Genomic DNA, 144,179 nt, shown 5'->3' with positions numbered 1-144,179 from the left:
GAACTGAACTGAACGTCGGGACTGGCAGGTCGGCGGTGAAGTGGCGTGCAGCAGACTCTGTTTCCTCCTGAAAACAAACACCTAATTGACAGAGTGGAAGCCTTTGTAGAAGTACTGCTTCATGTATTTATCCTGCATCTATCAGCACTGCACACAGTTCTTTCTGGAATATAACATAGTAAAACCAAAGTAGAATATCACTGTTTCTGTGTGAAAACCTTGTTAACTTTAGGGATGGAGAGTCGACTCCAAAAGAGTCGATTCTCGATTCCATCAAGACGATACTGAGAATCGATTCTACTAATAAACGAGTCCTGACTCTGGAATCATTGAAACTTTCATTTAAATTAATTTGTAATGAATTCATTCTGATTTAGGCCTATCTGTACTAATCTGTGTTCGACTACCTCGGTCTGATCCATTTCACAACAAGCGGGGAGGGGAGAGGGAGAAATTCAAAGTTCATTGGTTGAATGCCAACTGGTGTAAAAAATCAAATTTTATGTTGATTTTCATTTGGAATCTGAATTAATTTTGAATCGATTCCATCAATTCCATTACAAGGACTGGAAGTTTTTCGACTTCTTGGGCTTATGTTTGAAACCCTTTCAAAACACACTGGATACACTCAAAAATGAATGTTCGTCAAGCTAAAAACAAGTTTTTCTTGTCTTCTTCTTTCAAAGTTAATATTTTGGACAGAAGGTTTTCACCTGCCGCAACACAAAACTGTACTTCCTCTCTACCGACTAGTTACCAAACCAATCCTCGTAGCTTCTGACGCCTAAAAAGAGAGCAAACCCTGATTTTTTTTCCCAACAATTCCTTATTCCATCCTTTTCCAACTCCTAGATGGAGTCGAAGTGCTGCAGCAGCTCAGCAGGCATGCAGGAAGGAGCGGGACGTCTGAAACACACACAGTCACCCACTAATCAGAACTGCAATTAATAAATAAAATCCCTAAAAAATAAAGTGTAGCACACTCAACTCTCATTTCGTGACATTTTAATTAAGGACACCAACGTCTCAGCAAGAAGCTTTCATCAGGGTGGATCTTTTTTTCATAACTCTGATTAAAAATAAAAGACAAAATTAGATAAGATTATTTTTTTATTTTTTTTTATCCTAAAGGCTTAAAAAGGCTTTGAATGAAGGTTTTGAATGAAAAGTGCATTATAAATGAAATTCATTATTATTATTACTAATATTATTGAAATGTAAGACCAAACTATTATCTTAAATGATGGTTTGGAGTCTTTAATAGGTCCTGGGTCTGTTTCTGGAGGCGTCCACAAGGCAAAAGTGTGATATCAAGACTAAATTTAACCCTGTTTTCAGCTGAACTGAACCCTAATTGAAGTTAAATTTAAATGTCAGATTTAACACACAAACGCTAAAGGTGTCATGGCGGCTCCCGCTGTTATTGGGATCAAGTGTTGGAGCCGGAAGAGAAGGAGGAGGAGGAGGAGGAGGAGGAGGAGGAGAGGAACGCAGCGACAGATCATGTGGATAATCATTCCAGGTCAGCGGCTTGATGAGCGAGAGACATTAACACACCATGCTTAATGCAGGCAGGACTCCAGTGGAAACAAATGGAGGAGAGAGAGAAAAGCAGGGATGGATGGGTGGATGAATGGATCGGTGGGTGGAGGGATAGATGGAGATAAAAATAACAACACATGAGATATTTAGTGATTATTATGAGATCAGACCGATATGGGTTTTTGAAGGCTGATACTGATATTAGTTTTGGATCGAAGCTGCTGATATGTCTTCAAATTTGACTATTTTCGTGTCAAATATTTTCAAAAAATAACAAGTATTCAGTGTTTCCCCCAGAATTTTCTTCTTGTCAGAATGGAAAAGCCTCTGAAACAGCATCTAGAGCATCATGGGACACTAAAACTCTCCACTGAAACCCAGAAACTAACCCTGACCTACCACACCTAATCAATGGTAGAGAAACTCTGGGATACTTTACTGCCTTAAATTGAAGAATTCATTTACAAAACACATATTGAACAAATGAATAATGAATAAAAATGAATAAAGAAAACAAAGAAAACTAAATTTCATGCCAGGTTTTCCAGTTTTTCTGTCGCTGTGTTCAGGGAGGAACCTCCATCTTATCAGAGGTGGACGACACTGATTGGTCGATATTTGATATTTAATCAAAGGCTAAAACCTGATATTAATTTACAAATTTAAATTGGATTTGAATGACTAAATTGAAAATCACAGCAAAATCTTGACTATCAGCAGGTTTGATACAAAAATATCAGTATCGGCCTTCAAAAACTCATTTCAGTCGAGCAAAAGAGAAAAATATTTCAAACCAAATCCAAGATATTGTTTTCAGCCCAACTAGACCAACTCATCGCTGACATATTGATACTGAAACATCCTAAACAGCCTCAAATCACCTAAACAGGGAGAGAGAGAGAGAGAAAAGGTGGGAGAGAGGATGGAGGACGGTTTGAAACGAATCCAAGAGAAAACAAATCAGAAAAAGGGAACATATATTTATTTATATATTTATATATTTTCCTTCCTCACCGCTCGGCCGGAATTGCTTTAGTGGGGAAAACCATAAAGCGCAACGCGAGCCGTGGAGAGACGGATGCGGGCGTTAGTTGCCGTGGACACGTGTAGCGTGTTTTATGTAAATGAGGGTTTCTGAAACAAGAATCCAGGGGAAGGAGAGAGCAGAGGAGAGAGCAGGAGAGGAGAGGAGAGGAGAGAGGAGGAGAGGAGAGAGAGGAGGAGAGGAGAGAGGAGGAGAGGAGAGGAGAGAGGAGGAGAGAGAGGAGAGGAGAGGAGAGAGGAGGAGAGAGGAGAGGAGAGGAGGAGAGAGGAGGAGAGAGGAGAGGAGGAGAGGAGAGAGATCAGAGGAGAGAGGAGGAGAGGAGGAGAGAGCAGAGGAGAGAGAGGAGGAGAGGAGGAGAGAAGAGAGAGCAGAGGAGAGAGGAGGAGAGGAGGAGAGAAGAGAGAGCAGAGGAGAGAGGAGAGGAGAGGAGGAGAGGAGCTGCTGCCTCCTGCTAATCTGATCCATTCATCACATCACAAACACATCAGTCCAGAGAGCAGAGCATGATGGATGAGACAGACAAGAGGTCCTCTCTCTCTCTCTCTCTCTCCCTTCCATCTCTTTTTGTCTCTCCATCTCTCTTCTTCCCTTTGCATCTCTCTCCCTTCCTCCCAACATCTCTCTCTCTTTCTTTGTCCCAACTCTCTCTCTCTCCCTTCCATCTTTTTGTCTCTATCTCTCTTCCTCCCTTCGCATCTCTCTCCATCTCTCTTCCTCCCTTTGCATCTCTCTCTCCCTTTCTCCCAACCTCTCTCTCTCTCTTTCTTTGTCCCAACTCTCTCTCTCTCTCTTTCTGTCCCCAACTCTCTCCCTTCCATCTCTTTTTGTCTCTCCATCTCTCTTCCTCCCTTTGAATCTCTCTCCCTTTCTCCCAACCTCTCTCTCTCTCTTTCTTTGTCCCAACTCTCTCTCTCTTTCTGTCCCATCTCACTCTCTCTCTCCCTTCCATCTTTTTGTCTCTATCTCTCTTCCTCCCTTCGCATCTCTCTCCATCTCTTCCTCCCTTTGCATCTCTCTCCCTTTCTCCCAACCTCTCTTTCTTTCTGTCCCATCTCAATCTCTCTCCCTTCCATCTTTTTCTCTCTCCATCTCTCTTCCTCCCAACCTCTCTTTTTCTTTCTTTCCCATCTTCTCTCCTTTCCATCTCTGTTTGTCTCTCTCCATCTCTCTTCACCCATTTGCATCTCTCTCTCCATCTCTCTTCTTCCCTTTGCATCTCTCTCTCCCTTTCTCCCAACCTCTCTCTTTCTTTCTGTCCCCAGCTCGCTCTTTCTCTCCCTTCTATCTTTTTGTCTCTCTCATCTCTATTCCTCCCTTTCTCCCAACCTCTCTTTTCTTTCTGTCCCATCTCACTCTCTCCCTTCCATATTTTTGTATCTCCATCTCTCTTCCTCCCTTTCTCCCAACCTCTCTCTCTCTTTCTGTTCCATCTCACTCTCTCCCTTCCATCTCTTTTTGTCTCTCCATCTCTTCTTCCCTTTGCATCTCTCTCTCTCCCTTTCCCAACCTCTCTCTTTTTCTTTCTGTCCCCAACTCACTCTTTCCCTACCATCTTTTAGTCTCTCCATTTCTCATCCTCCCTTTGCATCTTTTTTTCTTTCTGTCCCATCTCACTCTCTCTCCCTTCCATCTCTTTTTCTCTCTCATCTCTCTTCCTTCACATCGCTCCCTTTCTCCCAACATCTTTCTTTCTATCTATCTCATCTCTCCCTTCCATCTTTTTGTCTCTTCCTCCCTTTGCATCTCTTTCTCTCCCTTTCTCCCAACCTCTTTTTCTTTCTGTCCCATCTCACTCTCTCTCCCTTCCATCTCTTTTTGTCTCTCCATCTCTCTTCCTCCCTTTACATCTCTCTCCCTTTCTCCCAACCCCTCTCTCTCCATCTTTCGCTTCCTGCCTCTTTCTTTCTCCATCACTCTCTCTCTCCACCTCTGCTGTCGCTCTCTAAATCTTTCTCTCTCTGCATTTCTTTCTTTCTTCTTGTTTCCCCCTCTCTCCTTTTTCTATCTCCCTATTTCTCCTTCTCCCTTCCCATCTTTATCTCTGTCTCTCTCTCCCTTTCTTTCATCCCATTTCTCATCTCTTTCTCTCCTCTTTTCCTCTGTCCCTATCTTTTTCTTTCTCTTTCATCCTCTACCCATCTCTTTTTCTATCTATATTTCTTTCTCTCCCATCTCTCTCTCTATCTCTTTCTCCCCCTTTTTCTTAACTTATTTTTCTCTCTCCATCTAAATTCTCCTTCTCTTTCTGTCGCTCTATCTTTCTATTTCCCAATTTCCTTCTCCCTCTCCTCTCTCTCTTGTCCAATCCCTCTATCTTTCTATTTTTCATTCTCCCTATCTTTCTGTCTCTCCTCTTCTCTCCCTCTCTCTCCGTCACGCCAGACACTTTATTACAGACTTGCAAATGGAGGAAGAGGGTAGGAGGGTAAAAGGGAGGAGAAGGAGAGTGATGGAGGGAGGGAGGGATGAGGGAAGGAGGAGAAAGATAAGTGAGGGAAGGAGGGAGGAAGGAGGAGAGTGATAGAGGGAGGAGGGAGGAGCTGCATCCCGACGCAAGGCCATAAATTGCTTTGGTCCGACTCAAAGGGCAAAGCTTCACTCCTCTGCAACTATTTATCTCCTCCATCCCTCCCTCCATCCATCCTTCCCTCCCTCCATCCAGTGAGTATAAATGCCCGGTCCCTTGCTGCCTTAATGGGGGGAATTTCTAATTAGGCCTGGATGTAAGGAATCATCCGGGCCGTCCAATCAAAACGATGGAGTGCAGGGTCTCTGCAGTCAGCGTCAGACTGTTTTACTGCTGCCTGGAACTGACTTTAAGACCAATTTAGAAGAAAAATAAAGAAACAATTCTAGCAAAACCAGCCAATTTCTGTTTTAATATAGCTAATGAATGTCCTGGGCAGTAGAAAGAAAAAAGAGAACGGGAAATTAATTGTTAAAGGAACACACCAAGTTTTGATGAGGCTGTCCCGTTGGTCAGTTTAGCTGTTAAGTGATGAGAATATAGACCAAAACCATCCAATACTTTAGCATACACTATGTTGACAAAAACATATTCCTGAAGGGACGTGAGGTCAAATTGTGATTAGTGAAGCAGATATGATGCAGATTGTAACACTGACCCTGACAAGACCTCTAACAACTGAATTTAAGACATTTTTTATACTTTTCAAGGCCCTAAATATAAATAATTGAAGACTTTTTTAGAGTATATAAGGACCAGCAGATACTCTGGAGTGAATGACAAAGAAAGAAAGAAAGAAAGAAAGAAAGAAAGCACTCACATTTCCTCTGTCTCCTCCTACCTCCCCTTCCTCATCGTTCCTCCTCCTCCTCCCTCCATCCTCCCTCTTTCTCCTTGCCCCCTCTTCCTCATCGCTCCTCCTCCCTCCCCCCTCCTCATCGCTCCTCCTCCTCATGTCCCTCCTCTTCCTCCTCCTTGTCTTCCTCTCCCTCCTCATCACTCCTCCTCCTCACATCCCTCCTCTTCCTCCTCCCTCTATCCTCCTCCTCCTTGTCTTCCTCCCCCTCCTCATCACTCCTCCTCCTCACGTCCCTCCCTCCCCTCCTCTTCCTCATCGCTCCTCCTCCTCATGTCCCCCCTCCTTCTCCCTCCGCTTCCTCATCGCTCCCTCCTCCTCCTCACGTCCCTCCTACCCCCCCACCCCCCCTTCCTCATCGCTCCTCCTCCTCATGTCCCCCCTCCTTCTCCCTCCGCTTCCTCATCGCTCCCTCCTCCTCCTCACGTCCCTCCTACCCCCCCACCCCCCCTTCCTCATCGCTCCTCCTCCTCACGTCCCTCCTACCCCCCCCCTTCCTCATCGCTCCTCCTCCTCATGTCCCCCCTCCTTCTCCCTCCGCTTCCTCATCGCTCCCTCCTCCTCCTCACGTCCCTCCTACCCCCCCACCCCCCCTTCCTCCTCACGTCCCTCCCTCCTCATCGCTCCTCCTCCTCACGTCCCTCCTACCCCCCCCCCCCCCTTCCTCATCGCTCCTCCTCCTCACGTCCCTCCTCCTCCTCCACATTAATCACATGGCAGGCAGAATAAAGCAGAGCATCTGTAATAGTTTAGCAGCGTCAGTGAAGGACGGCCAGAGGTCGGCTAGCATGGCGGCTAATGTGCAGAGGCTGTGTGTGTGTGTGTGTGTGTGTGTGTGTGTGGTGGGAGGGCGGGGGGGGGGGGGTATGGAGGGATGAAGTGGCACACACACACACACACATACACGCACAGGCCTGCATGGGAAAGAAGGATGGCGATATACACACTGACATGCACACACACACACACACATACCTGACGCGAGAGTCTGTCTCTCTCTCTCTCTCTCACACACACACACACACACACACACACACACACAGGGATGCATACCCGCATGCAGTCATGCCTACGTATGCATATGTGGATGTGTTTCAGAGGTGTGTGTGTGTGTGTGTGTACATGTATTAACAGTAATAGATGGGATGGCGTGGAGACAAGGACAGAACGGGGACATGGGCTCTAAAAATGGATCCCTGCCTGGTGGTCTAACACACACACACACACACACACACACACACACACACAAATGCAGGCACATAAATACAGACATGCAGACACACAAGGCCATGCAGACACACACACACATGCGCACATACGCACTCACACACACACACACACACAGATACAAATGCATACGCACACACAAATGCACACAAATGCAGCATCTACAAACAAACACACACAAACACACACACACACATCAGGGTAAAAAAAACACTTTTTCAGAGGGCATTTTTTGCCCCATTGATCTGATTTTTCGGGGCATTTTGGTCGTTTTCAGGGGGAATTTTATTGAACTGTGAAATTACACATTTGCATTGCATATTGGCAAATAAACACTCAATTTGTATCGCTAAGATTTAACTTCTTTCCCACTGCTGGAAACTGGCAGCAGGCCTTCCAGAAGACTCTCTGTCCCCAAGTCCATCTTCACCCTGCTGTTGAGTTTTTTACCATAGTAGCTGTTTTATTTATTGTTGACTCAGTGGTTTGTGTTGGTCGGTGTTTTCTCCTGCTTCAGGCTGTGAACTCGCTTGTTTTCTGATCAAAAAAACGATTCATTTTTCTCTCCCAGAATGCACTGGAAAGAAGGCGGCCCACGGGGGACAGTAGCCGCATTCACACGTCAATTTTTAACATCGGCCCTAATTACTGGGGGCTTTTTTATCCGTTCATTTTTAATTTCACGGGTATTTTATGAATCCTGAAGGGCGTTTTTGTCCCGAGCCCCTGTTAAATTCTGACCCTGACACACACACACAAACACACACACACACACACACTCATGACCACGGTCTCTCAGTCCATCTCAGTGTTTGTGTTGGAGTCTCCGAACCAGATAAGGAATTCATTGTGTCTCCTATAATGAAAAGGCAGGGCGGTGCAGATAGGATTTCCAATATCTCAACGTGTTCGGGTTGAGGCGCGGCGCACGCCCTAACCTTGACTACGGCGCATGTCAATCAGTCCGATCCACATGCCCCCCTCTCCCCCGACGGGACGGATAATAAATGAGCTCGTTGTAGCCGGCGGTGTTTGGCTCCGGTCCGTATCTGTGACCTTTATAAAGGGGAGAAATCAAGTCGTACTCAGTGGTGATGTAGTGGGATCAGTGTTGGGGCCGAACGCTCGGTAAACTCCAGTTCAGTTCCTGGGGTTGGAATTGAAATTGGAACAGAATTAAATTCCATGAAATTCCACTTCTAAGAGAGTTTGTCTCGACTCGCTAAACATTATAAATCAAAACATTATGAATCAAATAAAAGACATGAAATCAAGTACATTTAATCATAATGTATGGATTACATTTCATGTTCTGCATCAAATACCAGCTGAAAGGAACCTTTAACATTTTATGATATTCAGTATTGATAATATATAACCTCAGATCATATAATCTCAGATATGTGGTAAGAAAAAACAAAAAGCTTGGAATTTCACAGAATTTCACAGAATTAAATTAAACTTCCTGAAATTCCAGTTCAATTCCAATTCTGTTTCCTGTACGTTTTTTGTTTTTTTTCAAATTCAAAATTGACAAGTTCATTCATGAATTGATCCCAAACTCTGCTATGATCAGTGTCGGGCTCACATAATTTATCCTCGTCTACACAGTTTAAGTAATGTTTTACTCATTAACTCATTTCAAAAGTGATATTCTTTCTTTACTTATTTCTGCCTGGGAGCAGTAATTGGTTCCTCTCCTCGTTCTCTCACTTCTCCGTTCCTCCTCCTCCTCCTCTCTTCTTCTTCTTTCTAAAATCAGATCAGTCAGTTTCTCTCCGGTGAACGATCAGGAAACCAAACAGCGTCGGTGTTTGATGTTCCCGTCGTCCTTTTACTGGAGGAAATCAAAGTAGAGGGAAAACTTCCACCAGAGAAAGAAACTTTTCTATCTTTTCTCATCTTAAGTTCTAGTTCCAACTGAAAAGAAGACTAATTATAAAAAAAAAACAAATCAAGGAAGATGGGGGTGGGATGCAGTTTTTGGATAGTTTGTCAATCTGATGTGTTGAGGGAGAAACAAAAGCAAGAGTTTAATTGTTTTGACCAGACTGAAATATTCCTGGAGCTGAAGTAGTAATGCATTACAGGGGAAAGTAATAATGTCAGTGAGGATGCATGTGGACTTCTGGCTCCAGCTCAGTGATCTTTGATTCCAGGTGGATCCAATCAATTCAATCAATGCAATTTATCCAAATGCCAATCAGCCACAACTGACCATTGGAAAACTCTGCTCTCTGTTGAAGCACCAGCACAGTAAATGTCATGGTTTCGATGTTTATAAGGTGCTGGAAATGTGATGCAATATTTTTTCCTATATTAGTGAAGAGAAATGAACAAAAATGTATATATATATATCTATCTACAGTATCTATCTGTCTAAATGTCATGACTGATGTTCATTAGATACTAGTGTGACCCTTTTTTTCCCCCTACATCACAGAAAAGTGATTTATCTTACTATCACTATGTATATATATCTATACAAATATACATGAATGTTCATTTCTCTTCACCGGTTGTCATAAAGTGATTGATATAGATGGAGAAAGAGAAAATACAAGATAGTAGAAAACATGGAACACACTCAACCTGCATAGGAATAAACCTGTTAAAGGGAAAATACTGGTGTAGTTTGGAGTTTTTTAGTCACATATTAGAGTTTTGAAAGGCAGAAATCTCAGCAGCGGGCCAAGTAACGGTTGATTCACTAGTATTGATCAATAATCATATCAAACTCCACAGATATACACTCATTTTGTGCTATGGGACAGTATAAACTTTACTTATTGCCCCTTTAAATTACAGACTGAATTAGGCGACAGTTGTATTAGCTCCATGGCCTTTTTGTTTTAAATTTCATATTATCAGTAAAGTGACGATTCATTTAAAGGAATTCAACCCAAATCATGTGAAGTGATGCAGAAGGAAATGATGCTTAATGTTAAAGTCAGGGTGCAGGGAGGGAAATTACACAGAGAGAGAAACACCAGTATTTTCCTTTAAGGGAATGTGCAAGTAAAACTTTAATTAGTGGTTTCAGTCACATTCACACTCTCTCTCTCTCACACACACACACACACTCACACACACACACTGGAATGTCTCGCACCTTTCATTTTCATTTCAAACTGTCTGGAATATTTGGTTTTCATGTCCAAATCTCTCCGTAATTAACTGAACTGAAATTGAATTGACCTCCAACTCTGACACACACACACACACACATTTACTCACACACACACACCTCCAACACCTGCGCATACTCACAACTCCAACACACACACTCACTCACACACACTTCCAACACTTATGATTACTCACCTCCAACACACACACACACACCTCCAACACCTGCACATGCTCACCTCCAACACACACACTTCCAACACTTATCTCCAACACACACACACACCTCCAACACCCACACCTCATACAAAATTACACACATTCAGCATCCAGCACACACTCACATCCAACAAATACACCCACACACACACTCAGCATCCTCCGACACCCACACACCTCCAACACACACACCCACACACACACTCACATCCAACAAATACACCCACACACACACTCAGCATCCTCCGACACCCACACACCTCCAACACCCACCCACACACACACACCCACACACACACACACTCAGCATCCTCCGACACCCACACACCTCCAACACACACCCACACGCACACACACACACACTCAGCATCCAGCACACGCACACCTCCAACACACACCCACACACACTCACATCCAACAAATACACCCACACACACACTCAGCATCCTCCGACACCCACACACCTCCAACACACACCCACACACCTCCACCACCCCCCCACCCACACACACACACACACACACACACACACACTCAGCATCCAGCACACACACACCTCCTACAGTAACGTCTTTTTCTGGTTCCTAACAGCCTGAGTGTTGGCCTGTGTTGCAGGAGGATGAGACGGGCGAGGGCCGCTTCAGCTTCGCCGGCTACGGCATGGGCCCCGCCTGCCTGCAGGCCAAGGACGGCATGGCCATCAAGGGCAACAACAACAACGCCCCGGCCTCCGCCACCGCGCCCGAGAAGAGCGTGGAGGAGATGAAGAAGCTGTTCGTCAGCCGGGCCAAGCGCATCGACACGGTGTCCCGCGTGGCCTTCCCGCTCGTCTTCCTCATTTTTAACATTTTCTACTGGATCACTTACAAGATCATCCGCAGCGAGGACGTCCACAAGCAGTAGTCGAGAAGGGGAGGAGGGCGAGGCGTACGGAGAGTATGTACACGGGGGAAGGAAAGAGAGAGAGGGGGAAAGGGAGAGAGAGAGAAAGAGAGAGAGAGAGAGAGAGAGACGACGTCCATAGGAGATATTCATTGCCCCCTTTCTTCCACAACCGACCTGCCCCCCTTTTCCTTGTCCTGGTCTTCCTGTCTTCCTCTTCAAGGCTAAGTCGCTTTCTGTGGCAGTCCCCCGCCCCCCCACCCCCTCCACCCCCACCCCAACGCCCTCCAGCAGACGTTATTTAAGATATTTATTGATATCCCTTCTTCTTCTTCTTCTATTCTTTTCCTCTCCTGCCCCATCCCGCCCCCCATTCTGTCTCTTCACACCTCCTGAATAATCCGGACCAGTGCAATAGCAATGCAGTAAAATGCATGATATATGAATGTGGCAATATATTTATGAAAAGATGAAAAATGAAAAAGTAAACACGAAGACTTTTTGCAGGTACGCCCCCGACAAACTGTGTGGGACATCGACGGCCGGGAACTGACGGACTGGAAAGAGAGGAGACGAAGCCGAGGGTCTTGTAAAGGGTCTTGTGTTTGATTTTGGGTTTTTTTTTTTTTTTTGTGTGTTACAACTTGAAGACAGATATATAATTCTATGAAAAGTGATGTGGGGAGGGGGGTGGGGACGGGCGAGAAGCATACAGCACTGTAATATACTCATATATCTATCATAAATGGAAAAAAATATAAACTTTATTTCGAAAGGCGGGGGGCATCCGGAGACGAGGGGATTTTTCACGGGGAAAAAAAAAAAAAAAGGATCGAAGGCGGATCGGTGCTTCCATTAAATAAAGCGATGCAAGGATCACGCGTCCTATATATCTAGATTTGCTTCAAACGTGTATTGCAAGCGCTCGTCGACGCTTCCCCCCCCCCCCCCCCCCCGAAACCTCGGACTGCAGAGACACTTGAGATTTCGCGTGGGTTTGATGCTGCTGCCGCTAGCGCCCGCGTGACGGGACACGAAAAAAATAACAAAAAAAATATATAAAAAACCTGGACGAGCGGCGCTGAAGATAAGAAGACGAAATATCTCATTTATACAAGCTGTGGTCAACGTGTTCCTCTACCTGTCCTTAATTTATTTCATATTGCATTTTGTTGTATTTTTTGTTTTGAATTCATGTGCCAAGTAAACATGTTCGCCGTGGCTGTGCAACGCTCCGCAGCGCCGACCTCTCGACCGGAGGAAGAGGGACGATTCGACGTCAATCGTTGCATCGATTGATCTCCTCACGTGCTTCTTCTGTTGTTGTTGTTGTTGTTTTTTTTTTTTACTAAGATATTGGTTTCTGATCTTGGGTTTCATTGACTTAAAAAAAAAAAGAAGAAGAGTGAATCGATCCTGGATGGAGCATACAGATCCTCGTTGGCTTTCCTTCCTTGTGTTAATTGAGACTGTACCTGAAACATAGATCTGTTTACATCTTATTAGTGCTTCCTTGCTTTGACCCCGCCTTAATGTGATGACCCCACCCCCTACCCCCCCCCCCCTCCCCCAGCCACCCCTCCCCCTCCCCAGCTGAGAGGACATATGTAGTGAATTATACAGATAATAACACCTATTGTACCTTAATTAACTGTAAACCATTCCCATTCGACATCATTCACATGCACTGATGTAGCTCGCGAACTTAGCTTTATCGTTTGTGCAAAAAAAAAGCCACATCGTCACGGAGTGTAATCACATTTTTTTATTTATATTTGGTCATAACCATGTTGGACAGGATTTGATCATTCAGCAGGTTGGCGGGCTTGATTGGAGAAACTGTTTTGGGTTGGGTTTTTTTTGCTTTGCGCCAGGCTTCTCTATGCAATGATCAATATATGCAATTATTTTTCCCCTTCCTTTTAGCTCCTCCATTTCAAAAGCATCACCTTGCTGTGGGTCATTTATTTTATTTTTTTTTCCTGTCTCATACATCCCAATGCTAACTGCTAAACGGAGTCCCTGATGCTTAATGGTAAATATGGAAAGTATGGAGAAGATATCGCCACACACAGCAGCCAATACACAGATATTGTCCAGTTAAAATCGACAAAAAAAAAAAGTCAGTTCTTCACCTCTGAGCCAGTCATCAGAACTAATCGAGGGCAGAGATTCAAGTAGATAGTAGCTTGTAGTAATATCTTTATCCTCTCTTTCTGCACGTGGTCGTTTCCTCGTCACGCCTGCGTCGTTTACTCAGCCGAAAGTGCTGCTTTACTTCACCAGAAATTTACATATCGAGGGTTTAAAGCGCACGGGGCCTAAGTGACATTTTCCTAATTTTACAGCAGAGCAAAAACAAAACTTTAACTGATTACATCTTTTCCATTCAAAAACATGACACAGGAACAGTTTATACTTTTACAGAGTTTAAAATTTAGATTATTCCTATTCTATAAAAAGCTATTTGACCTTTAAGTGCAGTTGCGCCCTTTTTGCACCAAATTTGATCTCTGGTTTTCAGTTGAGTCTTTTGGATTTTCTCCTTTATTTTAATTTGTTTCTGATTAAAAATGTGCTGTTTTGACCTTCAGATTGAGCTCAAAAAGAGCTTTCCAATGATTATAATGCTCATTTTCAGCCAAAATGTCACTTGACACCCTTTTCCCACCAAACCCTCAACATATTAAGAGTTCAGTACCAGTGTGAATAAACTGTTGGTCGTCATGAGGACGCCATTTAGCTGAAAATTTCTTCTTCTTCTTCTTCTTCTTGTTAAAATGTTTCAGCCCCGGTCCAACTTGGTTTTGGAGCAAAACCAAAGAAGCGTTTTCTTTGTCGTGTTTGACGTCGCTGCCGTTGCCTTTTCTGGTCCACGACCTTCGGAAGACGCCACACTTTTGTAGGACAGATGCAAAGGATGAACAGACACGTTTTCTCTTCACCGACTCGTTGCCGAACACGGAGCGTCCATTTTGGTTTTGTCAGAATAACTTGAGATACATGGAGAGATATTTTGATAGGGGACATTTTTCTGCATTCTCATTTGGATTTTTAGCAGAATTACAGGCCATTTTCATTTGATCGATGTTATAACTTGACATTTTTTGACTTGTATAAGATGGTAGGAGAAAATTTAAGAGTAATTTTACAACTTTTCTCCTTGACGAGTACAACGAGCAGGACACAGACTGTGTTGAGACTGAAACAAAAGGCAGGTTGTTTTTCACATAATAAATGCGATAACATTCATTCATTTTTACCTGTACGAGCCAGTGGGAGAGAATACTCCTTTCGATGAATAAGAGAGAATAATTATAGTGAACGTTTAGGTTTATGAAATATTTTCCATTCATTTAATTCCATCAAAGACAAGATTTGTCTCAATACTTTGATATTTTTCAATAATCCGTAGTTAATTCATAGTGTGTAAGACTGATCCGAAGGGCTATGCCGCACACATACATTCTTCTGCAGCCAATTCACATTCCAACATGAGTTAACTATGGAAGTGCAATAGATTACACTTCGCCCCAAAACTATGCGTTTCATAGATCGCTCCCAGCGAAGGGGTTTAAAACCTTGCATGCTGCTTAAGGCCATGATCACATAGGACGCTTTCGTACACGCCTTTTTTATTTTTTTTAGTTTGAATGGTTTGCTATGCGCCAGGTGTTTTGGATGCGATGCGTTTTGTGGCTCCAAGTTCAGCATGACTCGACTTTAGCTGCGTCGCACATGACGTCAGTTTTAGACAGAAGGGAAGGAAGGAAGGAAGGAAGGAAGGAGGGAGGGAGGGAGGGAGGGAGGGAAGGGAAGTAAGCAGCCTCTTATGGTGCGTTCAGAGTGCGGGCTAAAAAGCAACATTCAGTCATTCATTTTCAGTGGAAGCCGGCGACACGAAGCTACAAACGCCCGCGCGTAAAATGCAGCTACAAACTGAAGTTCAGCTGCTTCAACTTTTTCCCACGCTCTGATGATGCGGTGAAGCGCGAACCAATCAGGTTGTAGGAGTAGAGGGTAGATATGTTTACTTTGTGAATTATTTCAATTAACAAGAACGATTATTTGCCAAATAAAATAAAAACGAGACAAAAACAAAGCTATGACAGTACATTATCAGTTGCCGCAACCAACGTGACGACATGAACGTCAACGACCTCCTCGGCAACGCTCGTCTTCTCCGTTGACGACAGTGTAGCTTGGTACGCCGGTCGCTTCTGTAGCGCGTAACGTAAACATGCCGTTACAGTTTCCTGGTGAGTAATGCTAACTTTAGCTACATCCTCTGTTTCAGAACGGGCTCCTCATCCTCTTCTTCAACAGCGAGCAGAGCAATCGCTAACTTTCTCGTCTCCATTTTTATTTTCAACAACATTACCCGCTTTGCTACTTCAGGTTAGCTAGCTAACGCTTGCATAACGGCGAGAATGATGTAACGCTCTTGCCCTCTCTGTTGCTAGCGACGCTCACAGCTGCGCTTCACGTTCAAACGATTAAAGGATTTAAAAAAAAAAAACAAAAGGATTAAAACGCCTCCCGTCTGATCACGGCCTTAAGCCGACGAGGCAAATCGATCGGCTCGGTCTAATTAAGACGACTCGCGTTTACCCCTCTGTGCCATAGACGCCGCATCGGGAGGAGTCCGAAGCGCTTCCGTCCCGCCAGCCTCTCGCCAACAGCGTCCCGTCACCCAGTCGGAGCAAACATATCTTCTCGTGCCATATGGGGGTTGAATATGCAAACAAACGAGGACCTACAAGCATATCATGCATTCATTCAACCGCCATTTTTACATGACTCATACCCTTCTTCAGGCGTGGGTGTTGTGTGTTTCATAGACATTTTAGAGCTTTTCTCGTAAGCCTCACCATTGTATTAATCATTATCAATTGTATTGGGGGTGGGGGGGTTGTGGGAGGAGGGGGGGGGGGGTTCATACCATGAGATAGATACTGGGTTTATATAGCGTTAGGGTGCAATGTGATGCGTACGAACTGAACAACGGAGGACGTGTTTTGGAAGTTTCTACGACTTTACGTTCAGATGTCGATTTTGAAGTAGCATGGTATGATTTGTCGATGATTAATGGTTCCATTGGTTTTTGGGGTTCCATTTGGTTTTCTTGAAAATTCTATTCTATTCTATTGTATTTTATCGTATGTATGGTACAACATGGCCGCCCTGACGTTGGCAAACTTCTACCGCCGAGGGAGAAGGACACGGAAAAATACAATGACTCTTGAACTGCTGTGAATTTAAGGGAACATTGTTATTATTATTTATATAATTCATTTTCTTTGCACAAGTTGGAATGGCCTTAATTTTGCTTTACTTGCTTCTATTGTGTATTGGCACAAAGTGCACCCGTTTAATTTGCAAATTACGATGCTCATAATCCGAGAGTGCACTTCAAAGCAGGATGAAAAAAAAAAAGTTCAGCAAATCCTTTTTATTTTTCATTAATCTGAAAAACACTCAATATTTTGCATGAATATAAATACAATGGCAGATATTTTTGGCTTGTACAAAAAAAATGTGAAGCAATTTGAAGAGAAAAAAAAAGAATGTACCGTTTCTGCTGTATCTGTATATATCTAAATATTTATTGAAATATGTCATACTACTAATTCTATTAACGATTAAAGGTTTTCTGAACAAAAATCTCTTTACCTGTTTTTGAACATTGTCAAGATTGTTGGAGTTGGATCTACTGCTTTCTGTTACTCGACTCAAGGATCTGTGTAATCATTAAAGAAAAAGTATTAAAAATTGCAAATAAATCCTTGCCATAGGTTGTATTTATTCTGTGGCTGATGGGCAGCGTCGCCTGAGATGATTTCACCGGTCGGGCTGAAGATCTGACTTGCAGCAGGGCATTATGGGATGTTATGGAAATGGCACATAACGCTTGTACAAATCACTGGCAGGTTTTTCAGGGTGAACAAACACATTTTGACGGTTTACACGTTGTTTTGACTCCATAAGTGATACGTCTGTCCCCCACTGACACACACACACACACACTCACACACAAATACATATACTAACACTGTAGGCCAGGGGTTCCCAAACTTTTTAATATCAAATAGATCTGCATTAGACCACGGACCCCATTTATTTTTTATTATTTTGTTAGATATGACTTGGTACAGAACTATATAACTATGTACTGTAGATTAGGGCAGTGGTTCCCAAAATGGGGTCTAGGGACCCCCTGGGGTCCTTGAGGGAATGCCAGGGGGGTCCCCAGAAAAATGTGCAACTTTAATTTCACTATTACTTCACTCTGTGGAAGTTAGCACAGTGGCAGTATGTGTAAGGATGAAGATTTTGCTCATAGCTTTCACCTCTTCACCCTGTTCGTATCCCCTAATCCAGTGATTCTCAACCTTTTTCATATCAAGGACCCTTAATTTGGTCCACATTAGAGCCACGGACCCCCATTTGATGAGATTTTGTCTCTCGGACCCAAATATGAGAATATTTTTATTGTCAGATATGATTTTGTCCAGAATTATTATTATTACTATCTGTATTGTAGGTAGAGAGATAACAGAGAAACTATGATCAAAACAGTCATTCTTCTACATTCTCTAATTGTGCTAACTTCATGTAAATGAAATAATGCTGAAGTTTAACAATTTATCAATTTGCTGGGGACCCCCTGGAACCCTCTCAAGTACCCCTGGTGGTCCCCAGACCCCACATTGAGAACCACTGCCCTAATCTACAGTCTATTCTATTCTGTTCTGTTCTATTCTGCCGGTTCGCTAAATCTGGTGTAAATTGGCCCCATAATCCTCTAGTTTGTCCCCAGACTCAGAAGAAAATAAAATGATGCCTTCTGAGAAACAAGACGCGTCAGTGGAGTCGTGTGATCGGAGGCAGTGGAGGGTGGAGGAGGCAGTGGAGGGTGGAGGAGGCAGTGGAGGGTGGAGGAGGCAGTGGAGGGTGGAGGAGGGTTTTACCTGGCGGGCCGGGGGGCGTTTCCTGGCTGGACAGGAAGCGGAGCCGGCTCTGATGGAGACGGCGGGAGCGGGAAGACGGCAGCCGGATAACGCCGCTGAAAGCTTTAAAGTCCATCCCCGGGTGCAGCCATGTAAAAAGAGACAGAAAATTATTTACTGCAGCTCGACCCCAAACCCTCCCCACACACACACACACACACTTCTAAAGCCGTGTATGATGTGCGGTGGTATTTTTGGATGTGTGTTGTGATGCATGAGGAGCCACAAATTGGAATGAGGCTCAATCATCCTGTGCCCTAGAAGTGATGTCTGCACACACACACACACATACACTCACAGGCAGGCACACGCACACACACACATATGTAGTTATGAGACACACATACACATGGACAAATTCTCACACACATCAACACACACACCACACACATAACATGATATTAAATACAAACACACGTAAGTCTCACACAAATGCTTGTACACAAATACATACACACAGATGCCAGACCTAGACGCATACACAAACATGCACACACACACACTAGTTATAGGCCTACATGGACACATGGCATGCTCACACACACATTGATAGTAGATACACACAACACACACTTACACACACACACATGATACTTGAACTTCCTTCAACAACTTCTACCCAGCAAGACATGAAGCTCCTGAGCTAGCTAACTGCTAACCATCACTGTCTTGTTAACATATCTGATTAGCACACTAGCTAACGTATCTACTAGAAGCTAGCGTTAGCGTGTTCACATTAACATCAGTGTGTTTGCTGGCTAGTTAGCTAGCTAACAGTTTGTTCAGGTTAACTGAGTTGACTCTTCTCAAGCTACAACTCAGAGTGTTTTGGAGTAGAGACTAGGGCTAAAGACAAGACAGTTTACTGTGTCACAGTAACCAAATCCACCTTATCACACTATTCACTTTTACTGAGAACGTTACTGAATGGATCTACAGCCACACCACAACATCAGCTAGCTCTTTCTAGCCTGGTTTTCATATATTTAGACTTTATTTGCACACAAATAAATCTCCACTGGACCTCCAAGATGGCGACAGCTCTGATTACCGGCAGATTTGTGATGCAGCTGTAAATAATCTTTAGATTGAACTGCTCACTTATCCCATGTGCTGTAAACCTGTAACAGACTTTCCATCCTCCTGGTCCTTCAATCTATTCCCATTATTCCTTTTAATGTGTTTTTTAAATAAATGATGTGTAACTCTTCAACTGTCTTAATGTCACCTGTCTAGTCAGGAAAAACCCATTTTGTTTGAATGGTTGGAGCAATATAGGTGAATATTAATTTCAATGTCTGGAATGTCTTGTTTTCATGTCCAGATTTACTAACCCTAACCCTAATTGACTGAGCTCAGCTTGAATTGACCTCCAACCACATGCACACACACACACACACACACACAATGTCACCCTTTATGTAAATTAGATTTCCTTTCTATTATGAGGGGGGAAAAGGACCCGAAGTTCATCGTTCAGTTTCTCCAAAATGTGGAAGATCCAGTCTGTGAAAGTGCTGTTGTTTTATCAGCCAAGAACAGAAGCATAACTTCTTTTAGAAAGTAGCAGAAGTCGCAGAATTTCTTTACATTTTGTGCGATCAATCATTTCATAAGAGTGGGTGTCACTTTTTCCAATGATGGATATTTCAATTTGGAGTCGAACCCTTGAGATGTGTGCACATTTGACGCGGTTGATGTGGTTTCTGTATCGCTCCTGTGGTGTGTGTGTGGATCACAGTGTGTGTGTGTGTGTGTGTGTGTGTGTGTGTGTGTGTGTTTTCAGGTATTTCTGTATTTATGAAGACCAAATGTCCTCACAGGTTTAGAAAGATAACAAAAATCCTTAAAGTGAGGACACTGGCTGGTTTAGGGTTAAGATTAGGTTTAGGATTAGCTACCTCAGGCTTCTTTTAAATTGCTTCTCAAAGCACACTTGTACAGGAAAAGATTTTTATAATGTTCTTTTTTGTCTGATTTTATCCCAGTTTGTAATCCTGTCTATCTCCTTATATTTTTATTTGCTTTTACCTTTATTCTTGTCTGCTTTCCAGAGGTGTCAACTTTGCTCGAGTCCCAAGTCAGTCTCAAGTCTTGAGGCACAAGTCTCAAGTCTAAATGTAGATTATTAGGTCAAGTCCAAGTCAAGTCCATGTCATTAATGTGAAGTCTCAAGTCTAAATGTAGAACACCAAGTCAAGTCAGAACAAATCAAGAGTCCAGCATCAATTTAATATCTTAAAGAAAACTAAACATCTAGGACTTTTCAATGCAATATGGTTTTAATAGGATAAAAACTTGGTAAGAGCATCATGAGTTTGATTTCTATAATCAGTTTCAACTTCAATAAATTCAATCATTCCATACAAATTAAAAAAACAATTTAAATTCAGTCGTCAAATTAAATAATTTACACAAACACAAGATCACAAGTCAAGTCCCAAGTCACCAGAACCCCAATCTGGGAACCCGTCGTCTATCGGTCTGACGACGATTAGACTCTGGGGGTGACAGACAATATTTCGGGGTTTCCGGTGTAGCCGGCGGACATCCGGGCCGAGACTTCCTCTTCTGTGCGCCGGTCGTTGTTTACAGTCCGATTAGCAACTTGAGACCCGAGAATGGAGTCGGAGTTGAGAGACGACATCTATGACACGATACTTTTTGTAGGTGTTTTAGGTCCAGACGACATTTCGGCTAATCTCTATAAACAGATATCTGCATATGAGACGGAAAGCACTTTTTAACAGTTGTTTTGAAAAGTGCTATATAAATAAAGTGTATTATTATTATTATTGTATAGGATTAGGTTTAGGCAAAGGTAAGGGTAACTAGTGGTGAGGGAATGAATATAAACAATGGAAAGTCCTCAAAAAGATACGTGTGTGTGTGTGTGTGTGTGTTAGCGTATGCTTGGAGTCTTGCTGCCAGCTGGACCACAACATGCTGGGAGTCATGTTGGTCAGCAGGTCCGGTCCACGAATACTAATACTGTGTGTCCGCTCACACCGGGAGGCTGCACCGCCTGAATACTGATCCTGTCCCACACACACACACACACACACACACACACATGTTCTTTTAAGACAGAAGTGAAAACAAGGCGGCCTCGTGGTTTGACAGGCTATCCTGTAACTTCTCAGTCACAGGTTCAAATGCTGCTGGCAGATAGGAGTTTTGCTTATTGAAACATATTCTCAGTTCCTGTGAGATTTCAGTAAGTTTGCAGCTTGGGTGGGGAGACAGCTAGAGCAGAGAAAATGTACATTTCGATTTAATTTATGCTTCTCACAATACTACAGTCTGTATGAAATGATTATTATTCAATTCAATTCAATTCAATACATCTTTATTGTCTCCGAAGGGCAATTCTGGTGCAGCATAAAAAACATGGGAGAAACATACTGTACATACGACAACAACAAAAACACTATAAACAGCAAGTAATAGCAAACATCAAGTTAGCAAAGTGCAATGAGTATAAAAAAGTGCAAGTACTAGAATATGCAAAGTGCAACAATAAAAGGTGGACTATAATTGATGGTTGATGGCATCACAAGTTGTTAAATATATTACCTTTTGTTGAATAAAAGCTTTGAAATGGGCATTTTTTAATGTCGATTCCGGGCGATGACCGCTTGGCAAGTCTGTCAACACAGACGCTGTTTGCACGTCATCCTGTGCGCAGTGATGATGTCACAGCACAGCAGTGTTAATTATAAAGGGTCAATTAAGTTACATCAATTGAATATTTTAACATTTTACATTTTCATTCTTTAACAGATGAAACATTAATTAACTTATAAATAACTGTGAATTGATTGTGATGTTATTTCATAGCCAACTTTTCATAAAAAGTAACGTTATTTAATGTTAAACACAATGTTAGGATATTCACACAGATTTAATAATATTTCATACATCAACTTGAGTCAGATCTTGAGTGTTTACCACGACCTTTAACCTGCTGCCCAACCTGATCGACACTCCGGTTTCCTCCCATGGAATGACCTCAGAGCCTCCATCTTATATCAGTTCCATTTATCCTGTTAAAATCCTTTCTTAAATATACTATCCTTTCTTAAATATCCCGCTCTGCCCAGTAGAACCCTGCAGTAGATTCATCATCTCAACGTGATCAATGTTGATTGATAATATCAACATTTCTTTCTCTCCAGGCACTTTATTGGAAGAACATTTACAAGTTTATCACTCATAAATGTAAGTTTAAAGGTTAAAAAAAAAAAATAATTGTATGAAGATATTGAACAATATACTATCCTACGCTCCAGTAAAGATTTCTTAATGTTTTTTCTTGAAAACCTCCTAGACCATTAAGGCAATCATCACCAAATTCGGTACGCATCATCTCTGGACTCCCCTGATTAAAAGTTATCAAAAGAGTTTTGGTACACCGTATCATTTGGCTGCTACAGGCCAATCAATTTTAGAGGGTGGCACATATTCAACATGATCTCACACAAATACGTGAAATGAACACGATCTCTAAAATTTACGTGCTGTGGACACGTGTTATGGGAAAATAACGTTTCTCCACCATGAACTGAATTACGTTCCTCCGCCACAAATTTAAATATGTTCCTCCGCCACAAATTTAAATATGTTCCTCCGCCACAGATTTAAATATGTTTCTCCGCCACTAATTTAAATACGTTCCCCCACGACAAATTTAAATACGTTTCTCTGCCACAAATTTAAATACGTTTCTCCACCACAAATTTAAATACGTTTCTCCGCCACAAATTTAAATACGTTTCTCCACCAGATTTAAATACGTTTCTCCGCCACGAATTTAAATACGTTTCTCCGCCAGAAATTTAAATACGTTTCTCCACCACGAATTTAAATACGTTTCTCCACCACGAATTTAAATACGTTTCTCCGCCACAAATTTAAATACGTTTCTCCACCATGAATTTAATTATGTCCCAAAGGTTAGTTAACGGTTAAATTTAGGCAAGTAAAACAGTTTGGTTAAAGTCGAGATGAAACGGCATTTCGAGAGTATCTAACTTCTGTATCGTGACGTATTTCCAAGTGAAATACGTCACTAATAATGACAGGAAAGACAGGCGGGACATAACGTTGGGAGGAATTTGATTTGAACGTTGAAAAGTGGGCGTGTCATAACACCCGAAGACACACCGAAGTACCATGCTGTTGCTAGCTAGCTAACTAATGAATCTTAGCCTCTTAGCTCTGTGCGCTAAAAGTTGAAGATTGATTGATGGGTGGATGTCATGATATTATTGGTTGAAATTAGTTACGGGCATGCTTACGTAAGCACACGGCATATTTTGTTTTACAGGAAGAAAACATGATTGAATTTTGATATAAGAATACAAAGAAATTGATTTTTGGTATATTTTTTTGGCATATATTGTTAAATAGGTGCACAGTATGACCAGGGATGTGATCTAAAAGGGTTAAAAAGGCATTTTTCATTTCATCTCGTCTTTAAGGTTATGGTTGAGGTAATGGTAAAGTTTAGGCAAGTACAACAACTTGGTTTAGGTTAGGGTTAACGTTATGGTTAGGGAACTAAAACAGCTTGGTTAAGGTTAGAGAAATGGTTTGGTCATGGTTAAATAAGAAAAACGTTCGTTAAAAATTAAAATGTGACTTAAGGTTGAAATGTCCTTTGAAAACGCTGGGAAGTCGCCGACATCGTAGGCAAACGTATCATCGCCCGTCCACCACCCCGACCACAACACCCTGACTGACCACCGTGCTGCTGCAGTGTGACACTACTTCCTGTTTATAGTCGTGTCTCCTAGGGAAAACGTAAATTTAACACTTTACGTTCCACCGACACGTAATTTGCTGTTAACATGCCGTGTTCAGTTCACGTTTCTCGGTGAGATCAGCCTGCACATATTTGACAAAATGAGCCATAACTCATGAATGCGTTGTGCTATCTTAACCAAATTTGGTGCAGCTGTGCAGGTTTCCACTCTGAGGTAATGTGCAGTGCTTGGTGTCATCAGGTGCTCGGCCCCCATCACTGCTGCTCGCAGCTATATTCTGTTTTTTATTCGTTCCTTTTCTTTTTATCTCTCTTGGTCCCTTGTTTTATTTTTATTCCGCGCTGTGCTGTTTCTTCTGTTTTTATATGAAGCACTTTGTAAACTCTACCTATAGAGTGCTACACTTTTACAGTTTTATATAAACACAATTAATAGTCAGCTTTCAAGTGTCTTGTTTTCTCTCATTATGCTGCAGTAGTATTGTGAATTTGTTTGCTCTGCATGTCAGTATGGTGAGCATGGGCGTCGATAGAGTAGGACAAGATGTGGCACTAAATCAGCCCAAAGCTTGTAGTTTTTATCATTATAATGGAGAAAAGGATGAAGCAAAAAATTGTCAGAAATATATTTGGTGGACATACAGCTCAGAAAAAAGAAATGAAGATGAACACTGAATACCCGATATTTTTGTTTTAACGATTCATAAATGTATAATGAGATTGTGTATTTTGGTATTTTGACCATTTTTTGACCATTTTTTGCAAATGTTCTGAATGAGAATATTTTGTTGTTTGAAATGTCTAATACAATCAAATGTGGTCAACACTTTATAAAACAATATCAAAAGTTAAAACTGTGTGAGTGAAACTGAACATTTTCACGTGGAATCTTGTTTTTTCCAGAGCTTTTAGATCTGAAAGAATGACATCAGCTGAGCATCAGGACCAATGTTGACTCTAATTAATCACATTTACTATCAGTTGATTTGGAAGTTTTGGTGGCATATAAAATTAGGTGTAAGGAATTTGCCATAAAACCTTAAAGTTGAGTGAATCGACGCCTCTGATGGTGAGTTTTGCCGCTCAGCCTCAGTTTGCTTTGTTCCTTTTACAGCAGTCGGTTCTGTATCTGCACTTTGTTTCTTTGTTAAAGTGCTATACAAATATTGTTTAACAGGATTATTATCAGATACAGTATGTAAACACAGAAAAGCGTACACACTGTGCTCCAGCAACCCACTGAAACACACACACACACACACACACACACACACACACCTGAACACCTGCAGCCCGCTCCAGGCTCTGTCCTCCATGAGCACCTTTCCTGCTCAGTTCATCCGTAGTTCAAGTGAAGTCAGCGGAGGAGAGAAAACCGAAATCCTCAGAGAATACATTTGAGAAGCCCGGCCTCGTCTCACCTAAACACACACACACACACACACACACACACACACACACACACACACACACAACTGGTTCCATCTGGTTCACTCACCTTGTGTAACCCATGTTACTTAACCCACTTAACCCACGACTCCTGACTCTGAATCCTTTTTGGATATAAAAATGAATGAATGAATTGAATATTGGCACAAAATGTTGGCTATCAACAGCCTCATTACAACAAATATTGATCTTGGTTTTCAAAAACCCATATTGGGTTGATCATCTACGTACGTACGTTTTATTTTTCTTATTTAATTATTCACTATTTTTTTTGTTAATTATTTCTTCATTTAAAGCCAGTAATCTATCGACTTTCAAAAACCCATATTGGTCGAACCCTGTTCTGACAGACTGCTACTGGCAGTGTGAATAATGATTATTATTGTTTAAAAAGCTAAAAAAAAAAAAAAAAAAAAAAAAAAGCACAGATCTGTTATCCAATTTTGCACATACTGTATTTTTCACAAGCTGTCAAACGTCAGCTACAAAACCTGCAGGCTGTCAGGCTGTCTGTTCAGAGCAACACTGCAGGTCTGTAGTTGAGACTCTGATCCAGAACGACTCACAGAGAGATGGATGGATGTTAGTGAGTTGCTCATGGACACTTCAGCAGGACAGCTGGCTGCTGAAGTGTCCACCAGCTGATGTGGGATTTGAACCTGCGAGTTTTCCATTACAGGACTGTCTCTGACCGGGGTCTGGGGTCAAATCATGAATGAACTCATCAATTCCAATTCAACTGAGGAACTGGAATTGGAAAAAAAACCAACAGGAGGCAGAATTGAATTCGAATTTCTGGAAGTTTCATTTAATTCAGTAAAATTCCATGTTTTTTTGTTTTTTCTCACCGCATATCTGAGATTCCACATAGTGTTATATATTATCATAATACTGAATATCATAAAATAGAGGTAATAAATGTTCCTTTCAGCTGGTATTTGATGCAGAACATGTAATGGTAATCCATACATTATGACTGAATGTGTTTGATTTGTTGAACTGTCTTTATTTGATTCATAATGTTTTGATTTATAATGTTTAGCGAGTTGAGACAAACTCTCTTAGAAGTGGAATTTCATGGAATTTAATGGAATTCAGTTCTGTTCAATTCACATTCTGTTTCCTTACAGCTGGGAGACTTGTTTTTTTTTTTTTTTTCCTTTATTTAAACTCGAAGAACCATTGAGGTTGCCCTCATTTACAGTGATGTCGAGTTACAGACAAGATAAAAGTTAAAAAATAAATAGGACAAGACATAGATGAGAATAAAGAAAATCAATTAAAACAGTTACACATTGCGGCAGGGAGGTTTGTGATCATGGTTTTAAATTGTCCATAGGTTAGTAGAGTATTGATTTTTAGCATGTGTTGAAGATCATTCCAAGAATTAGGGGCACTAAAATAAAAGACTGACTTTCCAAATTTAGACCGTGCTCGGGGGACCTTAAGCATAAGCAAGTCATTTGAGCGAGTTTGATAGGGTCCAAAGTTCCAATCCAGCATCATTGAAATGTCACACTCACACTGCAGGAGCTCAACTGGAGTTTATCCTGCATTCTCAGTTCAAATCATCAGTGGCCCCGACCCGGTCTGACCTCCGGGCCACTGATCAGCGAGACAGATGAACAGCTGAAACCCGGGGGGGGGGGGGATCAATGCTAATCATTTAGATGGAAAGCACTTATCGTCCATCTCCAGGCTCTCTACATGACAACTGAAGTCCAACACGGAGCGAGTGGAGAAATTAAACTCTCTTAGCTGAAAAGGTAAAAAAAAAGATGAATCATTTTTTTCCGTTAAAGCAATCTCTTCCCGGTCTGATTGATGGAGCGTTCAGGTGCTGTCGGGATTATTAGATATACAACTTTCCCTTAAACTTAAAGTCTCCTCAAGTCGGGGAATCTGGATTCTAGATGGTTCACCAATTGGACGAGTTATGACCGGCGGTCTTAGCCTGGAGGGCTGGGCTCACATTACTCTGTTGACGGTAAGAAACTATTCAAATTACACTGTATGTGAAAAAAATTAAAATAAAAAAATAATTCAGAATATGTTTTTGTATGAGGTCTATTTACGGCTGAAAGCAAAAACAAAAAGCAAACCATAAATGTGAAACCAAACCCATAAAAGAGAAAACTAAACCATAAACATGAAACCAAAACTGTAAAGGAGAAAGCAAAAAAAAAAATATGTAAACGAGGAATTTAAAATTTACATGATTCTTGTTCTCAGTTCCGATATTTTCTCTCAATGGGCCCTAAATTGACCTCAGATTTTTGCCTTTATTAGAGAGTTTTAAGTGGAGACGGGACAGACTGGGGGAGGAGCAGAGGGGAACGTGACTAATGTCCCGGGCCGGATTCAAACCAAGATGTCACAGTTACATGGCATGAACCTTAACCAGCTGAACCACCAAGCTGCCCCACCTACTAACATTTAAATCTATAAACTCTTTCTTTGATATCTGCAGATTTTAGGTGTACTGCAGTGTTTCTCAACCTGGAGGTCGGGACCCCCCAGGGAGTCGTGAGATAATTTTGAGGAGTTACGACACAATTTATGAGATAGGAAAAAAAACTATTATGTCTATTTCTTCTAAATCTTCTGTCTAAATTATGTATTTTGTGTTTTATGTGAAGCACATTGAATTTGCCTTCTGTATGAAATGTCATAAATATGCAACATAAATAAAGTTTGCCTTGCCTGTTTGTCTCATGTCTAAAGTTTTCTGTGAGCTTTTTCTCTGTGAAATACTGATTAGCGTGTGTGTGAGGGGTGGGGGATCGCTTCAGGGTCAGGAGCCCAAATAAGTTGTGAATAGAGCTGAACAATTAATCGAGAAAAAAAATCCAAATTGGTCCATGAATCAAAACCTTCCATCAGACTCAAACTCAGTAAATCTGCAACACTGACTGACTTTTCTTTAAACAATTTTAAAGTTCTAAAAAATGTATGACAAGAAGACTTATTCAAGACAAGAAGAACATATTCTATTAAATAATCGCAATTAGATTTTTTTGTCAATATCGTTCAGCCCTGCGGATGTAATATAAAACACGTCAGGTGACAGTCGGTCCCATTAGTTGCATTTATTCAGTTTGGCAGCCTCGTCTTCACGCTGAACACTTCCCCACTTTATTTTTTACTGTCGACCACATGAAGGTGCGTAAGTTTCGTTTCCAATACATTGTGATTTATTGAAGCCGTTTATCTCATTCGTGTTCCTCTATTGATCCTCTAAGGAGAAATCGGTCTTTTCTCTTGTCCGCCTCCAACAGAGGGGTCAGAGGTCAGGGTCAGTTACAGGACAGCCCCCCTGCAGCTGGTCTTGTGGAGGCCTGAATACAGGTCTTCAGATCAGAGAACTACTACTGTCTGAGCTTTTGATCCAAGGACCGACAGTTTGGCAGCTGAACATGAATTTTGAGGACGGAAAAGTTTAAATTTGTTAAGTCTGTAAACCCTGAAGTGAAACAGTGAGTGAGTTATGTTAACCCTAACCCTTTACTTATTCAACAGCTAAAATATAAAGGGTCCAGTCTGTAGAAGTTATTTTGTTGAGCCCTTCGCTCAAGTTATTCTATCCTTTAAAATGTACCATAACTTTGCACCAATCAGGTTCATCAGCTACAATACAAATAGATACCTTGTTTTGGAATTAAACTTTGAGAAAATGTATTCACTACCAGCCAACAGTTTGGACACCTGACTGAATGTTCTGTTTTTCATTCTCTTAAAGCCATTTTGATCTAAAGGCTTCTGCTTAACTGCTTTAAATTAGTTTCTTAGACAAATATAAACAGTGAAGTTGATCCTGATTTCTTTCCAAAGCCTTTGCATCAAGGCAAAGGGCGGCTACTTTAAAGAATCTAAAGATGTTTTCTATTTAACACTTTTTTGGTCGCTGCATGATTCCATTTGTGTTATTTCATAGTTTTGAAATCTTTACTATTATTCTACAATGTGTAAAATAGTAAAAATAAAGAAAAATGTGGTGTGTCCAAACTTTTGACTGGAAGTGCATTTGTCGGTCAATAGATTGCCAATTGCATCTCTTAACGAGCATCAGTACAACCAAGTCGATGCTGAATAAGAAGTGAACAGAGACGAGGTTTAAAACAGTAAATCACTTTTTATTTAGTTCTCTCATCGGCAGGTGAGCTCATTTTACACATGATGACAAATGAAGTGCATCGGTAGTAGAAGGCTAACGGGATTTGATACATGCTCCATTCAGACGCGTCCATGATTCCACATATTACAAGCCAACATTACTCAAATAAAAACCACTACAGTTCGCTTCTTGACCTGATAGAATAAAAAGATAAGACAGATCCATCGCTAGATACAACGGTGGCAGCAATACACAGGATTGCCCAAGCAGTAAAGTACACGTTCCTTTAAGAAACAGGGAGAGAGAACGCGAAAACCTAACCTCTGGGTTTTTTAATCCCCAATTCAAGTAGTATTTACCCTTTTTTTTCTCGTGTTTGCGTGTGTTTAGATTTTTGTTTCTTCTTAACAAATTCAAGTTCAGCATGAAAAAACAAAAAAAAAGAGACAAAGAAAAAAAGTCCAGATTATACATGTGTGTTGGTGGAGGAGGAGGAGGAGACAAAAGGAGGATAGAAAGAAGAGGAAGAGGAGGAGGAGGAGGAGTGACATTCTGGATTCCTGGGAGAGGAAACGAAAAGCAGCAGGTGAGGAAGAGGAGGAAGGAGAGGGAGAGGGGGAGGGAGGGAGGGCGGGGGGGGGCAGCCATCTTTGTGGGAGACAGATGTCGAGACTGGCTGTCGACCTCAGCAGGAGCTGGCGTGACGTTGGCGAAAGCTCTCGACCAAACCTGCGTCAGTTACTGAGAGAAACCCTTCGAGACACTTCTGTTCGGTCGAGTTTAGCCTGTTAGCTTCGAGCGTAACTAGGAGGAAGAACGAGGAGGAGACAATGACATCATCAAGCCAGAAATCAGGGCATGTATGGGAGCCCCGAATTTTGACTCCGTGATTCAATATTTCCTCCTCGTCTTTGCTCCCTCTAGATGTTTTGTGTTCCACTTTGTCAAATAGTTTCCCGCTGAACAGACCGGATCGATAAACCCTTCAGAAGCGAATCGAATCCGTTTCCAACAGTAATGTGACTCAGGTTTGGGGCCCCGGCGCCGCTCACTGGCGCTGGCCGGAGTAGCGGCCCTCGCTGGGCCCGGCGCCCCGTCCGGAGCCGAAGCTGGGCTTCTGTGCCATGCCTCCGCGGGCGGGGGGGCCGCGGGGGCCGCCGCCGCCGCCTCCTATCCGCTCCCTGGGACCCCCGGGGCCTCCGGGACCCCTGGGCCGGACGTCCCGCCTGTCGCCCTCCCTGGCCGACCGGGTCTTCTTCTCCTCCACGTTCAGACGCACGTCGCCTCTGAACTTGATGGGCTGGGGAGAGGAGAGGGGAGAATTATTTTATCACCAAATTTTAGAAATAAGAAGAAATTTGAATAAAGCTCAAAATCCCAACCAGATGAAACCTTGTAATACTGATTCTCACCCTGTTGCTGAGGATCTTCTGTACGGGTTCAGAGTCGTCAAACACCACGAAGCCAAAGTTTGGCAGCTTCCCTCCGCTGTTGATCCTCAGCTCCAGGACTGTACCATACTCTGTGGAGGGGGGGGGGGGGGGGGGGGGATCATGTTACACACCAGCCAGGTGACTAAGATTTGTCTGCAGTTTCCTGCCCTGGTTACATATACAAGATATTCAGGTTTTGAACATTTAACATAACCTGCAATGTAAAAGAACTGAGCACAAATTTCCTCCCACACCCGACATGTCAGAGAAAACAAGGCAACACTTTCTATGAAGCAGGTATTTATAGCACAGTATAAGTTTAGCTAGAACACAAATATTTATAATGTCTTCTATAAGTGGTTATTCAGCTGTCAAAAAATGACAAATGCCCATGACAAGTTCCCAGAGCCTACAGTGATTCTTCAAATTGCTTACTTAGTCTGACCAGCATCCAGAAAACTCTTAAGTATTCATTTTATGATATGAAACAGAGAAAAATCAGCCTAGATCATTCACTACTTACGTTCGAAGAACTCCTTGAGCTCGGCCTTGTCCACGTCGTGCGGGACGTTTCCCACGAACAGCTGGTGGGCGTCGGGGTACCGGATGACCCTGCGCACCTCCGACTCGCCCTGCTCGCCCTCCCGCACTGGAACACAACACACACACGTGATGTGAGAAGGTACTGGTGCTGCTCGGCCGTGTGTGGCGAATGGTTTAACCTGCATCTGTCGTTGCATGTGTGTATTCCTGCATCTGGTATGAGAATGCACCAAGGCGTGCGTGTGTGTGTGTGTGTGTGTGTGTGTGTGTGTGTGTGTGTGTGTGTGTGTGTGTGTGTGTGTGTGTGTGTGTGTGTGTGTGTGTGTAGGGCAGGAAACTTATTTTTCCAAAGGCCACAGTGTTTTGTAAATCCCAAGAATTAAGAAGTATGCACTTTAGAGTACAAAAAGGACCTCAGAATAATGGCTGGTTACCTGCCAAAGTGGCTGCTGGAGTTGCATTTGGTTGGTGACAATTTCCCACCCCGTGTGTGTGTGTGTGTGTGTGTGTGTGTACCTGGTCTGGGCCCTCTGTGTACAGGCGGAGGGCCTCCAGGCCTCTGTTCCCTCGGCCTCTGGTCTCTCTGTGGTCTCTGTGCTGCTGACTGCGACTCTGACTTCACCTCCACTCTGGCCTGAAACAACAAAACACACAAATATATTAGAGAGAGAGAGAGAGAGAGAGAGAGAGAGAGAGAGAGAGAGAGAGAGAGAGAGAGAGAGAGAGAGAGAGAGAGAGAGAGAGAGAGAGAGAGAGAGAGAGAGAGAGAGAGAGAGAAAAAGAACGAGAAAAAGTGGAAAGTGTGTTTGCCGCTGTTGGCTGGGACTCATGACTTGACTCTGGGCAAGAGAAAAAACAGAACAACTCTCATTATCATCAAGAAGGTGTAGAGTGTGTGTGTGTGTGTGTGTGTGTGTGTGTCCTCTGCTGGGGACAGTCACTCTGCCTTCATCTCTACTCTGGGCTACAAAAATCACATTTTCTTTCTGGGAGTAAAATGCAACACTCTTGTCAGAACAGCTGAGGATGAACTGCTGTGACGGCTGAAGACAGCAGTTCACCATCGCTTCATCTTGGGCTTTAACTCCTACATTAATACAACGTTGGACAGGAGAGTTGCGTTCCAAAATGAGATTTCAAACATTTTGAAAAAAAGTCACACCTACTCGTCACAAAATGACTGACGGAACAAAATTAAAAACAAATCGTGACAAGTTTTAAAAGGAAGATAGGAAACAAGTCTCTGGCTGAGATTAGATTCTCAACATTTTTGAGATGATGAACAGTGAAATTCAGGTAATAATCGTTTCCCCCCCAAATTGATATACTGTATAATGTTTTAGAATAGAAATCTTGACTTGTTCACATTTTGTCTTTGTTTTGAGATGAGGTTGCAGTTAAACAGATTTCTCATTGAGCTGCATGATTATAGTTAAAATAGACAATTATTTTGGAAGATGCTGTAACCCAGATCAATCGCACCAGCTTGGAAACAAAGCTTTTATATTTTACTGCACTTTTGGCATCTTATATCAACATCTTGACTATTTTCCAGTACAGCAGGCCTTCTAAATTTCTTCTTCTTCTTCTTCTCCACTGTGCCAAACAGAACCAAGCAGGCGTTAGACTTACCGGTGCTGTGGGAGGGACTTTGACGACGTGGGGGAACCCTGAGACTGGGACGGCCCCGCTGGGTGGGAGGTTCTTACTGGTGACCGACGCCCAGGAGAACGGCTGGGGGAACACAGGAAACGGTAAAGACCGATAAGACGCCCAATAAGAAATCACATTCGTTAATTTATACATCGTCATCTTCCTTGAGGAGGGAGTTCCACCTGGATCGCATTTTAAATTGTTACTCATTTTAAAATTGTATATTTTAAGAACACGCATCTGCACATTTATGTACATATACTACCTCCACCTATAAATTTAATGATGTGAATAATAACATCCACACATATTTGCACGTCTGGACACACTGTATATTTGTTCTCCTATCTGTACACCTGATAAGGGAACAGTGAGCCATTTCACCCTGTAAATATGCATCTCTATCTTTATGAGTTTATTATCTTCAGTTTATCTTTTTCTTATCTGTATCTTGTGCCCAGTGTACTCACCCTGTTTTCCTCTGGAGCGGCGGCGGTGGGTTCGGCGGGCGCGGCGGCGGGTTCTGCGGTGGGCGGGGCGGCGGCGGAGCTTTTCTCTGTCTGCTCGTCGGCCGTGTGCGTCTCTGCTTGCGTCTCCAGCATCGTCTCCGTCTTCAGCTCCACCGCGGCGGCCTCGGCCTCCTTCTCGGCCTCCGGCTCCGGCTCGGGGCTCGCCGCCGCTCCTTCCTCGTCCTCGCCGGGAACCGCCGGCTCCGGACTGGAACGGACAAGGACGGGTTTATAGTTTTAAATCAAAAACACAGGACCTGATGCAACCGTCGCTTATGAAGATTTCATAGTACGATTATCTTGGCCAAAATCATCTCAGTATACAATATTATCCTGATCATTTTTAATAAGATGAAAACCTTAAAATAATATGCTTCAATTACTTAAAACAAATGTATCAAGAGCAAGACATTTCTCTTTTTTAAACACATTTTAACGTGAGACTGTTATCGCGGTCGTCACGGTAATAAAGATGAAGGGCTGTGTAATAACTTATAGTTTTTTTACGGTGATATATAGTAATACCGGTAATTGTCGGATCCCTGCTTCTACTATTTGACGACGCACACAAGCCTCATTTTGTTGTTAAAGCACATTCAAATGCACCTCAGTACAGCATGACAGTTACCTGGGTGACTTGAGGCTAAAACTGCATACAAAATTGAAAATGTTCATTTTCATACCACTTAAAAAGGAGTGAAAATTTGCTTTTGCTTTACAGACATGTGGGGATATTCTCTAACATTTACCAAGCTACAGAATGAGATGCAACTATCCCTTATGATTTAGCTTCATATATATACACAGTATATATAGCACCTTTCATACATGATATGAAGCTTAAAGTGCTGTACAAAATAAAGAATACTCATTAAAGAGATATGAATATGTAAGATATCTGTTTATAAAAAGGAAATAAAACAGCAGAAATAAGCTGCAGGCTAAAAACAATGGAGGGTAAAAATTCTATTAAAATGCCAAAGTGAAAAAGTGCTTTCAACTGCTTTTTAAAACCATTTACAGAGGAAGCCTGACGAATCTGAAGTGGAAGAATGCGCCAAGTCTTTGAAGGATAAAAGCAGCGTCTTTTCTTTTGCTTTACAGTGGGAATCTTCAGTAAACCGGCGTTTGATGATTTCAAGAAGCGACTTTGAGCATTTTCCTTCAGGCATTCTGATGTGTGGAGGTGCAAAATCATTTAGTACCTTAAAAACCAGTAGAAGAATCTTAAAAATGAATTGTAGAAGAGAAACGAAGCCAGTGGCCAATACAGGTGTGATATGTTCACTCTTTAGTCCTAATAAGCCTTCTAGCAGCAGCATTTTGCAGGAGGTGAAGTCTGTCTATCATCTATTTAGGCAAACCAGCGAGGCGTGAATTACAATCAGCAAGGCAAGAGGAAACAAAAGCACAGGTATGTAATTGGAGGAGTTTTGTTTTGAGTAAACTGCACGCTTGAAGGAACGGCAGAAATGCTCGTCTTGAGTCATCTGGAGCAGGATTTTTATGGTCAAAAGTACGGCAAACAATCTGTGAGTAAAACTCGATCTTACAAGGATTTATGTACATCAGTGTACATCGTAAATAGGGCTGAAAGATACTGACAAAAAAATCTTGTGATTATTTGACAGAATATTGCAATTTAAACTGTGGTTCATATCACAAGTTTTGCTCGTCATAAAGTTTTTAGAACTTTAAATTGGTTAAAGAAAAGTGTTACAAGAAAAATAGATGTCAGTGTGCAGGATTTACTTGATTTAGTTTGAGTCTGATGAAAGGTTTTGATTTATGGACCAAAGATTACCTGCAGCTCTAAAACTCCTTGTCCACAAATCCAGTTTGGACGTCTCTCTCTCTCTTAATTAATTTCAGCCTCTGCGATTCGGAAATTGCACAAGTTCAGACTGCGATTTCGTTTTTTTTTTTTGGGATTAATTGTTGCTCTAAGCAGAGTTCCAGCTCTTGAAAAACTCTAGTATTATTGTGCCATTTCTCAAGCAAGGCACCGCAGTCTTTATTCCAGTTCAGGTTCTCATGCGGCGACGCCGGTCCTTACCAGGGCGTCTGTTCGTAGAAGGCAGCAGACTCTTCCTGAGCCACGTCAGGAGAGGGAACCCTCTCCTCCATCTCCTCCACCTCGTCCTCAGACTCTGAAACACAAAACCACACGGGGTTGAGAACAGCGAACGTCCCGCCTGCCTGCTGCCGCCGCTACCGGAAACATCTACCCAAGGACTGTGACCTGGGATGAAAACCTGCAGAGTTTAATGATTCTATGGCCGATGAAACCCTATTAAAAAATAAAAAATAAAAAAAATAAAAAAGCACACTACAGCTTTTTTTAAAATGACAGTCAACCAGTTTCTGAAAATAAATAAAATGACTGGAGATGTCCAATTATTTCTGCAGCAGCAATACTGGGCCTGCACATTTATTTATTGAAATCACAATAAAAAAATGTTCTGCTACATATTGTGATCACGATTATAAATCTCACCATTGTGGCGGAAAAAGGTATTTTACTGCTTTTGATTTTTTACATCTTATATGAACATCTTGGCTATTTACATAGCTGTCTTTCTTTGAAATGATGCCAAATGTTTCTGTATGGCCAAAGTCTGATTATCAATTGTGGAAACTAAAATTGTGATCTACAATCATGCACAATTTATTGTGCAGCTCTGTGCAATACATCGACGTCAACAGAGCAAAAATCACCGGGGGGCATTTTCATTTTTCTACATTAGACAATATGATATATTCGATGTGATGGACCTTGTGATCCAATCTTGGCTTCCTATTCCCCCCCATGTTCCATTTGTCGTTTTAGAAATCTTCAATCAAATATTCCCAGACATCAAACATCTGAGGTCCCTTGACTCATCTCTCCATTACGTCAAGCAATCAGCTTCAACTGCCATCAAACAAAGAGAGTAACAGTTCAAAGGGAGAGGATCAAAAACGTTTTGAGTCATGATCCATCTCATCTACGGGGCCAATAACGGCGGAACAACCATCCGAGCATAAATCAGTCTCTCTCCATAGATTAATTCATCTTTGGCCATGTCAGGAAGAGATGTGATGGGAGTAGAAATGTGATTTCTATATACACAGAGAGAAGATAAAAAGGTAAAGGAGGAACATGAAAGGCAGGTCAGGGACGAAAGAGTTTTTAAAAATCACGGATGTCGCCTCACCTTCGGGAGGCTCGGAGTCGGAGTCGCCGAACACTTCGTCTTGGTAACGAAACACGTCGTTGTGGACGTAGAATTTGTTCGCGACGGTTCCCTGGAGGAAAAAAAAACACATTCATTACACCAGTGAATCTCAACCTTTTTCATATCAAGGACCCTAATTTAGTCCACATTAGGGCAACGGACCCCCATTTGATGAGATTTTGTCTCTCGGACCCAAATCTGAGAATATTTTTATTGTTAGTCATGGGATTCTGGACAAAATCATATCTATCTGTATTGTAGGTAGAGAGATAACAGAGAAACTATGATCAAAACAGTCATTCTTCTACATTCTCTAATGTGTTAACTTCTTGTAAATGAAATAATGCTGAAGTTTAACAATTCATCAATTTGCTGGGGACCCCCTGGAAACCCCTCAAGGACCCCTGGTGGTCCCCGGACCCCACGTTGAGAACCACTGCATTACACCAGCCAGACAGAGTTCAATATTTTATATACCCATTTCTGCCAGAAAAACACGAAAAATATTACACGCGAATACAATCACAGGTCCACGCAACAATGAGAAATCACTGATCATTAAAAGGAAAAATACATCTTCAGATCTTCTCACACTGTTAGATAACAGCAATTTGCGAAGTTCAATGCATTCCAGGAGTTATTTTGTGATTAATTTACTTAGTTGGTGAACCCACTTTCCCTCAAGCATATCCACCATTACTTCAGTTTCCTATATTCTCTCCCTGTATGATTGTTGAACGTCTCTTGGTGCAAAAATGGCGGCTCTAGAAAGAAGCCCTCGCTCTTTGATTCTGAGGGACTGACACCAAAACCTGACGTTTACCGCTGATGTTTTACATCCTGAAACATTTTCTCATATCAAACTCATTCTTAGCTGCATTGGAAATACGTTTGGCCAAGAAAAATAACACGAAACAAACAAAATGGGTCCAGGAATGCAAGGTATGTAACAGCATTGGGTGTTTAAGGGTGAATTTTTCTTTTAAATCCTCAAAGACAAGGATCATGTCAGCACCAAGCAGAGGACTCAGAGGGGACTTTACATTTTGATTATGGTTCATAACCAAATACTCTGGCAACGCTCAAACCTTTTTACATGAAGAGCTTAACACACACACCTCCCTGACGTTATTATGGTCATAAAACATGTTTGAAACAGAACCGTGGAAGAAGGAAATAAAAAAAAGACAGAACAAAATTTATCACACCGGGCGCAGACTGGCTCTACTCATCATACTCCTCTAAATGTTGTTAAACTCATGAATGTTTCACATGGTTCCCACTTCAACTCCAGTTTCTTTTTTCATCACTGAGTTTTAGCGCTTTTGTATTTTCCATGACTTGCCAGACCGATCATTTTGACCGTTAATGTCGTCAGCTGTTGAACGAGTCGACTGTCTGCCGTTTCACAGAAAGTGCACTCTTGCTTTGCATCAGCCTTGTAAAACATGAAAATGTTTATCACCGTCGGCCGGGAGGTTTTGCAGAACAAGGACCAGAGGCTGGAGGATCCTCAAATATACTAAATGATTACTGGAAGTGCCTCGTTTTATCACGTCTTTACAGACAAGTCAAGTTTATCATTAACCATACTGAAAACACTCTGAATAAGACTGAATCGGCTTGATGCCTAACTTTTTCACATTTTCAAATTCTTATATAATGCAAATATCTTGATATCTTTATAGCTTCCAGTTATTTTCATACTGCATTTCGAATGTTTTCCTCTTTCATATTTTGTTCATACTTTTTATGTTCTAGTGCTGTAAATTTGGACAATCTGCATACATATATATATTTTTTCTACTTAATATGTTGTAGCATTTGAATTTTCAGTTGCCTCCCAATTTACACCATTCATAATATATATTCCATTGGCTGTTGCAACAACTCAATTTCATCTAATGATTAAAATGTTGTCCAATTTTTAATCTTAAAATGTAAATGAACTGGTTGCTTGTAATGTTGATCTAGGAATTTACACTTTGTCTCCTGCTGCATTCATGAGTTGCACTAAAATGTAGGAATGTAGACGACCCACCTCGGGCGCCAGCACAAAGGTCTGCATGAACTTCCTCATGGGCTGCATGTTGTTGGACAGCTCGCCCATCACCTGCACGACCACGCCCTCGTTCAGCGTGGCGTGGGCGTCCACGTGCCGGATCTTGGTGTGACAGTCCCGGAAACTCAGCGCCATCACCTTCTTATGGATCTCCTGGAAGAGGGAGGTGAGAGGGAATCAAGATCAATCCAGACTGGTCTACGTTAAAGTCAGTGTAGTGTTGGGTCTGAATGAAAACCTGCTTCTCTTGGGCCTCAATGGCACTGATCCACAATATTACACAAACTAAACTATTACAAAACTTGGGTCTTCTCTAGTGGAGCCAACAGAGAAAAAACAATGTTCTACATTTCCTTGGACCATTTTAGAATAAGATGGTCTCAGTACCATCACCTTATGGAGCTTCAGCAGAAGAGGAGAGTTCTAGGTTATTTTTTTTACTCGTGCCTTTTTAAGCGCTTATAGAGAAATTTTTGATTTGTTTGAGTTTGTTTGGAGCAGTTTATTCAAACTCTGAAGCATTTACTCCTTTAGCTCATTTCTAGTTTTAGAATAGAAAGTACTAGTTTCATAATCTAGTGCAAAACAAATGCACCTTCATGTAACTCTAGCTAAGCACGATGGACTTGTCTGCTCTCTCCGCTGTAATTGATCTTCTCTGGTGTTCATACCAGTTAGGAACACATGAAGAAATAGCCAAATATGAGCATCAGTCCAGACTTCATTTTGTCTTGCTAGGCTTTCCAAGCATGAGCAACTGCTGGTTATCAGATGTCAACATCCGTCTCCCATCCATAAATCCTTGTATTTTGGGGTGGTTTCCTGTAGTTGGTTCAGATTACGTTCTCACTCCTAACGAACCGCACCACAGTTCATTTTTTAGCGTCTCTGTACCGTTATTTGGTACAACTCAAGTTCGAATGGTATTGTTCTCCCCTGAACAAAAAAAACACAAACTATAAAAGCAGTAAACGCACCAGATTTTGGAGGGAAGAAAAATGCTCCAGACAAGCTTGGTGTGAACGCACCTTTAGAAATTCACCAGGAAATCAACAGAAAAAGCAGTAAATCAATAGAACTTAATGGGAATGTTGTGTTAAAAAAAAAAAGAGACTACACTTTATCCAAGTCACATAATTTCAAATGTTCTCCAAGAAATTCACCATCATGTTCTTACAAAATTCCCTGCAGGCAGAGAGAACAAGAGAGACAACCTTCAATGTCCTTGTTGGACAAAACGCAGCACTAGAAAACAGCTTTCATTTCAGCACAATTGGCAGAGTGGTGCAGTGTTTTTTTTTTTCTTCTTCTCTTTCTGTGTTGGGTATGTGGGAGTGAAGTGCCGTGCCCCTCTATGGCAAAAACAGATATCTAAAGCTGTCATTTGCTTGATGCAGTATCAACACGACTTACAGATTGTCCATAAACAGCCTCCACCGGTTTGCCGTTGCTGTCCAGGCCGCCGTGCACGTAGGAGGAGTTCTTGCCATAAAACCTAAACAAAGAAACACAAAAGGTTAATATGTTTAAAGAAAGATCCTTTAAACAAAAAGACTGCACACCCAAGCACATTAATATTAAATACATATGAAGGAGCTCATTCCAAAACACTATCTCCATTTTGGGAAAATGTTGCTGCCTGAAATTAAAGGGTCCATGTTTCAGAACAGATGACTCCAACCTCAAAAGTCAAAACTATTACTTCAAAATAGGGTTGAGTGATAATTCAATATTATGGTTTATCGTGTTCAGTGGAATTATATCGTGATGTTATGGTGATTTTGGGATATCACGACAGACAATTCTGCTGTCTAAACTGATGATAACAAGCTAATTTTATTAAAAAACGGACAAAATTAAATAAATGAAACATTTTATGGACTATCATTTGAAAAATTCTGTTTTATTTGACATCACACCTAACATTCAGTTCAATGGGATGAACATTTGTTTGATTATTTAAGCCTAACGTGCGATTTTGCATACGCGTCACGTATTGTGATATTGGTTTCGACCACATCGCCCAGCCCTAATTTCAAATAGCGGATACCTCATTTTGGAAGGAAACTTTACATATATACTGGTGTAAGATGAACATTCAGGTATCATCCTATTGGATCAGGTTTCAGTAGCCTGCTATTCCATTACCTGTAGTACTACAGCCAAAAATCTTCTACTTTCCCCCCCCCATGCATTGAAATGTTGTACTCTGAAGTGAAATATCCTAATGAATATCGTAGCTTAAGCAAAATTTGACTATTAATCATATCATACAGATGGACAGGTGATGGTCCTACCTGTGCAGGTAGTCGGGGGCCTGGTTCAGGAGTGTGTAGTACTGTCGGACAAACTCTCGCCCGACCAGCTGGGCACTTGGCTTCTCCATCACCATTTCTTTGGTCAGCTGGAAAGATCTGTGAGGAGGAGGAGGAGGAGAGGAAGAGGAGGAAGTGGGTCAGGCAGGATGGATGTCTCAGGCTGGGGACACACTAGAGGATTATCGGGCCAATTAACACCACAGTCAGACATCCTGATGATCGGTGGGGGGGGGGACCTGATCGGAGGCTCGGTCGAGACGGACAGTCAGCTCAGATTATCTGGTAGTGCGACCAGTTTATAGATTCAATCTGAACCATCGACTCGCAGGCTGATCCGAGCGCAGATCACGTCAAACATGTTTGACATCCTGAAGTGTTTGGGGATCACATATTTTGTTGGGGCGGAGACACCAACAGCCAATGAGAGCCCAGTTTACAGTGAAGTGTTACAGTTAAAATGAATGATTATGCGAGGATAATTATCTGGGAACTCCAGTCCTACAAGAATTCAAATTACTACAATTACCGTTTTTCTGATAAAGCCTGATCACTTCAGCCCACACTGACCGGGTCTCTCCCAATCACAGCTTTACTAAAATTCTCAGTTTTTCCTCTTTGAATTTGCATGTTGCATTAATGTGCATATCAATACATATTGACTGACGATGGATCGCTCAAGTGAGAGCATATGTATGATAGACAAAACAAAAAAATCTGACTTTATGTCTGATGCATTTCATTTTTGAAATCTGTTAGGATTTTAAATTCCCCAGCTACTTTTGGCACTGACTGACCCCTGACCTTTTCCTTTTTAAAAAATGTAACAGGCAGTTTACAGTTAAATTGGCTGTTAAATCTTGTCATGAATCAAACATTACTGCTACTGAGAAATTTGATTTTTCTGTTTCAAGTAAATCAAGGAGTATGTGTTGTGACAGGTATGAGTTTTTAGTGCAATCCAGATTTCCCTTGAGGGTCAATTTTTGGATTGAGTTTTAGTGTAAAAATGAGGTGTGTGGACAGGAAACCTAAAATACTAAAATACTAGTCCCATCCCAAAGGAGACAGTGAGAAAGGTTATATACCTGCCTAGGTAACATCTCTCATTTATGGAATGATACTTGCCAAGAAGACCGCTTTAAAATTATGGAAACAGTCGTCACACCAGTTTGAAGCTTGGTTAAACCAACTCAGTGAGACTTTAACACCGTCCACACCAACAGGATGAACTTCTACATGTTGAGGAAAAAGTATCAGGTAACCCGAAGCATTTTGGATCCCTTTTTCAGAAACACCCAGCAGGTTATAAAGACAAGTTTAACCAGTAAAATGTCTGAGCTGCTGCTGTTCTGCAAGTTTTTAACTCGCCTTATCGGTCTTGTGTTTTTGCCCTGTGGTTTCTATTACTGACTGTCTTCTGATTTGTTTCTCTTGTTTTCTGTAAAGCACTTTGTAAACTCTGATTTTAGAAAGGTGCTATACAAATAAAGTTATAATTATTATTGTGTATATATGTACATGCATAATTTTTACTAAACGAAAGTGAAATGTGGATCTCCTAGACCTTCTTGTACTGCTCTGCTGCCTTGTGTTTTCTTGTTCTGCATTTCCTGTCACCTCTCTGGTTTTGCTGCTGCTTTTGGGACCCAAACTGTGTTGCATCCTGTTAATTCTCAAATTCTTTGGGAGGAAAAGGTGTGATAGTAAGGTACAGTTATTTATACAACAGGCGATTTCAGCCAAACCATCTGACTGGCTATAGACGTGTTTCAACTGAGCTGATAATTCCCATAAGGCACAGCTAGTCGTGGTTTATTGGCTGCTATGCCAACTGTTGTGGTATCCAGGGAGCTGGATAGCAAACCATCTTGTTTTCTCTTGGTTGTTATGTACGCTGCTTTGAAGAAACTTTTCAAAACGGCACACATGCATCGGTACGCGTTGGATAGAAGAAGTCATAAATCCCCCGAGACTGTTCTTTACCGCGGCAAAAATCACTCTCTTGGGTATTACAGCTAAAACACCTGTCTAGCTGTCGAAGAGGAGATGGAGTAAGTTCATATCCGGGCTGCGACTTGATCATCCACTTATTCTAACTGAAGAGTAGTCAGACCATTACGTCGAAATCTGTTTGTGTTAGGAAATCAAAAGGACAGTTTGAAGTGTAAATCAGGTTAGGTAAGCATGACCCCTGATTTCACAACAGCATATGATACACAGGGTGAGAGTTTGCCGCTCTCATCACTGTATGGACTCATTTTCAGTCGTTTTTTTTTTTTGGAACGCGTTGAGACGCCAGCGGCATGAAATGTGTTTGATCTACAAAACGGAATGATTCTGATAAACTTTTACTGCCCCATCTGGGTGCACCGACATGAAAACAGCCCGCCCAGGGCATGGAAAACAAACAGACATTTGCCATTTGTTTTCATACCAAGTGGGTAAAATTTTGAAACCGCACAGTCATCGCACTCAAATATCTCACTCCAAAGGCATCAATGATTTCTCTACTCCTTTCTTCTAGTTCATAACTGAACCTAAAGCACACACCTCCTCGATTACTAAAAGAAGACAGATAATATAAAACGTTGGTTTCTGGCTTTTTGTAGAGCTACGGTACCATTTGGCCTTTCCCAGCATCTAATGAAAGATTATATGAGTTTACTTTGGCGCTCTTACCCACAACCTGGGCTTACCTAGGCTAACCATTTAATATGACTGGGGTGAGACTAACCACAAGTGAAAGGCTGGTATTTTAGCTGTGGCTGGTAAGTTTATCCACTCTGCCAGCCACTTCAGCAGGTAACCAGCCATCATTTGGGAGGTCCTATTCTATTCAAGATGAACATCATTAGTAAAAAATATATTTGACTGGTAGAATAGTTGGATGGTGAATTTTGGGATGTACCAGCCACCGTAGCCACTGGACAAAGTTTCCTGGTCCCTTTCCATCAGAATACATCAGAAACTCAGGCAGACAAGAGACAAAAATGTGACAAAAGACAAAGAAGCAGGAAAGCGAGTTTTTCGAACAGAGTTTGTCGGAGTAAAGCAGTCAGACTCTGTAGAAGCTCCTCATGTGCCTCAGAAGTCACATCCCTACATGGTGCTGAACAGCCAGGGAACAAGCCCTTCCCCATATCAGTTAATGCACTGTTGGCCACACCTGTCTTAACAACCTATAGAGACATCTGTTATACTGCCACACACTTAGCAACCAACACAACCAGCTAGCAGCACCAATCCACCAGGCTAAGCCAATCACTCCGGCCAGAGGTAGCTGAGGTGAAGCTGCCTAACAAGCTGAACCAAGGTTGGGACAGATCATTATGTCGAGCTAACATCTGTACTAATTTCTTGGATTAGTCTTGATTATTTGAATACAGACTACTTTGAATAAAAGCAACTGAAGGCTACTTGTACTGTAGCAGCCATATCAGAGTGCAGCCTGCAGGAAATGCAAGCATGGCATGCAGACAAAGGCCACGCCGTGCCCACAGTGATGCTGCCATTCGCCGGATCAACCGGCCTCAACACACCAGTCATGGCCGCTGCGTACGGCGGGGCTTAATAGCTCTCCACGTCGTTTGCCAGATATAACCCGTGCTTAAATAGCACGCTAGCTGGCCTGCTAGCTAGCCGCGACAGCTGGATAAAAAGATGGCCCCAAATTGGGACAGACACACGTTAGATCCGATTCAAGAGAAGCCCAACACGTGTCCCGGTCCCCAGTCACACACAGCCCGGCTAGCTAGCTACCTGGCTAACATCACCTAGCCACCCTGTATCTCAGCTGGAGGGAAAACTACCGAGCAAACACGACAAATCTGTTGACTGGATGAAATTACAGACAGCCAGCTAAAAAGACGATGAAGAAAGACGGGAAAGGAGGGAGTCACGATTGAATTGGAGGGCAGGAACGGTGCTATGTGGGCGGTGGGTATCATCTGGAAAGTGAAACATTTTGTGATATTAGTGGTGGTTTAAGCACGACAGCGTGACTCAGCAGCACCTAACTCACCTACTGATAATTTAAAATCTAATAACTTCATAAGTACTGTCTAATTTAACGCAGCAGAACACATTCTCCGAGCTAACGCCATAGGTGGCTAACAGTCACAGTCCACATTCCAGGATATAGACGGAGCCGCGAAGAGCGACCCAGATAATCTAGCTAGCACGATAGGGAAACAAATCAAGACATTTCATCACAAATTCGTGGCAAATGATCCAAAATAACAACTTACCAGTGGGTCAATTATCAAAAAAACGTTGAATTAGAAACGAGTGATTTCTTTGAATCACCTCCGCAGTTGCCAGAAAGACTAGCGGCTTTACAACGTGCTAGACTGCTCGCTTACCGGTTTCAGCTTCGCAACCGAACTTGAACTCCCGCCCCTTAAAAACGACTAGCCAATCAAATGAAAGCTTAACACAATTTTCACCAATCGACTGGCTCTACCGCAAGGGCCCAGACGTAACAGCCAATCGCGGCGGGCTGTGCCTCTACCTGGCTTCCCCACCCAGACCAATCACATCGCAGTAATGGTTGAAGGTGCGTTGGGTTGACTGACCGGCACCTACCGGTTTAGCAGAGAGAGGTGCACCGGAGCCAATTGTCCGCTTGAGGGCGACAAAACTGTATTCAGTGTCTAAATTGGTTTAATTAAATCAGAGCAGATGACTCATCAAATTCTGTATATTTCATTCTGTAAAATTTACCTGTAATGTAGCTGCTGCTGCCGCTGCAGAGGGACTAGACTGTCATTGAGTATTTTCAATAGAATAGAATAGAATAGAAAACGTTGTATCTCCAAGATGTCAGCTTCAGCATCTAAGAAAAACAGTCTTGTGTTTAGCTTGATGACCGTGCATTTCAGAGGTTATCCAATGGGGTTTTGAAATGGTTTCATAAGGACTGGGGTCATAGAAGTTTCTAAACCCATACAGGAACATGTAATCCTTCAGCTGAAGTGAAAACATGAAAATAACCCAAGGACTTTTGAAAGGGGGGAGGGGGCACTTCTTTCAGCTTACAGCTACCATCTGGAAAACGCTACAGGTCACTGAAAACAAGAACTACTCGTCACCTCAACAGCTTCTTTCCTGAAGCAGACAAACGTTCTGAGCACATCCATCACTTTTAAAGTCTTTTAGTCCGGGACTTCTCAAACTCATGTCAGGAACCTCAACAGACACACATAAGGCCACAGACCACTATTTAATAAGATTCAGTCACAGAGACTCATATGGAGATGAGATTTTTGTTACTGTTGATTTGAATTAGAAGAACTGACAACACTATATGGACAGAAAAATAGTGTGTGAAATGAGTACAGCAGTCGTTCTTATACATTCTCTGCCAGTCAGAGGCTTTGCAGTTGTGTCACAAATCTCCTGGCAGCCATACTGATGCCATCATGGAGGTGCAGTGGAGAAATGCAAATAATATCTAAATCTCTACCAAGCAGCTAGAAACAGAGCAGCTGAGTCAGCTTGTTGTGGTGTGGCTGTAGATCCATTCAGTAACGTTCTCAGTAAAAGTGAATAGTGTGATAAGGTGGATTTGGTTACTGTGACACAGTAAACTGTCTTGTCTTTAGCCCTAGTCTCTACTCCAAAACACTCTGAGTTGTAGCTTGAGAAGAGTCAGCTCAGTTAACCTGAACAAACTGTTAGCTAGCTAACTAGCCAGCAAACACACTGATGTTAATGTGAACATGCTAACGCTAGCTTCTAGTAGATATGTTAGTGTGCTAATCAGATGTGCTAACAAGACAATTAGCTGACCAGATGCTATGGTTAGCTAGCTAACAAGCTGACATCTAAACACACAATTGATCATATATCAGTGGGGAAATGATCAGTTTCCCGTCAAAAACAGCACAGAAATTAACCATGTTTATTGAATTCTGTTAGTTGTACATTTAGAAACACAATCATTTGTTCACAGAGCTACGGACCTCCAATATGGCCGACAGAGGGTACTACTTCACCTGAAAGCTCTCTCACTTTGAGAACCACTGATTAAGTCTCCTATTCAGTGAGAAAATCTTATTTTTCTTAAAACGAGTGAAAAATTCTGCCAGCAGGATGAGATAATTCCACTTGTTCCCAATGCAGGTTCACTAATTTCTGGAATTAAATAAGAAATAAGGCAGATCTTGTATCGCAAAAATGCCGTTTGGTTCAAGAAAAGTTGATTTGCATTGGGTGCAAGTGGAATCATCTCAGCCCACTGGCAGATTTTCTCATTTGTTATGAGAAAAATCATATTTTTAAGACTCAGCAGTAGATTAAATGTCTTGTTAGGATGGATATTGTTTGCAGTTTAACATGCAGAAGCTGTGTCATTTCTGTATGGAGTATAGCTACTATGTCTGTTGGCCTAATTAAAATTAATTTTAGTGTTAACTGACTAATAGACGGGAATAGATGGGTTAGTATGACAGATAGATAGATAATTGATTGGTTAAAAGATTCACAGTGCTGTCTGCCTGTAATAATAATAAGATAAAAACCTAAACTACTTTTACTTTCAGTAGCAAGGACAAAATAACCTGCGTTAATTTACACACACACACACACACACACCAGCCTTTTTCCCCTCACAGCCACAGTGGGAGTGTGAGACAGACACCAAAGAAGGAAGCTGAGAACATTTTTCCCCGGTGCGGGAGAGAGAGAGGCGGGACTTCCCAGGCTTTGTGGATGAGGCTCCGCCGTTGTTCCACATTCTTCCTCCTTCGGTGTCTGGATGAACGGGTCGGGATGGAGACTGGGTGCTCTCTCTCCCTCTGCAGTCTCCCTTGGGACCGTGAGCAGCTCCGTGCGAGGCGAGCAGGGAGGCGGTGTGTGTAGCAACAGTGAAATGATCCGCGTTGAATATCAACACTTAGCCAGTGTTTGTACAAGTCCACACCCATCAGAGTTGATTTAACACTTTTAGATGGTTTTGAGCAGCTGGAACAACAAGTCTCCAATCAACACTTATCAACTCCAAATGATTGGAACACTTATGAATACAACAAATCTTCCAGTTTAACTTGTTTTAGTCTTGTTTTTAGCTTGGCATCTGTGGTTTCAGCTTGTTTTAGCCTTGTTAGCACTGTGCATTTTTGAGTTCATGCAATGTGTGTTTAAAAGGTTTCATAAACCCAAAGGTCAGATAGAATTTTCTCAATCAAAAGGGCAGCATGTGGCCTTCAGTTGAAGATAAAAGACAAAAAATCACCAAAATTGGAGTTGTTATGACATTGTGCCATGACAATAGTGTATGTTAAGTATTATCATGTATGCAAATTCAAAAACATGATGCTCGGTCTGAATAGAAGGAAAATTAAAAGAAAAAGAAATGCAATATCTGCACACTCAGCTTCGGTTGAAATGTTGCTGAGTAAAGCACAAAAAGCAGCATCATAAACCTGCGTTAGGTCTCTGCTGATGGAGTGGAACTGATACAGTGGAGCAGGCGGTGTTGTGCAGAATTTCCCTGGAAAAGCCCAGCAAGCCGCATCCTGTAAATACTCGCCTGCAACAATGACATTTGCATTTCAGGCTTTTGGCAGACGCTCTTATCCACAGCAGTTTACAATGAGCACAACAGGAGAACGAGCTTCAGCTCCAAGATCAGCAGCATCACATGCAACCAACAGTAACACCGACACAAAATTCCTGCGACTCTACAATGATCATGTCTGATAGAGAAGGGCCAGAGAAGAAAATACTGTATGTGCTGAGGAGAAAAGGCAGAGGGGATTTTTTTTTTAGAAGCTCATAAAAAAGGCTATTTTGAGGTTTCAAACTAGACTCACGAGGGAAAGCTTCAAAAGCATTGCTGCTGCACAAAGACACAGTTCAAAGACATTAGTATGGGACACATGATACATGAAAGCTTCATTTATGTGCTGCTCTGCCCTGTTGTTTGTTTGTGGGTTTCACTTTAAAGCTGCACTGTAAAAACTGTAAAAATTCACCCGTCCCATCAGCCTAAATCACAAAAAAAAAAACTAATTCAGACTCTGTAGATTCAAATAAAATTCTGGTGTCAGTATGGTGTCACTGGTGGGAAATCTTCTCCATACATAAAGTGACGAATGGAAACTGAAGAGCGAAATCCAATCCAAAGCGGTAGATCTTCTCCTCTCTCGTCTCTATGGTTTCCTTTGGTATAAAACATCACAGATCTTCCGGTTGGTAAACATGAGCGAGCTGTGTGACGTTTACTGACAGGATTTCTGGGTAATGAGGTTCAAATTTTTACCTCTCCCTGTGATTTGGGGCTGGTAACCTGCTGCAAAGTTGCCTAGTGCAGCTTTAAATAGTTGTTGATGATATAGTCCATCTGCACATTTTGTGATTGCGAGGATAAGTATCTTATAAAGAGAGAAACAACAATGGAAAATGTAATGTGGTTGTTTCTTACTGTACAACATGGTCAAATCTTGTTAGTTTCTAAATTGAAATCCTTGTGAGTCAGACAGTGTGTAGGTGTGTGTTGGTGCTCGTGTTGACAAGCCCAGCCTTTGTCACATCTTGTCTGTGAGTAACGCCAATAGAAATTCCTTTTGCAGAGGGGAAAGAAATGCAGATATGAATGCATGCAGAGATGTTGGGATCTTTCATAGTCTTTTATTCATGGAAAGAGTTTTGTTGTGCGCTCGGTGGCACACAGAGAGTGTCAGTAGAAACATGTTAAGAGCGAGAAAAACTCTCAGCCTGCGAGATTTTCTCCCCGTAAAAACGTCCAAACAATATATCCTCTTTATTGTTTCAAATATCAATACACGCGCGTCCCTCGTTCGGGACACGGAATCTGTATGGAAAATAATAATTAAAAAAAGCAGTAGTCAAAAAGATCAACGTACTAAAACAAAATACAAAAAAAGACAAATGAGTCCGCCACCAAAAGAGTGCAAAAACTAAACAGTTTTTCTTTGTAGAAAGCAAGCGAAGGGATCATTTATTTAGAAACTTTATTTTTGATTTTACAACTTTGTCTCCTCAATAATGTTTCAAATCGATCTAAAATTCAAGCCCTGACCAAGTCATTAAAACATATATAATATTGTCAACAACAAACATCATTTTAACCCGTTCCAAAAACAGAATACATTTACATCTGCCATCAGAGGTCTTTAGTTTATTCTCATCTATCAACTTTAATAGATTTACTGGGTTTTTTGCTCCACAAACAAGAAGAATTGGAAGTTGCATGATCACGTTTTGTGATGGTTAGTACAGACTGTGCACATCTTTCTTTTTTAATCTTTTTAGTGGTATAGGTAGGAAAGGTCGTTATAAAAAACAAATAATAAAAATAATTTGCAATTAGCACCGTTACTGTGATTTTTAATTTAGGGATCAGCACCTTGTCCCGTTAGTAGCGACTAGGAGTTGTCATACTGCTGCTGGTGGGAGGAGCTTAGATGATGAGGTCTTTGTCCACATCCTCTGCAAAAAGAGACAGAAGAGCCGTGAGCAGCAGTTCAGAACATACAGATCAACATGAAAATAAGACTTGACTTGATGCATGAAGAGAAGACTTGAGACTTGACTTGACTTGGGTTCTGGTGACTTGGGACTTGACTCTGACTTGTACTTTGATGACTTGAAAAGGTTTCTAAAGTCTTGACTTGAGATCTTGTGTTTGTGTAAATGACTTAGATTGAAAGTGATGAGATTTGTTCCAGCGGACGACTGAATTTAAATTCTGTTTTCTGAATTTGTATGGAATGATTGAATTTATTGAAGTTGAAACTGATTATAGAAATCAAACTCATGATGCTCTTACCAAGTTTTTATCCTATTGAAACCATATTGCATTGAAAAGTCCTAGATATTTAGTTTTCTTTAAGATATTAAATTGATACTGGACTCTTGATTTGTTCTGACTTGACTTGCTGTTCTACATTTAGACTTGAGACTGACTTGAGACTTGAGCAGAGTTGACTTGGTCACACTTCTGCATTATAATAACCATCATATGAATGAATTAATAAATGCAAGAAAGAAGGAGTAAATGAATAAATGGAAGTTTTAAAAAAAAAGGGGGATTGAAATGTATTTACATAAAGTGCTTAAGTGACAAAAAAGTGCAAAAACTAAACTATTTTCTGTTGTGTACTTTTTTAGTTTTTGCACTTTTTTAGTTGTGCATTTTTTTTAGTTTTTTCAGATCTCCATCATCCTGGCTGTGGGTGGGACGGATACTCACGCTCCTTGATGCCGAAGCAGGAAGCCCACTCCTCCAGAGCGATGTACTTGTCGCTGTCGGCATCACACTGCTCGAAGAAGCGGGTGGTGCAATGCTCCATGGGGATGAGGGGGGCGCGCAGGGGGGACAGCTCTGTGTGGGTCAGGTAGCTGGTGTACAGACAAACAAACACACCCATAAACAAACAGGCATCATGCATGAGATTAGGGGTTCGATTCCTACCCATGCTTACCATCAGATTGCTAAACAAAAGCGCAGTGTGGCTGACTGGTGAGACTTAAGTGTGGTAAACTGGACACAAACACTTCACGTATTTCTGCTATATATACAGCGCTATTTTACATGAGACTCAGCACTATCAGTGCCAATGTAACAGCACCAGACTAATGAATATCACCAAACATTTTGACGTTGAAGAGATGTTGATAAACCATCTTTCTGATATCAGTTCAAAACAGTTTCCAAGGATATTTTACCGTGCCGAAATATCATTGTGTGACAATGTTGCACTTGTTTGGGTTTAGATTGAACTTGTCACCATACGTCAAATGCCTACTGGAAAATTAGGAAGTTACCACCAGCCACCAGGCCAGTGCTGGTAAATTTGGGCTGTGGCTGGTATCCGATATGTACCCATCAATTTCTAGAATAAGTATTGAGGAAATGAAAAGCAGCTGGTAAAGTCTTGGATCCACCAGCCTCTGTGACCAGTGGATCAAAACGTTTCCTGCTGTGGTGTATCAACCCAGATCTGAGTCTGGATCTGCCAAAACAGCACAACCACTGCCTGAGCAAAGGAGATAGTTTGGTTTTCAAGATCTCAGATATGCCGACTTTGTCACGTCAGCATATAACCTGGATTTCGTCTGAAATAGCGTGACATCTCTTCATCTATACAAGATAGCTGTGGGAACAGAAAACCAGTGAACGAAGGCTCCCTTTTCTAAAATGATTACTAAGGAAGTCAAACTTTGCCTTGCTGTAATTTGGTTTATCAGTATGATTTGTTAGATATCTGCTTGGTGAACAAACTTCACCATTTACAACTAGTTTTGATATTTTTTGATCCAATGAAAAACTTCAGATGCAGATAAACCTTTGATATTTGTAGTTTTATTGTGTCTGCATAAAAGTCCTCCTCCATGTACTTTGGTGCATCAATTTGATTCTTAGATATCTATAGAAGCTCGTTTTGGAGGGACAAAAACAATAAACACAAATGTAATTGATATTTTTGGGGGTTTGAATCACTTTCGATGCCCGCTTCCCTCCTGTAACTTGTTATATCAACGTGCACTTTTTAATTTTATTTCTCTGAGTCAGGTGAAGAACTCTGGATATGCATAAAACTCTTCTTTTCTGCTCTTTGGTATATCAGTGTGATTGTTTTTGCTTGGCTCCCTGAACAGCGTCTCCCCTGACGTTCTCTACGTACCCGTCGATGGGGTGCTGGTCGAGCTGACCGAACTGCCAGTGGACGGGGAAGATGTACATGTTGTAGTTCTTCTCGAAGTCGTGGGCCAGCAGGTCCAGGGAGTGTTCGCCAGCCTGCAGCCTCTTCTCATTCTCATAGATCTTCTTCACCTAAAGGATTGGACGTACGCATTATATCACCAAAAAAAACCAACTTGGTAATAGTTTCCAGCAGTTGTAGTCAGAGCAAGCTCAAAATTGCTGTTCATAAAAGTGGATTATTGCACAGTTTGGATGTGCAACATGATGATGGTTGTTATCCCTACACAATCTAACCTCTACAACCAAAAAACAGCTTAGCTTAAACGGCTTATTGCACTAGTATAGCAAAACCGTCAGTGTTAGTCAACACTATTCCAGAGTTTCTATCAGTCCACACCCATCGGAGTTCATTTAACAGCCGTCCCAGAGCCATCAGCTCTATGAGGGGACAAACAACACTTTAATCAACACTGTCAACTCCAAATAATTGGCACTGAAAAATCAAGACTTATTAACACTGGAGATGCTACTGTGTAATATGGATTTGATCTAAAAAGCCATACACAAAGCATATTTTCCTGCGTTAATAACTTGATTTTTCAGTGATGTTTATTTGAGTTGACAAGTGTTTATTTATCACTACAGCTGATGTGGCTCTGGGGACAGCTGTTCAAAATTATCGGGTGTGGACTTGCATAAACACTGACATAGTGTTTATTTTTAACACTGACAATTTTACTTCAGTTCACAGAAAAGCACAGAGAGAAGAGCTAAGACTGGCTACATGAAGACAGATATGCACATTTGGGAGAGTTCAAGTTCCTTTCACAAGTCCAGGAATGCTAACTGAATTCAATAAGCATTCCTGCATATTTTCTTAGTTGATGCACGTCCTGCATCGAGTTAACAAGGGTGAAATGCATTCATGATGTGTAGAGAGGTGAGGTTGTGCTTAGAGAGTTGCTGGTTCAAATCCTGGCTGGTGGAAGTGAATGGTTTCTCACTCTCTCCTCCCTCAGCAGCTACTGCCCAGGTGCCTTCAAGCAAGGCACTCAACCCCCAACCGCTCTAATGGAGCAACAGTAGAAGACTGTGGTTGTACTGGGCAGCTGCCAGTGTGAATATCTGTAACTGAGTGTGAAGCAGGAAAATGCTGGAAAAGACCATGCATGCTCTGCCTACTTTCCTTGGGTCACTAAAAGTTTAAAAACTAGAAATGTCACTTTTTGTGTTGTTGCTCCTGGAGTTAAAAATGTGTTAGTTATTATTTGTGAATTTCACCAGCATTAAGCAGCTTCAGCTAGTATTAGTCATTCTGGAGCCTCCCGTGGGGCATGTCTGCGTATCTGCAGATCTTTTTGCCCCTTTGGTATTGCCATACTTTCCCACAGCAAAGATGGAGATCTGAGGCATATTTGCAGTCACCACATGTTTTGTGTATTTTATGTCTTCTCCAGAATAAACGGTGAAAAGCAGGTCCTGTATTCATCACCTTTGTTCCGACCTAGGAGGTTTTGTCCTGACCAATTTTCACCCGTTACGCTCCGCCTCTTTACTCACTCTGAGCTTCTGCTTCTCGGTCAGCAGGTTGTTGTCCTCGTCACGCTCGTACAGAGTGACCAGCACGTTCTTCAGCCAGTCCCTCATACGCAGGGGGAACTCGTTCAGCTCGGTGTCCATGCAGGGCTCGATCACTGCGGACAGACATGAACGTTAGCAATATGAAACGAAAAGTATGTGGGATTAGATGAAGGAAAAACACCTTTTGTACCAGAAGCAATACAATTTTTAAATAGGAATCATGAGGTTTTTGACACTGGACAGCTGCAAACTGTTCTAATTTTAGCTGTATGCATTTGGCTGCTGACTCAGCCGGCACTCTGCACTTTAAAAACACAAATATGCAAATGGACAACTGTTAAATTAAACCAATGAAACCATATAAAAAAAACCATCGAATTCTGTGTAAAATTCAGCTTTTCAGCCTATTCAACAGACTGATGGGAAAACAATTGCACAAAATCCTCTAATATCCAGAAGTCACAAACTGGATCCTTTTGTTTTTTTTGTTGTATAGAACAACACCCTGATCTCCATGTGAACCCTTCAGCCCCGGTTCATCTCGGCACCACAGAGTTTTTCCTCGGAGTGAAGGGCTTTAGTTTGAACAGAGGGAGAAACGCAGCCTGCGTGCCTGGACAGATCCTCCTGCCAGGCAGACGTTACAGCTGAGGCCGCGCCCCCGCCTGACCCACCTGACCCGCCCATCAATCACAGCGCCGGGAAATGTCTTGGGAGTGAACGCTATGCTATCAGCTAGGTTTAGCTTTGATTTATATGCACATATAAATGATAAAAACTGAAAAAAGAGGGACATGGAACCTTAACCCATTAAAAAACATGATATAAAAGATGACAGAGAGATAAATTGGGCAACAGAAACTAAATGACATCAAAGCTCAAACACAAAGCAGAATGGAAATAACAAAATGCATAAATAACAACTAAAGGTAATAAAATTAAATTCCAGCTTTTGTTTAATGTGTATGTAAAGATAGCTTGAATAGCATCTCTACACAGTGGGTGATTTAAAATTCAACAAAATCAGTTGGAATAGCGAGGAGGTATTTAGCTTTCCATCAAATTTGCTCTAAAATCTATACTTAGCAATGGCAGGCAAAAAATGTGTGCATTCCTAATTAGTCAGTCTACCAAATCTTTGATGAAATCCTTTTATTGTCCATTTGTCCATGTTGGTTTGAGTTGTCTGCATCTGTACCAACTGGGTTCCACATCTAAAGAAAATTTGTATGATCTGATTGCTGATGTATTGCATCAGTGTTGTTTCAAATAGTTGGTCCTGTGTAGCTCAGTGGGTGGAGCGAGGCGCTAACACTGGCAGGGTGAGGGGTTCCTTTCCCACTGGGGCCACTTACTCTAAAAATATAAGCACTCATGGTACTGTAAAGAGCTTAGGATGGAAGCAGAAGCTAGTTGAGGGGTTATGACGCAAATTCTGGACCAGTTTCATGGCAGACACTCTGGGCCTTGAAACATCTGGGCTATACCTGCTCATAATTTTCTGATACCATCGAAGGTATTTTAGGGTTTTGAGTCAGGGCCAGTAGAAACAGAAGTGGAGAGCTGCGAGCAAACCACAGATTTAGCCATTGTAGGAGTGACCCTTTCCGTGGATTGCCAGACTGTTGCTTCTCCCCGCCAATCGTAATTCTTTGGGAAATCCTGCAGTACTATGACTTAGGGGACAGAGTTGGATGACTGGCAGTGTGAGAAGCAGGGGGTTAGGGTTAGGGTTAGGGTTAGCAGGAGCAGAAGCAGTGGGGGGAGAGCTCACGTTTGCAAGGTCCGATGTAGTCGAGGTGCAGCTTGTGTCCCTTCTTGGTTCCCTCCAGGGTGCACTTGGTGGCGAAGAAGTGGCAGGAGGAGTCGTAGGTCTTGTTGTCGGTACCGCAAACCTAGGGAGGGGGGAACAGACAGAGATGAATTATCGGCTCTGAGGTACTTGGTAATGCTATTTCAACTAAATATGGCATCTAATGGATGGTTTAATCCAAAACATCTCGCAGTACTATGATTGCGTGCATTTTAGCATGGGTACACCCTGTGGGAATCTAACTCTGGCAGAGATATTGTTGTCTCTACTTTGATTAAACTTAAACTGATTCTAGCCCAGTTTTAAACAAAGCAGAAAATACATTATTACATATTTAAACAATTCATAAACAGCCCATATGTGCAAGATAATGCTTTACTTCTGTCATACACCCTAGAAGACCCAGTCTAAGATGTAGACATTGACTAAACTTTCACTTTTAAACTCTATAGCCTCATTTTAGCCTTCACATCTGTAACCATTCAGGCCTAGTGTTACCAAGCTGCGATGCTTGCTACTTGTTGATCAACAATAAATTGTAATTGCTTTGCTTTGATTTGATTTATTAGACAATTAAAAGAAACCACAGCATGAGAAAACTATGCACAGTGCTACAGTGTATACAATGCCCAGACATAATGGTTTCCTTTCCCTCTCATTTGAAATTCATTTTGTGGTTTCATGCAAATAGTTTAAGAAATGCTGGATGCTAAAAAGGTTGAAGAGGAAGATTTGTGACCAGAAGGTTGCTGGTTCAAATCCTAGACCAACTGGACAGATAGTGAATAAGAAATATTCTCCCTTCTCTAAACAACTATTGTCTTTAAGCAAGGCACTAAACCTCCAGTTGCTGCAGTGGAGCAGCTCAGTGTCCTGCAGTAGAAGAAGTAGTTGTACTGGGTGTGATTGTGTGAAAGTGAAACAGGACGGTGCTGAGCTTGGTGTTCAGTTAACCTTCCCAGGATAAATACAAATTAAAAGTTTCTTACGGCCCTTACACAAGGTTAAAGAAGCGCAGGACTAAATGTTATTGAACTCACGTGCTCGAACTCTCCGACAGCGGTGGGGCAGGTGGAGGGGTCCTGGCAGACACACATGGGGGTGTTGTCCTCATCAACCTCGCACACTTTGCCCTTCTTGCAGTGGTGGTTCAGGCAGGCGTCTGGAAAAACACCAACAAATAAGAAGAATTAGGGGTCTATTGGTCAGTACTACTTCTACTGCTCTTGGATAAAGCATTAACACAACAGCGGCCAAACCCAGACACACTTAGCCCAGTCCAGACACACACTCTTTGATGCAGTTTCCAGTCTTTTAGTACAATTTTTTTGAAGAGTTTCCTGCCCAAAGGCAAGCGGAATGAAGTCATTCATATTTGAGGCGAAATAACCCAAATGACTGGAAACTGCATCAAAGAGTTTGTGTCTGGATTTGGCCACTGATGCATCAAACGATGACGAAAAGAAAAAGTACAATTCTGAAAAGGCTACTTTTGTGTAAAACAGTAGAAATAATGGAAAATGCAGGGTTAGCACATTTTTCAACAGAAATAGAGGTCAGAAATAGAGTTATAGTACAGGTCCATTTCTGTACCCACTTCTAATACTTGTGTAGGGGACCCACAAATGTACCCTTAAAGGTTCTCTAATGGTCCTTAAGGTACTAAATGTTTACCTTTTATTGCACTAAAAGGTAAAGAGTCATTTCTGACAGCAAAAGGTACATAGTTGTATTAGTTTTCTTTGAATTTGAAGGTAAGTTTTACCACCTGAAGCTACAAAAAGGCTTGATGCTTGGGTGGGACCCCTAAAGGGACATTTTGAAACGGTACTTTTGTACCAAGGCATCAAAGTACATTTCTGTCACTTGGAGCACATAATTATTCCTTTAGAAGTTCAGGCATCAATCATACAAATATGAACAGGGCCTAAGGTTATAATATTTGTACTCTAATAGGGTACAGCCTCAGCAACAAGCCTTTGTACGCTTTTGTACCTTGTTTTCTGAGAGTTTCCGTCTATCCTGTACTTTCTACAATTTAGGTTCTACTTTGTTCTGTCCTGCTCTGTTCTGTTCTATTTCATCCTACTCTGTGTTACTTTTTGTACAACTTAGGTTCTACTTTGTCCTGCTCTGTTCCTTTCCTCTCCACTCAGTCAGAACAAAATGTCCCAAGTCGTGTACTTAGCTAATCAGTTTAGCAGACCCTGCCTTTGTCTCTATGTATTTTCGTGGTTCTGGTGTTGCAGCGGGCCTGCGGCTGTGCCCCTGCTCCTTAAATACCGGGCTGCGCTGGTTCTTACAGCAGGGTGGAACACATAATTACAGCCCTCTCCTCGCAGTCTGTCATTATGGCTGTTTGCCTTGCCAGTGTGAGGCGTCGCTGAACCCGCCGCTATCTCACAACCCAGATCCTCTCAGGACGGAGGAGCGAGACGCAGCTAAATCAAACGCTGTCAGAATGTATATCGGGGGTTGGCCAGTGTAAGCTTTGCGTGAGCCAACAAACATGACACATTTTATTTCTGGTGTCTCCGTAACGGCCGGAAACGAAAGAATTTATGGAAGTTTGATTTATTATTTCAGCTTTTGACTTGAGGTCATGTATTTCTACACTGCAAAGATCTTCATCTTAACAAGTCATTTAGTCTATTATTGAGTCCTAAGCTTTTCTTAAAGTAAGTGAAAAAAATCTGCCAATGGGGTTTGATAATTTCACTTGTTTCCAATACAAATCAACTTGTTTCAAGAATTTTGAAAGTGAAACTGCATTAGAAACAGAATAGTCTCAATATGAGACTACGTGACTAATGGACTTTTTTGTATATGTATCTGCCTGCATGTGTGTGCATGCGTGTGTGTGTGTGTGTGTGTGTAGGTGTGTGTGTGTGTGTGAACTTACTCTCAGCAACAACATCCTCAACAACCTCGATGGCCTCATCAAACTCTCCGATCTCAATCTGCACTGGGTTGGCCCCCACCTCGACCTCCTGGGTGAAATGAGGTCAGAGGTCAGAGAGATCAGAGGGGCGACCGCTAAACCTTTCGCATGCAGAGGATGTTGAAGTTATTTGGGTTACAAGGAGATAAAAATAATTAGAGGGAAGTCTTTTTAAAACATGACATGTGGTATTGGACAGATTTGTCCCAATGCTTCATACAGCGGAATGGGAACCTGGAAGTTAGAGGAATCTACTTGTGATCAGAAGGTTTCTAGTTCAAGTCCCAGACTGGCTGGGGAAATCTGGGTGAGGAAAGTGAATAAGAAATGTTCTCTCCTCCCTTTAAAACTAGAGTCGGGTCACCCAGCACCCAGTCAACCTTCCCTACATCGATAAAGGTTTAAAAAACAGAATGCGCTCTCTGAATTTGCTTGAGCAGATGACTGCCGCGTAAAAGTATTCAGGTCTATTTCTGCCCCGTTTGTCAAACGAAGTCCACTTAAACCAAACCGCTTAAATATCCCTGGTTTCCTGAAAAAAAATGCGAACGTCACCACTAAAGAGCGCTAAAGAGAGGTTCCTCCCTGAAGACCAAACAGAGTCTGGGAGAGCGAGGGGAGCGGAGAGACCATAATGTCCAACAATAACAAGCAGCTGGGTCCACATGTGGTGAAGCCATGAAAAACGTAATGGCTTCCTGACCGGCTGGCGGGCGAACGGCCGGCTAAAATTAAGGGCTGTGGGATCTCTGGTCCCGCTGGACCTCTGGAACAGGAAACGGTAAAACGTTCACATGAAGGCTCGCTCTGACGCCTCGTGCACGGGAATATTTAGTTTAGTATTGTTTACAGCAGACGGTCACGGGCTGCTTGGAGGACGGATCTTTACCTCCGCCAAGTTGGAAGGAGTTTACGTTTTCACCCGTCTGTTGTCTGTCTGCTGGCAAGATTTCTCATGAAGTTATGAATGGATTTGGCTGAAATTTGGAGGACAGATCGCCCAACGATCAGGTGACTAGATTTCTGTGGTGATCCAGATCTGATATTTACACGATTATCACTTTTTATCCACAACTATTATGCTGTGTTCATTTGCTGGTGGGAAAGTCCGACATCTGGGACTTCCAAGCCAGCTGCTAAACAGTGATTGTGCTATTTTGTCGGGAAAAGTAAACAAACACAACCTGTTACGCAGTCTGCAGCTTCGGAAGTCTGAGAATGTTTAGCGTTGGCGGAGGTTCGTGCTCTACTGAGTTTACTTTGCTTTTTTTCTCCTCCAACATGGCGGCGTGTCACCTGTGATGACTGGTAACTCTCCAGTTACTCAGAATCCAAATCAATTAACTCACCAAGTGCAATAAACATGCAGGAATTAGTCTCTGGTACCGAAACATTTCCACAGCTGAACCTGTTTACTTTCAGCACAAAGTCTCCATCATGATGGTGCTGCTTCTCTTCTGGCTGCAGCCTCTGAGCCCCCGGGCTCCATTAAAGACTGGATCATCTCTCTGAGCAGCTGTGTGGCTTCAGAAACATCATGAAGGCCAAAGAAATCCCAGATGTGTGCAAAGGAATTTGGGTTGTGTTTCCCAAATAATCAGCGTAGCACTGATATAAACTTTGCAGTGTTTTCCCATAGATTTTCTAGATCAGTGGTTTAATGCTGTTAATATACTGTATATGTATACTTTATATGTAAAGTTAATTAGCCTAAAAAGAGAAAACTAAAATCATTGTTTGTTGTCAATATTCACCAATCTGCATCTTTATGCCTCCAATATGGCATCTCTTCATTTTGGGAGGTCACAAGCCAAAAAGGCTGAGCGCCACCAATATTGAGAGGATTTTTACACTTTTCCATATGTTTTTTTTTTTTTATTATTTAAGTAGGAGGTAAGCGTACAACGTGCCATTCAGGTAACAGTGTGTCTCCGTCCCTTTGTAGTTTATGAAAGCTCCTGTTGTTCCTGTATCATGTCTGTACTGTGAAATGCTTCAAATTGCGGAAATGTTTCTGCAACAAATTCCTGCAAATGTATTATAACTGGACATTAAAGTTATTGGGATTCTGTCACAAAATGTTTTCAGTGAGTAGTGAGCAGTGGATATAAAGGACAAGCCACCATGTTGGAAGAGTGACAAAAACGAAAGAAACAGTTGGGAGATCTCTGCTCTAATTAGCTAGTTTACATATTGTGAACATGTGACTTTTATATTTCTGTCCATTACAGGCCACCGTAAGCTGTGTCAGAGAGCTGTTGATGTTTTTGCAATTCCTTGGTCATCAATAGAGGTCGATAAATTACTTAATACCTATTTAAGGCCTTTAATTTAAATGATTTCAGAGTTTTTCAGACTTTTTAAAAACCCGTCGAGACCCAAACAGGCAGGAGGAAAATCATCTGGGGGGACAAACCTCAACAATTGGCTCCTCAGCTACTGGCTCTTCCACGATGGGCTCCTCCTCAGTCTGGGGACGCAACACACACACACACACACACACACACACACACACGTTAATTTCACACACGTTAATTTCACACACTTGCACGTGAACGCACCCACTCACGGATGCACACAGGAAAAGCACTTGAATGAAGGAACTCATGCAGAAGCAGACATGATGATCTCACTCTCTCTTTCTCTCTCTCTCTCTCTCTCACACACACACACACACACACACATACAAAGACAAAGTTGGAGAAACACACATACACACACTTAGAGAAACACCTGCTTGTCAAGACACCCACACCTACACTCAGGAGAACACTTGATTAAAGGAACACATACACTCACACACACACACACACACACACACGCTACAGTAATTCTTCACACGTGAACACACACACTTGTGGATACACACAGGAAGCACACTTGAATGAAGGAACACATAGAGAAGCAAACACAGTGATCAGGCACACTCACACACACATATACACACACCTGGAGAATAAAACACACACACACACACACACACTTACACACACACACTTGCGAATGAATTCACAGCCACACCCATGTACAGGAAAACACACAATATGCCTACAGACAAAGGAGACACAAGGAGGACACACACACACACACACACACGCAGGAAAATGCACAAACAAAGGAACATGCTCATAAAGAAAAGGACAAAAGGAGACCATACACACAACACACACACACACACACACACACACACACACACACACACACACACACAGTGTAACTCACAGGAGCAGCCATGGCGTGGCCAGCCAGGCAGAGGAGGAAGACGATCCACACCCTCATCTTCAGAGTCTGTCAGGACAAACAGAGAAACAGTCAAACATATTTCCTTCGGTCTGTTTTCCATTCGCAGTTGCTGTTGTATTACTTATTAAACAATATTAAAGTATTGTTTAATGACTGGCTTTCATCTTCTAAACATAAGACCAAATAACAGTGGTAATAAGCGTAATTATACCCTGCAAAAAAAGGCAGCAAAACATTTGATAGAAACCATATCACTGTAAAAAGTAAAGGAGCTTCAAATTGTAACTATAGGGGAACCCAAGAAGGCTCCTTGAGGAACTCCTTCAGAAAGGGATTCAAGTTTGGGATGTTTTTCTTGTGAGGAAGCCTGAGGTGCTTATTGGCTCCTTCAGATCTCAGAAGAGCCTCTAATGAACCCTCAGTTTTCAGAGTGCAGGCAACAAAGGCATTTAGACAACAGGCTCAATACGCAGCACATTTCCAGAGCCGCACAATGGACTGATGGACGCTCTCCAGCTTCCCGAACAAAACAGTCAGTGTCCGCCTTGTTTACTTGCAGGCCATGTTAAAATGTTTGTGGTTTTGTTGAAATGGCTCTTTCACCCGCTGCATGTGATTTTGTCGTTCTGGAGCCTAAATCAGAGCGCTGCTGTCCAGCACAGAAGCCGATTGCACTAAATTAGATTTACTTCAGAAACACAGCAAACAGGCTTGTAAACAGCAGCTGTTTGCATGTACACTATGCACTCAACAGTCTAACAAAACAGTGTTTTTCCACCGCCTGAGGCACCGTACTTTACCTCCTCATATTTCCGTCAGGCCTGTATTGTATGTAATTTTTTCCATTAGGCCAGTTCTGCTGCTATGCACTCCATTACATCTCTAAACTCATGACCAATTCAAGAAAATGTGACATTCATGTGTGTTGCTGTGCAGCTCAATGGATAGAGCAAGGCACTAACACAGCCAGGTTAGAGGTTAGAGGTTCAATTCCCACCTATATATACTAAAAATGTATGTACTTATGGTAATGTGAGGCACTTTGGATAAAAGCCCCCATGAAAAAGCATCTGTTATGTGTTTTCTCCAATGCTGCTGACTTTGAAAATAAGTTTGGGACATGAAAAAAAAAGTAAAGCCCAAATTCCATGTCTATCTCCAAGACCAGCATTCATGACTCGACTATGAGAGGAGAGCCGGTTATCTTTCTTCCTCTCCTGCCGTCCGGCTCCGCTCTTCGCTCTGAGCGGCCATTGTTGGAGGCTTGATATGATATCCTCCCTTTTCTCCTTCCATCTCTCTCTCCCTCTCTCTCTCTCTCTCTCTCTCTTCCCTCATCATGTCTCATCTGAAGGACTAAATAAGGGCTCTTTTGTCTGGCAGTGGAACATGCCATCTCTCATATGGTATACAATCTCTCTCTCTCTCCCTCTCTCTCTCTCTCTCTCTCTCTCTCTCTTTCCCTCTCTCTCTCTCTCTCTCTCTCTCTCTCTCTACCTCCATCACGGCCCATTTCATCCAGACATCCAGAAACACTGTTTATCCTTCACAGATCAAAGTTACCTGTGGCCTATAGGGGTTTTGTTAAAGTGATCCTGTCTGGGGAAGCTGACTGCAAAGATCAAAGTGATTATTTTTATTCCATTTACCCCATTTCCTTGATATTGTTTTTTTTTTATTATTATTATTAAAAGAATAGGACCTACACTACCAGTCAAAAGTTTGGACCCACGCATTTTTCTTTATTTTCTCTCTTTTTACTCTTTTTCACATTTTAGAATAATAGTAAAGACATCAAAACTATGAAATAACACAAATGAAATTATGCAGCGACCAAAAAAGTGTTAAACAAATCAAAACTATCTTATATTTTAGATTCTTTAAAGTAGCCGCCCTTTGCCTTGATGGAAAGGCAAAGGCCTTGATGGAAAGGCAAAGGCTTTGGAAAGATCAACTTCACTATTTATATTTGTCTAAGAAACACATTTCAAGCACTTAAGCAGAAGCCTTTAGATAAAAACTGATTTAAGATCATGAAAAACAGATTACATTCAATCAGGTGGGTCCAAACTTTTGACTGGTAGTGTAATTTGCCTAAACAATACCTAAACAATAAATTACATTATAGAATTAGAATTTCACAAGTTCAGAGTTTCACAAGTTTTGTTTTTGTTGCTGTGCTCTCTGTTACTCCAGCTGCAAGGGAAATTCCTCATGCAGGGCAATAAGGCTGAGCTGAGCAGAACTGACACAGTTTGTCCCATGCTAAATGTTAGAGGAGATCAGCGGGGGATAAGAAGATTTACAAAACAGAGCTGTGAATAGTCTGAATTCCTGCTCCTCAGATAAGACGTTAGCCGCTTTAAACCGACATCAAATTAATTAACGTGAACATTTCCAAACATGTTTCAGGACAATTTGGAACTTTTTCTCTGCATTCTTTCAACACGTGAAAGAATGATCGACTCAGACGGGGAGGAAGAGGAGACGAGTGGCGTGGTTCTGAAAAACACCGCCGTGAGGGAAACTCAACTTGACATTTTGGGGGTGGAGGAACACTTCGCCTGGCTGGTTGCCGGGTGTCCTGAAACCCTGAAAAATGCACCAGGCCCCCGTGACACAAAGCATCTGAACAGGACAACATGTTTAGACAGATGCAGTGAAAAAAGGGTAAAGTTTGCATACAGTGAACCGGAGGCAGAGGGTGTTGACGTGAGCTCGTGTGTGCTTTGACAAACCCCTCCAGTGTCTCGAGAGCGCTTTGTCATTTGGAATTGCAAAGATTTATTGACGCTTCCCTTGTAGGTTTGTTTGTTGTTGGCCTTAATCTAGTGCTATGGGATTTAGCACCGACTTGACAGGGCAAAATTGTCAAAACATTTCAGTTCTTAAGATAACAAATACCCTCATAACATGATTCTAGATCTATATCTATAGAATCAAGGGCCATTCACTCGCATTGAAGCGCTGATCTAAGTGTTAGCCATCATTTTGCATCTATCCTGCATGTATCTACCATTTCTGCTGCAGCCTATTCATTCTCAAACGCTCTAAGTGTAATTATAACACTAAACCCATGTCTGGTCTGGTCTTGTGCCTTCTGAAGGCTGAAACAAGAGCAATTTTCCACACAGTTCCATAGTAGTTGTAATGTAAAATGCAAAAACCGTGTGACAACTATATCTGTAGGACTGCAGATCAGGTCTCTCTGTCCATTAGTAATCATCACAATCTAAAAGGCAAATCATATCCTGGGTCTGCACTTCTGTTTTGATATGTAGATACAGCGATCGTTGCATGACAGTAGTCTACATGTCAGAAAACTGGGATTGTGACCAGAAGGAAGCCAGTTTGAATCCCGCATTGGCTGCAAAATTTAGGGGGGAAAGTGAACAAGAGATGCTCTCACTTCCCTCAACAGCTTCTCTTGAGGTGACCGAGCAAAGAAAACAGTATGGGACTGTGGTTGTACTGGTTAGCTCCCAGTGGCCAACAGTAGAAGACTGTGGTTGTACTGGGCGGCTCTCAGGAGTGAATGGGTGTACCTGCATGAACTCGTTCATGCAGGTACACCCATTCACTCCTGAATGGGTGTAAGGCATTGCTGAAAAGGAGCATAGTGCCCAGTCAACCTTCTCTGGATGAATCGAGGTTTAAAGTAAAAACATGATTGCTGCTGCCTTGTTGCTCCAGCCGTCAACAGGAATTGTTGGGCTAATCTGTTAGCACCGACACAGAATGGAGGCAGGGTGCAAACGGGACTTCTACAATGGTGACCACTGTGTGTGAAGGTCCAGAGCGTTTAGGCCATGAAGTCTCGACTGGGTTTGGACGTGGAAAAATACAGAGACGCTGGCAGAGGACGCAGACAGTGACGTCTCCAAATAACCTCCACACAAGGAAACTTCTCTGTGCCTTTGAAAACGGGGAGCTAAAAAAAAACCCCGAGGTGTTCTGCTGACGGGAAATTTCGCAAAAAAGAACCTCTAACAAACTAGCGTGTCTGACTGAGAGCGAGAGACCGGGTGAGGGAGAGAGCAAGCAACGCTAAATCTGATTGCAGAGAAAGAAAATATAAACTGGTCTCATCTCCAAAAATGTCGGGTCAGTATTTGATTTGGAGGAACACGGCGTTCCCATCTTATGTCCGTTTTAACATATTCCTATTTAGTCAGACCGGGCGAAAGTCATTCCGCTCGGCTCGGCAGGAAAGAGAAGGCCGGACGGACTGACGTAACAGCAAAACAAATTATTTTATTTGGAAAGCTGCTCTCATAATCAAACAGGGCAGAGGCTAAAAGGGAAACTTCAGTCTCATAAAGAGGCCCTTTTTCCCCTCAAACGTATTTAATTTGGGAGGTTTGTTAGGTAAGCAAGCGGCCGCGAGGTGTAAACTCGCAACGGAGGAAAACATGCTGCTAATACAGATAACTCTCTCTCTAATTTCTCTCTCTTTCTCTCTCCGCTTCTGTCTCTTTTTCCAACAGGCTTTAAAGGGAACGGATTTAGAGGAATTCTTTCTGCCTCTCCTCGGTGACATAACAGGTGGGTTGAATGCCTGGAAAAACAACCTGGGAAACACAGTGGGGGCAGTCTGTCTGCCTGTCACTGAGTCCCAGCAAATACTGCAGGCAAACACCGCTCGCATGCAAAGGCCCATGAAGAGGCGAATGCACTGTAAAGGCACTGGGAATAAACACTCCTTCTCTCTGTCTGTCTTCAGCCCAATTCACACGGGACTGGTATTATGTGGGGATCTCACGCAGTTAATGAATTAGCCCCCAACCTCTCGTACAGGATCGCGAAATTCACAGAAAAATACAGCTGTATGAGGTCAAGATTTTACAATTTATCACTTCACAATTTAGCAAAGCAAAAGCTGAAGTTTGCATCTAAAATTCAATCAAAAACCTTCCTCTATAGATTCCACTTTCATGACAGGAGCAGGATAGAAATTGCGCATCTGGAAGAAGAAGAAGACGAAGAAAAAGAAATTGCACTCCAAAAACAAATTATGGCTGAAATTACCAAGAGTTTGATTTGCACAATATTAGAATTATTCTGTGCACTTGTCAACTCCAATTACACTCGCTTCTTCTTCCAAACGTGATGCCGGTTGAGTGTTAGTGTCGGTTTGGAGGCTTATAGCCATCGAAGAACTTTTTAAAATGACTCCCTGCACTGCTAATGCGCTGCGTCTCCATCCCCCCCCCCCCAAAGAGGAACTGTTTGGAAACTCTTGCAGTACTTTTGCAAGATAGAAGCATAAAAGAGGGAGGAGACTTCTGCAATGGCTTCCACCATTTGCTCTTTATGATCCGCTGATGTGTTTGGCTAAGGATCGGCCCAAACAGGCAGTGGAATGTAAATGGCCAAACAGGTGGGAGAAACCCTGTTGAGAAACCTCCGTCTAGTAGTGATGCCTTGCTAAACTAATGTGGTTAGTTAGCAAAAACACTGTCAGGAAATGTAACCTGTTGTATGTTATAAGATGCAGCTCCAGTGACAAAACATACAACGGTTGAATCATTTTTCTGACGGAAAAGGAAGAGTCGGAAAAGTTTCCTTCCAATATGAAATCCATATACTGATAGAATGTTTTTTTTATATATGAGGATTTAATTCCAAATTGAGATATCCACCATTAGAAATAACTGATGCTTCTCTAACAAGCAACATGATCAAGAAATCAGCAGAAGTCTACATTAATTACAGTTATATTACATTCATTTCCTATAGAGTTGAGCAGCCAGGGAAACTCAGCTGATGTTTGGACGCTCGACAAGCTTGTCGGCTGAGAAAAGTTATCGGCCGCCGACAGCCAATCAGATTTCCACGCTTCACAACTTTTATTTGACAGACAACAGGAATGAAAAATGATGCTTGGAGAACGATTGCATCCATCGTTGGGTCGATTGGAAGCTCTGAATTCATTTTGAAGATATTTGTTGTTTATTTTCAATTAATGCTACTTAATTAGCGCTTTCTAGCTAGCTATATTGATTCATTAAAATTATGAAATGTTATGAAAGGCAATACCAAAGCAGCGAGAATATATTGAATACATTTTTCTTTGCCATCATACATCAGAGAGTAGAGTCAGAATAGATTATATTCTGACTCTACTTGTACAAGCTGTTCCAAAATGATTCTTGATATTAAAGTAAATAATAATAATAAATTCAAAGCCCAATATGGGTCACTGTTAAAGACATGAGTCATCTTAAGACCTTTGCTTCCATGTTTCTGAGAATATAGTCATCTATGTTTTTGAAATAGTAATTTAAAAACACTCAAGTAGAGTTTTTGTCCCCCAAAAAATACTATATTCTGATGAAACCCTTCAGTTGCAGCTGCTTATTCTAATTTAGTAAGTGAAGAGCGTTTTAAAGGTGCATTCCACAAGCTTGGTGGATCACGAGGCGCAGCCAGCCCCATCCTGGGAGTTTTCCCTTTGAATCCAAGCAAATTCCTCCTGGACTTTGCAATAAGATACCAGGCGACAAATCCAATTTCTCTCTGGAGAGGAGAGGAGAGGAGGTGGAGAGGAGGTGGAGGAGGGGGGGAATCCCTTCAAGTGGGCTGGACAAAGGCTAGTTTTCAGAGAGAGGGATTCAGAGCCGTCACTTAGGCTACCAGTCATCCCTATCACTCAGGAAACTCCAGGCACAAAGGAGGGAAGGTGGAGGAAAAGAGGAGAGTTAAGAAGAGCTGAGGAGAAAAGGGGAGCAGTGTAGGATCGGTGTAACCTGAGTTCCTCGTCACCTGACCCCTTTGACTCGTTTCCCCCCCTCCATCCCCCCCGTCCCCCCGGCAGGACAGACCCTCTGTTCTGTCTCTGGCGTTCTGCAGGCTTTGCCGAGTTGTTCCTGAGCCTCTGGCCTCGGGCGATAAACAGTTCGCCTGAAGCCAGTTCCCTCAGTAATTTGATAATCTGCGTTCGTCTTTTCCTGTCTTCCCTCCAAGCTGGCGTTCCTCCTTTATCCTTGCTGTGGTTAGAGGCCAGAAAATGCTGGCAGACAAAACGTGTTCATCATTTCTACAGAGCAAAAGCCAAGTACAGCTTAACAGTTCACTTTGTGATGTTGGACTATTGTCTTTTATTGTCTAGAAAGTTTTACTTTGCTGTCTCTTGTGATTTTGAGTGTGTTTTGCTCTTTGAATGTATTCTGACTTTATAGATTGCTCTATGTTGTTTGTCTTGAACTTCTGTTTGCATCTTGCACTTGTTTGTCTTGATGCTACTTTCCTGAGGTCTCCTTTCCAAAAGAGATGGTTTTGTTACCTCCGCCAAGGAGGTTATGTTTTCAGTGCCGTTTGTTTGTCTGTTTGTTTGTCTGTTAGCAGGATTACGAAAAAACTACTGGCCTGATTTTCATGACACTTGGTGGAAGGGTGTAGCATGGGCCAAGGAAGAACCCATTCAATTTTGGAGCGGATCTGGATCCGACTCACGAACAAGCAATAATAGCACGAACCGTGGCGGAGGACTGCGCTCTCCGAGTGCCCTTCTAGTTTTGTTTTGTTTTGTTTTATTATTATCACATATTAAAATCAACATTGTAAACATAATTGTGCAGGAGAGCTTAAAGAAACCCAGCTGGGATTGTGAGAGTAACCTCCCCTAGATTCTTAATCATAATGGGACTAACGTGGTTAAATAAATGAAAATAAAAATGCGTAGACATTATGATGAAGTCTGTTGAGTGCAAGTTTACCCTGCATAAAAGTTCTTTTGTCATCTCCACTGACCTATCCCAGTCTTTTTGTTATATGTACACTGCAAGAGGCCGGGAGGTCAGTCTGGCAGCCAGCCAGCAAACCAGTCAGTCAGCAGCCAGCCACTGTCTGGTTAACTTTGACTTGTTTCTGAATATTGTTTAATTAGTTACTTTAATTATAAATGTGTCATTTGGTGGATGCTCTCATCTGAAGCAACTTACAGAACCTTATTTACATATATTTATATCCTGGGTGGTTCCAGTAGGAATGGAGCCGCTGAACCTGCAGCGTTCGCCTCGCTCTACACATCCAGCTGCTATTAAACTAATAATCCACAACATTTTTATATAAATAAATGTCTGTTTTGCAACTCACTCTCACTGACTGCTCTAACCCAACAGTGATTCAACCTATATCCAGTTGATGAAAGCTTTTCCATCTAAACAGCCGGTGTCTGGTCGCTCTTTCCTGCCGCACAGGAAGTGATGCGTTTTACGTTTCCGGTTTGTTCGGAATCAACAGAAGAAGAAGAACTGGGTAGTTAGCATGAGCAGCGATAGCCACCATGGCTGAACAGACAAAGAAAAGAGAAACTCAAACTGCATCAACAGAAAATCCAAGCTCCGCCCACACTGTTTGATTGACAGGTGATCTGTGGGAAGTGCAGAAACACCACAGTGAGGCTGAGGGACAAAGATGGAGACTGAAGCTGAGAGCCAACACAGCACTTCCATCACAGTGAATCCTCCTCCTCCTCCTGGACTTCCATCCCTCTGTGATTTCACACTTCCACCTCAGCAGGAATGACTCACATTTACTCACTCCCTCTCTTTCACCCCCTTTCTCTCTCTTTTCTTTCTCTCTCTCTCTCTCTCTGTTTTCTTCCCTCTCACCTTTGTCTCTACCTCCCTCTCTCTTTCTCTTTCCCCTTCTCTCTCCCCTTTATTTCCCTCCCTCCTTCTCTCTCCCCTCTCACTTTTTTCTCCCCTCCTCTCTCTCTCTTCCCCCTCACTCTTCTCTCTCTCTCTCTCTCTCTCTCTCTCTCTCTCTCTCTCTCTCTCTCACTCTACCTCTGTCATGGTTTCTTTTATTCTCTCTGTATATCTCTGTCCCTTTCCATCTCTCTCTCTCTCTCTCTCTTGCTCTCTCACAATCTGTCTGCCTTTCTCTCCATTCTCTTTAACTTTCTTTGTATGTCAGTTTCTTCTCTTTCTTTCTCCATTGCAATTTATCTTTTTCTCTCTCTATTCCTTACTCTTTCTCTCTCTCTTTTTCTGTCATTCTCTGTCTCTGTCTCTCTCTCTCTCCCTCTCCATGTCTCTCTCTCTTTTTCTGTCATTCTCTGTCTCTGTCTCTCTCTCTCTCTCTCTCTCTCTCTCTCTCTCCCTCTCCATGTCTCTCTCTCTTTGCTGACTGGAAAGTTTTAGTTTTCCTCGTCCACGTCAAAGCCGAGACAGCAGGACAATCCTTCCTTCCTGTTGGTGGATTAGAGCTTTTCTGGAGGTTGCCAGGCTGGCCCAGGATTTCCCAGCATCCTCAGCTCCAACCCCCCCCCCCCTCCCCCCCACCCTCCTCCTCCTCCTCCTCCTCCAGACCTGCCACCTCAACAATTAAGCACCTCTCAGCAGCCAGAAACAGTCTGTCTCCACCTCACTCATACTAATGCAGATGTATTGTCCTTCAGTCTCACCAGGACAGCTCCGCCGCCGAGGAGAAAGAGCCGTGAAAAACAAAACTCTTCTAATCAAAAGAAAGTGATAGCACTTGTCTTTCTTTAACTGTTTATTCTCCATATAATTCAGTTTGAGAGGTGGGGAAGGGAGCGGAGCGCAGTTTCACGCCTGGATTTCGGAGCGGGAGGAATCTGCATCGCTTCAGATCGGATCGCAACAACTCGCAAGAAAAAGTCTGAGGAAATGTAGCACATTACAGAAAGCCTGACTAATATATAATAATATAAAGTATCTAAATATATAATAATTTAACAGTATCGCTCAGTCTCTCTCTCTTTCAGTCAATTCTCAATTCAGTTCAGCTACTTTATTGTCATGACTGTTTCATACTGCCAAATCAGTTTTGAACAATGTCAGTTTTCAACAACCAACAAACAGGACTTTATACATTCAAATCATACTGAGATAATAAATTATAAATTATTAATATGTACTAAATGATAGTACATAATCACCAATATCTAAAATAACATAAAACGGTTCAGAAAAGTTCAGAAACTGAGAACATGCAGTTATATGAATCATTCAAAGGCGAATAAGAGCTTATCAGTCTCTCTCTCACTCGGTCTCTCTCTCTCTCTTTTCCTCTCTCTCTCTCTTTCCCTCTCTCTCTCTCTCTCTCGCTCTCTCTCAGTGTGATTGTGAGTGAGACGTGACAGTCCAGACATCTGCACAGACTCACAAAGCCTCCAAACAGCTGGTAACGAATCCCTATGGCAACCTGCATTCCTTTACATGGGAGTAATTGGGGAGGGGGAGTTATGGAGGGGGTGGGGGTGGGGGGGGGTGGGGGGGGGGGTGATATTTGTCCGAGAAACACTCCCACTGCTCCGTCAGGCTTTGTGAACTCCCATCCCCCCTTTCCTTCTCTCTCACTTCAGTTTAGAAAGTTTATTTTCATGAAACAATGCTGCTGAAACTGAAGCTGAAGTTTCCAAAACTGCAAGTTTCCAAAAAGCGACACACAGCAGCAGTTTATGCATTCAAACCCTATTATTAAAAGAATGAATTATTTGGTTTGAGAACATAAACTATACAATATAGATAGATATATTAATATTCATAATAACAGAACAGTTCCAAAGTTGAGAACATGTTGTTAGGCAGACTTTTCAAAGGGCATATCGGACTCTGTGTGTGTGTGTGCGTGTGTGTGTGTGTGTGTCTGAACCCCCCCACCCCTCACAAGCTGTAACCCATACTCCCCCCCCCCTCCTCCTCCTGTTGCCTATGTGGCACACAATACCTCCCCATTATCCCACTGAATGGATCCTCATCACCGCAGCTTGTTTACCTGCAGGCTGAGATTTCCTTTCAGCTGCTCTAACAGTAATAATGACAGAGGGTAATAAGGGGAGATTTTGTGTCCGCAGCAGAAAGCTTTTAACCAGTCAGTTTTAATGGTTGAAAACAGGGTGGGGGAAACTGGGAAATCACCACCAGTCACCACGCAGGACAATGCTGGTGAATCTTTGCCTGTCTACTCCAGCAGCCAGTCAGTTTGGCAGGACACCAGGCATGACTCAGACACTTTCTAACAAGAAAAAGCAAAAGTTTCTGGTAGATTTTGGGGGGGGGGAAAGTTTTGCTGCCTTTGTTTACCTCGATCAGACTGAAAACAGCTGAACGAACGGGTGGCTTTTCATTGGTTATAGCATCTGTCAAGCAAATGTGAAGTAATTTCTGGAAAGCAAACTAATTTTGAAAGTTAAAAGTCAACTTTTGCAAACTCTTTGTCGGCAGTAAACATATAATTTAATGTCCCACAAAAACTACAACCGGTTTGCCAGTAAGTTCTAGTCAACTTTGGTAGCTCTCTCTCTCATATCACTGGGAAAAAAAGCAGCAACACTCAAATCTTGCTGTCAAAAAGAGTAAAAAAGTTTATATTAAGTCTTATAAAACACTTTCACATGTTGTTAAAGTGGAGCCCAGCCTCGTGTGCCTGCAGGCGGGATGCTGTGGAGTGAAGTCTTACCTTCAGCTATGCAGAGCAGGGAAACCAAAAGAGCAGTCAGCTGTCTCCGGGCCGGGGACGATCTAACAGCCAGGCCGGTTCACACAGGAGACATTTGCAGTGGGACGGCCCAGTCAGGAACCCCCCTTCCCCTCCCCTTCACCCTCTCATTACCCCCCCCCTCCCCCCCCCTCTTCCTGCCCCTGTGGGCGGGGCCTAACATTAACTCTCTCCCACCAGCTTGAGCGGGACTAAAAAACTTTTCGTTTCTTTCCAGGTTGTTTGATCTTTAGAGCTGAACAGAAGCCTGTCATGGAATAATATGAGTAAGAATAAGTATAGTCTAAACTTTATTTATGTAGCTTCTCACTGCTGTTTAGGAGACAGTTTTGGATTTCACTCTTAAGTTTTGATTTGTCACTTTCTGTGGGCAGAGAAGATTTCCTGCCAGTTTCACACCTGACACCAGAAATTCATTTGGGCAAACAGGTGAATCTACAGCGTCTCCATCAGTGGGGATGGGAGGCTTTTGTCTAGTGCAGCAAAACAATTAAGGCCATATAAGGCAAAATTGGGAGGTAACAGAAATGGACAGTTTTACCTTTAGTGGGGATGAAAAATGGGCTATCAGGTTATCAGGACCTACAGCATCATTTTGTTTACCTTCTCTGACCCAGGTAAACCCCTCTCTGTCAGGAGAAACTGACTCTGACAGCTTCAGTAGTTTTAAATCATCCCAACTGCTCCGACCCACTCACTGTGGGAGTTGAGGAACAAGATGTACTGCAGAGTAACAGCAGGTTCAGGATAGTTACACAGCCGGTTATTGTCCGGGTCTCACTGCAGCGCCTAGGCTACCCAGAATGCCTTTCTGCCTGTGTAGGTTGGACTCCACTGCAGGCATTAAAGCTTATTCTATTGCTCTGGAAAAGAGTCAGATAAATGTCCAAAATGTAAAATGGAATGTAAACACTGCTGTAGTTAATATTATAACAGCTACAGACTTCATTTTGACAGACAGTACATGGTCCAAAGATCCCACATGCATGACAAGAGGGTCCCTATAATACCTGAATATTAGTGTGTTTATTTATATCAGCTTTGATCCCAGCAAACATGGGAACTACATGTAATTAAACTAGTAGTTTAACAACATTTTGAAGTAGTTTGGTGGAAGTCAAACTAAATTCAGCTTTACAAAGTGTTTTAATAGTTGATTACCTACAACTACCAATTATAAATAACTAACTTATTACTCAGAATTTGCTGACTCTATTTTCTGGCAAGCATCTCTGCTCTTAACATAAATTCATTCTATATGTAATGGTAAGTAGCATCAAAGTGACATAAGATATGCAGGCATAAGGCCTCTCATAGGCCTCTTAAGGCATAAAATAATGCTTTTGTAAAAAATAGAATTGGTTTTAGTATATATTGATGGTTGCTATTGCGTTAAGATGATCACTGACTGGATGCCATGGTTTACCCTCCTTTTAATTTACTACTACATCACTGCTTATGCCACCCTGCTGTTAGACTATTTGTATATTATGTATTCCCTACAGCTGATCAATGAAGTATTGGAATATTATATTGCTGATGTACAAATTACCGCTCTGATTTTAAGCTTCAGTCTGGGTTCCTTTGGAGAGTTTTAACTCTGTGAAAACATTTTGTTCTCCAGAGATCCCAGAGAAAAAGGTCGGGCCTCTGGAAGGTTTCCCTCATCAGCCATGATTCATGATTCATGATTCATGATTCATGATTCATGATTCATGATTCAGGCTGCAGCACCTGCCGTCTGCCGTCTGCCACCAGACAGAAGCAATCCAGCCCAAATCCATTCCTCACGCTCCGTTATGGAAATGTTCAGGCTGGGGTTTTGGATTGCTCCTGTCTGTTCCCACACAGCAGAACAGAGCTGATGTGAGGAACAGCTGGATGGGAGGAGGGAGGGAGGGAGAGAGGGAGGGAGGGAGGGAGGGAGAGAAGGAGGGAAGGATGGAGGGAGGGAGGGAGGGAGGGAAGGAGGGAGGGAGGGAGGGAGGGAGGGAGGAGAAAAGAGCTGCGATGCAACGTGGCATTTTCCATTCTGCCTGGAAGTCGGAGTCCAGCTGATGATGGAGAGAAAAAGAGGAGGAGGTGAAAGAAGAGGAGGAGGTGTAGTTTCACCAGGGGACTCTCTCACTCTCTCTCTCTCTCTCTCTCTCTCTCTCTCTCTCTCTCTCTCTCTCACTCAGTCTCTACCCATGTCTCCTGTCTCTTTCCTTCTATCCTTTTCTCTCCTCCTTCCACATCAGCTCTCTTTCTCCCTTCCTCCCTCTCTCCTCCATTTGTCTCCTTTATCTCTCTCCCCTCCCCTCTCTCTTACTCTCTCCCTTTTCTTTCTTTCTTTCTTTCCCCTTTTTCTCTCTCCTCTTCTCTTCTTCCCTCCCTTTTTTCACACTCTCTCTCCATTCTCTCTCTTTCTCTAGCCCTTTTCTTTCTCCCTTTCTCTCTCTCTCTTCTTCCCTCTCACTGTTGTCTCTACCTCCCTCTCTCTTTCCCCTTCTCTCTCCCCTTTATTTCCCTCCCTCCCTCTCTCTCTCTCTCTCTCTCTCTCTCTCTCTCTCTCTCTCTCTCTCTCTCTCTCTGTCTCTCTCACTCAGTCTCTACCCATGTCTCCTGTCTCTTTCCTTCTATCCTTTTCTCTCCTCCTTCCACATCATCTGTCCTCTCTTTCTCCCTTCCTCCCTCTCTCCTCCATTTGTCTCCTTTATCTCTCTCCCCTCCCCTCTCTCTTTCTCTCTCCCTTTTCTTTCTTTCTTTCTTTCTCTTTTTTCTCTCTCCTCTTCTCTTCTTCCCTCCCTTTTTTTACACTCTCTCGCCATTCTCTCTCTTTCTCTAGCCCTTTTCTTTCTCCTCTCTTCCTCTTCTTCCCTCTCACCGTTGTCTCTACCTCCCTCTCTTTCTCTTTCCCCTACTCTCTCCCCTTTATTTCCCTCCCTCCCTCTCTCTCTCTCTCTGTCTCTCTCTCTCTCTCTCTCTCTCTCTCCCTCTCTCTCTCTCTCTCTCTCTCTGTATACGTGGCAGTTGTCTCTCTGCAGCTGAGGATGAAGTCTAGAATTACAATTATGGATAAATTGTCTGTCTGCAGCTCTGCAGATGAACCACATCAAGTGCCATAATCACCATAATATCACCATAATATCACTATAATACCACCATATTATCACCATCATATCAACATATGCACACAAACCCTTCAGTCTTCATGAGCAATATTATGAAATATGAAATATGAAAGACATTGCAGCCACGTCACACACTCAAAACATTTTAAAACTGACCCTCTTGGTTATTAAAAAAAACTATTAAGATAAAATCCAGCTGACACAAATTTGTTTGGTTTCATATCAGCTGGACTGAAACAGATCAAATGAACAAAAATGTGATTAAAAAGTGTCTGACTGCAGTGTATAGTTCAATTATTTCAGTTCAATGGATATTTGTCATTTAGCATCAATGTGTCGCATCTGCATCATACACTGAAACACATCTATTCAATTGATTTTAGTTCTATGTCAGTCAGTTTCATAAATGATAACACTTCATTTTAGAATTACTTCTAATCCAATTTAGCGGAGACAAAGATTGAAATACAGAGAGTTATACGACTCAAGCTATATTTTAAACTTCTTGATCGCTGTTTACTTTTAAGAGTTTCATTTTTCCCTCCTCGATTTTTCTTCTCTCGCTGCCTTGCAGGCTCACCTGCATGTGAAAAGTACACTTCATCCCTCACAGTGTGTTTTAAAGTCCAGAAGGGAGAGAGAGAGAGAGAGGGAGAGAGGGAGAGAGAGGGAGAGAGAGAGAGAGAGGGAGAGAGGGAGAGAGAGAGAGAGAGAGAGAGAGAGAGAGAGAGAGAGAGAGAGAGAGAGAGAGAGAGAGAGAGGGAGAGAGGGAGGGGGCAGAGGAAGGTAGCAAACGACTGAAAATAGTTAAACCCAACAGCAAACATCAAAGGTATTTTTTTTTTTTTTACCACTATTTCCTCCATAAAGTCACACCGGCTCTTAAAATGATTACTACTGTGCAGGAGGGACAGGAGGCCTTTTCAGTTTGATAGATGTTTTGCTTTGAGTCAAACTAGCCTTCCTCCTCCTCCTCTTCCTCTCCTCCTCCTCTTCCTCCTCTTCCTCCTCGACACACAACAACAGCAGAGGCAAACATTATAAAACGCCCACCCCCGAAATAAATTACGGCTCTTTTTTTCGGGGAATTTTTGCTGATTTGAAAATACCTCCAGGTGTAAATGACATGTTTGCTGTTCAGGCTCGCCAAAATAGAAATCAAATAGAAATAGAAATCTGCACTGCGTCCTCAAGAATGAAACTGAATAAGAACCGCATAAACATCACAAGGTCCGCATAAAAGTTATTATTGGCTGTGTAACTGCTGTGAAGTGTTGCCGAAGCGATGTGTAAAGACGTCAGTTGCAGAAGTTATTTGTTTTTGGGTCTGGAAAGAAAATCCTCACTGTCTCTTTCCTATTTCTTATTTCCTTTCCCAGCACTTCTCTATCATCCATGATCATTCCAGGGTCACAAGAGTATCTGTTCCATCTACCGTCTGGTTGCTGTGACCTCTGACCCCTGACCTCCTTATTAACACTGCGTTCACATGCTATCAGATATATAGGAAACTACTTTCACATGAACGGCATTCATGTGAAAGTCGGATGATGAAGTCAAAGTTTTGTGACCCAAGTTTCCGAGTTATAATGCAATTGTGACCTTTAGTTTTGTGTCAGTCAACAGTAAGAAAACACTTCTATACACATGCAGCTGTATTGTATGTTTGTAGCTCGCCAGACTAACCATCATAACTACAATTGTTTAAATGAAGTTTGTTAAATTAGCTTGTTAAGCTGCAGCACCGTCTGCATTCGTTCATCGTTTGATTTTCTGATAAAATAGCATGTGAATACAACACAAGTCCTGGATGCCGGACTTTCCCAGCAGCACCTGAATGCACACTAAAATAAGATAAAACTTTACTGACTCTCTCTGGGAAATTGGCTCGTTGCAGCAGCAAAAGTAGTAGGATTCAGCATTCAGTAGAAAAAGAAAACTACAATATAAGCATGGAATAGAATATTAACTAGGCAATAAAAAACAATGGAAATAATAACAGTAAAAAGAATGAATCAATAAAAATGTAACAAAAAAAGCAGTACAATAGAATATAACCAATTGCGGGGTTATGCAAAAGTATGCTGCTGATAATTTCAACACAGAGAATGTGCAGGAAACTGTCCAGAGGAAAAACACTGCAGCAGATAGACATTAAATCTGTGTTGTATATAGATATGTATAAGCACATCTGCTATATGTGTATATATATAGGCATGTGTATAAACACAGTGTTGTAAAATGTCTTGGTTGCTTGTAATGCTGCTGATCTAGGAGTTGAATCTCACTCTGCTGTTGTGGATCAGAGCTTCAGCTGAACGCCTCCAACGCAACAGGCCGAAACATAAATGTCTGTTTGTTCGAGGGAAGTCTGTGATTTAGCCGTTCCTCAAAACAGTCTGGGTTGGTGGCCGCACACACACACACACACACACACATACACACACACACACACACACAGCAACAAAGCCCTGATTGATAGTTGGAGCCTGTAATTACACCGACACACAGCAGAGAGATGAGCTCACCGCCTGACCGCCGGGATCTCATGCAAAGCTTCGGCCAACGTTTGTAAGGATTTGTAAGGGAGACGCTGTCGCCCGCAACACCCGACCAAAAACCATCAGAGAGAGGAAACATCGTGATCAGGAGGTGAGGCGACTCAGGAAGACACTAATAAATCCTGCGGTCGGGCTAAATCTGTCCAGGTGATGACAGAACCTGTTATTACCGCAGGTCGCTCCATGTTATTGTCCACTGATAGTACATGACAGTAAATGACAGTACATATTATATTGTTAAGGAGATGGGAAGTGGACCGCGGTGCGGCACAAAGGCATGATGGTCATCCATGAACAATATATTTCCAAATCATCTCAGAGGTAGAGCCAGCTGCAAAAGAGCTGCCTTCCTCTTAAATAGAAAAAAAAGAGTTAAAAATAGATTCAAATATTTAAACTGTCTGGGATATGCTTTGATTTAGCCTGGAAAACACTTGAACTGTTTAAAACTGGAAAAAAAAACACATCTTTCTAAAATAAGTCTCGTGCTACAGATGTTTCATGGGACATGATGACAACAAAGCATAAACATGTATTTCTTCAACCTTTGGTGACACTTTATAGTGAACTTTTCCCATTGTATGAACCTGTGTATTTACCTATTAAAAGCATTGCAAGAACATATCAATACTGTGAAAGTACTTAAGGAAAAATCCACCCCAGCTTTATCAATGTTAAAAAAAACTGTTATTGGTGATGCATCTTGCATTTCTGGGCCCATTTTCTTGTTTGGTGTATTTTTCTTATTCTTATGGATAACTGGCCACACATAAACAACATGACGTCACCTCCAGATGTTTCCAGCAGCTACAGTGGAGTTTGATATGAGAAAATGTTTCAGGATGTAAAACATCAGCGGTAAACATCAGGTTTTGGTGTCAGTCCCTCAGAATCAAAGAGCGAGGGCTTCTTTCTAGAGCCGCCATTTTGCACCGAGAGACGTTCAACAATCATACAGGGAGAAATCCATCGTAGAAGAGGAGAGAGACCAGTTTCTCCACCCACAGGAGCAGGAGAGAGACCAGAATGCAATGCAGCAGAGAGACAGGTTGGGTTTTGAGTAAGGGGCGTGGCCGAGATCACAGACACGTCCCAGTTTTCATGAACTAGTTGGCTAGCTGGCTGTAGTATTTATCTGCCCAGACCCCACCTGTGATTGAAAGCAACAAGTTCACACCCCTTCTCTTAGGGTTGTTGAAAGGCATTCTGGGAAACGTAGTAAATCACTAACTGCGGTAGAAGTCGACAAGGCAGGTTGAGGGAAAGTGCGTTCACCACAAAAGTAAATTCCAACACTCCTGGAATGCACTGAACATCACAGACTGATGATATATAACAGTGGAAGAGGATCTGAAGGGGGAATTTTCCTTTAAGAAACCCCTTAAGCATTATTTTTTACATTTGGAAAGACATATACAGTGTTTATTGACTATTTTGGTCTTGAATAGGACTCAATTGATCAGGTCTTGACACTCTTTGGACCTGGTCTGGACTCAAACATGACAGGACTCGGTCTTAGAATTGACTTGGACTCATCTAAGGTGGTCTTGACTGCAGCCCTGCATTAGGTATTAAGGAGATTTTCATTAAACACTCCCTTAATTGAGGCAGTTTGTTTGAGACAGAGGTTAAAACAGTGGAGTGAGGCAGCAGACAGCAGCAGTCTGGTGACGTGTAACACTGAGCTGAGGAAGGACAGACTGTACCGACACGCAGCACAGACAGTCTGTACTGCCTCTGGCTCCCGTCCTGGGACTGCACACACACACACACACACACACACACACACACACACACACATCCCGATTGGATACATCAGAGGCTGGAGCTCCGTGCAGCGCAGTAAAAAGTTAAAGTGCTTTCAGCTTTAAAACATCAGTTTGTTCGTATAAAAGTGAGGCTGGAGGACGGACCTGTGCCTCTGCTGCGTCTCATCAGACTGAGAACACGTCTGACTCCCGGCCAGAGGAGCTGAGGCGCCGGCAGAAACACGCCCAGTTTATGTTTAAGGATTTCAATCTGTCTAAAAGATTTAAGAGTCGGAGGAAATATAAGTGAAAAAGATTTAAAAAAAAATACAGAAATTGCCCAAAATGTGATCCCATGATTCTGTATTTTAGAATTTATATTTTTAAAGGGATAAAAACAGTTAAATATAATAGTTAAAGTAGACGATTGATATTTGTGTAATCAGGAGTGGAACTTAAGGATTTTGTTAACTAGCGACAGATTACTTCTGGCCCGGTATAGATAATGTAATATTCAAGTTTAACGAGGCAGATCATGCTCAAAAATGAAATACATGCATAAAAATCGATATCGAATCATAGAAACGTAGATAATATTGCAATTATATCGGCTAGGGTGAACACTACATAGTGAGTTTATCAACCGGTCTTCCAGCTCCCCACAAACATCCTTATCCACCCTTATTCTTAAGTATTTCTGATTCTGATTCTTCCTCATTTTTGGAGGACGGTTTCTTCTCCGGAGTTGGCAGTGCCACATTTGGTGTTTGGATGAGCTGTCGTCTTTTCCCTGGGATTTTCTTTTTGCTGCAGTTTGAGTTTCTCTTTTCTCTGTCTGTTCAGCCATGGTGGCTATCACTGCTCATGCTAACTACCCAGTTCTTCTCCTTCTGTTTATTCCAAACAAACCGGAAACGTAAAACGCATCACTTCCTGTGCGGCAGAGGATTTTTCCCAGGAAAGAGCGACCAGACACCGGCTGTTTAGAACAGACAGTGGAGAAGCTTTATGAACTGGATATAGGTCGGATCACTGTTGAATAGAGCAATCGGTGATAGAGAGTCGCAAAATGGACATTTATTTATATGAAAATGTCATGGATTATTACTTTAATTCCTTGGTTGACAAAACAATAACACTTTAGCAGACTCGATCCTCTACTTTTTAGAGATATTGATTGATGAACTGAAGGTAGATTGAACTCATATGTACACAGAGACACAAAGAGTGATTTCTGGTGCAGTACAACAGTCTGAAGGATTGTGTCTTTGAACCGCAGGTCAATGCCGCTCTGCAGATGGAGATGAAAGCGAAGGCGCGGTAACGAGAGGAACATCCTTGAGACTGAAATTGGTTCTGCGGAGCGTCTGCTGCTGCACTGACAGACGCTCATCAATTCAGACACCAGGATGCTGCTGGGGAGAGGAGAGGAGGAGAGGTGGAGAAGAGGAGAGGAGGAGAGGAGAGGAGAGGAGAGGAGGAGAGGAGAGGGGAGGAGAGGAGAGGAGGAGAGGAGAGGGGAGGGGAGGAGAGGAGAGGAGGAGAGGAGAGGGGAGGGGAGGAGAGGAGAGGAGAGGAGAGGAGAGGGGAGGAGACGAGAGGAGAGGAGAGGAGGAGAAGAGAGGAGAGGAGGAGAGGAGAGGAGAGGGGAGGAGACGAGAGGAGAGGAGAGGAGAGGGGAGGAGGAGAGGGGAGGGGAGGAGAGGAGAGTAGGAGAGGAGAGGGGAGGAGGAGAGGGGAGGGGAGGAGAGGAGAGGAGAGGAGAGGAGAGGGGAGGAGACGAGAGGAGAGGAGAGGAGGAGAAGAGAGGAGAGGAGGAGAGGAGAGGAGAGGGGAGGAGACGAGAGGAGAGGAGAGGAGAGGGGAGGAGGAGAGGGGTGGCTTCTCTCGACTCTGGCTCTTTCTGCTGTTCGTCTTTGTGTTTCTGCTCGGCTCTTTCTCTACGTCGCTTCTCATCGCTCTCTTTGCTTTCGGCTCGCTGGGCTGCTCTGACACAGACGGATGGTGCTACTGATGAATTATATGTAATCTAATATTACACAGAGTTCTAGGACTCTTTTTACAGTTTTTATACTGTTTACTGTAGTTTCCACCTGATTTAATTCCTTAACCACATGGTTCCTCTACAACACTAGAACTGACTTTATTCTATTCTATTCTATTCTATTCTATTCTATTCTATTCTATTCTACAGTGCTCTTAGACCAATTAATCTCTGATGCCACACTTCCTCTCTCATTATTTTTTAAAATGCTGGCCTATACATTTTCAGAAAATCAGATGAAAGGTGAACTGAATTCACCATGCATTCTTCCATATCAAGGCTATTAGTGTGAAGCAACCTTTTTTCATTATAGTCAGACTTTTCATGTCAGTGGATAGTTTAGGATTATAACCATCTAATACAATTAAAAGAAAAAACAACAATAAATGATAGATAGATCATAGATAGATGTAATAGATGTATTTCAGGATTCTTATCATACTAAATCAAGGCAGAAAAAAGTATTGGTTTTATAAATCATACTTCAAAATTACAACTAAGTGCAACATTTTGAGGACGGCCTCAGACGGCCTGGGTCAGGTCTCATCATGCACTCTGGAAAGAACAAAGGGGCTTCAAGGAACCTCTAGGGGTTCTGCAGATTGAAAGCAGAGGGGAACCCCAGAGGGTTCCTTGAGGAACTCCTTCATAAAGGGTTCATGAACCCTGACCTCTAACTGGAGGAACCCTTATATTTTCTTTTCAAGTGAGGAACCCTAAGGTGTTTATTGGATCTCAGAAGAACCTTTGCTTTTTAGAGTGAGTGGAATGCATCTTCAGGACATCAGGAGATATAAAACTCCTGCCTTTACTTGTGTTGCATGCAGGTACATACATGCTTCAGTGTGTTTAGGAACTTTAAATAGCTATCTGTACTTTAATCTCCGTCAGCTGCAGCAGCAGAGGCTCGCTGGGCGATGCTGCCACTCTGAAGAGACTGCTAAATGTCAAAAGGCTGTTAAATGTCACAATGTTTCAGTCCGGAACAGAAAAGAAAAGAGAAACCACATTTCACACAGTTTAGCAGGTTCAAAGCTGCTGATGTAGTCTTAATGAGTCCTGACTGTGACACCGGCCCCGGAGCCCGGGGCCAAACCTGACATTACAGCTCTACTTAGGCCTTATTAATGTAATTAATCATTCCCTATGGCTGTCTTTGGCCCACATGCCTTGGTACAATGTGATCTGAGACACTAAATCCTCCACTCTCCCAGCAGAGTCCAACACATAAGACCAGATACATACAAATAATAACAAACTATTTATATAGAATCTAAAAGCAAAGTTTACAGCATAAATGTGTCATGAGGAGGCATTAAAACAATAATAGGAAAATATATAAAAAGTAGAAAAAATGGGGAAACACATTAAAGAAAGTGGTTAAAAATTGAATAAATGCATGACATAAAAAATAAAATAAAAATGAAAATAAAACAAAATAATAACATTAGAAACTATTTTTAAGTGGGTAAAACAAAAAGAAAGTCTATAAAATTGCAACAAGAATGTCTTGTGCACCAGGAGGGTGCATGTATGCGTGTGTGTGTGTGTGTGTGTGTGTGTGGCATGCTATGGGTTGTTTGTCCACATGCACCAGCTGTGTGTGTGTGTGTGTGTGTGTGTGTGTGTGTGTGAGAGTGTGTACACACTTTTTTGATGTCTTTGTCTCTCTCTCTGCTTTGTCTCTCTCTTTTCATGTGTGTGTGTGTGTGTGTGTATGTGTGTGTGTTTGTGTGCCCAAGTGTGAGCAGTGTGCATGCATGCATGTTTGTGAATGTATGTGTGTATAGGAGTATAGTAGCCTTGTGTGTGTGTGTTACATCTGTGTGTGGATGTGTGTTTTTGAAAGTCTATATGTGCCCACTTCATCTCTCTTTCTATCTGCTCAATCTCTCTCTCTCTCCTCCTGTGTTTGTGTGTGTATGCATGCATGTGTGTGTGTGTGTGTGTGTGCGATGTGCATCTCGTTGCAGGTGAACACTGTAAACAAGATGCTGCTGATACCGAGGCAGATCCACATCCAGGTCCGGTCTGTACAGGTTCCAGTCTGATCTGAACCATCTGAAGTATCCGATCCAGACCGGAGGAACTCTTCCAGCGCTGGAATGAAAAGAAAAACCCCCGAGCCATCTTCTCACACGCCAAAACAAGACAGATGAAACCAGAGCAACACACTCCTGCTGGCTGTGTGTTGTTCTGATGTTTGACTCGCTGCCCGTCTTTCCCGTCACTCTTTTCCTGTACTTTGTCTTTGCTGATGCCATTATGACTTTTCACGTTTTTTATTGCAGCCGTTTATCTGATGCTTCACTCCAGAACCGAACCACTATGAGGCTGTGATCACATAGGACACTTTTTTTTGAACACACTGTGCCTTTTTTTCCCCAGTTATTTTCACCGGCTTGGTGGAGGCAGGCAGGCACGTGTCTCCTCTGAAACTATGTGCCTGGTGTTTTGGACGTGGTGCATTCTGGGCCTGCAAGTTGAATATGACTCAACTTTAGCCACGCATTACTGCAAAGACAGACAGAGACAAAATTAGCAGCGCCTGCAAGAAAGCAAGCAGCTTCTTCTAGTTTCCACGGTTGAGTAATGTTGACTTTAGCATGAGCTGCTCATCCTCTTCTTCAAGAGCAAACAGAGCAACTCGCTTTCTCTTGTCCATTTTTTATTTTCAACAACATTATCCCCTTTGTTACTTTAGGTTATCTAGCTAAAGATAATTATATAGTTGCATGCAACCAGTATGATGTAACACTCTAGTCAGCTGGTTTCTGTTTTTTCTCCTCTTTTCTATTGGTGTTAGATGTTTTAATCCCCTTGTGTTTTCTTCTCATCACCCACAAGGTTTGTAATGTTTTTCTCTCCTTTCTTCAATTTTATCATTTGTATCTGCAAAGAAACTCAATAAATAAACGAAATATAAACTAAACTGAAACTAAAAGAATAAATAAACTAAATAATAACTAAACAAACTAAACCTAAACCTCTATTTGAGTCTATTCCCCCCATGATTTGACAGAGGAACGGGATTTAATTCCATTAACCGTATGTATTTACATTGCATTTTATATTGTGTGCATTTTGGTCTGAGTTATGGACAAATGCCTGAATGAATTTCCACCCAAACAGGATAATAAAGTTGAACTGAGAGGAACTAAAAGGCAGAGAGTTCCAGAAAGACGAAGCCGCAGGTCGACGGACTGTTTGCTCTCGTCAGTCAATCTGCACATTTCCCCGCCGGCTGGGAACCTCCTGCTGATGGGTGTGTTGGTTTTGGCACGTTGGACAGGATCTGACAGCCTTAACTCCACCTCACACACACCCCCACACACCCCCAACCCAGGAGACACACATACACACACACACACACTACCTGCTGCTGGTCAGCTCAGGACAGTGTGTGTGTGTGTGTATGTGTGTGAGTGGGTAGGTATGTGAGTGAGAAAGAGGGAGAGAGAGATACAGAAACAGGAGACAGAAAAAAAGGAGACGGAAAAAGAAAGAGATAGAAAGAAAATATAGTCACTGACAGAAAAGGGAATCTGATAGAAAAAGAGACAGAAGCTGCATTTCCATCCAAGTATTTTTAGGGTGAAATATGATTTATTGAATCAGAAAAGCTGAATTGAAAGGGCAACTTTTACTACATTTCCTCAATAAAGTTTGGTCAAAAAAGAAAGTATGAAAAAAGCAGTTCCAAGGCACTCTGCAGGCAAAAAAAAATAAAAAGCCTTTATTTCATGGTTAGTTGAAAAGACCATATTAGAAACAATTCCAGTGCATTTGCATGAAAGTAGGCATGAAGTAACGGCTTTTTAAACTTTTGCCTGAAGAGAGCTTTGGAAATCTTTCTTTTTTCATTAAGCAGCAACCTCAAACCAAAGAGCAACGTCAACAAACAGAAGCATCTGTATCCTCTCTTCTCTGATTAATGAAAGTGACGAACAGAGATTGAAACGCAGCTGTTGGATAAATAATGGCTTTGGACTGTTGTTTCTGCAAAATACCTGTTCTTAAAATATCTGGCCTCCATGTATAAAGTGTTATATATACAGTATAAAGTTGCTGCATTAGAATATTACCAAGTGTATTCAGACAGCATGAAATATGGCCAATACTAGCTGACACCAAAAACAATATCAACTTGCCCAATAATCGATTTGCAATTTTTCTCGTTGGTGTTTTTTTTTTACATTATTCCAGATTTAGAAAGCATGTTTATTCATTTCAACCCAGCTGATGGAAACCACTGCACATAATTCACATTTCATCTTTTTATGCCATTTCAAAAATGTACTTAAAATTTGCTTGACTGAAACAGAGGTAGAGAGAGACAGACAGAAACAGAGACTGATAAAGAACGACAGATAGACGAATGGAGATGGAAAAAAGGATTGACAGAGCGAGAGAGAGAGATGGAGACAGAGAGACAGGAAGGGAGACAGAAAGAGAGAGAGAGGGGTAGATACAGAGAGACAGAAAGAAACAAACACAATCTCATTTATAAACAGAGTCGCACAGTTCAAAACGAGGGATAGCAGAAACTTTCCCCTCCCAGATCCCAGGTGTGAACGTGTGTAAATGAACGTGAGTGTGAAGCAGTGTGATGCTGTGTGCGCTCAGTCAACTTTCCCTGAATAAACTAATAAATCTGCATGAACTGGATATTGGCTCAGGTACATTGTGTCCCACTGTGTTTTCATTTAACGGAAAATTAAAGCACAAAGGATATTAAGTAAAGTTCATCGCTGAGCGTGGATTCAACACGGCAACCCGCCGGTCAGCACCAGCTCCAATGATAAAAGCAAACAAGGCTGTGTTTGAGTTGGTCTGCTTCAGTATATTACACAAATTATACCAATTGTGATACGGCACACAGCAATATTTGCCAGCGGAAATATAGTATATATTAGCCTCCGTCACTTATACTGGTAGTCAAGGAGACGACGGTTTCATTAAATATACAGTAAGTTTGTATTGATGCAGGGAAGGTTTGGTCTTTTCCAGCTCCGCCTTGCTTCACATTTATATACTTACACATATTCACACTGGGAGCTGCCCAGTTTGACCACAGCCTTCTGCAGCAGCTGTGGGTGAAGTGAAGTGCCTTGCTCAAAGGCTCTTGGACGGTAGAAGCAGAAGGACGGGGAGCGAGCGTTCCTCGGCCTTTCCAGGGATTCAAACCAGCGACCATCTGGAGCAAACCAAACAAGACTGCAGCTCCACAGAAGAATTAAGCAGCATTATCCATCATCATTCAAACTACCGAGGAGCAAAACCACTGAGGAGTGTGTGTGTGTGTGTGTGTGTGTGTGGGGGAGGGTAACATGAGGAACCCAGTGACTGTGTTGTCTACCCTGTTATCTGTGGAGTTTGTGCTGTACACAGTGTGTCTGTGTTCGCCTCAGTGGCTGGTCCAGAGGGAGGGGGAGGGGGAGGGGGAGGGGGACGGGGAGGGGGCCAGCGAGGGACTCTTCACCCTCTGTGACTCCTACCAAGGCTTCTCCAGCTGCACCACCTTCCCGGCCTGGGTGGGTAAGCATCCAGGAGCATTATGGGACCTTTTTGGTTACAGAGATTATGATTTATGGCGTTTCTGTTCTACTGGACAGCAGAGAGCGACAGGGAAGATAAAGCTGTAGCCACTGTGGAAGACGTCCTTCATGCATTTATTCTACATCTGTCCCCCTTTTGTACAGTGATAGCTAATGTAGAAGTTCTCCTTCATGTATTTGTCCTGCATCTATTAGCACTGCTGTACATCAGAACCAAATCAGTATGTTTTAAAGGGCAATTTGTACGATTTTTCGGCCAGTTGCTGAGATTTCTGGCTTTCAAAACTCACTTTCCGGCCTGTATTCTGTTTTGGAACAAAATCTCCCCGCCGATTGGTCAGCAATACTACAGGACTAGCCTGACATTTCTTTCCCACTCCATCATTCAGCCTGAGATTTCCTCCTTGTTAGCTGTTTTCTGTGTGTGTGTGTGTGTGGGGGGGTGGGGGTGGATTTTCCCTGAACCAATCACTAGTGACTGACGTATCCGGCTGCTCTGACGTTACTTCAGCCACACTGATGCTGCAGCCAGTCAGCCTCTACATCCATGATTAGCCAGACATTTACCAACTGACCCAAGAATGTCAGTTTATTTTGACAAAAATATTGTTTTTGCAAAGACATTATGTTGGTTAAGGGGATGATTTCAACAACTTTATTTTGCCGAAACGCCAATGAAAAACCGTTGCACGAACGGTTCAATCTTAAGTCCGGCCAGGAAAGGCTCTGATTGGCTCGATTGTTTCTCAGAGCGAGAACAAGCCGTTGACGAGGGAAACAGCAGACTCTCTGAATCGCTCCACAAAATCTGAAAAGTGGGCGGGACGCGATTCAGGAGTCTGGAACCAGGGTTACTTAATGCCCCTTTCAGTGTCTCTGAACTCACTAGTCAGTACACCATGCCTTGCAACTTCCAATGGCTAAAAAAAGAGGGCAAATATACAGCAGTAATTCAGTGAGCATCCAGCAAAAAGTGGGACATTTACATTTGAAACTGTTGGATTCAAACTCATGTCACAGTTAGACAGCGCAAACCTCAGCACACTGAGCCATGAAAACATCCTTTAAAAGTGATGATTTTTTAGTGCCCCTTTAAAGTGTCTCTGAACTCACAAGTCAGCACACCATTCTTTGTAACTTCCAACGGCTGAAAACAGAAAGCAAAACTTTTTTAAACAATGTCTCTTAGGGATGCAGCAAAAGTGCAGCAGTGGTTCAGCCAGCAAAAACATTCACATTTACATTTGAAACTGTTGGATCACAGTTAGACAGTGTGTGCACCTCAGCACACAGAGCCACGAAAACGTCCTTTAAAAGTGACTTTTCCTGAGGATGGATGGAGCGCTGCAGGGCAGAGCAGAGTGTTGTGGTTCAGTCAGGGTGGAATGACCTTTCAGGAGCTTAAATGGCATCGCTGACAAGACTGAGTGACTGGCTGGGAGCAGTGGAGCCGCTGTGTGCTGCCAGCAGCGGGGAGGGGCTGTGAAATGGGTGAAAATGAGTGAAAATAAAGACTGATATTCCCCAGTGACACATCAGCTCTCATCCACTACCCTTCCTAGCCAGGTTTCTACTTAGGAGTAACACAAGGGGAGAGCTGCATCTCATCCTGTGTGTTGGAAAAATGCCCACCGTTTGAAAAATCTATGCAGTAAAAGTGAATGACTTTGCCCTTTCTCAGTAACTAACATTGAGGAGCCACTGAGCAAGGCACTTAACCCCCAGTGGAGCAGTTCAAATGCTGCAAACTGACCTGATTGGACGGATTTCAGTAATTCTTTAGTGAAGAGCCAATCAGGACCAAGTCCAGTCGTAATGCGTTTCCTGGAGTTAATCTGAAACTGACTGGAAAAAGGATAAAGTTTTGAAAATGTTATAACCTTAGATTTACTCACCTGAACATAATTCCTGTAATAGGGTCTCTTTAAGTTCAAGCTGCCAGAGATTGTTTTTGTGTGTATGTAATTTGGAAAAAAAACTTGCACACCAGCATTAAAGAGTAAAAAGTCCCATGAAAAATAATGAAAATCTACTAATTTTATGATAAAGTGAATGACAAAAACGTATTCAGTTCCAGGCCTGCAGGGGTAAGTCTGGATCCAGAGACCTGGGTATCTGAACCACCATCACTGGGTATGAAATCAGATTTTTTTTTTTTTACATGCAGGTACCTACAGCTTGTCCTGGATGTTTCTGTCTGGCTCCAGTCTGCTGTCGCTGGCTGCTGCGCTCAGCGTCAGACCGGCTCTGACCCGGGGGGGGAGGGCCGTCGCCGCGCTGCTGCTCAACATCAGCTCCGGTACAACACTGAACTCACTACAGTGGAACAATTTAAACCTTCATTATCCAGGGGAGGCTGACTGAGCACCACGTTCTAGTCCAGCAACACCCTGATTCACATGCATACAGTTTCACACGTTCACACCTGGGAGTTCAACCGCAGTCTTCTACTGTTGGCCTCTGGGGTTTTTATCTCATCGATGCAAATGAGCAATTTGCATCCCTATTTTCTGTGTTTTATCATCATATTTTAGTAGTTTTCTATCACTTTGCTTCTGTATTTTCAAGTAAAAAGCTACAACATAACAAAAAAAAATCCAAACAGTAGTATTTTATGGAGTCTAGGTCATTTTTGAGATTTTGCTGTACATTGAATTTGGCCTTTGTTTACCAGCTAAAAAACAGTTTTTAACCCTAATGCATGGTATCATTAGTTTCAGCACAAACTGTGAAAATATGCAACATATCAAAAAGATATCAAATAATGTATCAGAAATATGAGAATAGGCTGTTTGTTATCACCGGCGATATGCAACTTCAAAAGGTTAATATGTCCTATTTTGTGCATTTTCAGCATTGCGTTTTTGTTTGTCACAATACAAATCATTTGACATTTGACTGATTATGCTTCTGTTTTTCCCTGATTATGATATTATGATTCCCTCTCCCTCTCTAGCTGCTCTCTGTGCCGGTGCATTGATTTCCTTCCTGGTGTCGATTGAAGAGCATGTTCCCCAGCTGCTGCAGTTCCTCGGCTGGACCTTCTACATCTGCTGCGCCAGCCTCTTCTACGCCTCGGTGGTGTCCGTGCTGCTGGGCGTGGTGCAGGGGGACAGCGCACGGGTCGGGCCGGCCGGGACGGGGGCGGGGGGGCCGGGGGGTACGGGTCTGTCTGTCATAGCAGCTTGAGGGATGGCAAGCAAAGACTTTAATTTAAATGTTGGAGGATTGTGGCATTACAGTGAAACCCTTTAAATAAAAAACACATTTCTTTTAAGGAAGTTATTGGCTTGTTTATCTTGTTATAGGTTATTGGTTATACGACGAGATCGTATGATTACAGTTGGGATTTTATATTGGTTTTTGTTTTTTTCTCAAAAGTTCTGTAAATAAAGAAACAGTTAATCACAAGAAACAAATGCCGATGTTAACAGTGTGTTTGAACGGGTCTGCCACACATTTAGCTTGACTTCTCTTTCTTTTCTTTCTGCTTTCCACTATTGGTGTTGTTGCTGTGACTTCCTGCCCTGCGGCTGCTAGCTTCGCCTTGGTAGCCACAACCGGCTCACCGCCGGCCATGCCCATAAGACACGCCCACAGGAAATGGTACACGCCCCAAAACGAGCCAAACATTGTTGAAAAGCCAATTTCAGGCAAACGAGAGACACAGGCTTGAACTCACAGACTGATACTGTATGAAATATTACGTTTCATGTTATTTTGATGACAAAAAGTTCCATGTTGCAGCTTTAAATTCATGCTGGGTTTGAAAACAAAAACGTCTTCAGCAAACTTAAGTCAAAGGCTATCACAACACCCACCTTTGGGCTACTATAACATATGAGACTATCGTGAAAATAACCTGGTGGGGTGGCAGCGATAGCATGGCTTAACAATACATGGCTCACAAGTTTAAAGAAATATCTGGGCCATATGCTGCACATCATAACCTGGCCCAGAATTAAAATGCCACATCAAATGTGGCCAAACCTCGGCCATTTCCAGCCCATGTGACATTTGCTTCAGCCTGGTTTGGCCTGGTTTGGCCTGGTTTGGCCTGGGATCGTCTGCGTCATGATTTTGTGATTCATACTGGGAGCTAAGAGCTGGTGACGTGTCTGACTGATCCGGGAGTTTAAAGCATCAAACTCAAGCAGAAAGCCTCTCTTCTCTGCCTCCTACACATCTGGACATGCACAACTTTTTTTTTCCTAATAGAAATCACACAGGAGGAGGCAACTGAGGCCATTTCTGTCTGAGTCACACCACAACTTGATTTTATGAGGCGTGTTAATATACGGAAACATAAGGATTGGGGGGTGTTATAACATAATAGTACATATTTCATCCCTAATAATTGTATGAGAAAGTACACTGAGTATACCGGTTGTGTTCCAACACCTCTAAATCCCTCCTTACTTTAAAATCTGTTCTGGAGCTCTGCAGGAAAAAAAAAAAAGTTGTAAGAGGAGACAAATGCTGCATTTTTTTTAAACAATTCAGAAGCAATACATGGAAAGGATTTTGGGGTTCTCGCAAGAAAGCATGTGCATCTTTATCACACAGCGCCTCCCAGTGGCAGAAGCACCAAGCCATTACACAACCTGAACACATTTACACCTACAGTACGTCAGAGCAGCTTACAGTTTTTATGGACAGAAGTTTAAGGAATGTATTTTATAGGAGTGTAAGATTATATGAAGAAGTTAATTTGTTCTGCTGCATCGTCTATAATGTATAAGACATATAGTATTTGTATATTACTGGTCTGTTGTTGTTTTTATATTGACTATATTGACTTTCTTGGACTAGAGGACCACAATGGAAATAAGTCTTGGATTACATTATATTGTATATATGTAACTTGTTTTAAAATGATCAAATAAATCAAATCAAATCAAAAAGCAATGAAATGGGTCTCAGCACCAGGCTGGTTTCTATGCTGTTAGTTGTGTTCAAACTATGATGTAAAAGGGGAAAAAAATAGATAATTTCATAGTATATCAAGCAGAGAACCGCACAGAAATTAGGCATTTTCTTTGTTTTGTCAGGGAGGAAGAGGAGGAGTGTCGAGAGAGAGCAGAGACTCGGCAGGTATCAACACTGGGGTTCATAGATTCGTTGGGGAGAGGGGATTTCCCATCGGCGATAAATAAAGTATCACATTATTTGGCTTCACTTGTCCAACAGTCAGCAGAGTAGAGTTCATGTTAGAGAGGAACAGTGAGGGTCGAGGCAGGGGCGTTATCAGAATAACACAAAACTACAAAACAGGAACTAATGGGAGATAAATAACATTCCTGAACATGGCATTTGCTTCCAAAATTTGGTATGAAACATAATAATCACATAAATGTTTCATTACAAAATAAGATCGTGGATCGTGTTAACAAGGACAAAACCACTAAATTATCCCCTTTACTTAACTTACACTGGCTAATTCAGTCTCATCTTTAAAATTATGTTTTACAATTTTTTTTTTATAGATTTGCTTTAGTGTTAACTTACTATTTGCATGTTTGAAAATCTTGTGTTGTTCAATGTGGAATGTTTCTCTTTTTTTCTAATGCACTTTGTAAATTGTATTTTTAGATACAGTAAGTGCTACATAAATAGTTTATTATTGTGGTATAAGAGCATCCATATAAAGCAGTCAAACAGTAAATTGTGACACACTGACACAGCATTGATTATCTATTTTATTTCCCATGTGCATAAACAACATATCAAGACAGACAATTGGAAAAGCCTCTGACAGGTCGGTTTCCTTTTTCCCAGACTAACAAAAAACAGAGAGAATTACAACAAGGGCTTCAAGTTATTAAGACAAAACAAACATATCTAGTTAGTAAACCTCAATCAATGTGATTCCTGTGACCTGTGGTGTTAGTGATAGTGGATTTTCGTAGTGTAAATTGTAATACAGCGAAGAGGTGGCAGCTTGACAAAGTAATTTCCAGTGGTCCCTGAAGGGAAGAGACGGACGGAGCCAAGTTTCCCCTCGGTGCAGATCTTCACACCTTCAGTTAGGATGATGAGGAGGATTCATAGGGTAGGATCTAATGATATTACATCCAATAACTGTGATAATATTTAGTCAACATTTAGACAAAGACTCCCAGAAATTTGCCCCGTGCATCATGGTTTAAGTCGTGCACATCAATAGTCTTTAACCAGCTAGTCTAGGTCGCTAGCTAGTTTCCGGTTTTTGCAGAAACTAACAGTGACATTTTTATTTTATTTTTTTAAAGCCAATGACTTTTATTAGTATCTGACATAAGACACAATGAGGTGTCACTTGCCAAAAAATGTCAATATACTCTTGCATTTAAGTCTGCAAAGTATTCGTCAAATCAATGCAAGGACACAAAAGTGAGCTTTTTGCCATCTAGATGTGCAAAATATGGGGAAACCTGGGTGCACTGTTACATAAATGAAGGTCTTGGTCAAAACATTTTCCATTAAAACTTGAGCTCAGATAAGATTCGTCAAGCTTGTGCTTCTTCAGAACAAATATTTAAAACAAATATCCACACATGCATGCAGCCGACCTACATGAGGCTTCTCCACCAAATAAATCAAAGCCTACAAATTGACCATGGGAGAGTATTGGGTGCTCGAAACTAGGAGTGAGGTTGTTGGTGGGGTTTGCCTCCGGTTTTTGATTCAAGGATGTAGATTCGCCCCACACAAAAGGAGCAGCAGCATCATCGGCTTCTGGATCCCAGTCTTCACTGGTGTTGGGGTTTGTCCGGGTACTGATGGGAACCTGCCATTTATATTGCCCCTCTACGTTTCCCCAGTCTTCAGTGCTCACAGATCTTCTGTCCACACAGCTGGAAGTATGGTGTATCAGCTCATGCTTGGGTATCAGGTGGCGAGTATTTAATGGACAGGTTTTCAGTTCACCGGCCAGTTGGGGATCATTCTTCTTGCACTTGATCAGACGGTAAGGGAAGCGGCAGGCCCGGATCTGGTGGTTCTTGTCAGAGGGACACTGCAGGAGTTTGTTGGGGTCACACTTCTCCTTCAACAGTCTCCTCCACTGTACAGGGTTGTATCCTCTCTGCAGCAGTCTTGCAAGGACTGCTACTGGATCCAAACCTGAAGGTGGTCGACATCTCTGATGAACCCCAAAACTGGTGAGCTTTGTTTGCTGACCGCCTGTTGATGTCTGCTGCCCCGCGGCCTCCGGACTTTCAACCTCTACAGTGACATTTTAATCTAGGAGAACATGTGTAACTGGAAAATGTAAGAGCATGGCACAGACTTTACAAGCATGATCTTCAAAAGTACAAGAATCTCATAGTTCCTCCTTTCAACTTTCTAGGCAGCATGATTTTATATTTAAAAACATTTAAAAAAAAATGCAAATGGTAGCACTGTGGAACTCTGCTTTGTCCCCAATATCTGTTATTTGACAAAAATGTAAAAAAAACAAAAAACAAATCCATACAACATTACTGCCAACTGTCACCTCAAGAAATATAAAGAGAAGATGCAGGGAGCCAGTGACTTCAGAATGAAAAGACTTTTGTGTGTGTGTGTGATAATCTTAATGCTTTCTGAATCAAGCTGAATGGAGGCATGTTGCAGAATGTTTGGAGGATGGTTATTAGGGCCAGGCCACCATGTTGGAAGACTAACAACAAAACTAACGATCATCGCCTCTTCCTTCTTGACAAATCTAAGAAACGGACTCATTTTTGTGTGGTGGTAAATTGTTCACATTATGCTGTAAAATCAGACAAGAAATTAGAGAATTTCTGCACTGAAATTAGACATTTTGTTTGTTTTATCTGGGAGGAAAAGATAATAATGTTACAATCTTTCCAACATGCTGGAGTCTTCCTCGTTGGTATCCAGCCTCCTAACACCTTGCAACAAGTCTCTATTTGATTGATGAGATTCATCCATAAACGAGTTCGCTCTTCCTAAACCCAGATGCGTCAAGATCGGCATCCAAAGGGGGTGTGTGTGTGTGGTGTGGTGTGGTGTATGTGTGTGTGTGTGTGTGGGGGGGGGCTTTGCTTAGCTCCATCCGACTCTTCATGACAGGTAAAGAAGGGCTTTAAACTCCAATAAAACTTCACTTTGCATCAGCAGCAATTACTGTCTGCAAAACACAAACACAGAGAGAAAAAAGTAAGCAACCCCATGCCGTTACATTTGGTATAGCTGGAGGAATAACAATAACTAATCTACTAGTAACTGGTACTATTACAATCTCCTTAATGTGTACTGCCCATGTGCCATCCAGTCTGTATCAGAGCAGAGCCATGTGTTTGGTTTCAAGTCATTAAAAGAAATTTACTCCATGTGTTGAAAAGTACCAGGACATTGAATCATTCCTGAGTCCTTCTTGTTTACATGACTGTGTGATCAAATTCAGATGATTGTTGGGATCTAATTTGGTATAATTCACTGCACCATAGTCTCTATTCACAGAGCTGAATACTGTTTTAACACCAAAGTCACTGTGTAGCTACTGAAATATTTTCATATTCACTATGTAAAATAAGATGAAATCTACTGCTGCAGAAAGGGTTTTTCTTATTTCTTTCTTTTTCATATTAGGCATATTATCATTTATCATTCATCATGTTATTTACTCTCATTGTGTTGTAATGCATTTTCGTTTTACTTTCCCGACTCAAGCATGCTGCAACTTTGCTTTTGAAAAGTAATAAAGTTACTAATAATCATAATAAACATTTGTGATATTATCTTTGGTGTTTGGTGGTCAGAAACCTGCACACACACACACACACACACACACACACACACACACACACACACACACACACACACACATCTATGCCGTCCATCTGAGGAGTAAACCGGCAGGAGAAGCCCAGTCACCTGTTCTACAGGAGCAGAAGCAGACTTCTTCACTTGGTGCCGTTGTACTTGACCTCCTTCCCACACTTCTTCAGCGTCTCCGTGAGAATCTCCACATCTTTGTCGGACTCGATCAACACCAGCTTGTTGGGCAGATCGATCTCAAACTTCACATCTGACAGCACAGAAAACAATGTGGCAGGTGGTTTATTTCCAGGAAGTGGCAGCACTAAAGGCACTGAACCCCAAATTGTTGACTACTTTTGGCTACTGAGCAGCTCAAGTGGAGCCATTATGGGTTCAGTGCCAACTACAGCAGCAGCTACAATGGAGTTTGATATGAGAAAATGTTTCAGGATGTAAAACATCAGCGGTAAACGTCAGGTTTTGGTGTCAGTCCCTCAGAATCAAAGAGCGAGGGCTTCTTTCTAGAGCCGCCATTTTGCACCGAGAGACGTTCAACAATCATACAGGGAGAAATCCATCGTAGAAGAGGAGAGAGACCAGTTTCTCCACCACAGGAGCAGGAGAGAGACCAGAATGCAATGCAGGAAATGATTAACTCAAGTTGAAGTAAACGAGGCAGGTTGAGGGAAAGTGGAGTCACTGAAAAAACGTACATTACAACACTTCATCACAAAATAACTCCTGGAATGCACTAAACGTCACAGATTAGTGATATATAACAGAGTGAGAGTATCAGAGGGGGGATTTTTCCTTTAAGAGAGGAGAAGCCGAAATACTGAGGCAAATAAAAGTAGAAAAGTGCCATTGAATCAGGTGACTTGGCTGCTTCACTCAATATACCGAGCCAGCAAGTCATGAGTCGTCGGTGACACAAACTGCCTTAAATCACTTTCAAATTACACCTTTACAGCATTTTGTGTGACAGGAGGCAAGCAACTGCTGAGAGGTCTTTCTAGATTATTCTTCAACTCTCTTTCCATGACAAGAGTATTTGTCTAAAGCAATGGCTACATTTTCCATGGGCTAATCCTAAAAGGTAGCCAACACACATTGGTGTTGGCTATATAAGTCTGACAAGACAGTTTGAGGGTTATATAGTATTTATTTACTTCATATATATGTAGGAGAGCAAGATAAAGGGATAGCAGGCAAGCCAACTTAAAACTTGAAATTAGGGTCTGACTCATGGTTTTTTGAAGGCTGACTTTTTCTTGTTGTCAGGGTGGAAAAGCCCCTGAAACAGCAGTTAGACCTTCATGGGACGCCAAAACTCTCCACTGAAACCCAGACTAATTAAATTCTTTTAGGCTTAGCAGCTACTTAAGAGCTCCTTAAATTTCATTGCAGGTTTTACAGTGTTTTTCTGTAGCTGTGGTCAGGGAGGAACCTCCGTCACTTCGGAGGTGGATGACATTACTAGCTAATATCCGATAATTAATAAAAGGCCAATAGCTGCAAACAAATATATCATTCTAGCCCTAGTAAGTAAGTCTTGCTTGGTGTAGTGGATCTATGCTGGACTGAGGAGTGGACCCAAAAGATTCAGTTTGATGGAATATCCTCCCTGTCCCGTCTGTCCTGGGGCAGGACCTGTCCCACTCACCTCCTCCCAGCTTGTTGAGGACTCGGGTCACGGCTCCTGAACAGCCCTCACACGTCATGGCCACCTCAAATTCGTGCTTCTGTTGGACAAATTGAATCACATGCTATTATCTTACTGCAAAACTGAGACCGCATCATGTGACAGTTGTGATTACCTTATTTATCGTTAAATATATAAAATCAATAGCCAACATGTCGAACACACGGATAATAATTGCTTATTTTACTATAGAAGTAAGCTAGCCAACATCCTGTGACAATTCAGTCACGATTAGCTGTTACTTAATTTGTAAGTACTAGCGTGTGATGCAAGGTTGTCAAATATCAGGAACGGAGTAAGTTATCTTACTGTAAGCTAACGTTAACACTGTGAGTTAAATAAGTGATGATTAACTAACTGCTAACTAGCTAACATAGCTGTTGTTCGATTTATCAATCAAGTCCAGAGGCGAAATAACTGATTGATTTTTCTGTTGAATCGTCAATTGAAGAGATTGATGACTTAAAAGTAAGCCAGCTAACGTTAACGCAAGTTAAATAGCGTTAGCCATCTAGCTCGGCCAGTTACTTTACAATGCAGAAAGCTAACGCTAGCTTAACAGCCTGCTAACGTCAACCACATAATTTAACTTAAGTATGAAATAAAATATCAGTCGTAAGAACTTACGGTCATGTTTAAAGTGATGTGGCGCAACTGGGCTGTCAGACCACTGTGGACTTTTGCCTCTGACTGACTTGCAGGTCTTGCAGATATTGTAAGAAGCTTGCGACAGTCACTCTGGTCTAGTTAGTGTCACGTCAGCCATAATGACAAATAAAACTTCCGGTAAGTAAAAGCAAAATAAAACCCTTATCGACGAACAAATTGTGTACTGCAACGCTTGAGTGATACAGACTACCAAAGTGAAACTAAAGAATATATTTAGGGGAAAATCTGTATTAGGCCTAAATACAAACTACCCAAGTGAAAATGAAGAATGTATTCGCTTTGTCAAAGAGATAGAGCTTTTCGCTTTTGTTTTGAAAGGAAAATCGTTTAACTTCCGGTCGTATACTGTCTATATTCTGGCTAGCTTGATGCAGCTATCGCTGACAGGGCCTGCTAAGGAGATGAAAAGGTGTGCTCGATTATAATCACCGTTGTGGCTTGATAAGGGCGGTCTCTCTTTTCTACTGACGAATTTGACAACATTGCGTTTAGTTTTATTTCGTTTATCTGGACAAATAACAAATAACACTAGAAAATGAGAGATTAAATGGACTACAAACTGCGTAGGCGAGACAGAAATCCTAAATCTGTGGGGTTTATGAAAACCTTCGTGCACTCTGGCTATCCCCATTCACAAACCACGCGCTTTCTTTTCAAAATAAAAGGCCGAAGGCACTTATCTCAACGGTTTTTAGCACTCATAGAGCTAAACTGTATGAACTTTTGACGAAACAACTTTACATTTAAACGAAGTGTCAGCAGCATCTAAACTTGCAAGGTTGAAAACCAACTGTCGCGTTTCCATGGCAACAGTGCGGCGAATCACCTGACAGGCTCCGTACCCGGGTCACGTGATCAAACCGCCTCCGTGTCGGAAACGGTCCGCTGCCGCTGCTAGACAGCTGAGTCCAGTTTGCATTCAATCAGAGCTGTACTGTCGCACTGTATTCACCCAGATATGGCTGCGATATGAAAATAATAAGTCTGCGGTGAGTTTAGCCTCTGGTGAAGCCAGTCCACGACCCAGAGAGGACACAGGAAGAGGTTTCTTCAAGGTAGGTTGCTGTCCGTGATGTGCCATTCTGCTGCTTGTTTACAGACACAAAGATAGCAACAACCCAGCTAAGCTAGTTTTATGGCACATTAGATAGCCACGCTATAGCCTAGAAAATGCAATATATTCGGCGAACTGGAGCAAAATTAACTCTTACAATGTTGTTATGTTGCCATTCGAATGTCAGGTTGCTACATTATATAGCTAATTTGTTTACTGATAGCTAGCAATCCAATTTCAGCTCATATCTTTCTTTCCTTCATCTCCTCTCTGTGTCTTTCTTTGAGGCAAACTGAAAGTGGAAACAGTTTCTACACAGCCCTATTTAACTGCCTTTTTAACAACACAAATTAATCATAAGCTTCTTTGGTGCTATAGTTTCCTGGTCAGATCCCATCAGAGGTGTTTGCTCTTGTTGTTTGCTGTATCACAGTGATCAGTGAGGAGACATAGAGCCACACACATCTTCTGGCCAAATATTTGTTTAAAATGATGTGATTATCTAGTTTATCAGGTTGGTCTGCACTGTCTGATCTGTGATGAAACGACAATCATTAACCCGGATCTCTGCCCTTAAGCTGACATCCTGGTTTTGATGAGCACTGCACTGTGTGAACACAGCTTACTGATAAAAAGTGTGTAGCTGTGTTACAGCCAGGGAAACACAACTATGCACTATTCATCACTTTATGTTGGTTATGTAAGTGGGTATTATGTAAGCATGTATATGACATATTTTGCCCCCTTGATCTAATTGTTTGGGGCATTTTGTTCTTTTCTGGGGGCAATTTTGTTGAACTATGAAATAATACAGTAATACGGGCAAATAAACACTCAATTTGTGAGTTAACTTTGTGTTAACTTCTTTCCCACTGCTGGAAACTGGCAGCAGGCCTTACAGAAGACCAACAAGTCCATCTTCCACCCTCCTCTGTTAGTTTTTTACCGTATGGGTTGTTGTAGTTTTTGTTGACTCAGTGGCTTGTGTGAGGTCGGCATTTTCTCCTCCTGCGGCTGTGTGGTGCTAACAGTTTCTACTGCTTCAGGCTACGTACTTGCTTGTTCTCTAATTTAAAAACTGCTGTTTTTCTCACCCAGAAAGCACTGTTAAGAATCCCCCGGTCATAGGCGACCACGAATCCCCTACAGTGGCCCACAGGGGGACAACAGTTGCATTTGTGCGTGTATAGTTGACACCTCACTGAAAAAAATGTGGACAGAGTGAAATGCAAAAAGGGTACTAGTAATTACCAGAGGCACTTTTTGCCTCCTTAATTTCACAGCCATTTTATGAACTTTCAAGGGCATTTTTGCCCTGAGGCCATGTTAATTCCTGACCCTTTTAGGTATTGTATCTAGGTTGGGAGGTATTGGTGTAGTGGAAAAGCCACCGAACCAGTATTTAGATCATGTGGCACTTAAACACATCATTTTGCCTATATCACTAAATTAGTAAACAAATTAATTAACCAAGAAATTAAAATCTTTTGGGTAGTGTGGCAGCTCATATAGCAAGGATGATCCACCTCATCTATTCAGCAGTTGAGAAATAGCCTAACTGTTGTATAGCATGGAAATGCCTGGCCTAATATTCTGCTCACTTGATTTGGATAACAGCCTGACTTGGTTAACAATGACCAGGGCTAATATTTATCTGAGACCAATTGCTGACTGCAAATTCTTTAGTTTTTTGTTTTTTTTTGCAGTTTTCAAGCAGTTGGCTCTGTCATCCCTGACCTCTTTTTTGATGGACCTCAGCTGAGAAGCATCTTGCTGATTCATTAGATAACCGAGTCTTGACAGTGGCGATCTGGACAACTAGCCGGCTGTCTTGTAATTAAACTCTACAAGAGCAAAGGTTAGATGTCCACTGACGCTTCCTCATGCACGTAGATTATAGTGTGGACTTGTATCGCACTGGTACAGAGATCTAAGTCCTTTTTCCACTCCACAGTTAACACAAACTATGCTGTTAGATGGACGCTGTTATACAAAACGCCTCACAGCATCATGAGTACTTACATTTAAAGTATGGGTGGTGCCAGTGGGAGTAGATCCCTTAACCCTGTTTTCAACAGCGTGAGTTTTGCTTATCATCAGTAAACATTCAGAGGAAGCCTCAGAGTTATTTTGTGATGCAGCAAAGTCTTAAGTCAATATCTTAATATTGACATTCAGCCTATGCACCTGAAGGTTACTATTTCATCCTTATGTAGTTCTGTTCAGTCTGGTGTTTCCTAAAAGTGTAAAACATGTACTCTGTTCAGTGAGCAAAATATAGAAATGGTTTTATTTCATTAGAGAATAAAAGAAACTCTTGGTAAATCTGACCAAACCTGGTTACCACCAATATATTTGCTCCAAGATAGCAGTGAGTGCACTTGGAAGAACTATTTAAAGCAAAGTTATTTAGTAAGCGTGTTTCAATTCAACCCTGGAAAGTAGGGATGCATGCTTAATTAAATATAGAATATTCCAATAGTGACCTTTGCTGTTTCTGAAGAGGCTGCATTTTTTTGTTTGAGGGAAAAGTGTTTTTTTAATTTGCTTCCTTAATATGTTCATCTTGGGCTGTGCATAAAGCCTGAAGTACGCATCAAGCTGCTTGTCAGAGAAAATCATATTCATATTCAGAATGAGAAAATCTTTAACCTCAACTTTTTTGGAACTTCTTTTTTAAGCACTGAAAAACAATTTATACAAAAAAAGCTCTGTCCACATATATCGCAATTCATATCACAATCAGTAAAAAAAAATTGCGACATGTTTTTTTTTTTTTTGGCAGTATTATGCAGCTCTACTGTAAAGTTAGAGTGTACACCACGCTGTTTGTGTTTTCATGGTGCTTAACTAAGTCATCCTGTGTCATGGAAAATTGTGAAAGTTGCCACACTTGATCAAAAAACTACATTTTGAGTATTTCATAATTTAGATGACTTGAAACCCTGTGGCCCACACACTGTCCCGATGTACTCAGTTTTACTCGATTTTTTAAATTCTACACTACAATTATATATAGAGAAGTCCCGTTGTTTTACTGCATGCTCTCTGAACTACTGCTTCACCTTTGGCTCCATCCCCTAGAACTGATGGGAGAAATCAAGTTTTGCTTTCTTTTCAGCCATATAGTTTTTCGTTACAATATAATCACTTAGTTTTACTGTGCAACATTGAAGAAACAATTATCTGCAGTACTAATGTAGGATAAATGCATCAAGGAGGACTTTCACAGCGGCTTTGAAAGCTTAGGCCTATGTTTTGAGGTCGAAAGTTTGGTTATGAATGTGCTTCCTGTTCTCTCCTGTGATACAAACAATACAGTTTCGCAGGTGTATTTGAACATATCCAACATTAAACAACAGCACTATAACAAGTAGATCGAGAAAGCATGCACGCCACATCGCAAAGGCATGAACATTGTGAAATACTAACATTTTTGGTACCTGATAAATCGCGACATAATCCCACTTTTCCCTGATACTGGGTTCAGCTGAGTATCACTGCAGGAACCAGGCACATGACAAATCTAAGGCAAATATCCTGGAAGAATAAATCTTTGGCACTTAAGTAATTATCTAGTATTGTGTAGCAAGAAGAAGAAGAAGAAGAAGCATGCAGCAGGTCATAAAGAGGCTCTCACACAGCATTTTCTAACTAACAACTAGTAACTTCAATCATTGCAACATTTCTTACAGTTTAGGCATTTAGCTGATGCTCTTATGTGAAACAGCTTAAGCAGGCTGGGGTTCAGTGCCTTGCTCAAAGACCCTCCAACAGGCCAGGCTGTCGCCCCAAAGTTGAGAGAGAGAGAGACAAGGAAGTGGAGACACAGGAGAGAAGGTTCTGGAGGGGCAACATGTCATTCTAGAGGCTTGGGGCACCTCATTTTTAAGTCTGTCAAGGAGGTTATGTTTTCACCCCTGTTTGTTTGTCAACAGGATATCTTAAAAACATATTTTTATAATTACTATTTTTTGGCATTTTGCCTGTGTTAGATAGACAGGAAAGGTCGGGAAAGAGAGAAGGGGATGACAGATTCTAACCTTGGACATCACAGTTACATGGTATGAGCCAGAAACCACTGAAGCCACCAGGATGCCCTATTTCAAAAACATATTAGATTTCCATACATTTTGTGGACCGATAGGCCTTAAGCCAAGGAATAATTGATTAGATTTTGGTGGCGATCTGTATCTGGTATTTCCGCTATTGGACTTTCTAGCCATAACTTTGAAGCTAACTGAGATATGGAACTGATTCCAAATCCTAAGGGTATGCTTTCAGGGTCAAGAAATCAATTTAACTTAAAATTTAAGTGATAGGAATGATGTCTTCGGGGCATTTCTGGGGGCGATTCTGATTACTGATTTTCTTAACAGTGATCAGCTGATCACACTGGGTTGCTTGGGTTGTTGATTAATACCAATAATAACTATTACTTGGCCAAGTGCTGAGATTTCTGGCTTTCAAGACTCACCTTTTCTCTCGCTTTCAAAACTCACCGTGCTCTCTATCGGGGGAAAAAACTCCCCACCACTCACATAACCAACTGCTCTGCAATGGAAGACAGTCTCACCCCTTCACTAGACACACTAGACATTCCTGATCTCTGCTCTAATTAGTTAGCTTCCTCGTCTCTGGTGTGAAAATATTATGTTATTGTTTGTGTCAGGTACAGACCCACCGTTATCCAAGGGGGAGGTCGATAGAAGTGAAAGATTACTAAATGCACCTTTTAAATATGTTAACATTGTCTTTACAAAGGTGATGGATATATAAAGTTTCACGCCTAAATGAAATGTTGCAATGTACAGATGACTTATTATTTCAAAATGCAAGTGAAGATACAGTAGTATGCCACAACGCAAACTAGGCTAGACAGCTCCTCAGGGCTGCTGCATTACACATAAGTTGACAGAACATGTTTGAAAGATAAAAAATTTGCCTATTAGGGATTGTTTGATTCCTGTTTTTTTATGCAATGTTAAGAGGGTTTTCTGCAGCTTGAGAGTAGCACAAGAGCCAAGGGGAAACTACAATCATGCAACAATCATGATTTGCCTCTCTGGCAAGTGCAAAATGGATCCATTGCTAATGCTAAATGAAAGGGACACGAATCAAAAGGGCAACATCAAAACAGTATGATGCTGTAACTGTAGCTAAACACCGTGAAGTTCAGATGTCACTGTGACGCTGCTGCTAAACCTCTGCCCCGACAGTGAATTGGTTTCTCTCTCCTACAGTGGGAAACTGTCAATGTTGGATTCATCGATCTGCCAGCATTAGGACCTGAGAGGCTGGGAGAGAAGACGCCCGACCGCCCACCAAACCACCACAGCCGCCATGGCCTCCACCAACGCAGACATCCACGGCGAAGGTATCGAAACCAAGCGCTTTTATCGATGCGGCACAAAGTTCAGTTGTTGAAGTGAAGCTGAATTTTAAAGAAAATTAAGCGGAGTCGAGTTAGAACAAAGTATTGAAGATCACAGCGTTCTCACTGAGTTTCTCTGCTAAATGATTGGTCCGGGAAAAGAAACAAAAAAAAAGAAACCTTGGGGAAGTGGCACATTGATTTGGTAATTTTGTAAACAACCATCTTCACCCACATGAAAATTCCTGTTACACAATAAGAATATATTTGGGTGCTCCTATACATGAAATCTATATTTAAAGTCTTGACATTTCTGTTGATGTCACACGTCTAAATGCTTTTGAATAACCACAGTCAACCGTAACTGATTACAATGATAACAAAGTAACTGTTGAAATCCAGTCCAGTTCCACATTATTCTGTGTAGTAATTAACATTTTCCGGCATTTAATACAGCCAGTTATGGGTCTTCAACAATGCACACTCTGTCGGTTGCTTTGGAAATATTTCATGGAAAGTAGATTCATGGAATTATAAATCCATTGTGATTGATTTGTTTCACTTGTGAAGGGCTCTGTTGGAGGTTTCATCCTGGACGTTGTTAGGTTATTTTTGAGGGGTTGCAAGGTGATTTCATGGGAAAAATGTATTACGAACATACCACATTTATGATGTTTTTAATATTTGTAATGAATGCCTCTTTCTTGCTAGGGTTCTTCCAAGTGAAATGGTCTGAAAAGGGAAAATAAAAATCACTATTTGGTGCCAAAGTGAATAGGCATTGCTTTGTTTTCGAGAGTCACAAGCTGAAAAGACAAAGCCGGTGCTCTGGGGTGTAATTTGAACCCGTCTAGTATCTATTACATAGCTGCAGTGGATGAGCACACACTGTATGTGTAATCAAATGGGCAAGGAGCTACTGAATCATCAAAGCAACTTTCATCAAGAACAAATAAATTGGAATTACAGCTTCCCGAATGCACAGTGGGATCCTTTGTATATTGTATTGCATTGTAGGCTCGTACTTTGAAAGGAGTCTGGTGAAAGTCTCTCTCATTACTGACTTTGGGTCAGATCTACAATTTCTGGAGGCTTTAGGTTCAAAGACAAACTGGATCATTATCATATTGATGTATTATAGAGCACAATGGACATAAAACTCTAAACAATACACAGAAAATAGCCTTCCCCTTTTCTGCTTATACAAGGTTTCTCAACCCTTGTGGCAGGTGAACCTCAGTGAGGTAGAAATATTGCCATAGGCAAAATTTTTAAAGACCATGAAACACATTGGGCGTCTTACATTATTGAAGTTTGCTGTGTGGCAGACTGCAAAAAGAAAAATACAATTTCTACTCATTGGGGGAACAGACTTCTGCCTTGTAAACTTAAGCAGCCTGTCGCACCAGTTCACCTTGATTTCAAAAGCATGCAGATCTGCCATGTAAATAAAACTTCCACCGCAAATTACTTCCTGTATTTTGGTGAAGACAGAAAGTCCCCTGATAATACTGATGCTGTGTGAATCGAACTCAGTAATTAATTTCAATCATTTGTTTTTGCTTTATTTTGAAGTTTGCCGCAAACTTTAAGTTTGGCTTTGTTAAATCAGAAAGTGACGAGTTGTAAAATCTTGACCTTATACAATTTGTATTTCGGCGAATTTCATTATCCTGTGTGAGGTTGGGAGGGTAATTCATTAATTTCATGAGGTCCCCACAATGCGACTCGGGCTTTTGTCCTCACTTCTTTAAATCCTCTCCTCTCCAGGTCCCATGTTCTCGGACCTGGCCCACAGTCCATCAGAAGCGGATGTGCTGTGTCCCTCTCCCATCCCCCCCGGGCCGTCCAGGACCCAGCGGCACTACGAGAGGATCGGAGGACGGACAGGAACCTCGTAAGCATGCTGCGTCTCAAACACGTTAACACACCCTCCAATATACAGTCAACAGCCAGTAGTCAATAATAAAAATATCCCTCTAAATGGATTGAAAATGGAGAAAAACTCCTTAATCTGATAAATGACATCACATTATTACATTATCCGGTGGTTATTACGGCATAAGGGGTGTAACATTTTTAACTGATAATGTAACAATGTAACATAACTGCACTGGGGTACGCATGATTGGAGTGGGTGAAACTAAGAATCGCTGTACAAAATATTTAATTTATACGTCGACTTTTGCCACTACAGTGAGAAAATCACAGAGTTATGTGAACGTCCGCAGGCAGCAGCACAGACCCGTCCATGCTTGTGACTTCTGCCGTACCGCCTGGTGTACGAGCACACACTGTATTTCCCTTATGCAGGGCTCTTGGGTCTGCACCGCCTCAACAGTGCAGACCGTAATTCACCTAAACAGTGTGCATGGCAAAAACTGTTAGACACAAAGGAGGGAAGGAACGAACACACACACAGAGTCCGGCTGTTACAGAAGCGCTAACCCTAACCCTCATGAGCAGCTAATAAACGGCAGTTCCTGTAATAATGTGATGTTGTTATATTATCCAGCAATTTATTACATTAACAGATTTAATAAACATACACACACACATACCTAAAAAGCGCAGATATGTTACATGTTACTTCATAGCAGTGATGTAATAATATATGTGATATTGACTGTAATAACTCGAGTTGTTACACAAACAGATTAACAGATTTTGTTAATGTAAGAGATAAACAAATAAATAAATACATGTGAGACAGGCACAACTAAACCTCAGACAGTGGAGGCATCACACATGGGATAGTTCCATCGGTTACGGTCTATTGGCAAATATTGCACAGCTTTGTTTTCACACTAAAAGCAAGAAGAAAATAACCTCTTTTTTTTCCTTTTCCAGTTTTTTCCAGACTCTCATCCACCTGTTGAAGGGGAATATTGGTACTGGGCTGCTCGGTCTGCCTCTGGCTGTCAAGAATGCAGGGCTTGTGGTAAGGACAGACGCTACTTAGGTTACTTGATGTTCCAGTGCTTTTATCGTCCGATCTCACCAGGACGCATCAACTGACAGGCCTGGACACACGGAAATTAGATCTCACATTGCTATCAGATCTTCAAAACTGGATGTAGAAGTGGTCAGGCTGGCATTGTGATCTGAACTCTACATAGTCTGGACCATAGACTGTAAGAAACGTAGTGAATGTTACGTCACCCACTGGCTACTGAAGGGCCGTTTTGAAGCCTAGAGATTGGGTTTACGGTCGCCGCCTTGTTTTTTTGGAGCCGGAGCAGGCAAAGGGTGGAGTTCGATTTGTCCGCAGACCCGTAATAGGCGACTTGTCGATCACTGGAAAATCACCATAAGGACACAAATTAGAAGAAGTGAAATTAGCTACTGAGACCATAACCTCTTCTCAAAAAAATTTATTGACTTTATATTTTTAGCAGAAGTTGGGTTGTGGTCTCATTGACTTCCTGGAATTGGGCGGTTTGGAGTCTTTTTGGAGGCGGTCTCTAACGGACGTTAGAGGAACTGCTGCTGCACACACTTCCTTATTAGCTTCAAAATTCACCCGTGGTTTTGGCCACTTGGTCCGAACCCAATCTTACCACAGTTTAAAGAGACTTTACGGTTATTGGCATTTACTGTCCTCCTTCTGTAACAAATATGGCCTTGGAGGAAATAGGCAAACTGATGTCATCATATGCCTCTTCTGAGTTAATTGTTTTGGGTAATCTAAACTGGGATTGGTTATCCGGGAACTCTTCTAGGCTAAAAGAACTGTGCCTAGAATTAAATTTATCTCAGTTGATTTCTTTTCCCACGAGACCAAATGCAAAAAATCAGTCTAAATCCACTTTAATTGACCTTATACTAACAAATAGACCACTCAAATACCCATACAGTGGCGTTTTTGCACAAGACATTAGTGATCACTGCCCAATCGCATGTGTTAGAATGGTCAAAGGACATAAATCTAAAGCGCGTGTTATCAGGAAACGTAATTTTAAAAATTTTGTTGAACAGGGTTTTTTACATGACTTATTTTATGCAGATTTAGAAAAAATCTGCTCAATTCCTGATTCCGAGCTAGCTTTTGATCAGTTTTCTTATATTTTTAATTCTCTTACCGAGAAACATGCCCCCTACAAGAATTTTAGAATAAAAAATCGTTCCAATCCCTGGTTTTCTACAGAGCTTACCGAAGCCCTTCATATCAGAGATTTGGCCTGGTTGAAAGCCAGATATACTGACAATCCAACAGACTGGTTGCACTTCAGGCATGAAATGATGGTTAAAAGCCTCACACAGATCTAATTTTAAACAAAATAGATATGTGTGAGGCTTTTAACCATCATTTCGTAACCTCTGGCCATCTATTTGATAGACTGTCTGCCAATATGGTTCCAATAAACCCATCTCCTAGTCTGGTAACTGAGAACTCATCCAATTCTTGCCTCTCTGATATTTTCGCTTAGACCTGTAAGTCAAATTGAAGTTTTTAATGCACTTACACACTTAAGCACAAAGAAGTCAAAGGGTGAGGATGATCTTGATCCTTATCTCCTGCGCCTCAGTGCTCATATAATTGCCTCCCCGCTCGCTCATATATTCAATCTAACATTTATCTCTGGTAAAATCCCCACTGTATGGAAAGCTGCACAGGTTGTTCCGTTGCTTAAAGGTGGTAATACGAGTGACTTAAATAGCTATCGTCCAATATCAAAACTATGCTGCTTAGTCAAAATCCTTGAATCCTTAGTTAATTATCAGTTACGGGCTTTCCTGGAGGCATACAACATTCTTCAACCACAACAATGTGGGTTCAGACCAGGGCATAGTACGGTTACAGCAGCAACACTCGTAGTAAATAATATTGTTAACTGTCTTGATAACCGTCAGCACTGTGTCGCACTTTTCATCGACCTTTCTAAGGCATTTGATACGGTGGATCACAATATTTTAATAAACAAGCTATCCTCCATAGGATTGGACGAGCTCACAGTCAACTGGTTTTTTAATTGTCTCTCAGGGAGAACACAGGCTGTTGTTGCTGACGGTTTTAGATCCAGCTCACTTGTAATTGGTAAAGGTGTCCCACAGGGGTCTATTTTGGGTCCACGTTTATTTACTCTATATGTTAACAACATGGTACCCTCCTCTCCACATTGTGACCACCATTATTATGCGGATGACACAATCCTGTATGCTACTGGCCCCACCCTTAGAATGGCCGCTGCAAATCTGCAGTCTGCTTTTGACGCGTTTTAGATGTCTCTTATTGGCCACAAGGTCTCATGGGACTGATGCGAGTATAGGTATTCATACTCTGCAGGGTGTGCAAATTGAAATTGTTGATTCTTATAAATGTTTGGGCATTTGGCTAGACAATAGGCTTTCATTTCAGACCCATGTGGAACACCTAACCAAAAAGCTGAGGGGAAAGATTGGATTCTTGTACAGAAACAAGTCCTGTTTCATATCAGCTCAATCAATCACCCAAAATTCAAAAAAATAAATCACTTGATTCTCTCTCTCTCCCAACCTTTTCCTCCCTCTCTCTCCCTCTCCTCTATCCCTCTCTCCCTCCATCCAGCTTGGTCCGATCAGCCTGCTGTGTATGGGGATCATAGCAGTCCACTGTATGATGCTCCTGGTAAAATGTTCCCACCACCTCAGCGCAAAGTAAGTACAGTATGGCAAGGCAAACTTTATTTATATAGTGTACTGGGCCTGGCAGTACTCTAGACAAAGGTTAAAGGAAAAATCCACCTTACAGCTATTGGCAGTGTATGAAAGAAAGAAAGAAGGAAAGAAATGTGTTGGGTCTAGATTCTACTGCAACGTTCCCCGGCTCAGTCAAGACTTGGTTTCACAGACACACCCATTCCCCTGGGGCTCGGCTCTGGTTTCCATCTCTGAAAAACCAGACCAGTGTTCCTGGTTCTTAGGTTCGGTTCATTTGCACATCCATACAGAAGTTTAAAACAGACAAGACTAGGAAACCCCAAGGGGTTTCAAAAAATCTCTCTCAGTAGTAGACTACTCGTGTCACATGCTCATTGGAGAAATGCTTAGCTTTCTCTCTAGGCTTCCTGTTCTGAGGTTTCGTTTTTACTTCAGAGAGTCAGTTTCTCATCTGTTCCTCTCTTAGTCATGCATGAGTCACAGGCCGTATTACTACACTAACAAATATGTTCATAGCCATTCTAGAGCAAATTTTATTTTAGTCATCATGGAAAAACATTTTATCAGCATCGTAAAGACGTTCTGTCTTTTATTTTGAGTTATACTCTTTATTACCTATTTTACTCTTTGTTCTCCAACCTACATCTCTATTCTTAGTTGCTATAATGACTTAATTTCACGTCACATGACATCATATATCTTGTCATATCCTATTATATCATATATCAAATGGTATTTGAATTAATTTTAAACAATTTAAACAGGAAAATTAAATGGAAAAACATTTCAGATGAAAATTTGACAGTACAGTCTTGATTTCATTTAGCTTCACTAAATTTGTCTTCATATTTCAGCACCTTTTGATGTCTTTTGATGCACACACAAGGAAATATTGATAAAGGAGGGAAGCGCCATTAATAGAAACTATTTCTGCTCTGAATTAAACAGCACAGAGTCTTTCAAAACATTATACAGCCATGTGTCATTCATTTAATGAGTGAAGTAAGCCCACCATGTTTGAAAATGCTCTGCCCTCCCTCGATTACTGATGTGTAATCTGAAACGGTAACGCAGGGAGAGATCTCTGGATTTACTATCCATGACCTGGTTCTTTATAGATTCAATTTTTTTGGATAACCTGTGACAAAACAAACCACTGAGACAATAACCTGAAACTAAACAAACCACAGCCTCTCTGTGTTCATGCCTTGTCTCAGTTCCAGTGTCTGCTCTCTCTACTGTGAGAAGCCTTTCCATCTGAATTAAACCAAAACGAATAACGAGGTCTGAATGTTTCTCCCCTCGCAGGGTGAACAAGCCGTCTCTGACCTACGGTGAGGCGGTGCAGTGCGGGATGGAAAACGTTCCGTGGCTCAGGAGACACTCGCGATGGGGAAAGTAAGAAGAACGTTTACCTCCTGCAATTAAATACTGAGTACAGAGGATAACATACAGACTGTGTTAGACTGATATGTAGGTTTATCAGTGTTGCTCTTTTATTAAATATTGGATATCGGCCAGTCGTGTCGTCCCCTGCGGATATGATGGAGATTCATTTAATTGCTCAGTGGTTTTTTGTAAATTAATTCTTCATTTATAGGTCTATTGTATCCTCAAGTTAACCCCTACCATTGAATAATTTATGGAGTCACTCTGTCTTAAAGAGCTGCTAACCCGAAAGAATTTAATTAGTCAGTGGAGAGTTTTAGTGTCCCCTGATGGTCTAAATGCTGTTTCAGAGGCTTTTCAACGCTGACAAGAAGAAAATTCTGTGGGAAACACTGAATGCTCGTGTTTTTTTGCCATGAAAATGGTCAGATTTAAAGATATTGAATAAAGGCACAAAATATCGGGGATTTCAGTCTAAAATTATTGGCATCGGCCTTCAAAAACCCAATACTGAGACAGACTGTATCACATCTGCTGGAGATAATGCATGACGACGAGTTAGTTTGGTCTCAGAGTGACTTCAGTCATTCAGCCTTGTGTTGTATTTGTAAGGATGACATTATTCCTCTCTGTCTGCCCTCTTCCCCTCTATTTCTGCCTTCCCTCCCTCTCTCTCTCTCTCTCTCTCTCTCTCTCTCTCTCTCAATGTCTCTCTCTCAATGTCTCAGACGGACGGTGAATTTGTTTCTTATCATCACCCAGCTGGGCTTCTGCTGTGCCTACTTTGTCTTCCTCAGTGACAATGTCAAGCAGGTCAGGATAACAATCACACACAGACACACACACACACACACACACACACACACACACACACACACACACACACACACATAGAGCAACAGCAGAATACCTAAAATGTAAATGTTTTATCCTCTTATCTGTGATTGCAAGATCTGTACCTGCACTGAATAGCATTATTCAAGTAGAATATATTATGGATTGTGTACGTTCGCATGGTTCTTCTGTCATATACACCCCATGCAGATCACACATATCCCTCAAAACCATCAACATTGTATTTGGGTAGATGGCTTATTTCTGGCTATTAGAGTAAATGGGATCCCAGAGAGTCTTCATTTATGTAGTACTGTTTCTTACCACTAGATGGTGGTATCTGTCCACTATTTGTCTCCTCTTATTCACCACCACAAGCTGCCACATCTACCACACCAGCCAGAGTGCCATATTAAATACATTTCATGGAATCATCAAACATTTCAGGGAGTTTGTGATTCACTTATTCTCTCTCTTATTCTTACTATCGGATTTTATTTTTTGTGTTCTTTTGTTTTCTGTAAAGCACTTTGTGACAAACCTGCTTATAATGTTGTAAGCCTAAGTGTAGGTAAACAGCAGTTTAGATGAGTATAGTCTGAGTCCCAAGTTTTGAGGCACAAGTCAAGTCCCAAGTCTAAATGTAGATTACCAAGTCAAGTTCAAGTCAAGTCCATGTCATTAGTGTCAAGTCTCAAGTCTAAATGTAGAACAGCAAGTCAAGTCAGAACAAATCAAGAGTCCAGTATCAATTTAATATCTTCCAGAAAACGAAATATCTAGGACTTTTCAATGCAATATGGTTTTAATAGGATAAAAACTTGGTAAGAGCATCATGAGTTTGATTTCTATAATCAGCTTCAACTTCAATAAATTCAATCATTCCATACAAATTCAGAAAACAGAAAAACTGTGACTTGAGTCCCCACCTCTTCTTACAGAAAGTTACATTAGATTCTGTGGCTTTGGTAAAAGTCAAAAAAGGCTTCATGCTGACAAAAAAATATGTGACAAAATCCTTTCTCCTCTTCCTCTCATAAATAAATGGACTCCACTTGAAAGAGCGAGCTGTTTATTTCTTTACGTTTCTTCTTCTCTGCCAGGTGGTGGAAGCGGCCAACGCCACCACCTTCAACTGCCACGTCAACCTGACCAACCAGACGCAGATCCTGGTGCCCAGCTTCGACTCGCGCCTCTACATGCTCTGCTTCCTGCCCGCCTTCATCCTGCTGGTCTTCACCCCCAACCTGAAGTACCTGGCCCCCTTCTCCCTGGTGGCCAACCTGGTCATGACCGCCAGCCTGGTCCTCATCTACTTCTACTCGTTCGCGGTAAGGACCGATCTGTCACTGTGAACCTTTATTTAGTCAGGGAAGGGTTTACTGAGTTCCATTCTGTTTTTCGTCTCCACCCTCCTTCACATTCATACAATTAAACTCGTTCACACAGTACAACCACAGCTTCTTTCCGCAGCTGCAACAGAGAAGTTGGTGGGGTTGTGTGCCTTGCTGAAGACCGCAGTGACAGTCTTTGTCGAGGGAGAGGGATCAACTCATTCACTCTACCCACCTGCATTCTCCTAGCCGCTCCAGGGATTTGAACCAGCAACCTTTCGGTCACAAACAGTCACAACGCTTCTCGAAGCCTCTACTCTAGACCAGTGGTTCTCAACCTTTTTGGCTCGTGACCCCAAATCAAATCAACCATAGAATGTTTTTTTTTTTCCTTTTCTATGATGATGTCATTTGATTAATCTCAAAGCTGTTCAATATTTCACAAGACAAAAAGCAAAAATGAGACAAAAATCTGAAAAAATAGACATGCTTATAAACTTGTATAGCAGCCTATGTTTTTTTCCTACTCCACAAATCATCTCATGACCCCCCAAAAATTATCTTGTGACCCCCTGGAGGGTCTCGACCTCCAGGTTGAGAACCACAGCTCTAGACTACCACCGCCCCTTGATGTACCGTCATGACTCATATAGTTTTTTTTAGTACCTTCATAAATAAGGGCCATTGTATTGAATTCTTCCCTGACTTACACAAATGTTTTTTACATATGGAAACACTGATGAATCAGGCCCAGTTGTCCGCTGCCAACTGAACACAGAGAAGCAGACTGAACAGACTAAATTTGGTGTGAATGAATACCTCAATCCCCACTTCAGCAACTGCTGTCAAAGGGCCCTTGAGCAAGGCATTGAACCTCCAGCTGCTCAGGTGGAGCTGCTCAGTGGCCAACAGTAGAAGAAGAACAGTAGAAGACTGGTTGTACTGGGAAACTCCCAGGTGTGAATTATTTTGCAATAATGACCATCGCCCTGAACATTATCCCGCTTATTACACAGCTACTTACCTAAGACCCTTGTGATTTAACATGGAATATTGATTTCAAATGATTCAGATGTACATACCACCCAGTAACTTCTGTTTTTTGGGTAGAGATTCCCTGTGTGCAAAACTATAATCCTTCACAGTGGGGCTTTTTTTTTTTTCAATTGCAAAAACAGCAATGAATGAATCTGTTGTGATTAGTCTTTATCTGTACAACCAGCCACCTCCGACTCTCTCTCTGTTTCTCCCTCTGTTTTACTCAGTCGCTCTCTCTCTCTACTCTGCTGATTGGATTCTGGGGTTGTTATGGATAAGAGGACAACTGTTAGCGACAGACTCTCTAGATTACCTGTTTTCCGGCCGCGGAGTATTTCATCACGCGGCGTGTGCCTTGTACAGATATGTAGCAGTCATGTTCCCTGAGAAACGGCCTTGCCTTGAAAAAAGCAATTCCCTGCATCAAAAAGCCTACAAAGATTCAATTGTGAGATATATGGGCTCTACGTGTGTCAGGAGCTGATGAATGACCTTGGGAAGGAATTTTGGGAAAACTGGAGCTTATTCAGGCATCGCAAAAAACTCTGTAATTGCCTCTTGGAGTTGCTTGGTTTGGTTTGACCGCTTTTCCACGTTTTAGCTCTACCTTTTGACCTCAGAATGTATAATGATGATAATGTGATACTTAATTGCTCCCTGTAGGGAAATTCACTGTTCTCTTGCCCCACTTCCGCACAGAGGTCAGAGGTCAGGGTGAGCTACAGAACAGCTCCTCCACCCAGTACCCCCCACCCCCTCTTCCCACAGCCAAACTGACTATAAAGGAAGGAAAGCAAATGTGGATAATAAAGAAACAAAAGTTGAAGTTAAATAACGTGAAGGTGTTTTACATTCTTAATGGCTGCAGTCCGTGTTTCTAAGGTTCTTGCAGAGGCTCCATGGATCCTGGCAAAGTCTTTTGATCCGATGTGAATCTGACAAATCTTGAGGTAGTTTCCCCCTAACAGAAAAGACATTCTTGGCCGCTATAAGTGCAGCTAACCATACTGATCTTGCTGAATTGTTAATTGTAATTCTGAGTCATATTTAACAGGCGAACCCTTGGGAAACGTGGGATTGTCTTCCTAGTGAAGGGATAATATACAGCGGCTCTCATCAGGGTCTTGAATCACACTGTCAGGGTTTATTTTGCAATAATGACTGTCTCCCTGTGCATTATCCCGCTTATTACACAGCTACTTACCAAAGACCCTAGTGATTTAATATGAAATATTGATTTAAAATGATTTCATTACAAGCTAATGTAATTTACCAGCTTACACCCAAAAATGAGTCCAGCAGGACAGTCTGCAGTACCAGGGAGTAACGTCTTTTTGGCACAAGGTGTTGCCAGTTAATTTGATTACTAATCCTCAAAATGGACCGGATTTCTTCACTGCAGAGTGATATAATTAAATGTGAAACAGCGGTCTATTGTTCAGAAAATAACAAACCTCAGAGTGTGTTCATTGGCCAATCAGAATTGAGTGTTCAACAAAGTCTTGTGATAATGTCTATAAAAAAATGTCTTGCTGCCAAAAAGAAATTACAGTGGGACAGTGCCAAAACATATGCGAGACAGAGGCTATAGCATTTACAAACTGGGGAATTATTGTTTATTTTAGGTGTAAAAAAACTGAACTGTGCTTTTTTTCCATCCAGAACATCACATACCCCATCGACCTGCCGAAAGTAGGGCGAGCCAAAGACTACCCTCTCTTCTTTGGGATGGCCATCTTCGCCTTCGAGGGGATCGGAGTGGTACGTGACTTTGACCATGACACAACACTTTAGACTGGGGGTCAAGCTGATCCAAGACACACACATAAACACATACACACACTTACACACACACCTCCCATATACTTCTGAGTGTTTCTCGTCGGGCCTTTGATTTTTAGGGAGGAAATTCGTCATCTTGACTGCGTGACACTAAGGGCGTTTCCACACTGTAACAGTCCTTTTAAAGTCGGAACCAGAGTTCGCTAGGTTGTTCCATTGTATTGGTCTGGTTTGTTTCACTTTGCCTACTATCAAGTGAACCTATTAGACCGATATTTCGGTGGGAGTACAAAAAAATCAAACTAGAATGGCACTCAGAGGGTGTTTTCACAATATAATGCTACACCTTGCCATTGAACGACCCTGTAGTTTTCCAAGGGACTTTTAATTTGCCGACGTAATCCTCTGCGATGTGTCGGACGTACTTCTTCTGCTCTGGGATAACTGGTAGGTGTCTCTCTAGCTAGTGAGATTTCAAGGCTTGTAATGCATATACTGTAAAGAAGGGTCAAATGACATTAGAGAAGAATGAGTGAAAGAACCTTGTTCTTTCGCTGAAATGTCAACACAACTTTAGCCTTCATCATAATGACGGCAAGCCAAAACCTTCAACAAATTACAGCATGGAAAAAAATTAGGCCTACATTTTAAAATAGAAAACTTGTGGGAACGCTGTTAAGACATTTTCTTTTTCACTTATATTGACCTCTAGTGTTAAAAAAAAAAAAAAAAGACAACATCCCAAGAAATAAAGAACAAGCAAATCATAAATTCGTTGTTGTTGTTGTCCTGTTACGATCTGGTTGTCTCCCCCCGGCTCGGCAGGTCCTTCCCCTGGAGAACAAGATGCAGCGGCCTCAGAGCTTCACCCGGGTTCTGTACCTGGGCATGGGCATCGTCACCTTCCTCTACATCAGCCTCGGCACCGTAGGCTACATCTGCTTTGGAGAGCACATAGGCAGCAGCATCACGCTCAACCTGCCCAACTGCTGGTAAGCTAATTAGCATTTAGTTAGCATTCTACATCGGACCTAGATCAAATAGCACGTGCAACTGATTCGTAGCGTTTGTTTCAGTCTGCTTGGAGTACCTGATAGGAGGGGTTTGGCACATCGGGACAGTTTGGTATTCTTTCTGACCTTTCTGATTGACTACTTACCTGACACTATCTTAATTGCTTGGTGCTGTAGAGTACAACATATACTATTGGGTACAGCCGCATACTCAATATAAGCAAGTTTAACTAAGTTTATCTATTAATGTCATTTGTGAAAGCAGGGATTTCTTATTTTAAATGTTCACCCTGGGACCCAGATTAATTAAGGCACACTCAACATGAACTAGCCTGCCATCCATTTAAGATCACAACCAGTAGTTTAAAGTCATAATCTGCTTGAGTCTTGTTTTTTGGGCGACATCTTTGGTGATAAGCGGTCATTGCTGTGGTGTTTTGCGTTGCGCTTCCCAGCGTGTCTCAGTACTTTGACGTCACTGGACTGACAGCAGCTCCAAAACCCAAACAAACAAACAAACAAACAAACAAACAACCAAGCAAGGGCTGCTGTACTGAGACGAGTGAAGCAACGACAAATAACTGTAATGTCTACACTATTGTATAGAAATACAAACATATTTTATAAAACAGCATGGTAGCTGTCTACTTACGTTAATGCACCATATGTATTACAGTCGATGGCCTGAGGCAAATAACAACTGACAATAATGTTATACTGACAAATGACTTGCTGCTTATGCATGCACTTGTGGCCCATTCACGTCTAGAACGCTAACTATAAAGATATCTATAAACAATAACGATACATTGTTACTCCAGCATTCACGCTACAACAATATTGTTTTATTTCAGCGCAGAGTATTCTGAGCAAAATGGAGCATGGTCACTTTACTGACCTGCTTTTATTTTGCTCTCTCTAAAGTAAATGCACTAAGTTAGTACTTTGCAGTAGGGTTTGACTTTCTGGACTTTCTGTAGGTGGCGCTCTTTTCTTTGTCTGTTCAGCCATGGTGGCTCTCGCTGCTCATACTAACTACCCAGTTCCTCTTCTATTAATTCCAAACAAACCGCTGTTGCTGCTTCTGTAAACGTACAACGCATCACTTCTGTGCAGCAGAGGATTCTTCCTGGGAAAGCGCTACCTGCTCCAGGTGTTTAGGACAGCAAGTGTAAAAGCTTTTATTATGAACTGCCTACAGGTTGAATCACTATTGTGTTACATCATTATATTGGTGATAGAAAGTAACAAAATGGATATTTAATTTTCATATATAATTAAATACGGATTATTACTTTAAGATTGGCTAGTTTAGAGCCATAGCAGAAAGGTTGACGGTGTTAATAGGCAGCATCCACTCTGCAGAGCCCGGCACATGATGATTAGGAGCTCATAAATCTCCGGACATTACACAAATAAGAAGATTAGGAGCAAAACTTTACTTGCAGAGGGCAAACTAACTTTGCTGACAAATCTATAGTGTCTGTCGTCTGGTTTGGTCCATAAAAGTTTTGATTAACACTTTTTTCCTCCCTCAGATAAAAAAGCTCAGGCACGCAATGTTCTCATTTTATTTTTTTTCTTTCTGCAAACCCATTTCCCTTTTTAGGGATAATAGTTAGCCAAACTAAAAGCTCAGATTAGATTTGCTTGCTCATTACTTGGTACTATCATCGCTGCTGCAGGAGACGTCTTGTGAGATGCCTCCCCTGACTGGAGTGATTCGGCTAATTAGTGGAATAGATTGGCTGCTCAATGAGCTTGAAAACCCAAAGACTATAATTACCAGCTTCTGTGTTAAAAAAAAAAAAATCAGCGGAGGACAATCAATGTTTGCTTTTCGTCTCAGAAGGGCTCCCAATTGATTCCCCTTCATCTTGTCATATGCTTTTTGATGGATCTTGAACTGGAAAATTGAAGCCTTGTGCTGTCGCTGCTGCTGTATTTTGTGTTGGATCAAAGAGTTTTGAGTAGCTGTGTTGCAGTGTAATAAACAAAACATATTTTTTCTTGGCAGTTATTACTATACTGTAACTATTCTGTATATTTATCTGTTTCTTCATGCCTGTCCCCTTGCCTAACATGTCTCTCTTTCTCTGTCTTACGTTTCTCTCCCTCTCGTTCTTTCTTTCTCTGTCTGTCTCTTTCCTTCCCCCTCTCTCTGTCTCTTTCCAGGACGTACCAGGCTGTGAAGCTGCTGTACAGCTTTGGTATCTTCATAACCTTCGCCCTGCAGTTCTACGTCCCGGCTGAGATCCTCATCCCGCCAGTGGTGGCCCGTGTGTCGGAGAGGTGGGAGAGGGCCGTGGACCTGCTGCTCCGCTCCGCCCTGGTCATGTTCACCTGTAAGTACAGACCAGTCCACAAAATAAGACCGGGTTCCACATGGGGTGGCTTGAGTCCCCAGCTTCAGCCCAGCCCCTTGACTTTCCTCTTCCATTCATTGTATCCTCAGATGCGGTCTCATACAATAGAATCCAGTAGAATACCTTCATTCCACTCCTCTACAAGAACCAGAGATTGGCTTCTGGTTTGTACTTAGTTCCCAGCTGGTGGAAAGTTTTTGAACTTAGTTCTGTAGTGCGCTTCGTATTTTTTATTGAATTTTTTATTAGGTTCATTTCTACAAAAAAATGAAGCAGTGACAATCAGCATGCCAGCTGGCATCTTCAGATATGAAGGCAATCACAGCCAACGAATGAAGGCGTTTTTTAATGAGTCACAAAATGACGAGCAGCTCAAAATGTGCAAGAGACCACATCTGAGATCTGTCTTCTCTTTTTACAACTCGCTCTTCTTCTCTAAGAACTTCACAGCGAGGTAAAAAGGGAAGGCTGACTTACTAGCCAGTTCAGATTGAATGGTACATGGGGATGTCAGCGCACATCCCCATGGTGAGGTTTGGTATAAGCAGACGACAGCTCAGGTACAGCGGGACAGAGAAGCAGGCTTCTGCCCAGAAGTCTGCCGCTTCGAATGCTTGATTGGCTGGGAAACTCGCAGAGGGGAAGTGTGTGGGAAGCGCTCTCTCTGCTCTCCCTCAATCACTAGCGCTCTGGAGCGCCAACTGATTCCCTGGATCGGCCGGGACAGTCTGCCTCTCCCTTCCCTCAACAACTTCTGTCAAAGTGCCCTTGAACAAGGAACTGAACTCCCCCATCTGCTCCAGTGGAGCTGCTCAGTCCCCAAGAGTGGAAGAATTTATCTTGGGATGAATAAATGTTTAAAAAAGTGCAAAACGATTAAAACCCACAAGGCTCTGTTGCATTTACAATCAAACCATGTAGGTCAGATTTGAATTTTTAGATAAACATTTGCATTTAATTTAGAATAGTTGTCTATGGGAGTTATACCAGATGTTGATAGTGGGTAGAGCGTGGCACTAACACTGTCAGGTCAGGGGTTCAGTTCCACCATGGACACCCATGCTAAAAATGCACGGACACATGGCACTCTAATGCGCTTTCGATAAAAGCGTCCAGTAAATGGAATATATTGTCAGATGTGATTTTTACCTCAGTTCTCTATTCATGCAAATCAGATGCTGTTTTCATTCAGTGCCTGTGACTAATGGTTAACGACTGGGCTCAAAATAAATAAATAAAATAGCACTTGTACCTGACCTTATTACAGAAAACCATGTCAAGACAGACAGCTTGGTGCTTTGTGTTTAATTCAGTAGTTAAATGTAATAATTTTACAAATCACACCATTTAGATGACTTATCCACAGTGACTTACAATGAGTGCAAACAGAACAGTCAGCATGCATGGCTCTTTTTAACGCTGAATGTAGTTTCAGTTAAAAACAGTCGGTGAAGGTTGTAATCATTTCACAAAACGCAATTTAGCCATTTAAGCTGATGCCTCTATTCAGCGTGACTCCTCAATCAATTTCTGTCAAATGCAGTCGGAGTTAAAGGCACATTAATAGAGTTATTATCATTTCATCAATCACATTTTAGCCATTTATTTAGCCGTTGCAGAGTAATTTACATTGACTATGTTTACATGGACAGCAATAATCCGAGTATCGAGTTTAATCTAAATAAAAGATTAATCTGTCATAATGCGATTATGATTACATTTGGGTAATCAGAATCAGTTAATCAGAAAATGCTGTTTACATGGCAATTTCTTATTCAGACTATTGTCTTAATCGGGTTAATGTCGGATCATTGCTGTCCATGTAAATGTAGTCAATGAGTGCAAAAACAATGGCATTTGTGATTCTCCTCATGTTAAAAGTAGTTGCAGTTAAATGCAGCTGCTGGTTGTTGAATCCTGCAGTGTTTATGCAGGCAGCCCGGTGTGAGAAGAGATGATGAGAGCGGCCGATTGGACCGCTGCTGTCTGGGAAACAGAGAAACACTTCTGCTGAAATTAATCTGTGACATTCAGCCAGCAATCACGTGGAGTGTGTGTGTGTGTGTGTGTGTGTGTGTGTGTGTGTACTCTTCTATGTCCATGTGACTGCTGACTTGCTTCCATGTTTTGTTGATGGGTGCGTGTGTGTGTGTGTACATCCACAAGTGTGTTTTTGTGCATTCACAGTGTGTGTGTGTGTGTCTCTGCGTTTACAGGTGTGTGTGTATTTGCGTGTGTGTGTGTGTGTGTGTGCCTCAACAGGTGTGTGTATGTGTGGGTGTAGGCGTGATTGCATGGGCAATTTCATGTGGTTGTGTGCATCAGCAGCTGGGTGGGTGTGTATCACCAGGTGTGTGTGTGTGCATTTCTGAATGTGTATTGCGTGTGTCTGCAGTGTGCGTGTGCGTGTCCGTGCAGCCACACACACAGCTTGTGTGTGTGCATGAGGAAGAATAGAGGAGAAGCTATCACGTCGGTTCGGAGTGGAAATGAAAACCCAGTGATTAACTAGCCATGCGGCCCGTTACACACACACACACACACACACACACACACACACACCCACACCCACCCAACTCCCCTCTCCTCCCTCCCCAGTTTCACACAGCAGCAAACACTTTCCTGTAATAGCCCTGCTAGGCTATTTATAGCAGCAATACTCCTCCTATTGCTATTGATTTCCATTCAGGCAGGACTGCTGATCGTGTTACTGGCCGTCGTCCCGCGCCTCTCCTCTCCGGTCAGATTCACCGTGGAGCTGCAGAGACGGGTTGAGTTCACTAGGGGGCAGGCTTCCACCCATTTACACTCCAGTGTATTAACACTAACAGTAACACTGCCAAGGCTGGGGGCTTCTCTCCCCGTGTAGCTCAGTGAGTAGAGAATGGCAACAGAATGAGGCTGGAGTTTGTTCGATAGGAAATACACTACCAGTCAAAAGTTTGGACCTACCTGATTGAATGTTCTGTGTTTTTCATTCTCTTAAAGCCATTTTGATCTAAAGGCTTCTGCTTACATGCTTGAAATGTGTTTCTTAGACAAATATAAATAGTGAAGTTGATCCTGTGTGTGAATTTCTTTCCAAAGCCTTTGCCTTTCCATCAAGGCAAAGGGCGGCTACTTTAAATAATCTAAAATATAAGATAGTTTTGATTTGTTCAACGCTTTTTTGGTCGCTGCATAATTCCATTTGTGTTATTTCATAGTTTTGATGTCTTTACTATTATTCTAAAATTGTGAAAAATAGTAAAAATAAAGAAAAATGTGCGCGTCCAAACTTTTGACTGGTAGTGTAAACTTATCTTTTACAGAATTCACCAACCGGTATCAAAGTTTTGCCTGCCACATATTTATATTCTCTGAGTGGTAATTGCATACATTGGTCTATCTCCTCTTCTACGATGGATTTCTCCCTGTATGATTGTTGAACGTCTCTTGGTGCAAAATGGCGGCTCTAGAAAGAAGCCCTCGCTCTTTGATTCTGAGGGACTGACACCAAAACCTGACGTTTACCGCTGATGTTTTACATCCTGAAACATTTTCTCATATCAGACTTCATTGTAGCTGCTGGAAATATCTGGAGGTGACATCATGTTGTCTATGTTTGGCTTGCAGTCCAGTGGAATAAGGAAAATACACTACCAAACAACAAAATGGGCCCAGAAAGGAAAGGTACATTGTCATTAAAAAAGTTTTTTCTTTTAAAAGTATACACTCTTGGTACTGCAAGGCGCTTTGGATAAAAGCGTCCACCAAATAGTTTAATCTCAGTCAGCCAGCTCGACATTTGTTGTTTGAAACTAATTCAAAGAGGAACTCCCTCTGTCCCTCCAGTGAGGCTGAACGACTTTTCAATACAATTCTCTACCATTGGCTGATGGATTGATTGAGACTAAGTGATGGATGGATTGATTGTAACTGGCAAACTGACCCAGTTACACTAACTAGCGCATCATTGGAAAATGAGTGATAGTTTACGTGTTCTGTTGTTTGCTTCGTCTGTTGTTCCTTGCTGCTGTTTAAAGAAAATAAAGGCTGAACGAGGCCTTCAAAACAGCTGATACACGTGTCAAAAACAAGGAACTAAGTAATTGAGGGTTTGCAGCAGGCAGACTGAAATCAATGGCCAATTTACAAGTGATGAGGAGGATAGGACCCTCTCCTCTACATTTCATTGTGTTTACAAAGTGGAGTACATGTGTAGGTCCGTGTACTGAATATCTATCAGTAGCATACTGACTCTTGGTATCAGTGTGAATGTTAGGACATCAAAATCTACCGAAAAACTTCAAAATGCTGGTTACTTAGAATTAACATAAACCAAAATGTTTCTTTATTTATTGAAAACTGGTGGTTAAAATGTATACTATGTGAAGAGCGTCATTCCAAAATGAGATTTCCACCATTTGTAAAAAAAAAAAAAAAATTGGCTCCTGCTCTGACAAAATGATTGCTAGCATGAAAATAAAAAGCAATATTGAATATTATTGATGTTATCAGTGATCTTTAGTCCTTACAACATTTTAAATAGATGTAGTTATCAATTTTATTGATATTACACACAGATATTGACAACAAACATTAGGTACCTTTTCGTTTTTTAAAATGGATATATGGTGTTTTGGAATGAAACCCATGACATATTGATTAAAGATTGTCCATCAACAATCTTAATGATGACATGCAAGAAAGAGAGTAAAGAGTAAACGTGTATCACACACTAGAAAGTAAATGTTTTTTTTACTGAATAGTGACAGAGACAAATTCACAAAGCTTTATGGATTTGTTGTGGAGAATATACAGTGATAAACAGTGATAGTCATCAAGAAAGTCTTCCATCCTGCATCTATCCAGTAGCTGTCCTCCACCAGCGCTGCAACAACCACTGCAGCCTATTCTTTCTCAAATGTTGTCGATAGAGCTGAGGAGACATATTGTAGCACGCCACTATAAACTTTCAGACTGCTGCTTCTTTCTGATGGCTACAAAAGGGGGCAGAAGTTTAGTTGTGCAAGCACTTTCTCTCAGAGTTGGAGTAGCAGAACAGCAGTAGTACAGCAAGCATGGTGGTAAAATGTGAGACTTCTGTAGCTCGAGGCTCGGGTTGTTTTTCTGTTCCATCATTTATGTCTTTCACCAAAAGAACCAATAATTCTGGAGGCCTTCTGTTCCGTATTTCCACCCCAGCATGTTTCTCAGAACGAGGTGTTCACTTCACTTCCACCCTTATTCTGTCTGAGAAAGGTTTGGAAATTTCTGTCCACACTGTCATCTGCAAAGTGGGTCACTCCAACCTGGAAGAAGTCTCTACAATAGACACAAAGTCTGTCTAGCTGCTTCACAGGGACATTTTCTTAGAAGGAGAAATTCGATTTTTTTTGGGGGGGGGGTTTATGAGCTATTCTTTCATCTTTCATTTCCAGGATATGGCTGTGTTTTCTTTTTCTGTTTTCAAACCCTGTAACTCCAGTGTGGGTCCTGAATAGCTTCATGGGTATTAGGGCTGAAAGATATTGACAAAAAACCGCGATTCATATCATCAAAAGTTTTTCTTGTCAGTAATTTTTTAGAACTTTAAAATTGTTTAAAGAAACGTGGTTTTGTTAATAAGATGTCAGTGTGTAGGATTTACTGAGTTTGAGTATGATGAAAGGTTTTAAGTAATATTGAACTTGAGCACTAAAACACCTTGTTTAGAAATCAATTTTGGACACTCTTCTCTCTTATGCAATTAATTGAAGTAGGGCTGGGCGATAATTCAGTATTATCGTTTATCGTCTTTCAGTGGAATCATATCGTGATGATATGAAGATATTTTGATATCGTGACACACATTTCTGCTGTCTAAATTGATGATGACAAGAAAATTTTACTTAAAAACTCTCATAAAATGAGGTATGGTAGGAATATTATTTAAATATTTCTGTTTTGTTTGACACCACACCTAACATTACCATTCGGTTCAATGAGATGAACATTAATTTGATTATTTAACGTGATTTTGCATACATGAACCATATCGTGATATATATTGATATAGAGAAAAATCCTTATGATTATCATGATATTGATTTCAACCATATCGCCCAGCCCTAAATTGAAGCCTCTGCGATTTGGAAATTGTAGAAGTTCATATCGCGATTTCGAGTTTGGTTTTTTTTCCGATTAATTGTTCAGCTCTAATGGGTACAGCATGGCACTAGTAGAGCCAGTGTTAGGAGTCCCATTCCTCGTGCAGCTCCATGGGTAGAGCAAGGCACAAACACTGCCGGCTTAGTGGCTGATTTCCTCTTGGGCCAACCGTATTGCCGATGTACCTCATGCACTTGTGTTAATGTGAGGCACTTTGGATAAAGGCGTCCACAAAACGATAGATGTTAAGAGTGCAATTTAATTTGTGTCAGCCAGTAGGGAGTTGTGAAGGGTTCATAATGTAGCAGATAAATGTGCGTTCTCAAGTTAGGTTTAATTCAGATGCTGATTCCTCAGTGCCAAGAGGTGCTTAAGATTCTTTTCATGGCATGTATGCTTTATTAGACGGTATTGTATATGGTGGAGAGCAACGGGGAATATGCAGCGCTGTGAGGGAGATGGAGACAGAGAGAATAAGACGTACAGACAGAGAGAGGAGAGGGACCATAGACTAAACAACAGAGGGACGTAGTGAGTGTGATGTCAGCCCACTGGCTTCTGAAGGTCTGTTTTGAAACCTGGAGATTGTTTACGGTCGCCGCCATTTTGACGTTTTTTGGAGCCAGAGCAGCCACAGCCAGGCTGAGGGTGGAAATCGGGTTGTCTGCAGAGCCACAGCGCCGCCTGCTATTGGCCCGTAATCGGTGACCTGTCAATCATTAGGAAAGCAACCCTGTTTTATATCTATTACATCCTGTTAATGACACAGTTATTTGGAAAATCACCATAAGGACACACATTAGAAGAAGTGAAATTATCTACTGAGACCATAACCTCTTGTGGAAAAAATTATTGACTTTATATTTTTAACAGAAGTTGGGTTGTGGTCCCATTGACTTCATAGAGTTGGGCGGTTTGGAGTCTTTTTGGAGCCGGTCTTTAGCGGACCTTGGAGGAACTGCTGCTGCTGCACTTCAGGATTGGCTTCAAAATTCACCTGTGGTTTTGTCCGCTTGGTGCGGCTCAGCTCGCTGATCCACAGTGACGTCCCAGATGCTGTTGAGTAGCTGGTTTGATGCTGGTCAGTTGGTCTAAAAGACACTTTGACAGGTAAGCAGTGACCACTGGGAGGTTAAAAAAGTTAATTTCCTACCGAGCAACACACCTACACCTCTAACCCTGGCAGTGATAGTACCTTGCTCTACCTATTGAGTTACAGAAATACAACTCTTGTTAGCACCAGGATCTTCATCGCCTTTATTACTTCTGATTGGAACCTATAGAGAATTATGCAAATGTAATTTACCACGCTTTACAGGTTTCTGCACACGCATATTGATAAGCTAATAAAAGGGAATAAATGCATACATGTGCCACTTTATGTCTGCAGGTCATTTGCAAGGAAGCCTCTGGTTTAATTGGCACAGAGCAGAGAGTGTGTGTGTTGAATGTGGAGATGTGCAGCGACGGAAAAGACTCGGTCCCGATGGGATCCCACTGATGCATGCATGAATGAAGGAAGCAAGGGAACGAGGAGGAATAATGTTCTGCGTGTAGGAGATTGCCTTTGGTTTTGAATGGGAATACAAGATGAGATTGAAGCAGCGCGTCGTCGTCGGCCTATGTGTAGAGTAAATCTAACAAGAAGTCTTAAGAGAATGCCTCTGCGAAAGTCTCCGGCTTTGAATCGAGAACAGATGTCGGTTCTTGACTGTCCAGAGGGAGAGGCCTTTGTCTCTGTTACACTGCTGCTGTGTTGTAGCGATGAGAGTTTGCTGCTTTGTCTGCACTACAAGGTTATCTGAGTGTGCAGCGGAGGAGAAGCCGACAGCATACAAAGAACAGTACGCCTGAGGAGCGTTACTCAGAGCAGGTGCATCACTCTTCAGCTAGCATTTTATCTTCTTCTGCATGTTGTACAGGCACAAAGAAGAAGCCTTAAAATAAATAAGAGAAAGCAGCACAGGCACTACCACTCCAAATGCAACAGCCACAGAAGCTTCTGTATGTAATTAGATTTTGAGTGAGCCGTTTTCTCTAAGAGCAGCAGAGCGCTAACGTTTGCATAAAGAATGTTTCATCTCGCAAGTTGTTGACTTCCCAAAAGACAAGAAAAATTGAAGGGGATAATCATTTTGACATGGCTACAGTCTTAACGTCCCACTCTTCAGTGTAAGGTGGAATTATGCCCTTTTGTTAACTCTGAATACCTCCAATTACTTTGTTTACTTGGTGTTTGTTTAACATTTTCAAATGTCTTTGCTTAATGGGAGATCATTCGACAGACAGATCTTGGTAGCAATCTGTGACATCAAAACAGCTCTCCAACGACGGTGGGAAATGTCACAGGAAGTGGAGTATTGACTGATCTTCCAAATTTCCTCTGTTCTCTCTCTGTCGAGTAGTTAAGGTGATTTTACTAAGGAGGGCTTTTAACTCTCAGAACTGCAAAATGACGCCAGCTGCTACACTAATAAATCCTTATCTTTCCCGTCATTTGTTCGGTTTTTGAGCTTCAACGGCCAGATAAGAGTTAAAAGAGCGGACAACCATGAAGACACTCTCTCTCACTTTCAGCTGTGCCATGATTTGCGCTCCTGCTCGAAAGGTCAATTCATTTCAATGCTGGGAGATTTCCTTTGAAGTGAGCACTCTATTCTAGTTTACCACAGACAGGCAGAAGGGTGGAGGGACTTATTGTTGTTGTTGCTGCTGTTACTGTCGCTTTGGATGGGAGGGCCGCTGAGTGGCAGCTGTAGGAATCCCATATGACCCTGCCTTGTTTTCTGTGCCTACACATCTCCGATATACCTCTCCGTGACAGGGCTTGACAGCAAGGATCGCCTGAAGACATAGATTGAAGAAGAATTGAAGAATAAGACATTGACCTGGCCAGATCGTTGGTTAATCAGTGGCCAATGGGCAATAGGAAGAAATTCTTAAAGGTAGAGCCAACTAAAATATGCATTAAAATGTTTTTTTTTTAAGTCACTGTTGGGTGTATAAAAACAACACAAAACTGCGAGAATCTGAAGGCGTTTCCATGCTGAGAAAAGCCGATCAGTTGATTTCTCCGTTTTGCTGCGGATTAAAAACTACTTTCATGCGTCAGAGTGGGAAATCCAATCGGAGCACGCCGCTCTCTCTCCAGTCTAGAGAGAACCTCGCTCGACCGAGGTTCGTAGCAATGTGTGTTCTTAGCCGCTGTCACAGCTAATCTATGATGATACAAAATATTTTTGCTGGCGAATGTTTTAGTTCCAACTTGACTGAGCTAGCAGAGTTGTGTTTTGAGTAAAAGGTTTAGGATTTATCAAGTTTGGCCGCTAAGTCTAGAGCAGTGATTCTCAACCTTTTTCATATCAAGGACCCCTAATTTAGTACCGTTAGGTCCACCAGACCCAAATCTGAGAATATAATCTTTATTGTTTTATATGATTTTGTCCAGAATTCCATGACTATCTGTATTGTAGGTAGAGAGATAACAGTGAAACTATGATCAAAACAGTCATTCTTCTACATTCTCTAATGTGTTAACTTCTTGTAAATGAAATAATGGTTAAGTTTAACAATTCATCAATTTGCTGGGGACCCCCTGGAACCCCCTCAAGGACCCCTGGTGGTCCCCGGACCCCACATTGAGAACCACTGGTCTGGAGTGAACCTCACTTTAACTGTATCACTATAGAAAATGCAACACCCCTAAGCTCCATTTTATTACAGTTATTGAATGTTAGGAACGCGCAAATCTTGGTGGATGATGAAAATATGACTCAAGAGTGATACTAAGAAAACTAACATTTTAACTGGGTTGATCATCCCTTTAACATTGAATCCTGTGTTCAATCCAAAAGCCGTGTTCACCCAGACTCCAGTTATTGCGAAACAAGCCAACCAACACATTCATTGTTGGTTACTGACTAGTACAGTAACAGGATCGTCTGTACTGCTCATTTCTCAATCCCTATGAGAGTGTTCCCCTTGTCTGAGTCACTTTGCCACGGGCTTGAGCTGAGCAGCTAGCGTGTGTTGTTAAGCCGTTGATGGGAACAGGAGAGGACGTCGCGTGAGCCTCCTCTTTATTTTATTTTTTTATATCTTTGTTTTTTTTGTACCTCGTCCTGGAGCGCCGTGGCACGAAGGTGGCGCACCACTGGGAATGCATGTTGTCGGACTCTGCTGCTGTCATGTTTTCCCCCCTTCCCTAACATGATGTGTGCAGACATTCACTTCTGCCTCCTTTGGATCTGATTCACTTCTGTTTTTTTTTTTTGCCCCTTTTTTTTCCTTTCTGTGCTTTGTGTTTCATTGCTGTGTATCTGTGAAGGGGAGTGAGAGAATAAAAGATTGTTTGTGTGGTGAGATAATGAACCCATGTCTATTCATCTGTCTGTCAGACTGTAAGTGATGGAAACTCTTTTCATAATAATAATACTTGTTTGTGTAGTACTTAATAGTAAAATAATAGAGTAAAATAATATAACATTAAAGCAAATCTACAAAAAAATGGGAAGTGATTTAAAAGATGATACTGATTCTGTTTGGATTCTAAAACCTGATGCCAAAAGCCCCATCACTTTTAGTATCAAGCCTAATTAGCCTCTTCTTAACAATTCTAGACTAGCTTTACCATCTGATCTTTCGAATTTGTGTCCTCCGACATCAAAACCGCAGTGTGCCAGCCGCAGTTAAATGCCGCATTTGATTTTTACGCCAGCTTTATCTATGAAAGACAACTCCTATCCCCGAACCTCCACACCACGGTTCAGTCGGCGTGTCAGTCGAGCTAAATGAAGCGTACCCAGAGTAGTCGGACTGTGAGCAGACAGGTCAGCCTGAGGATTTCTGTCTTTAGCACAGACCTCCTGCTGGGCGGGGAAGGTCAACCTCGCCCTCCAACTCCATCTTCCCTCACTTCCACTCCTCCTCCTCCTCTGCCATCTCTCTCTTTCTCTCTTTTGCTTTCTCGCCTTTCTGTATCTCAGCCTTTCTCCCTCTCTTTATCCCATTCTGTTTCCCTTTCTCTCTTTATATATCCTTTTTTTTCCTCATCTGTCTTTTCTTTCCTCTTCTCCTCTACCGTTCATTCTCTCTGGCTGTCCTCTTTTGCTCTCTTCTTTCCCCTCCTTTTACTTTAACCTCCTGTCTTGATCTATTTTTCCTCTATCCTGTCTCCCTCTTCCTCCTTTTCTCTCTCTCCTTTCTTTCCTCTTCTCTTCCTCCCTCCCTCCTCCCTTTCCCTTCCGTCCAGAGAAAGCTGGACTTACCAATGTTAGACCTTTTTCCCCTCTTGTCCCTTTGGTATTCTTTGGTATAAAGCATCACTGTTGTATACAGTTTACTGACATCACGTTACAGGATTTCTCTGTATTGAAGTTTGAACAGTTAGCTCTTGCTGCCATTTTGAGCCACCAATGTGCAAAGCTGCATAGTGCAGATTTATACACAGATGGATCTGTAGAATGTAAACCCAGACCAGCGTTGTTTGGCCGTGACATCCAATGTTGGTGTTGAGAATTTGCCAATAATAACACCTATCGAGGGACTCTTTTAATAGTGTTTCCCATGTGTCTTTAAGTGGTTTTTTGGCATATTAGTGGTATAACAGGCCAAAAAGCTACGCTCCCAGTGTATGACACGCTAGTTGACACTCTGGAAAAGTGCTATTTCCAGCTGTGGGAATGTTGCGTGGCTGGAGATGTGCAAAGCATCCTAATCCCCTTTCCTGCGCTCTTAAGCCCCCAAAAAAACCTAGAGTAGCACCCGAGGGCCCTTAAACACAGAAGGGTCAGTACAAAGTCAAGCCAGACGAGGACAACTGTCCTTCTGTGACCCTCTCGCTTGTTTATCCTCAGCCTTGTTTGGTGATGTGTCCACTGGGTCTCTTTTTCTCATCATTTTTAATGTAGCCTGTCGCAGATTCCCAACAGTGCTCAGAGCTTGACATGTTTATATCGTTTAGAGAACCAAGAGCAAGAAGTTGGAAATATTTCAACTTTTGTCAAAACAGTACCCAAAAAGAGCTTCAAGAGCTTTCAGTCATCTCTTAGCAACAAAAGTTGCTGCAAACAACACTTCCCCCAAGCATCTGTTTAGCACTACTAGCTAAAAAGTTGTGCCTGGTGGAAACAGCGAGTAAAGCCTTGTGACATTGTTCCCGTTTTCGCATCAGTACATATCTAAAGGTATTGAAAGGCTTGAAAATGGTGTTATTCTAAAAAGATTTATTCTTGTTTATCAGAATTTGTACTGAAGGAATCGATTGTGGTCTGATTCTGTTAGAAAACTAGATGGCCCATACAGATTTTAGACAGACAATTTACTCTATTGTAAAATGAAATATGCTTTCATTACACAAAAGCCCCTTTCAGACAGAGAAGCCGGCAAAAAGGCGTGATTGGAAATGCGTCATTGGTAGTTCTAAACCATTCACACTGCCTTTAGCGAGCCATCAATTTGCCAGCATGTACCCTTTCACACACAATCACTACTGTGTTTGTTGCTAAGCAACGCAAGAGACGCACAAACGTTAATTTACACTGATCAGCTGTTGAAGATGGCACCGACTATGGAAGAAGTCATTTATGTTTTTAATTCTTTTGTTGTTGTTTGAAAGTGTGCTAAGGCAATGGAAGTTAGGGTTAATTACCGTTTGGTGTGTCCTTGCTTGTACGCACAGATGTATGGATGTATTTAGCCCCAGAGAGACACTAGATGGCGTTGATTTATTATTTTATTTGTCATTCCTAGCGTCCCAAAGACCTCGATACAAAATGACCTACAAAGCGCTACATTTTTGTGTGCCATTTCGAAACGGCTGCTCCGTGACTCAAAGTTTCACCCTTCCTCCTAGGTCTTAGTATTGTGTAGACCTTACCATCAACGTTCCAGTAAAGTCTTTTGGCTTTTAGGAGCTGGGAGCTAAAGCTAATGCTAGCTCGCTGATGACGCTGCCGCACGCACAGTTCACGTAGCCTTTCAGAATAAAAGTCCTTCAGCATTATACCAAAACCTGTGAGAGAGAAGGAGTGCGCACGATACTGTGCGGGGTAAGAAAGAAGTTCTGAATGACAATAAAGTTTATATTTTACTTGTTTCTTCACTCACAAAGTATCATGCGCACAACTGCATTTGCGGTCCGGCTAAACTAGTCTTACCTAGTTTTGTTTTTAAACTTTTTTTGTATCACCATGTTTTGATTTTGCCTTTGACTTTTTACTTATGCCCTCTCTCTCCTCCCTTCCATCCATCATGTCGGTGTCTTACAGGCCAGCTGAGGTGCACTTCTGATGCGTTGTTTTTTGTTTTTTTACCTTTAGGATGATTGATCACCACATTACTCCACATTCATACAATTCCACACATTTCCACTGGGGGGTCAAGTGTTTGGCTCAAGGGCATGGTGAGGGGGAGGGTTTATCATTCCCTCACCCAGCTCTAGATTTGAACCAGCAACGTTCACGTCTGTTGCCTCTCGGCCCCTGCTACCTGTACATATGGAGGTGACAAGTTTGGACGTCCACATGGTCTGACACGAGCTTCTCCATCTCATCCAGGAAACATCGGACGGCTCAGTCCGTAGACCACTTTCCATTTTGCTCGAGATGTACACCAATTATTTCAAAATCATAGTTTCAGAAGAGATTGATATGGATTTATTCATGAAACCAGCGGCAAAACAAGCAGCGAACATTCTTATTTATCGTAGTCTCCCCTCAGAGCCATATAATTTGGAGCAATCATTTTCCACCATTGTCGTCTTTGCAACAGAAGGTAAACAATCATCTGCATTTGTTGTAATTCTGCCCTCAAGGCCAGCCTGTCTTGCAAACACACATGGACATCTACACACACACACACACACACACACACGCACACACACAACGCTTCTCTCTGTTAGTGCTTATTATCCTGCTCACACATAAACCCAGGTGGCTGTTGGAGGCTAAATCTCTGTGTCTCATTTAAGATCAACGCAGAAGGGTTTTCTTCTACACCTTGGTACTCCACAGTCTTGATAGGCTGTTGAAATGGCATAATAAATGAGCACGTCCTTGTTTTCGCTTGCCGTTTAATTTGAGCACTTTGTTCTCCACAGTACATTTACATTTACGTTTCCATTTGATCCAGAGTGACTTACAATGAGTGCAACAGTAGAATAAATATGCGTTCACACCAAGCATGTTTTGAGTGGTGTATTCGAACTCTGGAGCATTTATTGCTTCCATTTGGTTCATTTGGCCAGGTAAGAACAATGCCTGTAAAACTCTGGTGGCACCAAATAACCGCACTACTAACTGCACACTAGTCAAGTCATATGAAAGTGCCCTTGAGCAAGGCAGTGAACCCTGACGTCTTCCCCTGGTGCTGCTCAGTGTTGAACAGTGCAAGTCTGTGGTAGTATGTAAACCCTTCTTCCTCCTGCAAATACTCCTTCAAGCCTTTGTGTTCTCACCCTGGTTAAATAAAGGTAAAAAAAAAAGGTCCAAACTGCTGCCTTTAACTACTTCAGTCTCCGTCAGAGATTGAAATGCTCAAATTGGCATCACGGTCCAATTTGACTGCAGCCCCTCCAGCTGCCTATCACCTCTTGATTAAATGAATCTTCAGACATGCTCATCGGCCACAGTTGTAATGACAGCTTCCGTTACCTTCTACTTTTTAATCTTAAATAACCCTGAGCCACTTTAAATCGAATTGGTTACTTGGCGAGCAACACGCGGCCGAAGGTCACGCAGGCTTTGATTGCTCTTACAGTGTAACTCAGGGGCTGAAGTAATCAATTTAATTTTCTAATAAATGCTAGCCATTGATAGAGGATCTGGAAGGAACGGTTCTGCGAGGACCGCAACCCCCTCCAACAACAGTTTGTAATTGCAAACGAGGAAGTGTTTGTACTCTTCTGCAGGCCCCTCCAGATATGCCCCCCCACCCACCCACCCACATATAATATTTCTTAGAGAAAGTTCTTTATTTTACTTTGTGCAGGAGCCATGGTGACTCAGTTTGGCTCGAGGTGTACACAGCGGAGTGCTCAGAAAATTGAGGCACATTCCTCAACAACTCACTTTTCTCTGCAACAGCAAGGTACAAAGAAAAAGTTTGTAAAACTGCCTGCCTGGACAAGTTGTCCTCCTTCCAAAGGCATACAGGTGAATAATGGAAACAGCTTTTTTTTTCAAAATATTTATTAATTTTGCATTCCATTCATTATAACAGTAAGTAACACATACACATACAAATATATAGTGACCCACCCCCCAAACAAAGGAGTGACAGCCAGGGCCAGCAGGCTGCACAAAATACGAAACAAAAGTTATGATACTTAATATTTGATAGTGGCTCTAAAGTAAGAGAGTTCACTATTGGTTCTAGGACAACGCCTTATGAATGATTGAAATGATCAATTACCTATCAGAAGGGAGTCTGTGCAGGAGCCTTATTACCATTGTATGATCATGCTATGCAGCAGAGTTGAGCAGACTTAGTAAATCACCCCGGTTCCTCCATTAGCTCGTCTGCATCAGCTCTACTAATTGGATGGATGTTCTTGGTAGTCCTGCCCGAGCCGTACATCACTGACATTATAGCATCTTATGCTTTGACTCTTAAAGCATGGTCATCCTCGTTGGCAGAAACCAAAGAGGCTCAGTGCATTTTTAAGACTACCATCTGAAGCGTTCCTCCTTAAAGCGCCAGTGTAAAGTCATTAATCTAGAGCGCTGTCTATTGGTTGGGGAGAGGAGTTTTTCCCTCTCCGACGGCCCACTGGGGCGAGGAGGGAAGCTGATTGCTGACTCAACAGTGATGAAGTGGTGGGAGAGAGGGAGGTGAGCCAGAGGTTATGTTTATATAGAGATGGAGGGCAAGGAAGAGGAAAGGGGACAACGCGGCAGAAGAGGTGTGTTTAATGCCAAGTTAATGATCATGAACGATCATGGCTGTTTAGTTAAATGATTCTCTCTGCTGGCAACGGGCAGGTTGCGTCAGGGAAATTGCAAATCAGCATATTTCAGAGTTTTATCACTTTGACTTCCTCTTTCCAGCTGTGTGGTTTATAGATTTGTCATTGGCAGTGTGGCCTGGCAAATACAGAAACCGTCCTATGGCTGGACGGTCACAGGTCAGGTATTTATTTTGCACAGTTTAAAAACAAGAAAGAGAAGACATGAGGAAAAAAAACCCACAGGTAGCAGTATATAGTGCAGGGTACCAGGCAGGCTTCTACCGAAATAATAAACATTATTAAAAAAAAAGAAAGAAAAAACGATCACAAAGCAACTGTTGATGTAGTACAACGTGTCTAATATGATTACTGAGGCTCCAAATTTCCAAATTAAATTTACGCATGAACGAATTGTTTTCCTTCTGTAAACCATAGTGATTGTTTGCCAACTGTAGATAACGACACATTCCTCATTTGAGCCTGGTCCGTTAACGGCCTCCCTCCTCCTCAACAGAGACTCCAGCCTGTGGGAGACATGACCGAACCTTGGCTCTGTTCAACGGCTCTTGACTTTGCCCGCATCATAAAACCATCATCATCATCATCATCATCATATTTCTCCCCTTCTCCAACATCTTTGTCATTCTCTGAAGGGGTAGTCTCAGTGTGTGGAGTGCTCTCCTGCATACCAAGAGCCGGCAGGCTGATAGGAACAAAAGCGGCATGTTTTCTCTTTGTTTCTGTTGGATAGGAGGTTGTCCGCCCAAATTAGTGTGCTCGGAGCGTTCCCTCTTCAGCCCCTTTGAAGTTGCCTGACGATCCACGTGCTGCTGCTCTCTTAGGGGACAACGATGAGCCTTTTAGCTGCAGCTTTGTAGTTTACTTGCTGTGAAGGCTCAGTGCGCTCTCTAGGTACGCCCTGCCCCTCTCCACCCCCCCGCCGCCGCCGCCGCCGCCGCCGACCCCCCCCCCCCCCCCCCCCCCCACCTCACGGCCTCGTCTGCCTTGTTTGATTGCGCGGAAAGCTTCAAAATCTAGTTTGAAGAGCGCCCTTGTACGGCGAGGCTCTTCTCAGAGAAGTGACAGGTTTACTCCCTGGGAGCGCGTGGCGGCGAGGTGCTCTTCGCCGTACTTGTCACATGAAAGCTCGACCTTGCCGTCGCCCCATAGGTTAATTTGACAGACTTTGTGAACACGCAGCGGCGAGCGATTGATTGTGGTTCAAAGAGTCTTTTATCAGCCGCTGGTAATGGGTGTCCGATGAACACAGAGAACAAGAGCGCCCGACTTGTCCTCTCCACTCACCATGGAGAAGATGGTAACTGACAGAGTAAGAGGTGGAGAGTGTGTGTGTGTGTGTTTGTGTGTGTGTGTGTGTGTAGTTGAGGTAAAGCAAGCAGGCTTATTTTCGGGTGTGTCCTCGCGTGTACGATTGCACGTGTGCAGACTTTTCGAGATGTAAGGTTTCCCACAGAGCGTGTCGGTAGGGAGGGAACACACACACACACACACACACACGCTGTGGTTGCGCCGGTGCAGCGTGGCGTCAAGAGCGCGCGCTTGTTTTGTCCGTTGCTGTTTACGCTCATCTCCACGGCAACAGATGAAGATGACTCGGGTCCCGGGTGCCCGTCGCAGCACGATCGCCCCTCCGCCTCAGCGCCACATGAAAAAACAGTCATCACAATCACGGTTTTATTTTCTCACAGTGGGCGTCTCTGCCCTCTCCTACGCTATTTGAAGTTTTTCCTTGCACTGTCATCTTTCTGACCTCATCCATCCTATTTTACCCCCTCCCTCCCTCCCCCTCCTCCCTTCATTCTGATACGTTTCACCTCACTGCTCATCCACCCCTTCTCTTTCTGTTGGGTTTCTCACTGCTCTGCTTCTCTTGACTATCTATTTCCTTGTCTGCTGAACCCCCTCTGCCCTATTATCTGGTTCTGTGTGTTTTTTTTCCCCCCTACCAGACCTGGGCAAAAGAATCCTTTCTATCTATCTCTCTCTCGGCACTTATTTCTTTACCTAGCACTTCTTCTCTATTACACATGATCGCTCTCGTGTCACAGGAATACGGATGGGGTGAAGTCAGACTCTCTTCAGCTCTTGTCCAGCAACAGAAGAGTAAGATTAAATCCCCAGATCACCAACATGACAAACAACCAATAGTAAGGAAGTTAAGGGTCAGAGCCAAAAGTCAGTTGAAAGATGGAACAATGATAGACGTCCCCCTCTCTCTCTCTCTTCATCTCTCTCAAGTGAGGTTTATTTGTCTAGCCTTAATCACTGTTCCAGTCTCTAAAGGCTTCACAACTCCAAGCTTAGACCCTCAACTGAGCTCTCTCTGTCTGTCCCTCTCTCTCTCTCTGTCTCTCTGTCCCTCTCATATCCCAGGCGCCCTTGCCGTCCTGGTGCCGGAGCTGGACCTGGTCATCTCGCTGGTCGGCTCGTTCAGCAGCAGTTTCCTGGCGCTCGTCTTCCCGCCCCTCCTCCAGATCGTGACCTTCCACGGCGAGGGCCTGTCGCCGTGGGTGGCCCTGAAGAACGTCGTCATCAGCCTGGTGGGCTTGGTCGGCTTCGTGACGGGAACCTACATCGCCATCGAGGAGATCGTCGCCCGCAGCGGACACAAACACGACGAGGCCTTCTCTTCCTACATGGTCCAGTGATGGAGGGAAGTGACTGGCGCGGTTGGAACGGCGAAGTAACCCGCCCCCCCCTGGGCCAATCAGAAGCGGTTTTAAGGCACATTTTGTTTTTATCCTCCTCCTCTTTCATTAGTTGCTGCTGAATGTCGGCCGGGACGGGATGGATCAATTACAAGTTTTATCGATACGATTTGTGGTGCTTGCAGTTGTTGTGGTTTTTGGTTATGTCACCGTTGTACCATAGTTACTGTAGCAGATATACATTCAGTCTGAAATCACTCACACTTGTTTAGGTCCAGCCATTTATTGCAATGAAACAGTAACATAGTTTGGTGGTAAAAGCTAAAGAATTACTTCAAGTAGGAGATTTTCTCAAAAGATAGACATAAACAATATATAGACAGCATGTAAGTAGTTTTGAGGGGTTATTTAATTATCAGTTTTACAGCTGGAATATATGCTGGGCTTTTAAATATTTAGTTTTTGCTTCAACCTAGAAAAACCTTTTGATGTTTTAATCAAGGAATCGAACTACCTCACAAACCGATATCGATTTGTTCTGTCAAAACTTAGTTCACATCCAGATTAGACTCTGTTGCTGATACGGAGGTGTGGAACGTGTCGAGCGTGTCTGTGGACTTCACCTTCAGCCCACATGGCTTCTCATTTAGAGCCTTTTGAATTCGGCCCACCTCCTCACTCAAAAACATCAACATTTTTCTTGCACTTTGATTGCCTTATTCATTGAAACGGCGCACTACTTTGACGGAGGACACACAGTGCACAAATTCTTCATCAAGGACCTTATTTGAAAGTAATTATTGCAAATGGCAACAGGAAACTTATGAAATTTACCTAACAAAACAGTCAAAAATATGACAGATTTTAAAACTTTTTTATTTGTGTGCACACAGTATCCCAACTACACAAACTCAATGTATCCAGGAGCTTTTCCTGTGTAACACTTGACTTTGCTGTTGTCTTTAAAACTTATTTTTTTGATCTTATGTGTTTTTATGTTTCAATGTATTTACTAAATTAATTGTTGGATATTTTTAAATAGATTTTTTTATTTGAACAGCATGCATTTTTTTTAATACTTCAAAATACCCTTCAAAATGTTATTGTTTTTCATTGTAATTACAGTATAGCTCTGCACATCTTACCATTCCTATTGTTAATGTAATACACTGTAATAGACAACCTTTAATTAGAAGCAATAGGCAAGATTCACAACAAGCAAATCCCATCCGTCTGCGACACTTAGCAGGCCAAAGCCAACACTTCTAAAGATTTTAATGAACTATTTGATACAGATGTGATCAACATGTACTTTACATTGTAATATAACGCATTGGTAACGCCTGCATCACAGTTAATTTAAAGTTGTAAATGTGTGTTTTCGTGTATACCCATGTTATATAAGGGTTTCACCTGTTGCACATGTAAATGTTTGCACAAGTACCGTTTTTTTTCATAACTGCATTAATTTTCGCAGTGTTGAAATTGTTTAAAAGTGATTATAAAGTTGCACCAAAGTGACACTTTAACCGGAGCTGTTTTTAGCCGAGACTTCCACTGGACAGTTGATGAAGACTCTGGGCGGCTACCCAAAGAAGGTCGGGTTTTACTCCGATGAAGACGCAGTCGTGTCGAAGCGTGAGTCCTCGCACCGCATGAATAAAATTTGAACTCTCCGTCTGCTCCGGTGTCTTCTTTGGGTAGCCGCCGGAGACTTTCATCTGCTGATCTGTCGTTCTCTGAGAGCAGCGGCCCCCTCCGCCGGTTCGACTGAAACCTTCAATCACACACTTCATGATGGCTGTTGTTGAATTTCCCCAGAGCCGTTCATAAGAGACAGCTTGGCCAGGTTGAGCTATGAACAGCATATTCTGCCCTACAAAGGCCAAAAGCAATAACTCATATTTGTGCTTTTTAAAGGCCAAAGGTCATGACTAGGGTTTAGTGTTCATATCAGTAAAAAAAATATACCCAGAAATCCAATTAAATGATATACAGTCCACTCCTGTATCAACAATACTTTTTGTGGGGGCAGGAGGTAAACTGTGAAGTCATTCCTCCCTCAAGCAGTTACTGTGTCTGGCTTTGTAGGGAAGTATTGTGTTGGCAGCAAATATCAAACAAAGCCCTTCATTGATCTTATTCCCATGGCGACCATGTCACACTCCGGGTTGGAAACTCTACTGGAAGAGCAAGTCCAGCTCGGCTCTGTCCTGCTGCTGTACCAAGATGCATCAGACAAATGATGGGAGAAACATTTGTCATTTCACAGATTCCCCACTGAAAAGCATATTAGAAACAAATGAATCTCAAGAATCTGGAGGGATAGGTTCACATTTAAAAGGTAATTTGCCCCACTATAGCTAGCTTCCAGAATCTAGCTTAGTGGCTAGCCACTAAGCTAGCTAACTTCCCTTTTTAGCCCCGTGACAGCAGGGGCTCTAAGGATCATAATATCGGTTGGTCGGACACTCTGTTCAACACTTTTGGTCACGTGAGTTAGATTGCAGACTCTCAGTCAGGAGACCCGAGTTCGATTCCCGGCAGAACGCCACAAAGTTCAGTGTTGAGGGCTGTTAGAGTGTCTTAGTCTTGTTTGGTCCATTTTCTTCAACCTGGTTCGTCTCTGTCATCTGCCATTGTTGTCATGTGCTCTACCAATCTTCCACATAGACTTTTCCATCCCGTGTGACACAAGTTCAGAATGGCCACCGTCAGAATAAAGTCAATAACAGCGCTGTGAGATGACCAGCAAACTAACTGCTGACCTCGCTACGACCACAGAGCAGGGTTCGAAGATAACATGGCTGCCACTGACAACTGCATCAACTCCCAATCACCCAAACTGTTTTGATCAATGGTATTGATTTCCCTTCACACAGGTCAGTAAAGTACAACCTAAGCACACTTAAGTCACAGTTACTGCATTGTGTCTGTAACACAGTAAGTGGTGAACATGGATTTCTGATGTAATCTAATTCCACACAAACAAACCTTTTTATTTTCCCAGCTCCTAAAAGCTCAGACGAGGAGAAGAGAGTGACATGCAGTAACCCAGTTATTGGTCATACTCCAGTTAATGTCTTAGGCGGCGGCCACACTGATCCGTCAGAAAACGGACAGAATTACTAACAGATAGATTTCTGTCCTTTGGGCTGTTTTGGAACGTCAACGCTATTTTAAAAAAAAAGCGCCTCTGATTTGCGGTGACGAATCCTGACGAAATCTGACGGAGACGGACGCGTCATCAGCGTTGCCCGGACAACAGACAGCTCTCATTGAAAATGAATTGAAATGAACG

The 144,179-nt window shown here is 42.1% G+C and overlaps 5 protein-coding genes and 1 pseudogene across 6 annotated transcripts in view; 2 read left to right on the top strand and 4 right to left on the bottom strand.

Annotated features, from left to right (window-relative positions):
- Positions 1-11,388, top strand: part of glra1 (glycine receptor, alpha 1) — a 122,587-nt gene extending 111,199 nt beyond the window's left edge. The window contains exon 9 of one of the 2 annotated variants that reach the window (XM_071901289.2): positions 11,077-11,388. In XM_071901289.2, coding sequence (XP_071757390.1) covers positions 11,077-11,388 — 312 coding nt within the window. The remainder of the gene's footprint in view (positions 1-11,076) is intronic. The other variant, XM_071901290.2, reaches the window with a different exon arrangement.
- An 18,317-nt stretch (positions 11,389-29,705) lies between these two features.
- Positions 29,706-45,817, bottom strand: g3bp1 (GTPase activating protein (SH3 domain) binding protein 1). Its single transcript, XM_078289205.1, has 12 exons — positions 45,691-45,817; positions 41,423-41,539; positions 40,539-40,620; positions 39,105-39,278; positions 37,043-37,133; positions 35,902-35,995; positions 33,807-34,053; positions 33,316-33,417; positions 32,200-32,317; positions 31,664-31,789; positions 31,120-31,229; positions 29,706-31,007 (listed from the first exon to the last, which is right to left on the bottom strand). The coding sequence occupies exons 2-12, from the start codon at positions 41,515-41,517 to the stop codon at positions 30,756-30,758; spliced, it is 1,491 nt and encodes a 496-aa protein (XP_078145331.1). The 5' UTR covers positions 41,518-41,539; positions 45,691-45,817; the 3' UTR covers positions 29,706-30,755.
- A 4,241-nt stretch (positions 45,818-50,058) lies between these two features.
- sparc (secreted protein, acidic, cysteine-rich (osteonectin)) lies at positions 50,059-74,217 on the bottom strand. Its single transcript, XM_071901291.2, has 10 exons — positions 74,126-74,217; positions 62,672-62,737; positions 61,866-61,919; positions 59,411-59,498; positions 57,549-57,670; positions 56,470-56,590; positions 54,675-54,808; positions 53,095-53,243; positions 51,660-51,808; positions 50,059-50,896 (listed from the first exon to the last, which is right to left on the bottom strand). Exons 2-10 carry the CDS (start codon positions 62,726-62,728, stop codon positions 50,868-50,870), a joined length of 903 nt encoding a protein of 300 aa, XP_071757392.1. The 5' UTR covers positions 62,729-62,737; positions 74,126-74,217; the 3' UTR covers positions 50,059-50,867.
- A 20,652-nt stretch (positions 74,218-94,869) lies between these two features.
- On the bottom strand, positions 94,870-96,309 carry LOC144542392 (gametocyte-specific factor 1 pseudogene; annotated as a pseudogene).
- A 67-nt stretch (positions 96,310-96,376) lies between these two features.
- On the bottom strand, positions 96,377-100,384 carry atox1 (antioxidant 1 copper chaperone). The gene is made up of 4 exons (XM_071901297.2): positions 100,266-100,384; positions 99,600-99,678; positions 98,051-98,204; positions 96,377-97,304 (listed from the first exon to the last, which is right to left on the bottom strand). Exons 1-3 carry the CDS (start codon positions 100,269-100,271, stop codon positions 98,080-98,082), a joined length of 210 nt encoding a protein of 69 aa, XP_071757398.1. The 5' UTR covers positions 100,272-100,384; the 3' UTR covers positions 96,377-97,304; positions 98,051-98,079.
- An 828-nt stretch (positions 100,385-101,212) lies between these two features.
- On the top strand, positions 101,213-142,554 carry slc36a1 (solute carrier family 36 member 1). Its single transcript, XM_071901296.2, has 12 exons — positions 101,213-101,362; positions 106,605-106,738; positions 108,506-108,632; positions 109,586-109,676; positions 112,284-112,372; positions 113,684-113,773; positions 114,493-114,577; positions 115,702-115,929; positions 118,633-118,731; positions 119,578-119,744; positions 121,941-122,110; positions 140,604-142,554. The coding sequence occupies exons 2-12, from the start codon at positions 106,705-106,707 to the stop codon at positions 140,876-140,878; spliced, it is 1,455 nt and encodes a 484-aa protein (XP_071757397.1). The 5' UTR covers positions 101,213-101,362; positions 106,605-106,704; the 3' UTR covers positions 140,879-142,554.
- Positions 142,555-144,179: the final 1,625 nt, after the last annotated feature.

Source organism: Centroberyx gerrardi, chromosome 16, assembly GCF_048128805.1.
Source record: "Centroberyx gerrardi isolate f3 chromosome 16, fCenGer3.hap1.cur.20231027, whole genome shotgun sequence".
Classification (NCBI taxonomy): domain Eukaryota; kingdom Metazoa; phylum Chordata; class Actinopteri; order Beryciformes; family Berycidae; genus Centroberyx; species Centroberyx gerrardi.
This window is presented reverse-complemented; position numbering and strand designations above follow the sequence as displayed.

Coding starts and splice junctions, on each gene's coding strand:
- sparc (XM_071901291.2), bottom strand. CDS start 62,728: ATGAGGGTGTGGATCGTCTTCCTCCTCTGCCTGGCTGGCCACGCCATG. Junction 59,499..61,865: donor CTGAGGAGCCAATTGTTGAG/GTTTGTCCCCCC, acceptor CATTTCACCCAG/GAGGTCGAGGTGGGGGCCAA. Junction 51,809..53,094: donor GACCAGCACCCCATCGACGG/GTACGTAGAGAA, acceptor TCTGTACACCAG/CTACCTGACCCACACAGAGC.
- atox1 (XM_071901297.2), bottom strand. Junction 98,205..99,599: donor CCTCAACAAGCTGGGAGGAG/GTGAGTGGGACA, acceptor CTGTGCTGTCAG/ATGTGAAGTTTGAGATCGAT.
- g3bp1 (XM_078289205.1), bottom strand. CDS start 41,517: ATGGTGATGGAGAAGCCAAGTGCCCAGCTGGTCGGGCGAGAGTTTGTC. Junction 31,790..32,199: donor ACACAGAGGGCCCAGACCAG/GTACACACACAC, acceptor GTTGTGTTCCAG/TGCGGGAGGGCGAGCAGGGC. Junction 31,230..31,663: donor GCTCAAGGAGTTCTTCGAAC/GTAAGTAGTGAA, acceptor CCCCCTCCACAG/AGTATGGTACAGTCCTGGAG.
- slc36a1 (XM_071901296.2), top strand. CDS start 106,705: ATGGCCTCCACCAACGCAGACATCCACGGCGAAG. Junction 106,739..108,505: donor CGCAGACATCCACGGCGAAG/GTATCGAAACCA, acceptor TCTCCTCTCCAG/GTCCCATGTTCTCGGACCTG. Junction 108,633..109,585: donor GGAGGACGGACAGGAACCTC/GTAAGCATGCTG, acceptor TTCCTTTTCCAG/TTTTTTCCAGACTCTCATCC.